Source organism: Dendropsophus ebraccatus, chromosome 10, assembly GCF_027789765.1.
Source record: "Dendropsophus ebraccatus isolate aDenEbr1 chromosome 10, aDenEbr1.pat, whole genome shotgun sequence".
NCBI lineage: Eukaryota > Metazoa > Chordata > Amphibia > Anura > Hylidae > Dendropsophus > Dendropsophus ebraccatus.
Window position 1 is genome coordinate 32,501,912 of NC_091463.1, and position 134,886 is coordinate 32,636,797.

Sequence of the window (134,886 nt, forward strand, 5' to 3'; positions counted from 1 at the left end):
TGGACAATTGACTCTTGGGCTGTTTCATGGTCAGGTGTGGGCAATTCCTTTGTTATGTCATTCTCAATTAAGGGTCCATTTTCACAGAAAGATTATCTGACAGATTATCTGCCAAAGATTTGAAGCCAAAGCCAGGAATGGATTTGAAAAGAGGAGAAATCTCAGGTTTTCCTTTATGACCTGATCTCTGTTTATAGTCTGTTTCTGGATTTGGCTTCAAATCTTTGGCAGATAATCTTTTTGTGTAAATGAACCCTTAGGGGGACATTTATTAAGTCCGACGTTTTTTACGCCGGACTTAAAAATGTCCCTGCATCTCCGGCACTACCGGGATTTATGTAGAGGCGGACTGCCTCTACATAAATCCTGTGCACTCCGATGCGCATGGCCAAAAACCTAAGCCAGCTGAGGACTGGAGTAGGTTTTCGGCGTATCTTTTGGCGGAACGAATGGTGAATTGCGCGGACTCTGAGTCCACGCCCTCCGCTCCGCCCCCTTCAGACCCCCTCCCCGCCCCCCGGCGTAGCCGACGAAAAAAAATGTACGCCTATTGATACATGTCCCCCTTAGTGTATAAAAGACCTGGAGTTACTTTAAGTCTCAGTGTTTGCATTTGGAAGTTTTTGCTGTAGAGAAAATGTGTGGTCAAAGGAGCTCTCCATGTAGGTGAAACAAGCCATCCTTAAGCTGCGAAAACAGAAAAATATTAGTGGCAAAATCTACAGTTTAGTAAATCCTGAGAAAGAAATATAGCACTGGTGAACTGGTAAAGAGACCTGGGCGCCCACAGAAGACAACAGTGGTGGATGATGGAAGAATTAATTTCCATGAAGAAGAGAAACTCCTTCCCAACAGCCAACCAAGTGACCACCACTCTCCAGGATGTAGGTGTATGATCAATATCCAAATCTACCAGAAATAGAAGACTGTATGACAGAAAATATGAGGGTTCACTGCATGCTGCAAGCCACTCATAAGCCTCAAGAATAAGGGCCCTATTACACAGGCTGATTATCGATCGGAAAATTGTTATAGCGTTTGAATTTAAACGATCTGAAAGAACATTCTCTGGACAGATGAAACCAAGATCAAACGCTATCAGAATGATGGAAAGAAAAAAGTACAGTGGTGCCTTGGATTACGAGCATAATTCGTTCCGGGACCGTGCTTGTAATCCAAATCCACTCTTAAACCAAAGCAAATTTTCCCATAAGAAATAATTAACATGCCGACAATTGGCTGCACACCCCAAATATAATAATTTTTTATTCTGAATAACCTGTAAACCTGTATAACAGATAAAACAAACATTTGGAGAGGATGGGAAACACTAGAGAGAGACTGCAGGGGGCATGAAGGAATGATGTGAGCACAGTATAGCAGCACTCTCTGTCCAGGGACAGAGGAGTTACAGCTATGGAGAGATTACCCCCACAGTCCTGTCCCCTGATGTAAGTCCCAGCCTAAAGTGGATCTGCTATGATTTGGAAGGTGAGGGAGACTTCCTGGGTCACAGTACAGTGCTGTAGACCCCGCTATGCAGGCCATGCCCCTCCTTCACTCGTGCTCCCACCTAGTACAGGGAGCTCTTAAACCAAAGCAATGCTCTTAAACCAAGTCACAATTTTGAAAAACTGTGAGCTCTTAAACCAAAACGGTCTCAAACCAAGTTACTCTTAAACCAAGGTACCACTGTATAGTGAATGTGTGATACAGCTCATGATCCAAAGCATAGCACATCATGTGTAACACATGGTGGAGGCAGTTTGATGACTGGGGCACGCATGGCTGCCAGTGGCACCGGGTCACTAGTGTTTATTGATGGTGTGACACAGGACAGAAGAAGCTGGATGAATTCTGAGCTATTCAGAGATATACTGTGCCCTCAAATGCAGCCAAATGCAATTCATTGGTCGGCATTTCATAATACAGATGGACAATGACCCAAAACATAAAGCCAAAGCAACTCAGGAGTTTATTAAAGCAAAGAAGCGGAATATTCTTGAATGGCCAAATCAGTCACCAGATCTCAACCCAATTGAGCAGCATTTTACTTGTTTAAGGAGATGTCTGGCAAAAAAATATTACTGTACTTTTTTTTTCAATGTTATGGCCGCCAAAAGTGCTGTACTCCGTAAGATTCTTGTTTTGTCACAACCCAGTCTGGTCCAAGGTGGTATCTTGGATTGAGACCTGGCTAATGCTAGTCACTGCTGGGGGCATTCATTCTTCTGGAACGTCACCTCCCTCCAGCCATTCACAGCACTATTAACAGAGAAGGGCCCGCCTACCATGGTGTCATAGGCATTACTAGGGCAGGTAAAGAGCAGCGTGCAGCCTTGTGCTAGCAACGGAAGTTCACCAGTCTAGCTGAATTACAACAAGTGCATCCAGGGGGCTTAGATCGATGGTTTCCAACTACAAACATCTGCAGGGATGAGGTAAAGGCCCTATTCCACGGAACGATGATTGTTCATAAGCTCCAACGACCGCTCGTTAACGATCACTAAACTATTTTTTTTAGCGAACAATAACACATAACACACGTGGGAACATGAACGATATATGTAGCGTAACGATTATTTTGTGGTCATTACATGGTCGTTTAAAACGTTCGCCGAGGTGATCATGACCATACAACACACTTACTTTTTTTAAACCTTTTCACGAACGACAGAAAGATTTCTAATTTTACGAACCGATTAGCGAATTATCTTTCAAATACCAACAATTTTTTTTCGACATGCTGAAAAACTATTTTGAACGACAATATAACGATTTCGCCTTTGTCGTTCGCTCGTTTAGACCAATTCCATGAAGTGATTATGTTTAACGAGTGGTCGTTGGAGCGAGTTTATGAACGTTAATCGTTCCGTGGAATAGGGCCTTAAGTATGATCCCTTGCATAAACGTCAATTTCGTTTTTTTATATGTTTGCCCGGATTTTTCCTTCAAGACTAAACTTCAGACAGAAAGACCCATTAACAAACCGAACCTGAACCTGAAAGCTGAAAACCGCTTCAGTAAAAGCCTGGCATGAGTCCATGAGCTCAAGACTTCAAGCAGTCATTGCCAACAAAGGGTTTTCAGCCAAGTATTAGAAATTTACATTATCTTATCCAATTACTTTGAGCCCCTGAAACCAAGGGATTGGGTATTGGAAGTGCTTTAGTTCCTTACATTTTTCTGCAGTCATTTGATCATCTTACCGTATTAAAGCTGAAAGTCTGAACCTCAGCTTCATCTGAATAGTTTTGTTCAAAATTCATTGTGGTAATGTACAGAAGAAAAAAGTTCTCTCTGTCCAAATATTTATGGACCGAATTGTATGTAAATGAGGCTTAAATAAGGCTTTAAAAATGTCCTGTATATCTAGTGGCTGTCAGTGACACGGGGTAGGCGGATGGTGAGTACAGACGGGAAAAATCAAAGGACATTTATTTTTATTTTTTTAGTTTTTGAGCCTCATTTACATATTAACACATTGCTGGTAAGGACTATGAAGATAAAAAGGTATCCTGAAGAATTCTGCCCTATCTAGCCATGGACTTTTTACTCTTCAGAAGGTTCCATTTAAGGGAACATGTCTGGGGTGTCATGCTGCTCGAACCCCTGGCAGCATGAATTAGAGACAGGTTCCCTTGGTACAATGAACTATGATTAAAGGGGTATTCTCATCTCAACTAGTATGGTTATACTAGGGTGCATCAAGTTAAGTAAACTTGCCTACTTCTCCTGATGTCACATTTTCCTTTTAATTGACAGCTCATTGTCCAGGTTACCAACCACCACTGGTAAAAGCAGTGGTCTGGCTGGTATATATTTATAGATATAAAGTAGTATAGATGTATAGAGATATATTGTATATAAACTGTATATATAAGTATATTTAATTTATCTATATACACCATCCAGACCACTGTTTTTAGAGTGGTAGTCAGTAACCCAGACAACAATCTGTCAACAATGGGAGGGGAAGAGCAGCATATCAGGAGCAGGAGACAAGTTTGCTAAATGAACGTGTTTGCAAAGATATTTAACGTGAGGAGCCCTAAAAGTTTATCTGTGTTATTTCTGATAGGAAAACCCCTTTAGTGAAGGTCATAGTTTTAAAATGACCCCGGGGCCTCTTCTCGCCCACTTCATGTCATTCATAGAGCTATTCCTGCATAGACAAATTGAGAGACCTGTCAATCAAGTCAGTTCCTGGCTGGTGCTAAAACTGTATTGAGATCCTATAGTAAAGTCATATTAAAGGGAGCTCCTCATCAGGATGGTAAGGATGTCACAGGAGGGTACACAAGCTCCATAGAGGGGTTGGGATCTTATACTAATAACTAAAGTGAAAGTTAGCATCAAAGAGTACTGCTTGCTGTTGATAGACCATGTATTATATTCTTACTCATTAATTTCAATAGGTGTTGTGTAGTTTTACATTGTGTACAGCATACACAAGCAATGGCAGGTGGTACGAACAGTGGAAAAACAGTGGAAAAAAACACTAATAGACATCCCCTCAAATTAGGATTGTATAGCAATAGAGGGGTTGCAAAGGGATTGTATCCCAATAGAGGGATTGCAAAGGGATTGTATAGCAATAGAAAAACACATGTGCTTTTTTTTAAGGAGCAGTGCCAGACTCGTCCATGGTTATGTAGCGTAGCTTCACTGACATGAATCAGTATTATACGCAATACAACACACAACCTGTTGTCAGGTCTGGCGCTGTTTGTAAGCAGCCATGTTTTTCAAATTCTGGACAACCACTTTAAATCAGAAAAATGTATTATTCTCAAAATGAAAGTCAACATATTTGCACTTGAAATAAAAATTATATTGTGAACGTTATCTTTATTGCTGAATGTTTTCTCATGTACAGGTGTGCCATGCCATGTATCCAGCTGTGTAACACGTGTATGCCCCCTATCCGGACTCTGTGGGCCAGTGTACTGGACATATGTTTAGCTCCACTTTGTGCCAGCCTGGGCCGTTGTTTCAGTTCCATATACGTAAATGTGGCAAAGCAGCAGGTGTAACCAGCCATGACGCGTTGGATCGGAACAAAAGTAACATACATAAAAAGCAGTTCTTGTGCAAGACATTCTGGGACTGGAATCAGAAGGTTGAATTCCCAGAATGCATTGCACAGTTGGTACTGATTGAAAAACATAATAAAATATAAAATTGTTTTTGTAAATAGTTTGTTATGTTTCATTTCAGAAAATACTGTATGATGAAGGTAATATCAACCCTAGTGACCAGTCTTTATGATGCCTTAGTTTGGCACCTTTCCTACTAGTCAACCCCATATGGTACTGGTGAATTGAAAACAGAAAGCAAAGCAGTTGCCATTTAGTTTGTGATGTCAGCCATTGGTGGACAACATAGCCCATTTAAAACAACGTCACGAATGCTCCTCTCCTGCCACATTGTGCCATTTCCATGATGATGCATACAGTACATAGTGATGCCATGTGTTACATCACTATTGAGAAGAAGTCATGGCAGGCAGAAAAAAATATTTATATAGAATGGTGCCTATATACCTTAAATAACTGTTGGACAAACAAAGGGTCAGCTGATAGATATCTCTCCCATCCTCCCCATATACATGAATGTTGAACATGGCTGAACGTTCATGTGTTCCCTAAAGCCCCTATTACACGGGGCGATGCATAGGACCAAACAAACGCTGTCGGCACCAGCTTGCTGCTGGTGCTATTTACATGCTTCAGCAGCGAGCGGGTAAGAGCTAGGGGGGCCGCGGGGGGTTGATTGCTAGATCGTTTGGGCAGCCCATAGAAGATAGCAGAGGTCTGCTGCCGCCGCTCCTGTTCCACTGCCCGACGACAGCAGATCGTTGCTATCTTAGTTGTTTGTCTTTCAACATGGCCGATATCAGCCAAACATGGCTGATAATCGTTTTGTGTAATAGGAGGGGTAAGCTGCAGGCAGACTGATCTGATTGCTCCGAGAACAAAAAGGTGATCAGTGAAAACCCATCACAGCCAATCCTTTTATCCACCAACATCATCTGTCCTTAGATACTCGGAAGGCCCCCATGCACCTTATACTATATGGCTGGCGGTGGGTTCGACCAACTATTGTATTAAGTGTATAGGCACCTGATCTCCTGCTGATATAAAATAGAAGGATCCATAGGTTAAAGGTTGGGTACTAGTGGGCCAAATTGTATGGGGAAGAAGAAATAACAAGCTGCAGATTAACAGTAACATGCTAAGTAACTATTGAGAGGTTAGGTTGTAATATAAAGAACCCTCTTTGACCCTCCCTGGAGATAACATAGCTATAACAAATATCTCACCATATGCTGCACAGTTCATTTCCAGGACTGAAGAAGCCCTAACATCTCCATCTTGTGGGTAAGGGTCATTTACACACACACACACACACACACACACACACACACACACACACACAGATTATCTGACAGATTTTTGAAGCCAAAGCCAGGAAAGATATGAAAAAGAAATCTCAGTCTTTCCTTTATGACCTGTTTTCTGTTTATAGCCTGTTCCTGGCTGCAAAAATCTGTCAGATATCTGTGTGTGTAAAAGGACCCTAAGAGATTTGTAGTTGGCCACTGTTTTTCTTCAAAGAAGATAGGATAAGGAATATTGGGGGAGATTTAACAAACTGGTGTAAAGTAGAATTGTCTTAGTTGCCCCTAGCAACCAAATTTCATCTTCCATTTTTTCAAAGAATCTTTGAGTAATGGAAAGTGGAATCTGATTGGTTGCTAGGGGCAACTAAGACAATTCTACTTTACATCAGTTGGATAAATCTCCCCCATTGACTTTTACCTCATAAGGGTTTTACTTGCTTCTGAATCAACATTTCAGAAAAATAGGACAAATGCTATGAATGTATGTCACCATACAAAGTACTGATGCCCATTGAGTATTAGTTGTGTAGGTAAAGAAAGCATTTGCAACATAGCGCTCTCACACCATCTTGAAAAGGTGTCTTTCCCTTCAAGTCAGTATTTCACTCCAGCTAGGAGTCTTAGCACATGACTAAGGACAGCTGTTTGGAGTGAAGCACTGACTTGAAGGGAAAGCTACCTTTTCAAGGCAGTGTGAGAGGGCTACTCTCTATATCCTTTTATTACAGAATTCTCAGTACAGCATGAATGGCCTGTAAGGGCCAGTTCACACTGAGCAAGATTGTCGGAATTCCACACTGAGATTTCCACCGCGGAATCCCGCCATGCTCAGTGTGCTGCTGTAAGTGAATGGAGAGGGTGCGCGCTTGTCTGCTCCCTCCCCTCTCCGCTCAAAGAACTAACATGTTAGTTCCTCGAGCGGAGGGCGGCGGCAGCGGACGAGCGCGCCCTCTCCAGTCACTTACAGCAGCACACTGAGCACAACGAGATTTCCGCCACGGAATTCCGACGATCTTGCTCAGTGTGAACTGGCCCTTAGTGTCCACATGTCTTCATGAAGCTCTCCTCAAGGAGAATTATTATCCCTTCGGTTCCATGACAATAGGCCTCTCAATAGCCATCCAGCACCCTGCTCTGTAGCTGTCTGCAGATGGGTAGTCTTTCCTTTTTGAGAGATTTTTGGCTTGGCATATATCCGTAATCATGTGCTAAGACCCCTAGTTGTAACACTGACTTGAAGGGAAAGCTTCTTTTTCAAGGTGGTATGAATTCCCAGTGGAGTCCAGCGCTCCGTCATTCTCTATGAGCGTTGGACTCATCTCTCAGCGCGCTGCAGCGGCTGAGATATCCGTGAACTGACCAGATCCAGAAGCGGGACCCGGTGGGATCAGGTGAGTATAGGGGGCTGTAGCGGGGGGTCGGGAGCCTGTCACCCCAGCACGGGGGGTGACAGGTTCCCTTTAAGTTTCCATATGTCTTTACAACACTCTCCTCAAGGAGAATTAGTATTTCTTTGGTCCTCTGTGTATGTAATACACAGACAGACTAGGGGAGAGATGTATCCACTGTGGGTTCTGGCTAAAAATGAAGACCTGGAGATGTGGGAATCTGTATTAAAGGGTTATCCAACATTGGAAAAACATGGCCACTTACTTCCAGACACAGCACCACACTTGTCTCTAGTTTGGGGGAGGGGGTTGCAACTGAAGTAAATGGAGCCTAATTGCAAACCACAACTAAACTGGAGATATGTCTGTCTCTGGGAGAAAGATGCCATGTTTTTTTTTATTAAATACACACTGTTAAATCCGCTGCGGATCCGCAGCAGATTTGTAAGTGCGAATTTGATGCTGTGCTCATTCATCTAGTTAAATCTGCTGCGGATCCGCAGCAGATTTTCTGCTGTGATACGGTAGGTGTGAAGGCACCCTAAAAGAGTTTTCTAGGGAAAATTACTTTTTTGTGTTACCTGTCTCCCTGCATACATACCACCCCCACTGCTAAATCTTACAGTCCTCCTGGCGCTCCTTCTCTTTTTGCTTCCATTGAAGTAACATGCAGCAGCAAAGGCGTTAATGGCAGCCAAACGTCATCAGAAGAAGAATAGGAGGGCGGAAGGGACTGGAAGGAGGTACATATGTAGATCTGTGTGTTGAATTCAGGGATTCATATACCAAAATATTTTATTTGCTCAGAAAACCACTTTTACGTTTTTTGTAACCAATATATTAACTAAATTGTTGCAAACATCAAAAAGTAAACTGCAAGTTTTGTTCACTTCTCCATGTAACAAAGCTTAGCAGGCAGGTCATACATTTGCTCGTGTGCGTCTGCACAAATATTAGCATTGCCCCAGAGAAGATGCAATACCGCTTGCAGCTAGATGGAAAACTAATTTTGTGGGTTTAGCACTGATGCCATTTCCACAACTACAGACCGATCCCAAGTCAGCAATGTCGCATGCAAGCAAAGAATTCAAATCACTTCACAGGACTCAGAGAAGAGGGACGGGGGGTCACATTTCATGTGGGAAGAACAGGGCTAAATAAAGCCGACACTGCTAAATCAAAAGCTGACATGCAATGGAGAGGGCACTGCACTATAAGAGGGACCTGGCGACATTAATAAGAGATACCGCTTTTCATTACTACAACCTTAAAACATACAAATATCAAATGTAAAGTCTATATTGGAAACCATGTAAATACTATACCCTAATGTAATGCAATGATTGGAATCACTACTGCACATTCCCATCCGTCCTGTGTGTCATCACTGTCGTAACACGCAGATATTATACCCTACGGAACAGCAGATGACTACACAGATATGACTTCTACTCTATAGGCTTTCTATTGAAAAGTTGGTATACATGACTAATGTGTGCCTGAAGGCAATGCTCAGGCTAATACACATATAACTAGCATGGTGCTTGCTTTGCTGTCCTGCAGTGCAAGGGTCATGGCTTCAACTTTAACCTTAGCATCAGTTGCATGGAGTCTGTCCAGCTTGTGCTTGAGTGATTTTTCTTCCCAGTCTAAAAATATACTGGTAAAGTATACATAATACTGGAACTGACAGATGTATATGTGACCTCAGTGGTGTATACACATAGATTTCTGATAATTATGGGACCTTCATCCTATATTATGGTATCCATTGCCTTTAATAATACATACGCCTCCCCACATCTCCATACAGCCACATGATTTCAGCTCTGGAATTTGTTGAAAGTTACTAAAAGTAAATCTAGGAAAATGTTGTAGGGTCCCACCCAGTAGAGATGCTGGTTTTGGGATGTTCCTCTGGGGGTATATGGGTAAGGATGAGTTAAGGCAGGGGGGGCGGTTCCTCTGTATATGACAGCACTCTGCTCAGAGCCCCTGCCTTACTAACAGAAACTACAGGACACTGACTGAGGAACAAGTTGGTAACATAGACCAAGTAACAGAATATGGCCCAAATCCAGCAACCGGAGCCAGCGAAAGAGAACAAAACCTACCCAGACACTCTCACCAAGGAGATCGACCTGATACAGAGGGACCCCAAAAATATCAACCAAGATGTGGTGCAGGTGAGAGAGCAAAATTGAAGAAATAAGAATGAGCACAGGAACGTTGCTGTTCACTGCATAAAGGCTATCAGCTGTCTCTCTATCTTACCTATTTATGTATTTATGAGCCTTATTTAAGACGCTGTATCTGTGTAAACAATGAGGGTGGGTTCACGTCACATTTGTGCCCACCTGGGCACCTATACTTCAGCAAAATGGGCTTTTGATGTATTTGTCTTCAGATGGGCATGGGCCATATTCATTTTATCCACCCAAACGAAGTTGGGTAATTTTCTGGGAATATACTGTACAGTACATGTTTTACTGTGATCTGCTATGTTTTTGGGTTGAAGTTAAGGGAAGTGACCGGAAAGTAATCACTAGTTGACTACACTGTAACCTAAGGATTTATGAATGATGTTGATAGATCAGAAATTGTTTGCCATCCAAAATAAATAGTGAATATATTGCATACAGGAAAACTATAGTATACACTTTACAACAATGGTCCACATTTACTAAAGTTTAATTCTTATTCAGTGCAAACTTACCCTGTGATAAATCTGTCGCATTTGACAACTGGTTGATTGATAAATCTTGCGCACCTGAAGACTGTCTAGTTTAGACTATTAGTTGACTTACTTAAAACCAAAATTTTGTGCAAATTTGGAGCATTTTACATGGGTCAGTTATCATCAAGCATTTCTACAATCGCTCATTTAGGATTTTAAAATCCATTGTTATCAGCTGCACATCTCTGCAGCCATGAACATTCATTGTTATTGACTACACATCTCCTGCAGCTAATTGTTTGTGCAGCATGGCAGCGCAAATAATTGTGCAGCCACTGCAAAGGAGCATCGGTCTTGCTAATCAGTGCTCATTCGCGATTACTGATGTCTGAAAATCAATACATGTAGTGATGAGTAGAGCTGATCGAACATCAGAAAATCTTAGATTCTATCGAACTCGAACCTTGTCGAACCTTCCGCATTTGATTCCCGATCCATGGGGAAGGAGAAGACAGCCCGGGTACCGCCTGGAATTCCAAGATTCAGCCTAGTGGAGCCTATTGCTCCATTCCCTGCCACTCCTCCCAGGATGAAAAGCTGGATCCAATCCTGAGAAACTTCTCCCAGTTGTGGCCAGGATGTGCCAGGGTGAAGCAGAAGTGAGCAGAACAGCGCCGAAAGGCAGGCAGCTTGATGAGTGAAGTGCAGATCAAACAAAGCGCTGCTCTCGTTTAGCTGAGCGATTCACTAATCTGTAGATTGCATGCACATTTTACCAAGGTGACACCCTTAAGTGTTTAAGAAAATAATCTAAAACTCATAACGAGAAATGAGTGAAGCGCCTGTCTAAACAAAGCAAAGTGCTTCTTATCAGCCGCCTGCTTTTCAACTCTGTTCCGCTCCCTGGGTGCCACTCCTCCCTGGGTGCCATGAAAAGCTGGATCCAGCCCTGGGAAACTTCTCACAGTTTCTCAGGACTGAATCCAGCTTTTCCCATCACCCATGGAGGAGCGGCAGGAGCGGAACAGAGTTGAAAGGCAGGCGGCTGATAAGCCGCTTGCCAATCAAACGAATCGCTTCCCTTCGTTTAGATGGGCGATTCACTCATGTCTACTCATAACACATGTGGTACAAGTCACTGACTTTTTTTTTGCTGCAAATTACGCCAGAATTTTGCCGGATTTGCAAAAGGGAATCTGAGCTGACATTTTTTTTGGCTTATAGGTTTCCAAGTGTGTACAATCTACCCAATACACATTTCTTTGAAGACAATGGGAAAGTATTGCCTTTACATAGGGAGGGTTATGAATTTTAAGGTATTTCAAATACTCTCAATGTTCAATGTACTCTTCAATGAGACTCCATGGGTTATTCTTTTGCATATTCTTGTTTTCCAGGGGACAATGCACCTAGGAGTTCATTGCATTGAGCGCTTTCACTAGAAGCTGGCAGTGTTATTGTTTGGCTGGTCTACCTGAGATCAGTTATCTGTTTCTCCTATGGCTCTACTAGGCATTGCTCCCACCTAGCTCCCACACTGATGAGGGGCAACACCCCGAAACAGCTGTATGTGGATGGTTACCTAGCCTTGGTTTATCCCTTGTCATTACATTGACTTATAGGGCCACTTAATATGGTGGTTTTGGTGGTTTCCCTGCAGGAGCCACCCCTTGGCTGGGTCCTTCCTGGAGGGATATCTGGCTAGTCCTGTGTTTTTAGACTCTTCAATGAGGCTCCACGGGCTCCTCTTTTGCATATTCATGTTACCCAAGGGGCAATGCACCTAGGATTTCACTGCATTGAGCGCTTTCACTAGCAGCAGGCAGTGTTATCATTTTGCTGGTCTCCCTGAGATCAGCGATCTGTTTCTCTTATAAATACTTTATAGTGACATATGAAACTGTATATGGTATATGATGCTGTTCACTCAGCATCTCACAGTATCCTACCCTGCACTGATGAGGAGCAACAATTCAGTGGCTGCCCAGACACTGATTAACAGGATAGCCACCCATAGGTGACACTGGATGTAATGTAGGAAAGACTGAGATTTCTCCTCTTTTTAAATCTATTCCTGACTTTGGCTGTAATAGGGCTGTTGGTGTAATAGGGCTGTCACTCTCATTTGCATCCAGTTATCTAACTTCTTAATGACAGAGGAGAGCAGGAGGTATGTACATGATAGTGTGCGAGAGATGGAGATGACAGTAGGCACTCTGCCTGCTGTATTTATTAGAAGGTTGGCAGTGGTAAAAAAAAAAAGTCTTGTGGCTGGTAACGTAGCTTGAAGAGTACACTGTATATACATAATTAGCTTTCCTTATTACATAAAGTTTGAATTTGTGTGTATAAATGCCCATTGTTGTATCAGACCAGAAAAACACCCTTGTCCATAGACTATGTTATAGTGCTGCTCCAGTGAATGGGTCTGCACTGCAAAATCAAACACAACCTGTGGAAAAGTGTTTTTCTATTTTTATATAACACTGTAATAAATTGGACTAAAACATTGATGAGCCATACCACTCAAACTGCCAGTTTAAAGGGAAACTCCAGCAAAATATATATATATATATATATTTATTTTTTTTTAAATAAAGTGGTGTAACAGTTTATAAAGATTTATAGTTACTTTTATTTAAAATTGTATCTTCTAGTAATTATCAGCTGCTGAATGTCCTGCAGGAAGTTGTATATTCTTTCCAGTCTGACACAGTTCTCCCTGCTGCCACCTCTGTCTGTGTAAGGAACTGCCCAGACCAGGAGATATGGGGATATTCTACTGCTCTGAACATTTACGGTCAGGGACGGAGGTGGCAGCAGAGAGCATTTTGTCAGATTGGAAAGAATACACCACTTCCTGCAGGACATACAACAGCTGATAAGTACTGGAAGATTGGAGATTTTTAAATAGACATAAATTACAATTCTGTATAAGTTTCTGGCACCAGTGGATATGTTATGACTCATCAAAGTACTTATAGTCCAATGTATTAAAGGGTTATATAAAATAAGAAAACACTTTTACCCAGCCAAATAGAACTAATTCAACAAACTTTTCATACATTTGTCAATAGAATATTCTCAAAAAATTGTGCAAACTAATTCACTTGGTACTAACTAGACATAGGCCTGCACCAGTTTGTGTAACTTCTTAAAAATTTGCAATTGATAAATTGGGTGCAAATCCCGGATTATGCAGATTTTTAGTTATTATAAAAAAATATTATATTATTAAAAATTATTATAAAAATTATTTAAAAACAGGCAAATTAAAAAAGGGGGGGGGTCTAAAAAATATTGGACTGTCTAATACTGGTTCAATATGTCAGCAGCAGGTACTGTAGGTTGTGAGGTGCGGCCTTATCTGGTGTGGACTTGTTTCATTGTGGCCCGGGCATTATTCTGCTGAAACTTCTTCCATTAGGGGATCCTGCTGCTATGAAGGGCGGCTTGTACTTTACAATGTATAAATAGGTGGTATGAGGCCAGGACCCAAGGTTTCTAGCAGAACGGCTAGCCTTCTTCCCATAGCACATTGTGATACCATCTTTTCCTCAGGTAACACACAGTCACCTGACCATTCACATGATGTAAAAGAAAACTTCATTCATCAGATGAGTCTTCCTTTCTCTATTGTTGTGTGGTCCGGTTCCGATACTCATGTGTCCATGGTAGGCACTTTTAGCACTGGGTCAGCATGAGCACTCTATCCATAATCAACACTTAAGGTCCTATTACACGGCCCGTTGAATACTGTAAACGAGCGCTGATCTGTTAGATCGGTGGGTGTTTACTGAGTCTATTACATGGCCTGATAATCATTTAGCAAGGGCCGCACACACATAGTTACCGATGTCCTTGCAGCCCTTGCTTAAACATACATTACCTATACATTACAGTATACATTACCTATCCACGCTCCAGGGCTCCTGGCCAATGATTGGCTGAGCAGCCTGTCAACTCAAACAGGCCACTCTTAAACTGCAGCATGCAGGACCCAAAAAGAAGCCCTGGAGCGTGGATAGGTAATGTCTACTGTTTTCAGGATCATCAGCCACGCATCGCTACCCATAATAGTGATACGCAGCTGACGATTTTAGGTTGATTGTTTTATCGGCTAATTGTTGTCTCTAGGCCGAGTGGGCCGATTATTGCTCCGTGCAATAGGGCCCTTACATGTTCAGCAATTTACTCTTCCCTAGATCAGTGGAACTGAACTGTAAGGGCTAGCCTTCACTCCCCTTGAGCTTTCTGTATGGTACCTACGACCATGTTGCCAGTTGCTTCCTTAGATCACTTTTGGTAGATACCAACATATCAAGAACACCCTACAAGACCTGTTGTTCTAAAGATGCTCTGACCCAGTCATATCATCATTTGCTCAAGTCCTCAAACTTGTCCATTTTTCCTGTTTCCAACATATCAACCTTAATTAGTAGGGATGGTCCGAACCGAGTTCGGTTCGGGTTTGTACAAACCCGAACCCTCGGTAATGATTCCCGCTGTCTGCCCGCTCCGTGCAGCGGGCGGATCCAGCAGGAGGACCGCCTGGAAAACTGGGATACAGCCATAGCCATAGGCTGTATCCCAGTTTTTCAGGCGTTTCTCCCGCTGTATCCGCCCGCTCCACGGAGCAGGCAGACAGCGGGAATCTGCTGCCGAGCGTTCGGGTTCTTACGAACCCGAACCTCAGCAGGTTCGGACCATCCCTATTAATGGGGTTGTTCAGGCTTAGAAAAACATGGCTGCTTTCTTCTAGAAACAGCGCCTTCTCATGTCTTCAGTTAAGGTGTCGTTTTTCAGCTCAGTTCCATTTAAGGTAACACAGTTAATTTCTAATGCCATAACACAACCTGAGGACAGGAGGACAAATTGCTATTTTTTTTTTTCTAATCCTGGATAACCCCATTAAGAACAGACTTGCCACTTGAAACCTAAACCGTTCCCACACAACCTGGTTTTAATCTTTTGAATGGTCCGTGTATAGGTGCATAACAGTATTTGAAACAGAGAACACTGGCATTTATCAAATCTTGTAAAACGGAGCTGGTTGGGTGGGATCGTCGTGGGACATGTTGACATTCTACAGTCAGGCTATGAATTTCCACTTGGGATCCGTGTAAATTTAACACTGCATGCGAGAAGCGCTCCAGTCCCTGTGCGGCTGCCGGTGGGGGCGGCTGTCACACATAGCAGAAGAGGCCTGACAGCTGGAGACTCAGCCCACATACACCTCCGCTCTGAGACACATATATAGAGGGAATTAATGGAATCCTCGTAAATCCCAGCACTAATGTGCCCTTTAAGTGCATCTCACTGCTACACGGTGACCATGCCTGAGCATTAACTCATGTCACCAAGAGGTGGAGCACAAATGTTTCCTCACTGCGCTTGAGCCTTCTGTAGGTGGTGAAGTCAGGAGAATTTGCTAATGTATACTTCTAAATAAAACCTAAAACAGTAAAACAGTGACTTTTTAGGCATACATCAAAATGTATGCCATTAGGTAGACATAATTGACTTATATGCAAAGAAACCAAGTATATAGATTAGAGAAAAAAGTCCTCAGAGTCCGCCAGCCTCGACGGGCCCAGCCAATTGCCTAATGTGTATAGAAGGGACCACCCAACTATCCCTGACACTTAATGTTGCGGCAGAGAAGAATCAGGCATGGTGACTTTCAACTGCTCAATCCATACGTCCTCAGACAGATAAGCCACCACCATCACTCTCCCCATTCAGAACATTTGGGTAAACCAAAGTGATAGCTATCAGCCCAACAACAGCTATTGAAGGTGTTTGGCTACCTTTAAAGTAAAAACAAAACAAAAAAAGTTTTTATTCTATGTAAGCAATTCTGGAGAATATGCAAGATAATGTAGTGATCAATGGTGGCTAAACAGGAAATAATGGAGACAGTTTTGCACTACCTGGCTGTACATGCAATGCCTTTCTGCTGGGCTTGTTTGAGACCTCAAAGCGACTCTATACGCACAATCTGACCCCCCAAACCACTTGTACCTTCGGATAGCTGCTTTTAATCCAAGATCTGTCCTGGGGTCCGTTCGGCAGGTGATGCAGTTATTGTCCTAAAAAACAACTTTTAAACTTGCAGCCCTGTGTCAAATTGGCGTGGCCTACAGTGTGTGTCCGCCCTAGGATTGCAACACCTTCCCGCCCTCCTCATCACTAGGAATGCCCCCGGGCAGGTTTTTTCCTATTCATCACTTGAACACTGCACAGGTGCCTTAAGGATCCAGCTCATGTGCAGTGTTCACACAGGTGATGAATAGGAGAAATTGTTCTTGGGGCATTTCTAATAACGGAGAGGGTGGGGAGGAGGGACGTTGCAAGGCTAAGGCATAGACACTCTAGGCCACGCCAATTTGACATAGGGCTGCAAGTTTAAAAGTTGTTTTTCATGACAATAACTGCATCACCTGCCGAACGGACCCCAGAACAGATCTTGAATTAAAAGCAGTTATCCGAAGGTACAAGCAGTTTGGGGGGGGGGGGGGGGGGAAGGCAGACTTTGGGCACAGAGTCGCTTTAAAGGGTTAACTAATTGTGGGAGCTTTGTCTAGTGGGACCCCCCCAAGGTCTTGAAAATGGGGACCCAAGTTTCCTATTGGAATAAAGTGGTATGTCATGGATGTGTGTTGCTGCTCTGTTCATTCTGTATGGCTGCCACAGAGACAGCCAGCCTCTATACTTGGTTACCTCTGCTTGCTCCCACAAAGAAAGAAGAGAGGAGTGGTGGGGTACTTACTGTTCCAATCTTCTTTGAAGTGAATGTACCATCAGGTACATCACCATATTTTTTTAAATTGATCGGCACTTTTTTTGAAACGCAGTTCAGGTCCTGCACTCTGCACCCGTCTATTCCAGAACACTGGAGGCAGGCACGCGGCCCCCCAGTGTGACGATATGCCCTTCCCTTTGTGATGTGGCACCATTGATTCTAATGGAAAAGACTGTTGTGGGAACCATGCAGCCTTTCAAAGAAAGGACTGCGCCACTGGCATCCCGGCGTCAGCCCCGATAAAGGTAAAAAAGGGCAGTGATGTACCTGATGGTACATACGTTTTAAACACAAATGTAGAGCATATTTTAACTTTGCAAGTGCAATGGGTTTTTAGCACCAAAAAATTGGAACACAAGATTTTGACCTTAATTATTATGTGCAAAACTTTGGCATAGAACAGCTGTCCAAACTTAGACTAGAGTCTACAGATGGTCTGGCACATTTTTAGACTGTCAGTCTATGTTTACACTGTATATGCAATGTGTATAAGTAGAACTGCAGTGTACATCATGGAGGAGGACAGATTAGCAGCATCTTCAGTACACTCTCCATAGTTTAACCCTCTAGACACCACGGTCAATAGCGAAAGTGGCATCTAAACAGTTAGTTGACTTGTGCTGTTCAAAGTGCTTTTCAAAGCCAAGGAGAAAAAACTAAAATATTAAAAACAAAAATTGTTATGGTCGTTAAGTGGTTAAACCATGCACCTAAGCTGCAGTTACCATAGCGGTGAAATAGATTTAAGTATCTAAGCAGTCACACTAAAGAATATAAATAACAAGTGAGCACAACTCAAGGTATGAATCACTGTCCACTACAAGGGAAAGTAGTCTGCCCTTTTTTCATCCCTGGGATGTGTCTGGTATTGCGGCCCAGCCCTGCTCACTTCATTTGCATGAGCTGCGATACCAGATATTGCCTGTGAATAAAAGTGCAGCTGTTTCTGGGGAAAAAAACAGATCTATCCTTCTTATCCTGCACAACCCCTTTAAGGCCATGGATAACCCAGCTAAGAAGTGAGACTTTCCATACCTTTATAATACTTTTTGGGGCTGCAATCACCTTTTATTGGGGTCCTTAAGTGTTATAGAGGAGTGGACAGGGCACAGAAATGCAGTTAAGTCCATGCCTCTGTTACACTTTAGAAAGGCAGTAAAAAGTATATTCTTGGGTAATTGCAACCTCGCACAGCTATAGTAAAGGAATGGATGGTCTCACTAGTTACATAGATATTTATCCATCTAAGAAGTTTGGGACATTAGTTTCCCTTTAAAGCGACCATCCATTTAATGAGTGTAAATCCTTTCTGGTTGTATGTTTTAAAATGCGCCTTGTGCCTTGGTTAGAGCACAAAAATTATCTTTTAATCTGCAGCACTGTGTCATACTGGTGTGTCCAAGAATGTCTGTGCCTCAGGTCTGCGGCGCCTCTCCTTTTTTCCTCCCCACCCTCCTCATCATTAGGAACACCCCCAGACAGCATTTATATTTAGGGCTCGTCTAAACAGTGCACCTGTGTCGCTATAGCACATGTGCACTGTTTAGACAGGTGATGAATAGAAATCCTGCCTGGGGGGGTCCTTATGATGAGGAGGGTGGGGAGGAAGAAAGGAGAGGCGTCGCAGACCTGAGGCACAGACATTCTTGGCCACACGAGTATGACACAGTGCTGCAGATTAAAAGATCATTTATTTACTCTAACCAAGGCACAAGGCGCATTTTAAAGCTACTCTGTACCCACAATCTGCACTTCTCACACTGCTAGGACCTTTGGATAGCTGCTTTTAATCCAACATCTGCCCTGGGGTCCGTTTGGCAGGGAATGCAGTTATTGTCCCAAAATAAAACTACTTTTAAACTTGCAGCCCTGTGTCAAATTTGGCGTGGCCTAGAGCGTGTTTGCCCTAGGATTGCGATGCCCCTCCATCCCTCCCCCCGCCCTCCTCATCCTCAGGAATGCCCCTGGGCAGGATTTTCCCATTCATCACTTTTCTGAACACTGCACAGGTGCCTTAAAGGAACCAATCACTTAAAATTTACTATCCCTATTATCAAAGATTCTCTCTCCCTAAGTCTATCTATGAAGATACAGACTGCCTTTGCAGTCTGTATCTTATTCTTTACCTAATTCCTCTTCCTCTGTGCAGTAATGCTGGGCGCCGCCATCTTAATGACGTCACACTGGAACGCACGTGACGTCATCAAGATGGCGGCGGCCGGCATTAATGCACCGGAACAAAGGAGCAGGTAAAGTATAAGATACAGATTGCAAATGCAGTCTGTATCTTTATGAAGTCTATTTATGAAGATACAGACTACATTTGCAGTCTGTATCTTATACTTTACCTGCTCCTTTGTTCCGGCGCAGTAATGCCGGCCGCCGCCATCTTGATGACGTCACGTGCGTTCCAGCGGTGCGTTCCAGAGTGACGTCATCAAGATGGCGGCGCCCGGCATTGCTGCACCGGAACAAAGGAGCAGGTAAAGTATAAGATACAGACTGCAAATGCGTATTCAAGATGGCGGCGCGCGGCCTTCCTGCACCGAACAAGAGGATCAGGTAAGGTATAAGATACATTAGAAAAAAATCCGAAGCACTCGTTTTTTATATGCAAAAGTGTTCATAAATTTATTAACAGCGTGCAGGAGAGAAGCCAGGAAAATAACAATGCTTTCACTAGCAAGACAATTATTGGATGCAAAGCGACTGTGGACGTTTCGATCCTATCCAGGACCTTTTTCAACGTCGCTGTGGATATGTCTGGTGGGGAGCGCTCCTGGCGCTATCCTTGGGCGTATCAAGCGCTGTGTGTAAAGGCAGTCTGTATCTTAATAAATAGACAAAATGAAGATACAGACTGCCTTTGCAGTCTGTATCTTATACTTTACCTGATCCTCTGGACCGCTACAGCAAGGCCGGCGCCGCCATCTTGATTTAGTCTTTTGCGTTCCAGCGGTGGAACGCAAGTGATGTCATCAAGATGGCGGTGCCCGGCCTTGCCGCTTTGCATGACGGGAGCTTCCTGTCTCGCGCCGGCTCTTTTGAAAAGAGGCGGCGCGCGATAGGAAAGTAAAAAGTAAATATTTTAAAAACACAGCCAAAAAAGTAATCAATTATATTTACAAACATTAAAAAAATAAGTAAATACATCTAATTAGGGAAAACATTTTTTTTTGATTTTCATTGATGATTGGTTCTCTTTCCAGCACATGTGCAGTGTTCATATAGGTGATAAATAGGAGAAATTGTTCTAGGGGCGTTCCTAATGGTGAAGGAGGCGGGGAAGAGGGATGAAGGGGTGTTGCAATCCTAAGGCAATCCTAGGGCACTCTAGGACACGCCAATTTGACACAGGGCTGCAAGTTTAAAAGCTGCTTTTTAGGACAATAACTGCATCACTTGCAAAACGGACCCCAGGACAGATCTTGGATTAAAAGCAGCTGACGGTACGAGAGGTTTGGGGGGGGGGGGGGGGGGGTGTCAGATTGTGGGTACAGTGTCGCTTTAAAAGACACAACCAGTGAGCATTTATTCTCATCAAATGGATGGTACTAGCCATTTGGTAGGTTGGGTTGGTGGATACAGAGTGACTAAGTTGAACAGCCAATATATATGTCCTGCAGTCAAGTGGTATTAATATGTTTATGTTATCTCCTTTCAGGTGGATTTTGAGGACGTCATTGCTGAACCTGACAGCATTCACAGCTTTGATGGGGTGTGGAAAGTGAGCAATACCACCTTCACAGTCACTAAATACTGGTGTTACCGAGTGCTCTCTGCTATTTTTGGCCTACCACTGGCTCTGCTCTGGGGCTTCCTCTTTGCTTGTCTTTCATTCTGTCACATCTGGGCTGTAGTCCCCTGCGTAAAGAGTTACCTCATGGAAATCCAATGCCTGAGCCAATTCTATGCCGCCTGTGTCCGCACCTTCTGTGACCCAATCTTCGAGGCCGTGGGCAAAGCACTGGGTGGCATTCGTGTAGCACTCAGAAAAGAAGTATAAAGGCCAGAAAACTAAATTGACATAGACAGACAATTGGTTACAGCATTTAATAAATACACATTATACAATAAAAGATGACACTGGGTGGAGCTACCACCATAGTGTGCTGCAAAACATTGTTGGTGCCTCTTGAAAGAACTCAATTAACAATATCCTGACGCGAATGGACCAGATTAGGTCAACGTTACTCAATACTAACCCAAAAGAGCACACAAAACAAAATTGGGTATAAGTACCATATTTTATTGGCATTTCTCTGTATGCACAAACAGCTGTATTTTGGTGAGAACTGGAGGAGTATAGAATACAAGGCCTCTGTTATATAGTCTTATGCATCAACAGCCACAGAAGTTCAATGATCAATGTGAAGCCATTCTTCCAAGACTCCACATGGGCCCTGAACACTTCAAGAAGTTCAACTATTCTCCCAAACTTGAGCGTCACAGTAAGGTATGAATAGTGTACAGCTTTTATCATTGGTTACAAACAGATAGGCTTACACACAGAGGGTCTGCAATAAGGCACACCGAGCAGAGAATCATGGGTACCCTAGAGCGCCGGTAACCCAACTGCCAAGAGTGCTTTCTGTTAAGAGTTATGCTGGGAAAAAAAGCGATGACAAAGGGTGATAACACTGTTGAGAAAGGCTGGAAATGATGCACATACAGCAAAATGACTTAACCACAAGCAGGGATCCAAGCAAAACTACAAGAACAGACAATCTAAGAAAAGTGTGAGGTCCGAAGAACCATCAGCTGACTTTTGTGCCATTAATATGGGAAATTTATTGAAACCATTGAAAGTTGCCTTGTTGACCTGAATATCTCATTCCTGTAACAATGGATGATAATAAAAATGTTTTGTGTATATATTGTATGGTTTATTTGGCTGGGGGGGATAGTCAGTCTCCCTATAAAGATACAGATGGTTGCTGCATGTGTTGGCTTCTGACTAGGGAGGGTCCGAACCAAGTTCGGTTCGGGTTCGTACGAACCCGAACCCTCGGTAATGACTCCCGCTGTCTGCCCACTCCGTGGAGCAGGCGGATCCAGTGGGAGGACAGCCTGGAAAACTGGGATACAGCCATAGCCATAGGCTGTATCCCAGTTTTCCAGGCGTTCCTCCCGCTGTATCCGCCCGCTCCACGGAGCAGGCAGACAGGGGGAATCTGCTGCCGAGCGTTCGGGTTCATACGAACCCGAACCTCGGCAGGTTCGGACCATCCCTACTTCTGACATATCATAATAGTCACCCAACATCTCCAATGTTGTAAGTGCAACCATTACCATGATTATTCTATGGTTGGGGAGAAATACGCGGACACCAAACCAGAGGTGTGCCTTCCCCAATGAATCTATTGGCTTGTATATATGCTTGTGCAACTTTTACTAAATATGTTGTTATTTTTGCTTTCTAGCATGCGTATGTGCTTATCATAGTCAGGTTGGTGTACTTGGTGTCTATGGATACAGCTCAGCTCTGTTATGCCCTTATTAAATATAATTGTATGCAGAAAGCTGGATGCTTTAATAGTTTATATTGTGCATGTAGGCATGTGCAAGCCAATAAGTCCATACAAGGTAGGATATCCCTGTGTAATGTACTATGTATATCTGGGTAGGATACAGTATTCCAGAGCTACCACAACCAACCTCTGTCTGTATATAAGCTGCCAGTTTGGGTTCACATTAAAGGGGTTTGATAAATTCCTTTACGTAAGAAGGGTTCCCGATAATAAGTAGATCATAAAGGTGTCCCACTGCTTGTACCCAATTTAAAAATCATAATCTGAGGGGGAACCCAGCAGCAAGTGTTCAAGTTTCAAAGGAAAATGAAGTTCCCACTGAAATCAATGGGTCAGGCAAGCCAAGACTTCCAGAGCTGCAATCTTTGTGCTGCTCTTGGTTCTAGGTCATGGATAAGGATCCTTCCTTCAACTCAGAATCCTCCAAAGTGTTTTGGAGATGCAAATACATCTGTTAAGTAGCCTAAGTTAGGGGTATCAATTGAAATCCTATCAGAAAGGTACACTGACCTATACCGTGACCATGCATGGTCCATTCAAGTGACTATGTTTGGTCCATTTCCAAGCATATACAGTTCTTTTAAAGCCACACTCTTGAGGTCAATAAAAAAAATTTTTAAAAAACATATATGCTCAGAAAAGGATCAAATTAGACCTGGCATGCGTCTTAGTATGCATCAACACTGTAATATAGTATAATTTGCTAGATGTTGACACTGTGCATATAAGGACCAGTCCACACCTATATTCAAGGCTCCAGTTTGAGCCTTGAGTCCGGTTTGCTGAAAAAAGTAACCATGTTGTATTTCCCAATAAAGTGACGAACACCGTGACAGCCGCACAAAGTCAATGGGTTCCATGAAGATAAATATGGCTTAAAGCTGCAACTATCAGTCCACTGTACCCATTTTAAAGGGTTATTTATCAGAAAAACATGGCTGCTTTGTTCCAGAAAGGGCAGAACTCTTATATCTATGAGTTGCTTCTATACTGCAGTTCAACCTCATCAAAGTGGATAGGGTCGTGCTGATGACGTAATGAAACCAATGTCCATAGCCACCAAGAGGACATTTTTATGGGATTTGGAGTCAGATCTAAAATGAAACAATATAACAATACTACAAGATGCCCTAATAAACATAGACTAGGGCTGCATCTCTGTTCTGTGACCCTCATAGGCCACTAAGAAGTGCCTGTGAGCTTTTACCAGAGGTGCACATAGAAGAGAAGGGGAGCCCAATGGGAAAGGATAAAATGGGCTCCCAATTATGGCATGGGATTCTTTCTAAATGACAGAAAGGCTTGGTGTTTTCCCCTTTGGTCAGTTCTCCACTTTCTTAGGAAGGGAGGGAAGTGCTACATAGGTCCATGTCACCTAACAGCAAGAGGAAAAGGACCATTTAGGACAGAGATCCCACCGACAAAGGGCCACATAGCCACCACATGGTCTGCTTCTATAGTACTTTTATGGCTCTTTTAAATAGTCAAAAGTTACTAATGAAGGGCATAATTTGCGTATAAGATGTGTCTTCATCTTCAATGAGCCCTTATTGGGTGCAATAAGATGCCTTTTTATGGCCTCTTATAGATAGGGACCCTTTAAGAATAACATAGCAATGTGCTTCTAAACAGAGGGACCTGCCACCCACGACTCCACTCACCAAGGTCTTTAAAGCAGTTGGATATTTGCGATCATTTAAGTTGTACATGCATCTCTAAGGTACTACGGAATATATTGCACCCAACTGTGAAAGAACACCGCTCAAGTACAAGAGGAGAATGTAAAATAATGGAGCTAGCGCCACCTAGTGACGTGTATTCGAATCCCCTAGACGTTGTATACCAGCCATCTGTGCCTGTGCTACACATAGTGCAGTTTTATTCAAGCGACTAAACTCCTATTGTGCACCAATATCTCCTCCATACTTGAGTAATATTAAAGCTACTTCGTAAGTACTGAAGTAAGTTCTGCAAGTAACTGAAAGACGTCCAGTTCGTCTCCATAGGTCACATATGGAATCTAATGCTGGCTGATCACTATAAATAAACTTTAGTGGTGTTATTGACTGTGCTTGTGCCACCTTGCTGGTATTGTTCTGCTGAGTAGGAGCCTGGTCTAGATGCCAGGAGACCTAAATGCCAGTAGGATAAAAATGAATATTGTGGACTTGGACGAGTGCCACTGCTGCTTGCAGCAGCCAACACAGTCTATATATGTAGGTATCTTGTATCCCCGGTGCTTCCCAATTGGTTGGCCAGTGGCCCATGCTGGTTCTTTTGGGGAGGAGTGAGGCGAGACTCTCCATTTAGCTTCACACAACTGTGCTTTTGTTTATGGCAGTAACACAGACTGATACATAGAAACAAATGCAGGGGAGCTTGTAGGGTAAACACAAACACAAGTCCTTTATTCCTCTATTGTCTGGAACTCCAATACTGATCTGCGCCCAGGCTGAATGAGGCTTGTGGAAATGAATGAATTCTAATTTCCTTCTTGTCCCCAAATCTTAAAATTCATCTTCGAAACACGTTCCTTCCTTGAGGTCCCTTTTTGCTGGCTGGGCTCCCGCGTACTGGCTCACATGCACTTGGTGCACTAGATTTAGTCTCCCGTGGCTTCCCTGCTTTGGTGGGTTCACTCACTTCCTCCGGGATGCCTTGTCTCATTGCGGTTTTACCTAGCAGTTCTCTGAAAACACTGTCCATGTTTTTTGTCACATCCTGTCACGTAGAGGAGAGATGAAAATACATTACTTCAAATTAATGCTCATTGATATCATTAGGGTCTTTATTTGTGTACCATTATGCAAAATTTCGAACAGGGCCCCTCAACCATGTACCATTCATAGCATTGGTGTGTGGTGGTAGGGGTTCATTGGGCTCCACTGGGCACCATGACTGGACCACTGCACCTCCACTAGCTAGTGTATATAACACAAGTTCACAAAAACTACTGTTACTGTTATTTCCATTAGAGGGGTATTCTCAGATGACAAAATAACTCCTCTTCATGCTCCTGGCCTGCTTTCACTTCATACTTTGGGTGGAGGGCAGGAACCTCCACAGCCACTGGCTGCTCTGGCCAGTAGCACTGTGCTCATCTGCTCTGCACAGTGCTATTCTGTGTTCAGCTCTGTTATGCCAAGTCTAGTTCTGACAGCTCCAGGGGGCTGTCAGTGTGAAGATGGGGAGCCAAGCAGTGAGGGATTGAGTAACCAGCTGGCCACCACTGACAACACAAAGAGGTGGTCGAAAACCTAGACAACTACTGTAGCTGTAAACACAACAGACAGCTCAAAGTGCCTAACAGGGAGACACCACTAATAAGGTAAATAGAACCAATTGCTAAGTTTCTTAACTTTAATGACCTACTGTTTTAGATATAGTTGTTGTGATAAGAATACCCCTTTAACTTTTGTCATGTCATCAGACATAATCAAAAGTTCCTGACTGCATCAGGTTTCACTCCTGAAACCCACTGCAATCCTGAGACATGTCTAGAGGAGTGCCAGCAGAGTGCTTCACTCCCTGGCTGTCAATTAAATCCACCTCGTTTGCTCCATTTGAGTCCATGGAGTGAGCAAGTTGGATTTCCCTGCCCAGCGGGGAGTGAAGTGCTCAGACTAACACAAACACCAGCTGCATTTCAGGATCACATCGAGTCTCAGATATGAGACCAAATGATGACATGTCAAAAGGTTACTGAAAATTACACTAACGCTTCAAATATCTTAAAATCTGTTAGTACTATTGTACTATGCTATTGCAGCCTAAATTTTGTAGGAATACAAATAACCATCCACATTAATGCTTACCTACTAACCTTTAACAGCTGTAATTAGTACGCGAACATTGATGTGGATGGTGATCAGGTTAAAGAGGATGACACTGAACCTCTTCAGTATATCTTATAATAATTTTGAAAGTTACCTTATCTACTTCTATGCTCTGACGTTCACTTTGCCAGGTTTTCAGTGCAGATGACCCCTTAGGTGTGCCATCCATGTGGTTTCTTCTCTCTCCTGGTATTCTGTTTACATAGAACACAGTAAGAATTTGAATAACTTCTCAACTAAATAAATCTATTTTCCCTAAAATATTATAAATATATTAATTGACATATAATGTATGTAAAACCTTTTGGTATTTAGGGAATTAGATAGGTATTCCAGAAAAATTATAGCTGATAAATGTTTGATCGCTGGGAGTTCAACCACTGGAACTCCCACTGTTTACTAGAACAAGTCCCACGTCCACTGTTTAAATGGAATAGTGGTTGAGCATGTGTGCTGACTCTTCATTTAAAGTGTATGAGACTTTTTGAGCCATTTTTGTCAGCCCTGTAGAATTAGAATGGAGCGTCAGCGAATATGCTCAAAATGGGGACACAGGACCCCCATTCTAGGAGGCAGTAAGGGTAGTTAAACCCTCACTGAACTAGCAGTGGATACACATTGATAATAGCTTGTTGCTATTGAAATGATCCCTAAATATAAGAGCCCACTTTTAAAGGGGGTTGTCTTATGACGACAAGCCTTATTCAGATTGGAGCCAGTCCAAAGCCAAAAAACTCCCAGCTAAAAGCTGCTGCCGCGAAGGTAGATGCGGCCAACCATATCGCTCATGCATTGGCTGCTCCAGGTTATATGTAGTATTGCAAGTCTGGCACCCCACCATCAGGTTCTCTTCTTGTTTCCCCAATCCTTCAGAGTTCATGTATTAGCTCTGCTTACTTCTCACTACAGTGATGCCATTGGCAGGCTTCATATGCTCTGGTCATATAGGTCCCCCCACTTGTCTCCTCTCTATGTGTCATTTCCCCCTGGTGACACCAGCTGATCAATGGCTAAGAAAGCCAGATGTGCAGCAATCAAAGAACCAATCTTACCTTTCAATGTGACCTAGCAGCCTTGGACCTGGATGAGCCATAGGGAAAGGTATTCTGGGCGCCTCCATAAACGGGTTGATTTTTCTGATAGGACTCCCCTCACTGCGCTTTCTGGGGGAGCACGCGCTGTCCGAATTTACCCGTAACCTAAAGAGAATAAGACAATGCTTAGTACAGTATGTCATCACTACTATAGCTGTCCAACTTTGGCTACTTATACTGTAAAGAATCCTTTCCTATACTAACAATGAAATCACCTACCCTCCACATACCAGTTGTTTTTTTATCCCAAGCTAAAGAGGGTCTTTTTAAAAAATTTTTTACCCTTTTTCATTCTGTTCATAATTGTTATTGCCTGCCTCGAATCTCATCCCTGTAATATTTTGACAGTGCAGAGACCAAAACTGTAGTATCAGATCACAGGGGGTGGGGTGGATCTGACCTCTGAGCCCCTGGGGATCTTTAGAATAGTGCCCTAACTCCTTTGGTTTGAATGGAGCAGCAGATCAGCACATGACCACAATCTCTTTTCATTCTCTATGGAGCCACTGTAGAGAGTCCAGTATGGCACTCTGATATCTAAAGTGGCTCCACAAAGAATGACTGTAGTGGCGGGTCACATGCCAACCCGCAGCTCTATTCAAACTAAAGGAGCTGGCTCTATTCAAACTAAAGGAGCCGTTTAAATGTAGTTTCGTCCCCTGACAATCACTTTAAAATTGTATTTGCTTTCACAGCTCCCCATGGCTCTGAGGTTACTGCTTCTTCTCTTACTGTATGAATACTAGAATCATAGCATGTACATCTTACACTATAGAATGGTTTGTTAACTTGATGTAATCTTTTACCTGCTAGGTTCAAGTAGAATATCCTCAGGTGTTACAGCTGTGCTGCTGGCCTCTCCTTCTTTCCTGAGGGCACGTTGTTCTAGTTTCTTTTCCGATCTACAATAAGTCAGCAAGTTATATGTCAGCAAAGTTATGCATACATATAGAAAACAAGTTGCTGGAGTGGCTGAATCTTGAAAATTCTTCTGTCATGTCCTCGCCGAGGATGGAAGGTAGTGCTTGAACAAGGTGTTGTACTGTGGACTTGGATTGTGTATGCACCTATTATAAGCTGCAGGTTTTCTGCACACACCCCTTACATGATTCTCAATAGGTTTGGGGGGAGAGAGGGGGTCAATGGGGTGGTGTGGGCACCATTTCAGGTTTCCCTCAGGCAGCAGAAAACCCTGAACACAGAATCAGCCCTGCACTCAGGTAAGCAATGTTATACATTTCTGCAGCAGTTGCATTTTTTTATTTTTTATTTTTTAACTGATGTCGGAAAAAAAAACCTTTAACTACTCTGCATTTTGACACCCAGTCTCACTTTCTCTTACCCTTCAGGAATGTTGATATACTTGTGTGGGACGAGACCTCGCACCCCTGCCGACTCGCCTCTCCACCAGTCGCCGGATGCCTTGCTATGTAATATGATTGAATCACCCTTTTTGAATGACAGCTCCTGTGGTGTTCGAGCTGAGTAGTCAAACTTTGCCAAAGCTTCTACTGTGTCCAGTTCTGGAAACATAAGAAAAGTTAAAATAACAGGATGAAAGAAAATAAAGAATACACAGACAGTCAGAATTTGCATCATTTTCTTACCATCCTCACTGCCAGGCATTTCCTGCTGTCCTTCCTGATCACTTTCTTCAATGGTAGCCTCCAGGGCCAGTGGATCACTATACAAAATGACAGAGACCAACCTCCATAATTAACATTGAAGATCATCACACCATTGAACCATCACACCAGACTTAAAATACATAATCAAAATAAGACCAAACAGGGTCAAGTACTATAGAAAAAATACATTATTAGAGTGTATATATTGTCTACTACTATACACATTGCTATCTGTAGGTTGGTTCCACCTTTAGAGGCCCCCTTTCCTGGGCCCTAACAAAGACTTACATTTATCAGATGACCCCAGGACCTATAGTAGGGCGGAAATAGTGGGGGGCCAATCAGCTGTCATCTAAGATGTCATATTGACTTGCAGTGGCGTAGCTACAATGAAGGCAGGGAAGGGCGACTGCTATGGGGCCCCTGCAGGAAGGGGGCCCGAGGAAGCCTGCCCTGCCTTCATGGTAGGTACTGACACTGACATCCAACCACTGTACCCCCAGGGGTGCAGAGAGGAAGAGGGACCCACCACTGCACTGTTCAGTCCCCTCACTGTAGTGCCGAGTGAGTGGGCTGAACAGAGGAGCAGGACCTGCCAGGTCCTGCACGGCACAGGAGAGGGATGAAGGACCTTATGGTCACATGACCCAAAGGTCCTCAATACTTCTATGTGAAGATCAGCCCAGACTACAGGAGCCACCGCTGGGAGCTCTAAGTGCTGTGTATTTGTGTCAGTAAGTGTATATATGTATCTGTGGGTATATTTATATGTCAGTATGTGTATGTATCTGTGGCTATATGTGTGTGTGTGTCAGCAATGTCTGTAACACTGGTGTATATGTGTGTGTTTGTGTATGTCAGTTGTGTCTCAAGTGATTGACAGGTTTGCTCCCAAAGATGTTCTGCAGCAGCTTCTATTAATGCTGGGCTCTAATAAAAGAACCCACCATTAATATCTGCATTTTCTTTTATTTCTGGTTGAGTATTTCTTATTACACTGAGATGATTTCCCTGTGTACAGTCTACTCATGGTGTATACATCTGTACTAGTGTAATCACAGCGTATATATGTGTGTATGTCAGTGGTGTATCTGTATATAAGTTAATGGTGCCTCTGTGTGTATATATGTGCGTCACTGTCTGTGTTTGGCAGTGGGGGGGGGGGGGGGGGGGGAAGAGTACAGGATTCATGGGGCCCCGTACAGTTTTTTGCTATGGGGCCCCATGAATCCTAGCTACGCCCCTGTTGACTTGTATCAAATCTCAGAAGCGAAAACGAATGGCGAGTCCTGCAGGATGACTCAGATAATGTGCAAACAACAAAACACATAACAGGACAAAACTAACTAAAAGGAAATATCTGACAACAATGGGACCAGAAAACAGGTAGAATTCTGCAGTAAACCAGAGAAAGGTCTAATACCAGGTGCTAAAATTCACATAAGACAGACTGGACAGGACACAGACAGCACATGGCAGCAGAAAACTCACTGTAACCCGCAAACCTTATTACCAATACATATAAATACAAACTGGACAAGACACAGAGAATGCTCAAAACAGCAAACAATCAATTGAACAGTCAATAAGACCACACCTGAAAACCAGCAAATGGATCCACAATCAAACAAAACAACAAAAACTCAGCACAGATCCATTAAAAAAACAGCAAACGAACAAACATAAAAGAAGGCGAAGATGACAAGACAGAGCTACCCCTGATCCGAGTAAAAACAATGTAGTCTTTACTAAAACTTTACTGGCCGCTACTAACTCAGTTTTCTCTGCAAATGTGGCTTCAGGTTAACACTCACCTGTACTCTTCATCCTCCTCTACTGTCATGCACTTCTCATACACAGGTCCCTCCAGTTCTGTTGGCCCAGGGAATATCCGTTCTTGGTAAATGATAATGGTCTTCACAACCTCATTGACATGGGCCTGAACAGACACAGGGTCCTGCCCTTCAGGGATGGAAACCAATGTTGGACCAAAACAGACTGCCAAGTTATATGGGTCCATCATGTTCTCATCGCTGTACTGGGATAAACTAAAAAGTAAAAAACATAACAACTTTACATGGTCAAAACTGAAACTACTTTTTGTTAGAACAGTATCCAGAGAATAAAATGATCACATTGCCAGTATGCACAGTTATCGGGTGTAAATTGTGAGGAGATCTGGGAATTCAATTGTGTTCAATTCTCCTGCAGTGCCCCCAGAGGTTATAGGGAGCATTACACTAAAATTAATAGGCCTGTTCATGTAATGGAAGAACATGCCAGGTCATGCAGATCAAGCGCTGCTCTTTGTTGCCCCTTTCTACTCTGGCTAATAGTCTTAGCTAAAAGTCTTGGAATAGGAGACCCTTCCTATTAAGTCACTAAGTACAGTATTTGGCAGACATCCCCTTTAAGGAGCAAAGACAGAGGCATACATAGAAAAACAGAATATTATCTAAACACCACAAGGTACTTACTGGTTCAAAAAGGCAAAGAGGTATCTTAGGACAAGAGAGACAGTGGGGGGAAGCTGTGACACCAACTTCTTCAAGTGTGGAACTCTATCCTGGATCTCCAGTTCTATTGGGTAAGAAATGTAATTTTGATTCAATTAAAATTTTATATAATGATAAAACAGAATATAAGACATACAACACATTCTGGAGACCCTGTAGAACAGAAGGCTGGAAATTTAAACTGGCACTACCAATAAAAAATGTTAAATCAGCAGGGGAGGTGATATACTACATCTTTGCAATTTACTTCATTTATTTTTTGCCTCTTTTTATATGAAAAACAATGCTATAAAATCAGTCAGTAGGTGTCTCACTTACTGGAAAACTGCAGTTGAGGCTCTATCACTAAGGCTATTTGGTCTTTAGTAACAGCAAAAAAGAGACCAAACACAGGAAGTAATGTCAGTTGTCCCTCTGCTCTGCACAGACTCGCCCAGTGAGGATAAATATGGATTGACCAGCAACCGTACACTCTCCTATCCAGTCCTCCGTACGCTGCTGCAGCCGACCAAAACAACTCATCTATGGCCCCGCCCACCAACGAAGAGTGAAATGCAGAAGCATGAGCAGCTGACAGCATACATAATACAAGCATTAACTATATATTTGCTGGGGGGGGGGGGGGTTATATGTCATCACATGTACACTTTAAGTAACAGACTTATTTTAGACTTATTTGTCTAGTCCATGCACTGACTTTCTACAGAGCTTGGGGTGGGCTTGTGCAAATACACAACAGTCAGTCTACATAAGAAGAGCTACAGTCTCAAATAGGGGGGGAAGAAGAATAGAGCAGTAGCCCAAGCCTTGTATAAAGCAGGAGATGGATTTTAGATTACTTTAGACATTCCTGATCTGGAGTCACTGATCAGAGCTGTGTACTAAGGGAGCTAAGTGAAGAAGCCAAAAAGTACTAAAGAAATTACATAGTAAGCCAGCTCTACCCAATCGCCCAAACTTCATATCCCCTTTACCCCGCTGTTTATAAATATAATAACCAGACCTAGTATATAAATGTACACCAGTATTGCAGAAGAGACTGGATCTGCAGTGGAACTACATGATGCAGGTGATTTGCACCTTACTTTTTTTGGAATGGCTTTAAGTATAAATATTCCCGCCAAGACCAACCCATCCACTATAGATAAAGTTAACTTACGGAGAGAATACAGCAATTCATTAAACATCTCATTTGGAAATAGTGGCTTCTCCAGTCCTCGGAAATACAGCTTTAGGACCCCAGCCACAGAATCCACATCATTCACTGTGTAGCTGGAGTCCAGTGGGTCCTCACCTGGGAAAGAGTACAGGTTAGTCCTCCTACTGGAGAAGTAGGACAACATCTTATTTCATTATGGGTCTCCTGGTGCAGAAGCTGGCCGGCTGAGATCCATGATGCAGCTGAATAACATTGCTGTTAAGGGAGATTTTCTATTGATTGGTCATGGCAGCAGAGTTCTGCAAGCTCTTTACCTTCAGGATTGTGTCGCCCCAGGGTGTATTTATTAACAGCTTCGCGAGTTTGCAGGAAAACAGCTTGCAAAATAGGATGGCCATTAACAAGAAATAGAAAACTATGCACAATATTATACCAGCTAGGTTTTCAACCACATCTGAGCAAGCTTGCTTCTGCAGCGTACAACCCTACCCGCATAGAAAATGACAATTCAAGTCCCGGATCTTAGTAGACTTAAAAGTTTTTAATAAAGCAAATCTTAAACATCATGTAATTCAACAAGTCACCAGCAGATGGCCTTATTGTATTAACCCATAGCAAGCATAAGGCAGAAAAGAAATCATAATGATGATTTTGTTGGCCTATATAGGTGACTATAATAAATTTAATAACATGACATAAAAAATGGAACTACCAATTTCTAGTGACATTACAATATTGGTGCCATGACCAATGTACTAGAATAAATTGTAGCATTGGAAATCAATGAAAAGCTGTGAAATGCAGTATATCTCCAGAGACTAACTATCGGGGGCTGTCAGTGGACCAGAAGCAAATAGTCAGATCCTCCACTCCAAAAACTCTGGGTATATTCAGGCGCAGATCCAAGATAGGCAAGATAAAAGTAGATAGAACTATAAAAATTTATTAAAACAATGACACAACGCGTTTCGAAGTCGTGCTGACTTCTTTCTTAAGTGTCTTATACAAACTGTATTCTAAGGTCCATAAAAAGGGTTGCACATGCTCAGAAGGAGCTGTGGCACAGATGGTCTCTAATTGCAGACACAAGAAACGCCCATCAGTAGGTGGAACATTGTATCTCTTGGTTAACATATACACAATACACACCCAACAAAAATATATATATATGAATATATATACACATATATATATGCAGAGACATAGAGTATACGTAAAAAAATCACATAAAAAATTCATGTACACATAATTAAATAAATAAATATAAATGTGTATTTGTTTCTAATATTATAAAATTAAAAAGTGGCCTATCTAGTATTTTCAATAGTCTCATTCAATCCTTGTGGGGATAGAGTGGATAGTTTAAAGATCCAGTATGATTCGCGATTGATCAATTGTCGATATCTCCTCGGATGGTTTTCAGGGATCTGTTCTAGTATAATAAGTGTTATATCTGTCGGGTCACTTTTATGATAAATGGAAAAATGTTTAGATACACTATGCAGGAGAAATGCATTTTTTATATTAAATCTATGCTTATTCATGCGTGACCGCACTGTCTGAACAGTGCGGCCCACATATTGCAAACCACAACTGCATTCTAGCAAATATACAACAAATTGGGTAGCACAAGTAAGTAGGTTGCGTATTGTGAATGATTCACTAGTAATATTGGATTTGAAAGTATTTACTGGGTTCGGTGACATCCATTCACAGCAAAGACAACGATTATGTCTACATCGCATGGATCCCGTGTCATCTGTGTTAAGTTGTGTGAGATCATCAACTGATATTCTGCGTAGTCTACCAGGGGCTACATGGCCCCTTAAAGTTTTTGTTCTTCGAAAAATAATATTAGGTTTTTTTGGTATTATAGATTTAAGTATTGGGTCATTACACAAAATAGACCAATTTTTTTGCAGATGTTCTTTAATTATTGATGCTCCACAGTTGTATTCTGTTACAAAAGCACAACTGAGGGGGTTATTGTCCGTAAATTTATTCTTATGTTTATCTCTATTTTTTTCTTGCATATTGTCTAAAATGTCCTTTTGTGTAATATTCTTATTTTTATTGTACGCTTTTTTCAAGATTTTTTCTGGATAGCCTTTATTTACAAATCTGTTTTTTAATATATTCGCCTGCTGTATATAGTCTTCTTTGTTACTGCAATTTTTCCTTATGCGTTGGTACTGCCCCAATGGCACGTTTTTTAGCCATTGAGGTAGGTGGCAGCTGGTGAAGTCAAGAAAACTATTCACATCGACACTTTTAAAGTGAGTTTTTGTAATAATTTTATCTTCACTCTTCATTAGTGTCAGATCCAAAAAATCTATATTCTCCGTACTGAAGTTCAATGTAAATTTGATTCCCCAATCATTGCAATTCAGTTCGTTCACAAAGGCCTGTGCATCTTTTTCTGTTCCCGTCCATATGAAGAACAGAAAAAACAGAAGGGAACAGAAAAAAATATGGACGGGAACAGAAAAAAATTGGTCTATTTTGTGTAATGACCCAATACTTAAATCTATAATACCAAAAAAAACTAATATTATTTTTCGAAGAACAAAAACTTTAAGGGGCCATGTAGCCCCTGGTAGACTACGCAGAATATCAGTTGATGATCTCACACAACTTAACACAGATAACACGGGATCCATGCGATGTAGACATAATCGTTGTCTTTGCTGTGAATGGATGTCACCGAACCCAGTAAATACTTTCAAATCCAATATTACTAGTGAATCATTCACAATACGCAACCTACTTACTTGTGCTACCCAATTTGTTGTATATTTGCTAGAATGCAGTTGTGGTTTGCAATATGTGGGCCGCACTGTTCAGACAGTGCGGTCACGCATGAATAAGCATAGATTTAATATAAAAAATGCATTTCTCCTGCATAGTGTATCTAAACATTTTTCCATTTATCATAAAAGTGACCCGACAGATATAACACTTATTATACTAGAACAGATCCCTGAAAACCATCCGAGGAGATATCGACAATTGATCAATCGCGAATCATACTGGATCTTTAAACTATCCACTCTATCCCCACAAGGATTGAATGAGACTATTGAAAATACTAGATAGGCCACTTTTTAATTTTATAATATTAGAAACAAATACACATTTATATTTATTTATTTAATTATGTGTACATGAATTTTTTATGTGATTTTTTTACGTATACTCTATGTCTCTGCATATATATATGTGTATATATATTCATATATATATATTTTTGTTGGGTGTGTATTGTGTATATGTTAACCAAGAGATACAATGTTCCACCTACTGATGGGCGTTTCTTGTGTCTGCAATTAGAGACCATCTGTGCCACAGCTCCTTCTGAGCATGTGCAACCCTTTTTATGGACCTTAGAATACAGTTTGTATAAGACACTTGAGAAAGAAGTCAGCACGACTTCGAAACGCGTTGTGTCATTGTTTTAATAAATTTTTATAGTTCTATCTACTTTTATCTTGCCTATCTTGGATCTGCGCCTGAATATACCCAGAGTTTTTGGAGTGGAGGATCTGACTATTTGCTTACCGGTTTGGTCTCTGGGAGTGGCTGCGGTCCACACACATGCGTTACTGAGTGTTGTGCCTTCCATATGCACAACCATTACAGGTGAGAGTCTCCAATTACTCGCCTGTTTTTTTGCACATTTGCCATCAGACTTCACACTATGGAGCGCTGTCCACACTTCTCTTTTCTATAGTGGACCAGAAGGTAATCCACTCCACTGTCAGTGGTCCATAGGGGCTAGTTCTCTGGTTACTGTCTCATCACTCAGTCCGCCCTTATGTCCCGAACCAGCTTAGTAATATTTTTTCAGCCCATGTATTGATTCCATGTATTTCATTTGTATACTATTTGTCTGTGTAACACAATCATGTCAAACTCTGGCCCGTGGGCCAAATCTTCCCCGTTCTGCCACTAATTTTGGCCCGCCAGGCAATTCATAGTTTTAACTACATGTGGCCCACCATGGCTACTATATAAGAGACTATGGGGAGGGCTGACTACTATACAAGACTATTGGGGAGGGATGGCTACTATATATGAGATTGTTGGGGAGGGCTGGCTATTATATAAGAGACTATGGGGAGGGCTGGCTACTATATAAGAGACTATGGGGGAGGGCTGGCTACTATATAAGAGTCTATTGGGGAGGGCTGGCTACTATATAAGGGTCTATTGGGGAGGGTTGGCTATTATATAAGAGACTATGGGGGAGGGCTGGCTACTATATGAGATTCTTGGGGAGGGCTGGCTACTATATGAGATTACTGGGGAGGGCTGGCTACTATATGAGATTACTGGGGAGGGCTGGCTACTATATGAGAGACTATGGGGAGGGCTGGCTACTATATAATAAACTATGGGGAGGGCTGGCTACTATATGAGATTCTTGGGGAGGGCTGGCTACTATATAAGAGACTATGGGGGAGGGCTGGCTACTATATGAGACTACTGGGGAGGGCTGGCTACTATATGAGATTACTGGGGAGGGCTGGCTACTATATAAGAGACTATGGTGGAGGGCTGGCTACTATATAAGAGTCTATTGGGGAGGGCTGGCTATTATATAAGAGACTATGGGGGAGGGCTGGCTACTATATGAGATTCTTGGGGAGGGCTGGCTACTATATGAGATTCTTGGGGAGGGCTGGCTACTATATGAGATTACTGGGGAGGGCTGGCTACTATATAAGAGACTATGGGGAGGGCTGACTACTATACAAGACTATTGGGGAGGGATGGCTACTATATATGAGATTGTTGGGGAGGGCTGGCTATTATATAAGAGACTATGGGGAGGGCTGGCTACTATATAAGAGACTATGGGGGAGGGCTGGCTACTATATAAGAGTCTATTGGGGAGGGCTGGCTACTATATAAGGGTCTATTGGGGAGGGTTGGCTATTATATAAGAGACTATGGGGGAGAGCTGGCTACTATATGAGATTCTTGGGGAGGGCTGGCTACTATATGAGATTACTGGGGAGGGCTGGCTACTATATGAGATTACTGGGGAGGGCTGGCTACTATATAAGAGACTATGGGGAGGGCTGGCTACTATATAATAAACTATGGGGAGGGCTGGCTACTATATGAGATTCTTGGGGAGGGCTGGCTACTATATAAGAGACTATGGGGGAGGGCTGGCTACTATATGAGACTACTGGGGAGGGCTGGCTACTATATGAGATTACTGGGGAGGGCTGGCTACTATATAAGAGACTATGGTGGAGGGCTGGCTACTATATAAGAGTCTATTGGGGAGGGCTGGCTATTATATAAGAAACTATGGGGGAGGGCTGGCTACTATATGAGATTCTTGGGGAGGGCTGGCTACTATATGAGATTCTTGGGGAGGGCTGGCTACTATATAAGAGACTATGGGGGTAGGCTGGCTACTATATGAGACTATGGGAGAGGGCTGGCAACTATATAATAGACTATGGGGGAGGGCTGGGTACTATATGACGACACTATTGGGGAGGGCTGGCCACCGCATGTGCTCTGACAGTGCTAGAACCGTGGCATTCGCGGTTCAATAATTATCAAGGTTGACCTGCAACTTTGTCCAATTTTTTCATTTTGGCCCACTGTGTATTTGAGTTTGACACCCCTGGTGTAACACATACCTCTTTCAAAGGCACTCCGAATCTCATTCACCTGGACCTGTGAACCTGGGACACGGAATATGCCCTCATGCTGTAGACCTAGAAAAGACCATATTAAAAGTCTGAGAACGCCAGCAATGATTGACATAGAGTTACTCACTACATACATTCAACTAAGCTAAGCTAAGCATGAGACAGAGACATCGTAATGGGCATCCTAAAGATGCACTTAAAGCGGTTATCCAGTGCTACAAAAACATGGCCACTTTCTTTTAGAGACAACACGACTCTTGTCTCCAGTTCAGGTGCGGTTTGCAATTAAGCTCCATTCACTTCAATGAAACTGAGCAGCAAAACCCCACCCAAGCTGCAGACAAGAGCGGGGCTGTCTTTGGAAGAAAGTGGCCATGTTTTTGGAGCGCTGGATAACTCCTTTAAAGGGAATTTGTCAGCTGTAATTCATGTTCCAAACTGCTGACACTGTTAGGTAGCCGTTAGGTCAAGCAGACACGTGTACAATAAATACTATATCATAAAAGCAGTTTTCTGCATTCTGAAATCAGACAGATATGTAAAAAATAAAAAGTGTCTCCATATGCAACAGCCATCTAACAGTGTCAGCAGTTTGGAATGTGAATTGCAGCTGACAGATTCCCTTTAAAGGGTTTCCCCAAAAATGGGTAGGTACTATTGAATCTTACTGCTCTTCTTAGTGCCAACTACTTTATATGGTCCCCTTACAGATGGCTATATAGATTTTTGAGAAAACATCCTACTCATAAGCTAAGAAGCAACACTGCAGTCATAAATGTTAAGAGTATATATAGTCACACATGGCAGATGTGTTGCAAACATTTCTACAACTGTTCTTTTCATTCACACATGTGGAAGTGTCTGCAGAATTTTCTACAATGAGTCTGCTAGATATGAATACACCCAAAGAGGTGTTACGTCTGTAATACATATCACTCTAGGTTCACACTAGGTAAGATCAGTACTGCAGTACCGGCCAGATAAACTTAATTTATGTTGAATTTGGATTTACAGCATCCCAATTCACCATTGCACATTATGGAGAGTGCGGCCAGAGCCGCACGCTCCATTGTGTGAACTGACAGGTCTTTGCGGCCGCTATTCAATGAATAGCAGCAACACAAAACTGACATGCCGGAATGTATACTATGGGGGAGATTTATCAAACGTAGTGTAGAGTGAAACTGGCTCAGTTCACCCTAGCAACTAGATTCCACCATTCATTTTTCAAAGAGTGTGAGGAATGTAAGGTGGAATCTAGTTGGTTGCTAGGGGCAACTGAGCCAGTTTCACTTTACACCACGTTTGCTAAATCTCCCCCTATGTGTATACACTCTGGCTGGGATTCCATAGATTTCTATGCAATGTATCTTTTGTATTAATCACAGCCGTTGTTGCAAATCGGCAACAACAGCAGTGATTAATACAAAAGATACGTTGTGTGAACATAGCCTAAACCAGCATAAAATAAAACATTTCCTTTTTCACTCAAAACCAAAGCTAAATCCAGTGCTGGTAACATAGTGCATAGTGGGAATGGTCACCAGCAGCTATGGTTGTAAAGAAAACTTTATAAAATGACATATTACAGCCATCTCCAGCAGACTGTCACCATTTACAGAAATAAAGTCTTTGCTGATTGTTCCCATCTGGATACCAGGGACTTTCTTGCTGCCAACTCCACTAGGACCAAAAAGGGCTGGTGCAAAATAACCTTCCCATAAGGACACAGCAGTACTGTGATGACCTGGGCAACTTTGCTAACCAGACTCTAAACACTATAGCCAGTCAATGAACTTACCGTGCAAGTTTATGAAACGGATACAGCTGGACACTACCCGTGGTATGGCTTCTCCTGAACTCTGCATGGTCAATACAACAGGGTAAATAATAAGTAAAGTGTATGGTAATGTCTACCTAGGTGCGCCTTGTTTGCTAAAATTTTACTCTGCTGACTTTTGCTGCTATTTACCAATCAGAAGAATAGAGTAGAATGACTTGGGATAAAGCAATGATGAAGCTATTATAGACTGCTATAGACTGAATCCTAATAGAGTCCATCCTATATACACCAAGAGTTAAATAAAGCAGTCCTTAGGAAGTCTGGAAGCAGCCTTGAGGATCACTGACACTGGGACAACTAGGAATCATACATTATTTTTGCCAAGGCCGATCACAGTATGTAGTACATACAAAGGATATTTCATATATACCCTCAGGGACAATAAACTGTTTAATAAATCATAGTATTCTGATTGATATTTAAGCCTGTAATCTATTTTTCCAGTGACCCAAAACTGCACTTAACTGGGATCCTAAGAGGCAAAGATCTGGAGAGGAGTCTCCTTCATCAGTTTCCTCCAGAATATAACATCCTAAGAGCCTGCCCGCAGTGTTGCCACTGTCTACCATATATTCTTTACTACAAGCAAATGCTTCCTGTGTTGTAATATCAGGTGGACAAGAAGTATATAGAGTACATCTTTGACAAGAAACAAACATCTTCTGTGACTAGAAGTGATAGACTCCCAGCTACTATTGTCAGCCATGAGAGTTTTAATGGAGCTGGATTTTCTGTCCAATAGTGACCCAGTGGGTGACCAACACCATCTCTTCCTTTCCTTAGATCACTTGTTTGTGACACTTCAGCTCATACCGATTTATTTAAATAGAGCTGAACTGCAATGATGGACACAGTCCATAGACAGCTGAAGCCCAATTGACAGGAGAAAAGAAACCATGTTTTTATACCAGACTACCCCTTTAACTGTTTATCATATACATATTAGACAGACCAATGACATTACACTAGGTTAAAGCCCATAATGGGATGATTTTTTACTCAGTGCCAACGTAGAAAAAAGTCTGGTTCAGTGTCTGCATAAGTAAAGGAGGAAGTAGCTAACTTCTCCTCCTACTTGGGTTTAATAGAAATCAATATACTGTAACCAGAAAGCCTGGGACAAGAATAAATGTTGCAGCCAGTGGCGTAGCTACCATAGAGGCAAGGAAGGCGGTTGCTATGGGGCCCATAGAAGGAGGGGGCCAGGGAAGATAAGAGCCTCCTGTGTCCTTTTGCTTAACTCCTTATGTACTGCAGTGTCTAAGTGACCCAGTGTTTTCTAACATGCTGCAACACAAAAAAGAGTTAATATAAGCTCAAGACAATTAGCTCTCTGATAACCTCTGACCTCTGAGCTCCTGCAGAGGTCAGGGGTTATCATTGCAGGAGTAGTGAAGGAGAAAACTAATTGTCTTCTGAATTAACCCTTTGTTTGTGTTACAGCATGTAAGAGAACACTAGGTCACTTACACACTGCAGTAAATAAAGGGTTAAGCAAAAGGTAGTCTGCTCTTACACCTATGTATATAACCATGAGGCTCCTAATAGACTGTAGTAGTTAAATACAGTGGATGGACAGAACAAGCAGACATTGGCTTCCTCCTCTGCCAGTCACTGTTGTGGCTACATGAAGGATTCTGCCTCTGGCCACAAGAGATTTTTTTTTTGACACATCACTAATAAATTTTATATATATATATATATATATATATACACATATATATATATATATATATATATATATATATATATATATATATATATATATATATATATATTGTAGGGGAGGGGGCCCCATACAGTTTTTTTGCTATGGGGCCCTATGAATCCTAGCTACGCCTCTGGTTGCAGCTGTTCTATTTTATGCCCTGAGGCGCAGGCCTTGACACAACCTTTACTACTAGTCCATGGGCTATCCTACATGGGGATTCCTACAGTCTCTACCTCGTAGGATCCAAGCTAAGTTTCAAGGGTTGGAAAGAGAGTATAAACCAGACAAAGTGTCATCTTTTATTCTGGCCTGGAGTGACAGTAATGTAACTATAAAATATTAAAGAACATCTTACAAGATAGGCAACTTCCAGATCTACACTTATTCAGGATGACCACACATGACTTGATCTTGCATCTTCACTAGCTAGAGGAGTCTGAGAGTCCTATCTGGCCAGACTTTTTTGGAACAATCATACAGATCAAGGGATACAGCTTGGGGCTACAAGTAGGCCAGGTCCCTGGGTCCTATTTCTGGCAATATGATAAGACTATCTCTAATCCTAGCACATTTGAGCAATTCCTAATTTTTTGCTCACCCTTTAAGAGAACATTTATTTTACAGCATCTATGGCATTTGTCTATGACATTATCTTATATTTCTATTGCACGCAGATAATAAAACATTGAAGAATGCTCATTGACACAAAAGTGCTGAAAGCCATGCAAGAAGAGAAGAATGACTGAAATGTACCTTGGCACGGGACAGGTACCTCCGTCTCCTGCAAGCAAAGCAGAGGAAGAAAACAAAAAGACAGAGAAAGGATTGAGCTGTAAAGGGTTAACTGGAAGCACAGGCAGAATTATATCAGACCCATGTGACGTGCAGGCGGTGCTGGGGTAGGAAATAGTGCAGAAATCCACACAATAATATGAAACGGACAGAAAATAGAGGCAGATTTCAGGTTAAGGCATTTACTGGCCCAAAAGCAAAGCAAATCCAGAATTCATAAAAAATAGAAAAGGGAAGTGTTGTAGAAGGAAAGTGCATATCTATCTATACTATAAATCGGTTGTCAGTTCCCAATCTCAGCTGTCCTTCCTGGCTGCTACAGATCATGACACTATCAGTACCAGTATGTGTCAAGATCTGCCCTATGAGCTGTATAAATAGCCCATCAAACAAACTGCAATGCAACCACAACACCGCCATGTGGGCAATGAAGGGGTCATGCTACAGACAGAGGAGGCCAGGGGGTTCTGAGTTTTCGGAACTACCAGTAAGTTGAAATATAAGCTATGTTTCTTATGGAATTTGGTTCTTCAAAAATAAACTGCAAACACAGGGTCAGTCAAAATCTAAACGTCTTCCTAGATAACTTTATATTCAAAATCCCAAAACAAGAGAACACTTTGTAGTCTAGTTCTCCCATCTTCTCCCTTAACAGGCCATACAAATGAAGTTCTTTTCCTTATTGAGACCAACAGCAGGTGTAAGAAGTTTTATAGGCCATGCTATGATCCCTGGGAAAGCATTATGCAAATTCATTATCTAACAGTGTCAGCAGTGACTTTAAAGTGTTACTGTCATTTGAATAACTTCAGATTTATCATCAGATATGTCAAAAGTTAATGATTGCAGAGGGTCTCTTTTGATGATTTGGGAAAGGAACACATATGATAAAGGAGGAAGAGCATATTTAGCAAAACTTGGCTACTGCTTATAACATACCATGAAAAAAGAGAAGTAGAGAAAGGTCAACATAGGGGAATCAGATTTTATACAGAGGAAGATACACAGTGGCAGGAGATAAGTGGGCTGGAAGTTTTATATCAAGATAGGGTTGTGTAAGGTGTTGTCCCATAGAGGGACATTGACCTTGTGAGTAGAGAAAGGAGCCAGAAGACATAAACATCGACATGTTGGCCTATTAATGCTAAGCCATTGGGCACAAAAGCATCCATTTTTGAGGTGCCATGGAGGTAAAAACAGCCAGAGTCCTCCAAGCTTGACTTAGATAGGAAGACAGCAAGCCAATCTATATTTGACCCTGAATAAACAATAGATTATAGATGCTATTGGAACCATGTCTAAGGTATATGCCTGATGATACATCATATGAAAAGCCTAAACATGGTGTAAACAGGCCTATGAACAGTTATATTGAGCAGCTATCTTCAGCATCCATTGGCCCTATGCAAAGAGATACCCAAATTCTAGTGGCTGTAAAGGATGTAGAAGAAACGGAAACAGGTAAATTGGGAATAAGCCTGAAAGTCATAAAATAAAGGGCCTGTGAAGAGTCAGGTGACACATTCATGTTGTTACACACAGAAGTTCAGGGTGTAAGATCATTCAGCAGAAGTGATAGCAATTTGCACTGGCAAAGAAATTCCTGTATAGCAAAGGCTTCTGAGATGAGCGGCACCACAGTGATTTGCCCATAGGAAACACAAGCCAGATCAAGAAGCAAAGGAAGAGGAAGCAGATATGGTGGGTACCTGCACAAATTCCTCCAAATCCCCGTTAAACAGTTTGTGGATATACTGGGAGGATGGTCTCTGCCTTCTCGACCTTTGAGACTTACTGGTGTTCGACTGCAGCCTGAAACCAACCGTGTGACATACAATTCACCCACTCGCAAAATCTCACTCCATGTTAACTATAACACAGATGCTATAGAGGCTATAAACACAGACAATAGCGCGGCTTTGATTACATAATGGCACAGATTAGGCTAAATTATTGTGACAATTGTATCAGATCAACAGGGTCAAATAATATGATTGGTAAGGGCTAAAACCATACAAAGTTTCCCAAAACACCATGATGTCCAGGTATTGTCCAAGAATAGGAAAAAAGGTAGTCTTTTTATTAAAGGGGTTGGCCACTTTATAGTAAAAGTGTACAGTATTAGTAAGTGTACTAATGCCTTTACTGACAGCAGCTCCCCATGTACCTCATAGAGCTAAAATCAGACTTCCCTCCTCAAGGCTGTGCTGTCCTGCTCTGTGGTGAGCCTGTCCATAAGATGGCATACATGGGGGAGCATGTGACCATGCCCCGCCCACTGTATCCTCCAAAGGAATAAACAGGCTCAGTAGTGGACACTGGGGGCGGGGGCGGGTCACATGCTCCTCCATGTCAGCCATCTTATGGAGAGACTTACCTCAGAGCAGGGCGGCACAGTCTGGAGGAGGACAATCTGATTTTAGCTCTATGAGGTACACAGGGAGCTGCTGTCAGTAAGTGCAGTTACTAATACTGTACACTGAACAATTTTACTATAAAGTTGCCAACCCCTTTAAGTAACAATACTTGTCTTTGGATTGAGTCACACTTTTCTGCTTCACCTTTGCCTGAGCAATAGGTTCCTGGTATGCCAGTATTCCAAGTGAAGGGGGTTTCTGCTAAGTTCTCAGTGTTCTGTGTCACTGCCTGCCTTTTTGACTCACTCTCTGCCTGATCCCCTGAGATGTATTCCCTCTCCCGGACCATTCACTACGAACCGATGCTGCCCGCCTTGACCTCTCTACCTGTCCCTTTGTACACAAGTAAACCAGTGATTCTTGGCCTGCTGGGCAGGTCACCCCCTGCACCTGGACCACTCTTACTGGTAGCCATATGTCACAAAGTCCAGATCCCATAATTGGGATTAGGGTACAAACACACACACCGTATATGCAGCAGATTTGATGGTGCAGATTTGATGCTGTGTTCAGTTATTTAGATCTAATCTGCTGCGTATTTGTTGCATATTTGCTGCGTATCGCAGCAGTAAATACGCTGCGTATACAGTGTGTGTGTTTATACCCTAAAAGGTAAGAACCAGGTGGCAACTGCCAAATTAGTTGGAAGTAGGTCCAATCCTGATGTCTGATACATAGTGCAATGCCAAATACAATCAAGATAGGTGCGGTTTCCTAAAAAAATATATACTAAAAAAGCAGACCCTTTTTTCTAATAATGGACAACCCATTATTAAGTTATATAAAATGATGACAGAGAACCTGTGACGTTAGTGCTTTTGTCTTAAGGTAGCTTCACACACACCGTAACGCAGCGGATCCACAGCAGATTAGATCTAAATAACTGAACACAGCATCAAATCTGCACCATCAAATCTGCTGCGGATCCGGTGTGTGAAGGCACCCTTAATCTGTATGCTTGTGATTGGTTTGTTCCTGTTTATGTTTACCTGGTTTGTTCCTGTTTATGTTTACCGAGCCCCCGCTCGGTTCCCTTTTAAATTTGTGGGCGCTGTGAAGTGACGGCTACTTTCCTGCCACCCTGTATCTTTGTTTTACTTAGATCCAGCTCTCATGGTTACATTCCTCTGCCTTGTTTTACTGATCTATGGAATCTTTGTAATACTTATATGTAACCAAGCATTTCCTTGTACTTATACTTTTATTGCACTGATATTTTATTTTACATGGTGTTGGCGTTGTATCCACTTTATGGTGTTACCACCTGAATATACAAATAAAGAATTTAAAAAGAGAACCTGTGCCAAGAAAAAATTGTGCTAATTACTTTCCTAATATAGCTTGTATTTTGTCATAAATCTTAAAGGGGTTATCCTAAGATTACAAATGATAAGCTTTTCACAGGTTAAGAGATAAGTATGTTGGGTCCACTGTCAATGGTCTACTGAGTACGGAGGTCCCTTGTTCCCTTGTTTCCTTGACTGCTGCTCCATTCCCTCTGGACACTCTTGTTCTTGTGATCAGTGGAGGGTCCCAGCGGTTAAACCACTACTCATCAGGTATATACCACATATCATTTTAGTTTTGGGATAACCTCTTTAATATATCTTTAAAACAGTGAAAGCTTCTTTTTTTTTTTTTTTGGACTCGCTTTAAATCCCTTAAATACATAAGGAAAAACTATAGAATTCTGTCTGCCTATAGTCACCACTAATAAAGTTTATTTCATACTTTATATATTGAATGCAATATAAAAAAACAATATACAGTGTTAGTAGTGCCTGCAGACAGTTTTTTCATTTAGGGTACGTTCACACTTACCGGATCCGCAGCGTATTTTCTGCTGCGGATCCGCAGCGGATCCGCAGCAGATTTCATTTAAATTACTGAACACAGCATCAAATCTGCACCATCAAATCTGCTGCAGATCTGCTGCGGATCCTGTAGGGGGAACTATCAGCAGGTACGTCTCTTACCTTTCTCCTCGGTGCCGGTCGCGTGATTAGTCGGGTTAAGGTCCGCTCTGGAGCACTGGTAGAAGCACTGCCATGTCATCCCTTCTAATGATAATCAATGTAGGAGGCGAGCCGGATGACGCAGCAGTGCTCCTAACAGTGCTCTGGAATGGATTCTACCTCCACTTACAGCGCAGGAACGGCACCAATGAGGAAGGCAAGACACATAACTTCCTCCTCAGCCTCCCTGGCCCTATAGCAGGTTAGATTCGTTCCCCTTTAAGACTAGGATCACACTGTGATTTTGCTGTTGTATGCCACATTGCAGAATCTGTTTTCCATGGACTTACATTATAAAAATAAACTGATTGAACGGATCAGTTTTTATTTCTTTTTTTATCATACACAAAGTCAAGGTTGACCACTTACTGAAATGGATACAGTAAAATGGATGCAAAAATGCAATGTGAACCGAGCCTAAACAAAAACATTTATAGGCACAAAATGTTAAAACTCTAAGGTTCACTTCAAGGCTTTATTCAGACTGGAGCTTATGTTGCATTCATCAGGTTCCAGCTGTTAAAGACAGTCAGAATTTGTTGCTTTCTGTGCTTTTCTATCCAGTAAAAAAGATGAGTGGATCTCACAAAACTCATTTTGTTTCGGATTTGGTTTGGATTCAGATTCAACAGTGCCAGTACAAGCACAGGGACTCCTGTTAACAAAGCAGTGACTTTCGCTTATAAGTACACAATGGGTGGCTTTACTCATTTGCTGGCACATGTCGTGTTGCTTTCAGCTTCAACGTTTACATCTGGCCCATTTAGTATATAGGAACAGATCACAGGGCACCACAGAAAGTACATACAGGAGCAGGGACTCCTGTCAAACAGCCTGGAGGCTGCTTGACACTGAGCTGCTAAGATAAGAATGGTTGAGCGGAGCACCGAGTGACCAGTCCAGCAAATTTATTGGTTAAGCAGCGATGCATAAAGCATTGTCATTTACTGCCACACCGCTGCACCATTTACCTCCAGACAGCAACACTTATTTGCTGGGCTGGGTGCACACTATGCTTGGATGCTTAGCATACAGGAGCAGGGACTTCTGCCTTTCACAGGCATCCCTTTATATATGAAAAACATAAGCCATAAACACGAGTGTGAACAGAGCCTTTCGTGTTTGTGTGCCATACTAGAAAGAGTCAAAGGATTTATAGAATACTTTATATGGTTAAATGTTTCCAATGAGATATCAGCTACAGCTAATCATTGCATGGCAGTGTGTGGTTTTTGGTTTTACTGATACTTAGAGGGATTTATCTGATAAAGATCCAGCTTCCCCTTCCTCCTCAGCTACCCCAATGCAAAGAATTAATGTCATACATACCCAAAGATGTTACTGTGTGACTCAGCAGCTGTAGAGGAAAATGGAAAAAGTGAGAAATGCAGAGTGTACAGAAATACAACAACTTCCTCACATGTTTTCGGATTCCTTTTGAATGCATTTTCTAACTAGAACAGATAAGGAAAAATCCTTTACTTGGCAGATTTGAATTTGCTCTGCTGTACTGACTGCACTTAAAGAAAATATAATTTTTATGGAAAACAAAAACAACTAAAAGGTATTTTATTTCTGAGGTCTTTTATAAGGTTAGGAAAAAATGGTTGTGTGTTTCTCTGGAAACAGTGCCTCTTCTGACTATGGCTGTGTTTGGTATTACAGCTCAGCCCCAATTAGGTCAAAGGAGAAGTCCGGCAAAAAAATTTATTACAGTATTGTATTGCCCCCCCAAAAGTTACACAAATTACCAATATACACTTATTACGGGAAATGCTTATAAAGTGCTTTTTTCCCTGCACTTACTACTGCATCAGGCTTCACTTCCTGGATAAAATGGTGATGTCACGACCCGTCTCCTAGAACTGTGCGGGCTGTGGCTGCTGGAGAGGATGATGGCAGGGGGATGCTCAGTGTTACTCCAGTGCCCTGTGTCCCTCAGTGTCCCCCTGTATCATCCTCTCCAGCAGCCACAGCCCGCACAGCTCCGGGAGTCGGGTCGTGATATCACCATTTTATCCAGGAAGTGAAGCCTTGATGCAGTAGTAAGTGCAGGGGAAAAAAGCACTTTATAAGCAGTTCCCCTAATAAGTGTACATTGGTGATTTGTATAACTTTGGTGGGCAATACAATACTTTAATAAAAATGTTTGACGGACTTATCCCTTAAACTGCAGGCCCAGATACAACACAAAGTGCTGCTGTTTTGTGAACAAATGCAACCCCCTATTCCTTTAATGAAATGGTGAGAATTTTTTTTTTTTTTTGTACTGAGGCCAAGACCTTACTTGGTCGCCATTGATGTGTTACCTGTGCAGAAGGGGAAACCTTGTATAGATTACCTTATCTCAAAGGGAGGGAGAATGGGCCAATGTGACCTCAGTACCCCAACCATACTGTGGACCCCCTGCATTTTCCATTTACATAGCTGCTGTACTAGCACATGACTACCGCAGCCAATCCTTGCCCATAGCAGCCATGTACCATATATACTGGCATCAACACTTGCTCAAAGGATTTGCTACATGCCAGGCAACATCGGTGCTCCATGGACCACACAGACTCCATTCAGGTCTTATCATGATGTCCAGAAAGTGCAGAATGCTGCTTTATTTTGTCCACAATATCTATAACTTAGACAGAACCTCCATTGCAGAGGTAAATTAGGTCTTCATTTTATCATTTCCTGGTAAAGCTAAGTGAAGAAAAACATGGCAACCATTACAGCCCCAACAGGCCTTGTCATCCTGCTCCTCTAGTGTGCGAGGGTATATAGTGAGTGATGAATCGCTGTACTTCTACTTAGTGGTCTGATATTCTTGTCTGACAGTCAACATGAAATATGAATGTGCATTCATAAATTATATATAAATTACATATACATCAAAACCCTATGCAGAGTATCTTGGTCACCACGGTAACTACTCTCTGTAGCACAGACAATGCAAATGCATGAATCTTTCCATATGTGTGTTTGGATACACTATCAGAGGCACTCAGCATGGGTCTATGCCCATTTCATACACCAGGGAATGTGTGCAGGAGGCTTTACTAACAATAGCAGCGGTGCAAGGTACTGCAGCAAAGCCCTATTTGTTTCACTGGTCCATTACCTTGCACCACCACTATGAATAGCCCAACAGTGCAGAAATGAGCAGCCGTAAACAACGAAGAGGCCAGAACAATTCAATGTGTGCTGTAGCCCCTTTAAATATCATGAATACCAAGGAATGGACCACCACCGATCCAATATCGAAGGCCTTTCTATCTGTCTCTTGCCACTGGATAATAAACATCTAGTAGAACAGCAAGAACTGCAAGACTATTAAAAGGGAATACTGTATGACTGCAGAATCCAACCACATAGGGGTTGTTTGTCATCTGTAACCATGGAAACAGATAGGCCTGTATCGAAGTTGTAGCCCACAAACATATATGTGTGTGTATGTATATGTATAATATATATATATATATATATATATATATATATATATATATATATATTTATTTAGATTTCTAATAAAGCCCAACACATGCTTCTTTCATTTGTTTTCAGGTACACTGGAGCAATGGCTGCGAAGATGGACATTACTTGCCTTTATCTATGGCTTCCTTTAGCCGGTCTCGCTTTGCTTGTAATTTACATATAGTGCTTCTCCCTGCTAGATACTTTTGCAATTTCTAGAACAGAAGAGGAAAGGCAACTATTAGCCACACTGCACATGGCACATGGAAAATGCAGGGTCTTATCAACAAGCTTCTGTTCACCTCTGAACCTGAAGGATGTAGAATTGATCTCTTTATCTGGCTAATAAGAGAGAGGGTATTTGAATTTTTTTCCTAAATCAGACAAATGCTTTAAATTAAAGAAGCTATTAGCACAACCAATCTCTATATTCCTGCTTCCTTTTTTTGTATCCTTTGGTGGCACGCTTTAAAGGGCATTTTTACACAAGATATACTCATTCCATACCAGGCTAATAGCACATTCACTTGCCTCTATTGGAAGACGACCTGTAATTACCAGTGATGCCAATAACAAATGACAGCCCTTTGTGCTGAAGTACAAAATGGGCCATTAGTATGGTGAATGGAGACCTTAGAAAGACAGCAAGAGAATGAGTATATCTTGAATGGTGGTATTGTCTGATATATCTGAATGGTCTAATTCTTCCTGCACGTCCATTAAGGGGTTTTATGGTTTAGAATCTGCATTTTCTGGTTGTGGTTCTCACGTTTTTGTACCCCCCCCCCCCCCCTTAACTGAATAAGCCCCATATAATCCAACCTATTCCCTCCTCACTGTAACATAGAAGGTCTCAGTGTCCTGCTGGTTGGCCCGTCTCTTGGCTGTGCTCGTCTTACTGCTGGTGTCTGATCCTGTGGATTTTAAGGACTCAGTGGACTGGCTGGACTGAAATGCATCAGACAAGTCAAAGTCATCGGCTCCAATGAGGTCTAGTAGGGACTGGAGAGTAGCTTTAAGAGTCTTGTTCACCTGCAGGGAAAGAGGTCGAAAATACCTTGTATAAGAACATTATCATGAGACAAGAAAAGGTTGCATTATGGGCGCTTTCCCAATGTCAGCACAAAGATATTAATAGGTTACAGGGTCCTCCAACATTGGACATGCATTTGCTTAAGAAACCCTAAACTAAAATGACAGCAGCTGCCATATAAACTGCCAATGGAAACTGAATCATGTCTAATAGGGATAGCTACACATCTTCACCATTGCAGTGGATTGTTGTAGGCTACTAGTAAGGATAAATTAGAGGCTGGCGGTCAATCTACGCATCTCCATTAACATTTCAGTATTTCCTTTGCCGAGTGCTTCAGGTTTATTGTCAAAGGGGTCCTCAATTGTATTTTTTTTGCAGTAATTTACGAGTGTCCAGGCCTACAGCTCATGCCTTCTGTATAATAGATATATACAAGAATTTTACTATGCATGTAGGTACGGTTATGGGACACAGCCTGGGCAACCCATCACCATGACACTGGATGCTCAGTCTTTCAATAGCTGTCAGATGAATTTGTTCGACTCTTAGCTATTCCTCCTGACACCCAACCCCCAACGCACACGCACACACACATTCACACTTCCCTCACTTGAGAAAAAAAGGTCCAAGTGTTGAAATTTTGAAATTCAACATACTAAATCCCGCTATAACTTGATGTCAGCTGTTGTTAGGTAGTCAATGGAACCTTATGTGTAGGAATCTATGTAGGGTGACCTCCTGATTTTTTCAAGTGACATGTCTGAAGTGACAAATCTAGCTTTCTCTTATGATTCAGAGTATGTGTCGAGCAAGCACATGCATGTGGGTTCGAGATAGCTTTCAGCTGACGGTTATGTGAGATGTATGGCCAGCTTTACATTAGAGGTGTCCATTGTTTGACAGGAAGAATACCACCTTAGGCAGCTGCCCATTAAATCAGAATTTACAATGAAAGCTCTGAACAAAGCCTCTGGGCAAATGTGATCAGAGCCATACTGCGTACCCTTGATCTCCCCAATCGTAGACCAAATGTGACCAAAGCCTTACTACATGGGTTTGATTTCCACAGTCTTATGAATGAGGGACCCCAGCTAAGAAGGACTAAAATAAAGAGTCAGAATGTAATTAAGGTTGATATAGACAGGATCGCATAACTCTTATGGGTTTTAAAAGTCTTCATTTTGAAAGTGTCTGTTTCTTTTAATGAAGTTTTACATTGGACATTCCCACATAATAAATTGTGTGATCAATTATGCCAATCAGTCCATAGACTTAAGGATTAGTATACCTCTTCAGTTTCTATGTGCTCCCTTTCCAGCCTGGACTGAATATGCTGAAATCTGGTGATAAGCTCCTGGTGAAAGAGTGGCTCAGATCGGACCTCCAACACCTGAAAAAAAGAGTGCACGATATACGTACTTAAAAGTTTTCTAATACAACTAAAGTTCTGCCCGGCAGTAGACAAGTAAGATTCAGACCTCATCACCCTCATGGGGCTGGAATTCAAACCGCGACGGAGGACAGAAGGCATCACTTCGCATTTCCATCATCTTGTTTTTGTCAGCATGTGCATCTAAGTTATCGACTGATCCTTCAATGGCCTGAAGACCTTGCTGTCGAGAGGTTTGGACTCTTTCCTCAGCCTGCAGGAATACTCGCAACGTTTTCCCAAGAGACAGGTGAAAGCCAAGATCACAACACTGCACAGACAAAACATAAAAGACACATTGTAGGATACATTAATAATAATACATATTTAAGGAGAGCAGAGGAGGAGAAACTTACATCAATGAGGTCACTGATGTCATTGATATAGTAGTTATTGAGGTTGGAGTTCACTGTGTTTAGGTTGATGAGATATTCATTACGGGCCTTTGTGCATTTTTGACTGTTCTCAAGATACTTTTTCAACCTCTGAAAAAAAAAATTAAAAATTTACAGGTTTATGTGGTTTAGAAAACCCAATACTACATAGCTTATAAGAGCATTCTGAGCAAATATTGGGAACATCCTATATATTATGCAAAGGGTGCATTGTGTCAAGATTGGTCAACATCTATGTGTACTGGGGCACACCAGCAGACACCTAGGTGCAGATGTTAGGAACAGAAGGATCAACATCATGTCCTATAGTATGTTGCTGTGAGAGATAAGTCTGATCCCGAAGTATCTGGATCAGCTATTATCCACTATTAAAATGAACATAGTGTGCAAGTCCAAGAGAGAGTAAGGAGAGGTGTTGGTCAAAAAGCATTTAACAGACAGCTATAAAATGTGAATGGGCAGTGGCCATGGGCCTCTCTGCAAAATACAGGGACACCAACTCTGTGACGTAATGTAAGTTATAGTTGAGGTTGTGCATATTTAAAAAAATGACTGGTTACCTTCTCAACCAGCCTCTCGCTCTTCTTCAGTGAGCTACGTCTCGGCCCCCTTTCCGCCACTGGGGAGCTTGCAGTCTGCTCGCTTACTTTGCCTGTGCGCTTTTCGTCCTGCTTCTCTGCCTCCCGCAGCTTGTGCTCAGAGTTTAGACAGTCATTGTGATACAGCTGGTACGTCTTCATGGCCTGTTACGGAGAAGAGAAGTTGTCTTAAGTTAGTCTAATAGAAGGTTCCTTTTAACCAGTTATGTTTTAGACTTCTAGTTATTAAAAGGGGATTATCCAGTGCTACAAAAACATGGCCACTTTCTTTCAGAGACAACACGACTCTTGTCTCCAGTTCAGGTGCAGTTTGCAATTAAGCTCCATTCACTTCAATGGAACTGAGCAGCAAAACCCCGCCCATGCTGGAGACAAGAGTGGGGCTGTCTCTGGAAGAAAGTGGCCATGTTTTTGTAGCGCTGGATAACCCCTTTAAGGAAAAGCTCCACAAATACTTACTATGGGATAACACCTAGTTTTAGTATCAACCAGCACAACTCATCAGGATGTAAACCTTAATTGTTCCTACAATTGTACACATCTGCACAGTTATTTTATGGTCTCCTTACAGAGCTTTTGGAATTGGCCGAACATATTACAATTAACTACGGTATATATAGAAGAGAACGGAAGGAGCACCACAGATGGCCTGGGGCCACTGTTAATCTTAAAATTAAAGGGGCATTCTTGTGAATATGCCATAAATGTCTAATACAACTCAAGAAGGAGGGACACCATACTCCCTCCGGCATGCTTGCGGCCACTGGACATGGTTGCAAAGACAGCAGAAGAATCTGTTTAACATAGTTTGTGTAGCTCCCATAGAGGGTAATGGAAACAGTGTTAACAGTGTAGAACTGCCATAAAGGTCCCAAATTATATAGTAAGAATATTTAGAAATTGTATAGCGCTGTTATTACATTACTTTTTGGTCCCTTTATACTAATGTTATTTGAGCACTGTACGGTGCTAGTTATTTAGGTGTTGTAGTAGATTCCTCTAAATAGATTATCAGCATTAGAGCCATAGGGTTCTGAACATCCACATCCCCATCAATTATCTATTTGAAGGGTCCATGCAAAGCACTGCAGCCCCCTTTGTATTTACATGGGCTGCATGCAGGTTCATACTAGTGTTGTTCCCAGGTATTGCATGTTGTCCTCTTTAGGTAAACAGGAGGCAGTAGCTAACTGTAAGTAAAGCTAATATCTCAATGAAGAGAAGGTAAGAATCTGGTGTCATCCTTAAACAGCAGAAGATGAGAGTAACCATAGTGCCATATAGGACAACACTAGCATTCTGACAATATTCAGTGGTCCATAACTAAAATTTAAGAATAACTCCACGCAAACAAAACATTTCTTTGTCTCAGTTTTCAAGTTTCCTTAATTATTTCGGTAGAGGAAATGAGTAATATGGTTATATTTCACACTCGTTCAGCTCCTCTGTGAGGGTGTGTCCACTTTTGTCATTTTTTAAGTCTACGGGAAATTCCCTGAATACAGAATATATATCTTCAGTTCACTAGTGAAACAGACGCTAGGTATACAGATGTAGCACAGATAAATATGTCAGGTGCAGCAGAGACAAGTTTATTAGTTGACACAGAACTGTGTCACTGTCATAACATAACAGTCTTTGGTATGGGGAACTCTTCCTTCTATGTATACAACTGCCTGCAGCCCTAGAAATTTAAACCCTATGTCCATATTTGCAACTATTGTTTTTTTTCATTGGTCTAATGCAGGAGTGTCAAACTCAAATACACAGTGAGCCAAAAAAAAATAATTGGACAAAGTCGCAGGCCAACCTTGATAATTATTGAAGCGCTAATGCAGCGTGCGGTGTTCCTGGCACTGTCAGTGGTGTGCGTCTCCCAGCGCTGTGCACTATGATAAATTACATGATAAATTGCTATAGTATGATTAATCCCCAACCCATGTAATAGCCAACTCCCCAATATTGCCCCATGTAGTAGCCAACCCAACCAAAATTGCCCCACATATTAGCCAGCCCTTAAAAATAGTCCCCAAATATTAGCCAGCCCCCCAAGTGTCCCATATAGTAGCCAGCCCTCCCAAATAGTCTCCTATAATAGCCAGCCCTCCCCAGTAGTCTCATATAGTAGCCAGCCCTCCCCCATAGTCTCTTATATAGTAGCCAGCCCTCCCCAGTAGTCTCATATAGTAGCCAGCCCTCCCCCATAGTCTCTTATATAGTAGACAGCCCTCCCCCATAGTCTCTTATATAGTAGCCAGCCCTCCCCAATAGTCTCATATAGTAGCCAGCCCTCCCCAATAGTCTCATATAGTAGCCAGCACTCTTAGAAATTCCACTTCTGTTCTTTATGATAGGCTATATGTGTAAGGAGCTGCTGATGGGCCACTTACATGTAATAGTTTGCTCCTTTATAAGAGCACTATAGCGGTCAATATGAAATTAAATTGTTGCTGGCACTATTACACTTTAAATGTTGCTTATATAAGTCTACTGTGCTAAGGACATTATGGGCCATTGTGGCTGACTAGTAGTAGGATCTCGACAGCTGGCATTGTTTTAGCTTATGGAAACGGCATGGTTAGTACCATTATAGAAGCACTTTGCCTGACACTAATTTGCCATTGTTTCGAACACTAATACGGCCACCATTGTTATGAGGCACAGTGATTGGAAATATTATGAGCATGTCACTAATAGGAGCACTGTGGCTGTCACTTTTGTAGCCCATTGTGGCTGTCTCGATTATGGGGGCACTCTTTCAAATATTATACCAAAAGCTGGTACAATACTGGAAATGTCATTTTGCTTTGTTTCAGATCATTTAACTTCCTCCTTTAGCAGCAAGTCTTTGTTTTACAAAAATATTCAAAAAATATATATAATCTAGATTACTAAAACATTGGGGAAGTACTGGAGTAGACTGGAGTCTACAGTATATGGCAGCTAGGGAAATAAAGAGGAACGTGGAGACCAAACAACAACTGAGATGCTATTATCTCCTGCTTACAGAGTACTTTGCATAACTATATATAGACTCACCTAGTATGTAAGGCCCGTAAATGCAAATCACCAGAACAAGCTCTGTGCATACAGTCAGCAGGGAATAGTGGGAGATTTCAGCTCACAGCTTTGTTAATGCAGCTCTGATGTGTAATACAGGTTGTAACCCACTAATAAGATAATATATTACTTAATAACCTGTTTCTTCTGCTCTCTAAAGTACAATCTTCCTATTAGAGGTTTGCCCTTTGAACAAGTGGTAATTTAGGTGGTTATATAGTTTCTGAAGATTATGTCCCCCTGCTTTCTCACTGATTATGTCCACCTGCTAGCCAAGACAACCATTGTCTATCCCATATTCAAAATGTATGAAGAGCCTTTAGTTGCCACTGAGCTCTGTAATGTTTGGAAGCCTTATTCACTCAGGGGGACAACTGACCACTATTGCGACCAGTGTCCGTTCCCCCCACTTATCAGCTTGTTCCTATTCTCCCCTAGGAGAATAGGAGGCAAGAACAATGTAAACCCGAGGTGTGTAATCTGTGTGCAAAATGAGCCTGCGCCAAAAGAGAACCATTATGTTTTACGGATTGTCCCAAAAGTCACTGAATGTAACAGACCATAAAAGATGATGGTGTGAGAGTATTGTGTGTCCGGTGATGCTCTGTTGTCAATAGAGATGAGCGAGCACGTTCGTCCGAGTTTGGTACTCGTTCGAGTATTCGGGTACTCAATGGTGCTCGTTACTCGGACGAGCATCTCGCGATACTTGAGACAATGGCATCTTCCTCTTCCTGCATGTTTGGCAGCTTTTTTTCAGCCAATCATCATGCAGGAGAGGCTTTAGCAGCGATTGGCTGGCCAGATCAGATGACCTGGGCATATGAAAATCAGGTCCTGCGATGCTTGCGTCAGACGCAGGCTGGAAGAGATTAGGGAGAGAGCTGCTGTCTGTCAGGGAGAGTGTTAGGCAGGGAATTCGTGTGCGGTTAGGCAGGAATCCGACATTAAGAACCCAACAGTCCTTCTAAAATTTGTAAACCATTTTTTCTCGCTACTCTTGGCTGCTGGCTTGGACTTGTAGTGCAGCTGTCAATTTGTCCTGTTGCTGACATTCTCTTGGCTGGCTATGATGTGTAGTTCAGCGATACCTATCCTTACTGTGCAGTGTCCTGTGCACGTGTTGCCTTAAACAAAAAAAGCACCAGTTACACACATGTTCCTTGCCCATCTTGGTCTGGGTCAGCAAGAAATTGTATTGAGGGCCACCACCTGACTGTTGCCCATTAGGTGTAATGTTGTGATTAGCCAGCCCGAGAGGCATCCATGCATGCTGCCCCTGCTGTTTCCTGTCCATTTCAGGACTCCTTCCCTGTGCAGAGATTTGGTCCCCTGCAAAAATGCTCGAGTTTCCCATCGACTTCAATAGGGTTCGTATTGAGCACTCAAGCATTTTAGTACTCGCTCATCTCTTGTTGTCAAGAAATAGACACACACTCAAGGGTATTTGTAAAGCCCAGTGGTCATGGACCTACTGTGCCCCTGAACTGGTTTGACTGGGCCACTGCTCTGTATAGGGATCTGGATTTCCCTGCAGGGAATTATCAGGTTGCAATTTCCAGGAGTTGTTGAGCATGAAGGGAGCATGAAGGGGCTAGATACAAGTTGGGCTCTTGGGCATGGTAAGAAGACATATACCTAGTGACAGCAGGAGATAAGGGAAAGGATTTTGGGTGTGTGCGTTCCCTACAGTCTCTTAAAAGGACCAGCACACACCCGAAATCCCTCCTCTATATATCACTTGCTGTATGACCCTAGGCTTTCCCTTTTTGTTCCTGCCCGAAGCTTTGCACACACCCTACAGGCAGAACTAGGAATGACATGCCAGGATCTTAACAACAGGACTTGGGTGGGAAACACGGACCAGACCCTGCACAGAGAAGGTAACCAGCATTTGTGAATGCTTTACCACAGTGTGAGTTGCACAGTACAGAGTTATTTTCAGGGCAGCCCCTTTGAATACACTTTATGATACTATAAATTTTATTTTAGCACCGCAGTGCTGTAATTCTGTAACATCACCTTTTTTACTGGCATCAGCTGGAAAGCTACAGGAAACTAGAATTTTCTATGGATTCCACAAGATTCAATAAAGAGCAGCCTGCATAACAAGTGTACAGTACATCTAGTATTAGAGGAAAGTGGCACCATCTTCATCTGGATGTATTTAGTCAGCATACTTTGTGCCCTGACTCATGCAGCTGCCATCTCTATGAAAATACCCAGAAGGCCTTTCTCTTTCGCACAATGACAGGTACAGATTCCAGTGAGTTGAATCACAAATTTAAAATACATGACAGACGACTCTCAAGACTCTGCCAGATGTGACTTTATGTCATGATGAGTCAAAAAAAAAATTCTAGTCTCTCTTTTCCACCCATACTCACCCCCTGCAACTCAGACACCAGCTTCATCAGATCCTCCTGCTGCTGAGCGCCAATGTCTTTACTCTGTGGGGGGGAAGAAAACACCATAAGGCAACGACTTAAGCAGAACTATCTGCAAATAGATATGGAAATAGTTATGGAAATGTAGCATTATGCGGGGACATTGCCTCAAGCCTACATAGTCAAATACGTGCGACAAAAACAGTCTGGTATATTTAGGATGGAGGAGACAAGTGGGGGAGGTGTGAATTAAAATGCAAAAAAAAAAAAAAGATATATGAATTGGGGATCAACCGGGAACCTTAAAGTCTAACAGTCTTTTTTTAAAATGAAAATGTAATTGATTTCAAACATTTTTTTTTTACTTCTATTAGAATATTGCAGCTATAAAGGTCCCTCCCCCATCCTAAATAGCTGATGCTATGCTGAATCCATACCCATTAGCTGTGTATGGATGCAGCATAGTCAGCTCTATCTCCCTGCTCCTGGTGCTTTCCAATGCCAAATAGCTTTACTAGATACAGTACCCAATGCTAGAGACAGAAAGCATCAGGTGCGGCATCTGGTAAAGCTATATAGAGTTACATGGCACTGGGAACCACCATGTACACAGTGCAGCATTCTACAGTAGGGAAACCGCAGCAGAGAATAGTAGAGCTGTACCTGCATTGTCCACATGGCCGTTCCCGATGCTGTGTAACCACCCGGAACAGTGAAGAGAGTAGTGCAGGCGGGGCTCTTCTATTCTCTGCTGCTGCCCATTACTCAAGACAACCTATATAAGAGTTTTTATTCACCGAGCAGCTGCTGTAAGCAATATCTTGACTTTTTGTCAAGGTTTTTTTTTATAAGTTCTTCCTTTAATCCAGCGCTAACCTTTTTTGTGAGACGAACGAGGTCCTCCCCTGTATGTGCGAGGCGCGGAATAAGATGTGAGGTGTACACATCACTGAGGGCGGCATAATCCCGGCTTTCTTGACGTGTGTGGTTTAGGATCATGTACAGGCAGTTGACAGGGGACAGAAGAGTTTGCTCCTTCCTAAAGAAAGAAAAGATAAGAGAGATTACAGAAAAACACTCCACAGTCCGTCAAGTCTAATATTATTTTATTTTTGGGAATACTCTGCTGGAAGTTTGTTTCTAGCATCTACTACTCATGCTGGTCCTGATCTTTCCCCCAACTAACCTCAGATTATTCCGCTTGTTCTTATGTTCAGTTTCTTAAAACATTTTCCTCCTGAAACCTATTTTAAGGGGTTTTCATGGAAAACAGACATATGAGTTGTGTCATCAGTCACTGATTAGCACTGTGCTGATAAGCTGTTTAGTCCCCATATAAGACAGTAGGCTCCATTCACTGTGTAACAGTAGCGAAGTGTAACTACTGCTCAGCTCCCGACCACTACACAGTGAATGGAGCCAACTGGTTTGAGCCCTGTTCACTTTCCTCAAGACTATACAGATATAGATTCCCCAAGTCTTTCCTGTGTCTCTATCTATACAGCCCACCATTCCATTAGCTTCCCTACGATCTAGTTACACTGGTTACTTTCAGAAATCACTCCCCCTAAATCCTTTTTAACTGAAGTCTTTGCTAAAAAAAAGGATTCCTCCTCCTCCTCAAGTGCATTCATTTATGTTTGGAAACAGTGAACTGCAGTTTCCATTGTTTTGAATAAGGACCCTACTGAACCCTTTAGTGTCAAACACACAGACCTTTCCTACCAAACCTTTTCCTATGTCACTTACAAACATATTAAAAAGGGGAACTGTATCAAAGGCTGGAGTCAGTGGCCATGTCACTGCCCCTACACAGAAGTAGCAGCGGGATCGTTCAGTGGGGGACCCAATAGGCAGTAAAGGATGACAAGGGGGTTTGGGGAGTGTGGTGGGGTAAGAATATCATCTTTATTATTGTGACACTTATGCAGGAATGGTTGTGGAAGGGAGGTATATTTCTCCTAGGTTCCTCTCCTATGTCAGCTAACAGCCCAGGCCTCTCACCTGCAGGGTAATTAATGAAGCTGCTCAGAGGGCGGGTATATAAGAGAAGCCAGGAGGGCAGATAGCTCTCTCTGGCTGGGGACACAGAAAGCCTGTCTGTGTGAGAGATTGGTGTGAGTAGTAAAGGTTGCTTAAGTGTTTGGTAAGCTGGCAGGGAGCAGCTCTCCAGCTGATAGTCAGGATACCTGAATGTATAGTAAGTGCCGGACAGGCAAGGATTTTCTTTCGTTGCTGTTTTGTTCTATTTTCTGCTTGCAACCTTTTAAATAAACCTGACTACGTGTCAGACTGCACCTATGTATGCTGTTGGCCTGATTTGGATGAACCAGATACGTGTCCTTTGACCCCAGCAAAGGCGATCCCAGTGACTTATATCACAATTGGTGCTTCGGATGCGGGCAGCACGTTAAAGTATCTGAGAAAATGGAGGACGTGGTGAACGCCTTGTTACGTTCTACTGCAGCCCAGCAGGAGGCAACCAGAGAACAACAGCGTACAAACGCTAACCAGCAAGAAGCAAACCGCTTGCTGTCTGAACAGCTGAGAACATTAATAGAGACCACAAGTAAAGACCGCCAGACACTGCAGGAGGTGGTACAGCAGGTGGCAAGCCTGCCTGTGGTATCGCCAGAGGCACAGCAAAGACCAATTCATGTGAGCCAATATTTGCAAAAGATGACACCGGAGGATGACGTGGAGGCTTTTATTACTACCTTTGAAAGGACTGCATTGCGAGAAGCCTGGCCCCGAGCACGCTGGGCTGGTCTACTTGCCCCGTTTCTGGCAGGAGAGGCGCAAAAGGCCTACTTTGATCTGGAACCAGAGGCAGCCCAGGACTTTGATAAGCTTAAAGCAGAGATCCTGGCTAGATTGGGTGTAACCCTAGCTGTCAGAGCCCAGAGAGTACACCAGTGGACTTACAGAGTGGACAAACCTCCACGTTCGCAGATGTTTGACCTCATCCACCTGAGCAGAAAGTGGCTACAACCAGAGGTGTTATCAGCACCTGAGGTGGTTCAACGGATCGTCATGGACCGGTATCTACGGGCACTACCCCCAGCACTGAGGAAGTGGGTAAGCCATGGTGACCCTAAAACAGCCGATGAGCTGGTGGACCTTGTCGAACGTTATTCGGCGTCAGCAGAACTGCTGAGCGATACCCAGCATCAACCTTCATCTACTCGGATGACGAAATTTCCAGGTGTTCCTGGTAAGACTGTTCCGGGGTTTAAGGGCGCTGGGAAGAATGTAAAGACTTTGAGTGTGGATGATGATGAGACTGTGGGCTCCGCAAAGCCTAGAATGCCTAATTATGGACTAAACAAAGGTCCTATAAGGTGTTTCCGTTGCCACGAGTTGGGTCATATTGCGATGAACTGTCCTGTAACTACTGAACCTATGCAATGTGATGTTGCCTTTTTGAAAAAACGTATGTCAATGTTTGCTCAGTTGGTGTGTACTGCTGCATGCTCAGATGACTCTAAAAAACATCTGTGTGAATTGACAGTGGATGGTAAAAATGTGATTGCATTGCTTGACTCGGGGAGTGTGGTAACTCTGGTAAAGGCCAAGCTTATCAGTCCTCCAGTCAGTCAGTCAGACACTTTCACAGTAATTGTGTGCATGGGGATACATGTGAATACCAAACTACAATTGCTTGTGTTACAACTCCCTATGGGTCAGTGTACCATAAGGTTGGGCTAGTCCCAACCTTAATGCATGATGTTATTCTGGGAAGGGATTTTCCATATTTTTGGAAATTATGGGAAAGCAAGTTGGTGACTACAGAGAGTACACCTTCCATAAGCCCAGAACCATTTGAGGTTCCCCCACAAGAGGCTGTAGTTGGGGTTTCGTCAGAAAGGCCCACTCCCTTCCCATTTTCTGTTATGGCAGGGGACTTAGAGGAGCCATCCTCAGAGACTGAAAATGAAGGGGCCACACAACAGACTATGCCTGACTTAGAGTTCAGAAAAGACGACTTCCAGACTGAACAGTTGAGGGACCCTACACTTGCTCGAGCTAGGGAAAATGTAAAAGTAGTGAACGGGGTAGCTGTGGAGCCTGGGGCTAGGCTAGCTTTCCCATACATGGTCCTGGAAAATGAATTGCTGTATCAAATTGACAAAAAGGGTGAGGAAACCATACAGCAATTAGTTGTTCCTAAGGCCTACAGGAGGACAGTTCTGGAACTGGCACATGGACACATTGTTGGTGGCCACTTGGGGATCCAGAAAACGACAGAGAATATTGCTGAGGTTTTTCTGGCCTGGCATGCATGGTGACATAAAAGCTTATTGTGAGTCATGTCCTGAGTGTCAGGTATCTGCGCCTATGCCTCATTTTCGTAGCCCCTTAGTACCCTTACCAATCATTGAAATACCTTTTGAAAGGATTGGGATGGATTTGGTAGGTCCCTTAATAAGGTCTGCAAGGGGTCACCAGCACATTCTAGTCATAATGGATTATGCTACACGTTATCCTGAGGCCATTCCTTTACGCAATACAGCATCTAAAACCATTGCAAAGGAGTTAGTCCAGGTATTCAGTAGAGTGGGCATTCCAAAGGAAATACTGACAGACCAAGGGACACCATTTATGTCTAAAGTAATGAAGGAACTTTGCAGGCTGTTTAAGGTGTCACAGTTACGTACCTCAGTCTATCATCCCCAGACAGATGGTTTAGTTGAGAGATTTAATAAGACTCTGAAACAGATGTTGAAGAAGATAGTGGACAAGGATGGCAAAAACTGGGATTTTTTGCTTCCATATCTGTTGTTTGCTGTAAGAGAAGTACCACAGTCATCCACAGGGTTCTCACCTTTTGAGCTGGTGTATGGTAGACATCCTAGAGGCTTATTGGATGTGGCTAGAGAAACCTGGGAAGGGCAGGTCACCCCCTACAGAAGCGTGATAGAACATATTTCACAGATGCAGGATAGGATTTCAGCAGTCATGCCAATTGTAAAAGAACACATGAAACGGGCTCAAGGAGCCCAGAAGATGGTTTATGACAGGGGTGCCAAGGTCCGTACGTTTTCCCCAGGAGATAGAGTACTCATTCTTGTCCCTACAGTGGAGAGCAGATTCCTGGCCAAATGGCAGGGTCCATTTGAGATCATTGAAAAGGTAGGGGACGTTAATTATAAAGTGTACCAGCCAGGGAAAAGAAAAACAGAACAGATTTACCATGTGAATCTGATAAAACCTTGGAAAGAGCGTCAGGCCCTGGCTGCAGAGCTTAACTCACCGGTCCGTAATGAGTCAGTAATACCTGAGGTGAAGGTAGCAGAGTCCCTATCTGATGGGCAAAAGAAAGAGGCTAGACAGTTGGTCCTTCATAACACAGATTTTTATTCTGACAAACCAGGGCAGACTCCACTTATAAAACATGACATCATAACTGAACCTGGAGTAAGGGTACAGGTAAAGCCCTATAGAATTCCTGAGGCCAGGCGGGAGGCAGTCTCAAAGGAAGTGAAAGAGATGCTGGAGTTGGGAGTGATTGAGGAATCTCATAGCGAATGGTCCAGCCCTATCATGCTAATACCAAAACCAGATGGTACCATAAGATTTTGTAATGACTTTAGAAAGCTAAACTCCGTATCCAAGTTTGATGCTTATCCAATGCCACGAGTGGATGAGCTCATAGACCAACTTGGCAAAGCTAGGTACATAACAACTTTAGATCTGACAAAAGGGTATTGGCAGATTCCTTTGACGAAGTCTGCCAAGGAAAAGACAGCATTTTCCACACCTGATGGTCTATTTCAATATGCAACTATGCCTTTTGGTCTACATGGTGCTCCAGCGACCTTTCAGAGGTTAATGGATAGAGTGCTGAAGCCACATAGGCAATATGCTTCAGCCTATCTTGACGACATAGTGGTACATAGCCCCGACTGGCAAACACACCTTTCAAAAGTTCAGGCCGTCATTGATAGTTTGAAGGAGGCAGGGCTGACTGCGAACCCTAAGAAATGTCACATTGGGCTAGAGGAAGCCAGATATTTGGGGTACATAATTGGAAGAGGTATAGTCAGGCCTCAAGTTGACAAGATTGAAGCAATTCAGAAATGGCCCCAACCAATTAATAAAAAACAGGTGAGGGCATTTCTGGGAATTAATGGGTATTATAGACGCTTCATACCCAATTTTGCAGCCATAGCAGGTCCCCTGACTGATCTCACCAGGGGAAAAGAGTCAGTGATGATAAAGTGGAACCCTGAAGCAGAAAGAGCCTTCCGAACACTGAAAGCGTCTCTTTGTTCACAGCCAGTGTTGGTCACTCCGGACTTCAAAAAGGAATTTGTGGTACAAACAGACGCTTCAGAGGCGGGAATAGGGGCTGTCTTGTCTCAGGTCAAGGATGGAGAGGAACATCCAGTGCTTTATTTAAGCAGAAAGTTAAATAAACATGAGAGAAACTATGCAATTGTTGAAAAAGAATGCTTGGCCATCAAATGGGCTCTAGAATCCCTCAAATATTATCTGCTGGGAAGAAAATTCAGGTTAGTCACAGACCATGCCCCCTTAAAGTGGATGAACCTGAATAAAGAAAGGAATAGCAGAGTAACTAGATGGTTCCTAGCTCTTCAGGCATACAAATTTACAGTAGAGCATAGGCCGGGAAGCCTACAGGGCAATGCCGATGCATTGTCTCGTGTGCACTGTCTAGTGGTTACTGTTGCCCAGTCCCACTGGCCTGAGCAGAGGGGGGGGGATATGTGACACTTATGCAGGAATGGTTGTGGAAGGGAGGTATATTTCTCCTAGGTTCCTCTCCTATGTCAGCTAACAGCCCAGGCCTCTCACCTGCAGGGTAATTAATGAAGCTGCTCAGAGGGCGGGTATATAAGAGAAGCCAGGAGGGCAGATAGCTCTCTCTGGCTGGGGACACAGAAAGCCTGTCTGTGAGAGATTGGTGTGAGTAGTAAAGGTTGCTTAAGTGTTTGGTAAGCTGGCAGGGAGCAGCTCTCCAGCTGATAGTCAGGATACCTGAATGTATAGTAAGTGCCGGACAGGCAAGGATTTTCTTTCGTTGCTGTTTTGTTCTATTTTCTGCTTGCAACCTTTTAAATAAACCTGACTACGTGTCAGACTGCACCTATGTATGCTGTTGGCCTGATTTGGATGAACCAGATACGTGTCCTTTGACCCCAGCAAAGGCGATCCCAGTGACTTATATCACATTATGTTCTACAGAAGGGCAACAATATATTAAAAGGTTTTCAATGGCAGAAGTAACCCTTAAAAACCACATTGAAATTGACTTTTGATCCAGTCATAAAGCAGCTTAGAAGAAAGCTCAGGAGAGGTAAACTGTTACAAGCTACCTAATAGATTTCACTGGGAATAGGACACTGCTGGAGGCTGTAGAAGAGAAACTAACATACAGTTTTAATAAAGATCTATGACAAAATGTCATAGTAAGTGCAAAGTATGGATAAAAAAAGACAATAAAAGCTGTCAATAACCTTAAAAGGGGTACTCCAGCGAAATGTTTTTGCCCAGTAATTGAAACACATTACAAAGTTATATAACTTTGCAATATGCTTCATTCACCTGCCCCCCCCTACTTCCCTATCTTTTACCCCCTCAACCTCCCACCAGGAAGTGAAGTAAACTCATTTTTACCTAATGACTGTTGACCCCAGGCTTTTCTGTGGCAGCCATTATGTTTTTGAAGGGAGCACACACAGTGCATTTTGCTGGATGCAGTGGTGCTCCTGCATCGGGGTAGAGGTTTGGACACTAGTAAAATCCCCCAGCCAGGGGTTACTTGTATTTAAAAGGGTACTCCAGCGAAAAGCTTTTCCCCAGTAATTGAAAACACATTACAAAGTTATATAACTTTGTAATATGCTTCAAACACCTATCTGCCCCGCTTCCCGATCCTTTACCCCCTTAACCTCCCACCAGAAAGTGAAGTAAACTCATTCTTACCTAATAACTGTTTACCTGAGGCTTTTCAGTGGCAGCCATTTTGTGACAATGGCATCATCAAGGGGGAGGCTGGTCTAAGCCCTGTTAAGCCAGCCTCCATTTGTCAGATGACTCAGGTTGCTCAGCTCTGATTAGCTGAGCAAGCTGTAAGCCATCTAACAGTTCTACAGAGTCAGTTAGACATCACAGGAGACAAAGTGCATCATGGGAAACCCCCAACCAGGAAGCTGTGCAAATGCAGATGATGTCATTGTCACAAAATGGCTGCCACAGAACAGCCTGGGTAATAATTAGGTAAGAATGAGTTTACTTCACTTCCTGGTGGGAGGTTGCGGGGGGAAAGATAGGGAAGGGGGGCAATTAGGTGACTGAAGCATATTACAAAGTTATATAACTTTGTAATGTGTTTCAATTACTGGGGAAAAAGCTTTTCGCTGGAGTACCCCTTTAACTTCAAACACTCAAATTTACTTAAACCATTAGCTTCTAAAAACACTAGACCTGAACTCTTATAGGTAATGCTATATCCAACCACTTCAGATATTCAGATTGTCAGAAACCTCTATAGTCCCCTCATTATAGTTAGTTTCCCCATTACTAATTTTGTAATTTCAAAATTTCCTTGTGTTCTTTCTATTCTTGAAGAAAATTTTATCCCCATGCTTAACAGTTATTGCCATTTCTTCCTCTTTTGAGGCTTTAGCAGCATAAATAATCTACAGGCCTCCTTCTGCTAATTTGTTTATAACTTTCTGTCAGCTACACTTCCTTTTTATATCTTATTTACTGTAGGTACTGGTTTTCAAGTAAACTAGAACTATCGTTTCTTCCTTTTATTTTTGCTAATAGGTTGACCTATAGTTTAGTAGTCTGCCATCTATGGCGGTTTTGTGACATGCAAATCGGCCGTTGTATGCAGTGGAGGCAGGCCCAGCGCCCCCAGTACACCAATATCCCCTCCCCACGGTGACGTGGCCAGACTTGATTTGTTGTATCCAAACCAGTATGGCTTTACTGTGGGCAGATCTGTGTGCAACTTCACTTGGTCACAAAAGAGCTGAATAAAGGTGGTGCCGTCGATATGGCCTACCTGGACTTCAGCAAAGCCTCTTATACAATTCCCCATAAAGAGCTCATAGACAAGTTAGTTAAAATTGGACTTAAAGGGGCATTCCCCCAAAAATAATTTTTGCATTCATAAATTTCCCACCCATAGCTTTTCATCTTTCCAATATAAAGTTATTATGGATTCTGCATAGTTTTACTGCTTTTTAGCTACACTCACCCCCTTTGGACCTATAAAATCATCAAAACTCAGTCCACTCCAACACTGCTCTCTGCTCCTGGCCCGCACCGTCTGTGTCGGGGATTACTTCTAACCCTGCACACTGAAGTGACTGAGGACAGGTGGCCCCTGTACCACTGATGATCACTGTATGTCTCCCTCTCTGACAGCAGCCCCCCCTGGAGGCCCCTGCCCAGAGCTCACCCGCGTCGCTTCTCTGCTCCTCTCATTGCACCCCCACGGTGCTCACAGCAGCTGCCCCCTTCCCCCCAGAGCTCACCAGCAGCTGCCAGCGGCGCTTCTCTGCTTCTATCATTGCACCCCCATGGAGCTCATCTGTCGGCCACTCGCAGCTCTCGTTAGATTGCAGCACCAAACCCCAAACTCATCTGTGGCCCCCCACCCTTAACTCTGCTTTCTCACCTCTGCAACTGTGCTACTTCACTATCTCAGCTCTGCTACTTCACTGTCTCAGCTCTGCCATATCAAGTGGATATCCGCTTTGCTACATCATGGACCAATCAGGCATTAGCATTGCATGATGGGAAATGTAGTTTCCTGGCTGGCACCATCTTGACCATCTTTTAAACAAAAAACCTTGTAACTCAGGAACAGCGGCAGCTAGAAAGACGAGAGACAGCTCAAAATACTCAGGGGGACTAGGTGAGTAAGACCAGTTAGGTTAGGGAACATTTCATTTTTTCTATCTCTTGGGGGAAATACACCTTTAACCCCTGGATAGTTCAGTGGATTTGTGGTTGGCTAAAGGATAGATACCAGAGAGTCGTTGTTATTGGTGTATATTCCAAGCAGAGACTGGTTATAAGTGGTATGCCACAGGGGTCTGTTCTGGGTCCTGTTCTTTTTAATATGCTTGGAAGAGATATAGGAGAAGGTTTGGTAGGTAAAGTTTGTCTGTTTGTTGATTACACAAAAGTGTGAACTAGGGTTGATATTTCTGGAGGTGTCAGTAATATGAACAATGATTTACCTAAATAGGTGGTCAAGACAAAAGAAACTGGAGTTCAATGTAATCCAAATGTAAAATAATGCACTTAAGGAGAAGGAAACTTCTATCGGCAGTTCTGTGTTAGCAAAGACTTCAAGGATTTAGGGGAGTGATGTCTGACAGACTTGATATCTTTGGGTAACAGTGTGGTGGTGTTTGTCAGTCACTATGTGGTAATATTATTGGATAAGTATATTATCCAGTCATTATGGTGATAATATGCTGGCATGATGGGGCAGTACTACTTGACTCTTTTATAGTGCTATAGTTGGTCTCAGTATTCTGGCATTTGGTCAGTTTAACAGTCAAAAGTGAAAGGAAAAAAGTGACAACCAGCCCCATATGGCAGCCCTTTTGAGGTTTGTCACTTTCTGTAACCCAAACAGCAGTGGTATTGTGGTGTTAGGATGTGCTAGCACAGGCCTCCCAAGGCTTAAGAGAAACCAGAACATTAAGGGTACAAACCCACACACCGTATACACAGCAGATACGCAACAAATACGCAGCAAATACGCAGCAGATTTGTTGGTACAGATTTGATGCTGTGTTCAGTTATTTAGATATAATCTGCTGCGTTTTTGCTGCGTATTTGCTGCGTGTTTGCTGCGTATTTGCTGCGTATCGCAGCAGTAAATACGCTGCTTATACGGTGTGTGGGTTTATACCCTAAGGGTACTATTACACGGGCCGATGGGGGCCCGATAATAAATGTAAACGAATGCCGATCTGCTAGATCAGCGCTCGTTTTATGGGCCTATTATACGGCCTGATAATCGTTTAACAAGGGCTCAGGGACATAGTTACTGATGTCCTTGCAGCCCATGTTTAAACTTTATACATTACCTGTCCAGGCTGCAGGGCTCCTCTTGTGGTCCGCTTCTACTCGGGTCCATGTGCTCCAGCTTCAGAGCGGCCTATCTTAGCTGACAGGCCGCTCAGCCAATCACTGGCCGCGGCGGTCCCGGACAGTGATTGGCTAAGTGGCCTGTCAGCTGAGACAGGCTGCTCTGAAGCTGGAGCACGCGGGACCCGGGGAGAAGCACAGAGCAAGAGGAGCCCTGCAGCCTGGATAGGTAATGTATTCTTTTTTGCATTTCGTCAGCGCTGGCCCGATGACGCTCGACAATTATAGGTCAGAACCTATATCAACGATCAGCCGATGACAACGATCATCGACTAATTGTTGTCTTTATTACGCGGAACGACAATTGGCCGGATAGGGCCGATTTGGACGATTATCGTTTCGTGTTATAGTACCCTAAGAAACCCTATATACTGATTGGAATGCCTTTAGTATGGTAACTGCACCCTATCAGAAGATTTGTTAAGAAGAAATTTTAGGGTTCAGGTCTGACATTTACTATCAGGGAACTGTAGATAAAAAGAAGTGACTCCCCTTTAAACTTCCGGATTCCTAAATTGTTTGTAGCATTTGTTTAGACCATTACCTTTGGTGTTCCTTCGAGTTGCGGATTTTTGAGGAGAAGCGATCACACAGCTTCTCAAGGCTGCGGGAATATTCAAGGTTGATCTCGGCTTTTCTGCGCAGGAATTCGCTCAGTTCTTGCAGTAACTGCTGACGGTGTTCCACCTGAGCATCAATGCATTTCCCTTGCTCAATCAGCTGGCTGCGGATCTCTAAGGAGAGGAAGAAAACGTGTCCATGTAACATGGTAACAATAAAAAAGTATTTTTATTTATATGTACAGGATGATGGTTCTAATAAGCCTATAGGGTTACATTTAGACACAGGTTACCTTGTTATTTACATAGCACCAATGTTATATTGCAGTACTGTAAATGTTCGCATTGTTCTCCTAGTGCAGACAGTGCTCCCCTTGTTTCCACTGCTGAGCAGCCCAGTCAGTGAGAATGCAGCATGATTGCTTTTAAAGGAGTTTTTGCACAATTGACATTTATTACATATCCAAAGAATAGGTTATAAATGTGTAATTGCTGCGGCCCCTACCAGCAGAACCCTCATGAATCACTAGAATGGGAGACCTGAGCACCCTGTCCCTGCATGACTGCAGTAAGAAGCTTGCAATGAGATGCAGCTGAGCCAGTGCCGCTCCATCCAAATTGTAAGGGACTGACAGAGCCACTGAATATAGCGCTAAGATCTTTATTTCACCCCTCACAAGATTGACCTTAACTAAAACTCCTCCTGCAGTAAAGAGAAACGAGGATGAAGGGGAGTTAGGAAGCTGGGTCCCCCAAGTGAGGTCCTTAGCAATCAGACATTTATCTCTATCTATCCTGTGTATTGCTAATAAATGATAATTGTGGGATAACCTCTTTAAAGGAGAACTCCGGCCAAACGTATTTTTAATATGTTATTACAAAAGAAAAGTTAGACACTACTTATGGGAAATGCACATATAGTGCTATTTCCCTCAATTTAGTACATCAGGCAGGCTTGTGACATCACGACCCGGTCTATAGCTGAAGGATCCAGCAGGGGCGCAGTATATATGGAAATTCCATTTAAAAAATGACAAGTTTTACATGTAATTTCTACATATACTGCGCCCCCTGCTGGACCCTTCAGAGTCGAGACATCACATTTTTATTTTTAGAGAAATTGAAGCCTGCCTGATCTACTAAATTGAGGGAAATAGCACTATATGTGCATTTCCCATAATTGGTGTACATTAGGAATTTGTCTAACATTGCCTATGTAATAATAATAATAATAATAATAATAATAATAATAATAATAATAAAAAATGCATTTTGGACGGAGTTGTCCTTTAAGATCTGTTACGCCGCAGTTCCAGGTTGAAACGGATAATAAATGCTCTGTATATATTACCTCTATAGAAGTACCATTGGTGTTTCCAGGCCTTTGACAGTAGTAAAAGGGCAGCTATCAGCTTTATTCTTGCAACCACAAATATCAGACCCCATTATAAAGGCATTGGGATAAGGTTCCCTTTACTTCCAATTAAATTACAAATTAAAAGAAATACAAAACAATAAACTGTGCCCACTTGCTGAATCATGCTTCCCAACTGTGCCCTTCAGAGACATCAAATACGTCACCAACACATCTCATGGATGTATATGGACGTTAATAAGTCAGTTTTCTCCACAACTTCTCATCCGATTGCCATATCCTCCTGATTCGTCCATGATGTCCAGTAAACCTTATATCTCTGACGAATGCCCTCTCCATGAGCTGTCACAGTGTTGGCATCTAAAGTACACTAATGCCACAATTGTATCAATTTACAGACAAGAGATTTGCCCGTGCTGGTTATTCTTAAAAGTCTGACTGAGGTTCACGCGCCGAGTGGTCTTGCTCTTGCCTCCTTGTATCATCCTATTCACCGGGAGATGTTTATCCGTACAGTCGTGTTACCCTGCGGGCTAAGATTCAGCCTCTTTCGCTCGCTTGCACAGGAATTCTACTGCTAGGACATGACAGCTCTCACTATGTGTAACAAAAGACACTGACTGCATGACCCCCCCAGAACTTCAAGCAGTTGTGGTGGTCACCCATGCTTGAAAAGAAGGAGGGGGCACAATTAGAGAACAGTTTGCACTTTCTTTGGTGAAATATTCCTGGAGCCTTGCTAGAAAAAAAAAAAAAAAAATTATATATATAATGTTGTTGTTCTTCGGTAACTCGGATAGGTCTTTTCATAGTCCTCATGCAACCACGTATGGCCTGGGTGGGGTAAAAGTGACAAGAGAACTGTAATAAAACTATATGCCTAAAACTACATACACAAAGCCACCTAGTATACAAGAATGTACTCTCTTTTCCCCTTTGTCAGACAATTCTGTCTTTTTCTCACAGTCACTTGTGTGCCAGAGAGAAGTCATACCAAAGAGGCAGCCAATGTGAAGGGGATTTGGTCTCCATAGCTGCTGAAATGTTAGAAAAAGAATGCACTACATACAAATGGGATGGGGGCAACAGAACCCCCTATTGTGTATGGTTACTTAGAATAGTATCAAGCCACATCGAAAAGATGCAACATTTTATCACGGCTAGGGTCCCTCCCATCCTCTATGTAAATGACTACCTGTGTCTAGGCAAAGGGATGAAACACCTGTACCTAGGTAGAAACACCTACATGAATTATAACATGCACCTTAGGAAGTGGGACATGCAAAGCAGCTCTTTGAGGTCACCTTAAGGGTACAAACACACACACACAGCGTATACGCAGCAGATACACAGCAGATTTGATGCTGTGTTCAGTTATTTAGATCTAATCTGCTGCGTATCGCAGTAGTAAATACGCAGCATATACGCCGTGTGTTTGTACCCTAAGGGTAGCTTCACGCGTACCGTACTGCAGCAGATTTTCTGCTGCGGATCTGCAGCAGATTTTACTAAATGAATGAACACAGAATTAAATCCGCACTGTCAAATCTGCTGCGGATCCGCAGCAGATTTGATGGTGCAGATTTGATGCGGCGTTCATACATTTAGTCAAATCTGCTGCGGATCCGCAGCAGAAAGTCCGCTGCGATACAGTATGTGTGGAGCTAACCTGACAGAGTAATTTTTTGACTATTAAGAAGCCTTAGGACATGACTGGGGATTTAATAACTTAAAAAAGCTGTCTAGATATAGGTTAAGTCTCTTTCTGGGGGTGTCTGGAGTCGCTGACTTGCTAAAGGTGAAGAGAGAGAGAGAGTTATTTTGCACATCCTGCATCTCAGAATATAAGCCTCCACATGTCTTGGTGCCACTTTTCTTGTGATTTGTTTCTATTAAAAAAAATATATATCTTCTGGTACCTATCAGCTGCTGTATGTCCTGCAGGAAGTGGTGTATTCTTTCCAGTCTGGAGATCTTTATAGAATCCTGCTATAAGGATTTGCTACTGCTCTCAAAGTGTGCAGAAGTAATTTACAAATCTGTATAACTTTCTGATACCAGTTGATTTAAAAAGTTTTTTTTTCCTTTAACAGAGTACCCCTTTAAGGTGGCCATACACCTCCAACATTTGTTGACATCAATCTTTCTAGATACCCTAAACACGAGTGCTCTGTATGGTCACATAATCCTCTCGCCCAAAAATATAAGGATCAGGGACTTGAAAGCCAACATACCCAACTCTCCACCACTTCATTTGTCCAGGAAGATTCAGGAGGCTCCATACACACTAGACAAATTGGTGGGTTTAGACAATGTCTCTCTAATACAGGGAAGGGGAATCTTCTGCCCTCTAGCTGCTGCAAAATTCCCATCCAGTCTGGACACCCAAAGCTTTAGCTCTAATGTGTATGGGAACTTTTAGATAATTCACTGCCTACAACTAAACAAACAACTAAGAGTATAGTTAAAAAGCAGCAAAAGCAAATGATGTGGTGTAATAAATGTTTCTGTGGTGTCTGCTATGTTTAGATAGTAAATGGTATCATTAACCTCAATATATGGTCATATGGGGGATCTGTAGGAAAGTTGTGGTTAGGAGAGCTGCAGGGTTTACTAATGCAGTAATAATTTAGGATAATAAAGTACTGGTATCCTACATCCCATTTCCTATAAGAAGGTATACCCGCCATAGTATCTGATGGGATATAGCTAGGATATGTTGTCACATAAGGACCTTTTACACAGGCCGATTATGGGCCAGGAGCGTTGCTAGAAACACTCCTACGGCTGATATTCGGCCTATGTAAAATTGACACTGATCAGCCGAGGACGGGGAAAATGCCCGATTCTTGGCTGATCGGGTCTTTAGAGCAATCTTTTAAATTTACTGTTCTCGGGCACATCTGTGCTATCAGTTTCCCAGGCTGCACAAACAATACAAGGATCATTCGTGCAGCCCAGGCCCATTGATTTGTTGTGCCATGTAAAGGCACTGCTAACAAGCGCCAATCTCGCTGATCGAGGCTCCTTTGCACACCTGCGGCCAACATCTAAACAGACCCTAAGGCTACATTTGAATGGACAGTATTTGCAGCAGGTTTATTGCTGCATGTTTTTAGTTTACTTATGTTTGCTTTAGGCTTCAAACTCATAAGAAAAGACACAACATGCAAGATGAAAACATGAGTCTGAAAAGACTGCACGTGTGAATGGACCCTAAAACATTATTTAAACAAAGATCTGGCCTTTAGTTGTTTTGCAACTAAAGGTCACAGCTTTCCTTGGAGGCTTCTAGTTCCATCCAGTGTAATAATTCTCCCTGACCCCTTACAGACCCCAGTAAGCATAGCAAGATTATCAGGAAAGCCAGCAGCACTGATATAATTCATTGGAACTGGAGATGGTAAGTTGCAACCAAGGTGCTATGACAAACCATCACCCAGTCACTCAGCAGACACTTCTCTACTCTCCCCTACAGTCTTTCTTGTATTTGTTATTTCCCATATGATGCCCCAAGGCCTTCCGTGTCTGCTTGGATTAGCAAACAAGCAGTCCTACAATAAAGTAGATACATCCACATGACTGCCCACATCCTAAGGATGTAAACCCCCTATTATCATTTGCATTAAAGTGACTGTCCAGTCATAGTCTTAAAAATTATATATTAATCAGTACCAGTAGGCGATGTGCATTTTGCTATTTATTTATTGGCTTGTTTATTTATAACATATTTTTGACAGCTTTTAGCTCAGCTACATTTGGCCGAGCTGTGATCTGTGACTACAGTATAGCTACAGAGTGTGTGAGGTGGTCTTAGACAACCTCCTGATTTCTCATTGGTTCAGACAGCTCCACCCTCCCTCCGCCCAGCTCTGCCTCTTCTGATTGGCTGCGGTTTATAAGAACAAGTATCACAAGCTCAGCAGGAAGCAGTGCAGAGAATGGTGATTTCCAGAACAAACTACACGCTAAACAAAGGCTGCACATTATTTGAAGTAAATTATTCTTAGCAAGCAGGAAGCTGAGGGTCACTTTAATTTTACTGTAAGGCACCACGTACTAATATATCATGTAAAATCTAAACTACTAATAAGGATGATGATGATGATGGTGATAATGTTGCTATTAACAGCCGCAGTCTGACTGCACGGTGCTCTTTTATTGCAAATCAGCATGGGACAACTGGTGACATATCCTATGACCTTTACAATGCAAAGAAAACAGAGAGCTTTAGCACAGCGGTATTATATACTATCTATAAATAGCCTAAAGAGGCAACCTACCTGAAGAGAATACCCAGACAGCTTCACACCACATACTGCTATAATGTATTCTTATAACCTTGAGGCACAGCGGTACTGACCCTTAGTAATGCAAATGTTCACAATTTTCAGCTACATGTGGTTTTTACAGACTAGCTGGATAATCTTCTCCTAAAACTATGTGCCGTTTTCTCTATTATTCCTCCTGGAAATATATAAATCAATTAACTGGGCCTGAGTGATGTATAGGGATTAACCTAAACAGCAAGGGAGTTCATTATTAATTTATCCTTTCACTTCCAGGAGCAGCATTCATTATTCTGCTCTTTGCTACTGGAAATGTATCATCAGAAAATAAAAATCTTAATTAAACAATAGGTTATGTTAAACATATTCATGAATTATTTGGGATTTTTTTTCAAAATTTTCTATTTTACGGTCTACATTTTTAAAGGATTCTGAAATCTTGCAGTTTCCGTTCTCACCACTAGGTCTAAGCTGGGACTTTCTGTTCTGTGTGAGGTGATAAGAAGAGACTGCTGTAAAGTGATCTGCACAGAATTACTGTAGCACCTGTAGATAGATAGCACCAGTGTAAGGGCCATATTACATGGCCCGATCACTAATGTAAGCAAGCGCCAATCTACTAGATCACCCCTACTGCACTGAGCCTATTACACGGCTCAATAATTGTGCAGCAAAGGCTGTATATAGATCATTAGCGATGTCCGTGCCACCTTTAAAAGTGTAAAATAATAAAGTTTATACATACATGTCCACGCTCCCTATGTTCTCCTCGCCTTCTGCCCGCTGCTGATGCTAGAACTTCAGAGCCAGTCACTGAAGTGAACGGTAAATTAGCCAATCACTGGTCACAATGGTCCCCCCCTCGGCCAGTAATTGGCTGAGCAACCTTTCACTTTAGAGACAAGGTCAGAAGTTCCAGTGGCAGCTACAGGGACCATGCAGGACCAAGTGTGGACAGGTATGTATAAGTCATTATTTTTCTCTACACAGTCATCAGTCATTGGCTACGTCTAACAGCAATGTGCATGTAGCAGCCGATGTTTTTCAGGCTGGAATAAGCAACAACGATCAGCTGATGATCATTTCATTGTTCTATCGCTATCTTTATAACACGGATTGATAATCTGTCAAATGGTCCCGATTTTGCAGATCATCGCTCCATGTAATAGGGCCCTAAGATAATAGCAGCTCCCTGTGAAATTTCCTCTTCAAAGGTCACAGAGTAAGCTCAGTTATGATTCCCATTCATATATATAGGACAGATCCTACCTCTATAGCGGACATGCTGTAAAGCACATCGCTAAATGCTTTTAAAAACAGCTCAGGAAAGATGGCTGCCACCACAATAATGACTGAAAAATAAAAAAAAACTAAAAAAAATATAGAAACAGATTAGAAAAATAAAAAGGTCTTAGTACCTGTCTCTAATCAGTAAAAAAAATCTAAGCGAAACATTCCCTTTAACAAGCTTTTCAGCAGACACACGCCTAACTATTTCTCAAATCACTTTACTGTGCAATGTAATAATGACACTTCCTCTACGTAAATCAAAATAGTCAGCTCTGTAGAAACACAGCCATAGATTAACTAAAGGAGGCCCTATTACACAGGCCAATATTAAAGGAACAAGCAAGCGCGTTGTTCCCCACTGCCAACGGGGGGGGGGCTAACCAGACAATCTTTACATTGGCCATAGGAGATAGGGGCGGTCTGCTGCCGCTGCTCTTATTCGATGCAGACCGTCGCTATCTGCATCATTTTCTTTCAACATGTTGAAAGACAACGAACATCTGACATTGTGCATTTCGGCATTACACCAAGCGATTCGGCCAAATGCAGCCGATAATCGCTTGGAGTAATAGGGCCTTAAGGCTGTGGTTACCTCAAGATTACAAGTTACCACCTACTCACAGGATAATTCATAAATGTCTCATTGAAAAGGTGTCTGATGACGAGAATGAAGGTCCTCCATGTAAATGGAGCACTGGTTGAACATGCTCGACTGATGCTCCATTCACATGGGAACCCCAGGTCATGAATTGCAATCTTGGGATAACCCCTTAAGGTGAGTATACACTATAGAACAAACAGACTGTCAAAGGAAACATAAGGGGGGAGATTTATCAAACATGGTGTAAAGTGAAACTGTCTTAATTGCCCCTAGCAACCAATCAGATTCCACCTTTCAGTTTCCAAAGAGTCTGTGAGGAATGAAAGGTGGAATCTGACTGGTTGCTAGGGGCAACTGAGCCAGCTTTGCTTTACACCATGTTCAATAAATCTCCACCTATGTGTACAGCAATATGGAATAAATTAGCCTTCTTGGGTGTGCCTATAGATTCATAAACCATGCGGATAAGTTAAGGGTTGTATCCACCAACGATAGCTCACCCCATTAAGTCATTAACCTAATGACATCAGCCAAATAAACACTGACGTCAGATCGCTGAGGACCAAATTCCATCTCATCAGGTTGAATCCCTTCCTAAACTACAGCTAAAAGGCTCAGTCCCTGGGGATATGGACAATTTAAGGATTGGCCCATTTAGGTCTCCACTAAGAGCTCAACATCTTCTCTCTTGTGTGCTGGAACGGAGAATGACATCTGGTCCTAAGTGCAAGACCCCATACACCATTGCATTGCCTTTTTGAACCACAAGCGTCCTCCCCCTTACTCCAGGAAGCACTAAATGACCTCTACTTTATGAAGTCTGATGTGTGCTGGGTCAGTGGGCTACTAGATTAGAAAGCAGTGCTGTATTTTAGGGTCTCTCGGGCTATATGAGGGAGGGAGTGAATTAATTTTTTCACTTTATGGATACGACTGTAGCATTTCATTTGGAAAGCGTTATACAATACATATAAATGTTGTGTGATCTCAGTCTCGGTATCTGTTTGTTTAGGAAATCTGAGTTTTGCTTCTGAGAAAGTCCATATCGCTCTAAAACGGAGAGCCGAGCTGATAATACTAAGTGCAACGTAAGCAACTTCAGTACACGCCATAAACAACATAACACATAGCACAGCATATTTTAGGTCTTTCACAGCCAAAAATATTCAGATTTTGTAATGTGAGTCAACACCAATCCTTCGCAATTTTACTTAACCATGCCTGAAAGTGGCAGAAGAGGGAGGTGAGTAGGGATGCTAGGAGCAGACAGACAGTAAAGATTTTACTATCTACAGCAGTAGTCCTTAACAGGCAGGGCATGGTGGGAGTTGCTGTTTTTTGTTGGTGTGCCACAGGTTGATGTTCATCAATCTAGACAGTAGGGCTACAAAATCAACCAGACAAAGGGGTTGAGGGGTTATCCAGATTTAGAAAAAGCGCAGCTACTTTCTTACAAAACAGATTCACACCTGTCCCTAGGTTGTGTGTGGTATTGCAATTTAGCTTCATTTACTTCAATGGAATTAAGCTGAAAAGCACAATCATGTCATGTAATGGGCAGCCCAAACAATCTAAGGATCGATCAGGCCGTCCCTCCCGCTGCTCCCCACTTGCATGTAATAGCACAGGCAGCCAGTGGGGAACAAGGGGGAAGCAAGCGCTAACCTGACAGGAGGGAGCTTGCCTGCTCCTCATTATTGTGCCTTGTACGGGTATGTTCACACTGAGGAAAAGCAGCGAAATTCCCGCCTGCCTCAGTGTGTCAACGGGATGCCGCACATGCCTCCTCTCTCTGCGGCTCTTTGCTCAAAGGATTGACATGTCCACCGCTTTAACTCAGTGTGAACATACCCTAACACAGCCTTAATTCCCTAGATCCCTTGGCATAGAGCCTGCTTTGCAATAGATATGCTCTTGAAACTCTGCTAGTATACCATGTCCACCATGAAAAATGGCTGCATTGGCACCATCAGTCAGATTTGATGTCATATCATAGCATATCTACAATTATACTCTAAATGTTTTTGGAAATAAAACCCTTTTTATTCTCAAGCAACACCATGGTGCTGGTAGATCCACTACGCCGGAGACACCCAACAACCCCACTGACTTTTGGGTTCTGCCAAGTTTGCAGCATTTTAGCAGAGAAAATATTATGGCATGACAAGTATTTTTAAGGTAACCTGCAAGAGAAGCACCTGGTGAAGCCTCCACCATAAGTGTAAAACCACCATTAAATGGGCACAATCACTTAAAAAAAATACTTTTGATATGTCCTAGAGACATATGAAAAGTTCCAAATGGTCAGGGTGTTCAGATCACTACCAATTGTTAGATACATACCGGAGAAGTACTTGGCTGTGCGCTTTATTCCACGCTGCACTCTTTTTTCCAAAACACTGCCACCCTTGTCAAGTCAAGAGCACGACCTGTATTACCACACAATGTATAAAAGGGGTACTCTGGGGGAAAAAAAATCTCTTTCAAATTAACTGGTTTCAGAAAGTTATATAGATTTGTGATTTAGTTCTATTTACAAATCTCCAATCTTCCAATACCTATCGACTGCTGCATGTCCTGCAGCAAGTGGTGTAATCTTTCTAGTCTGGAGAGCAGGAGAGGTATACTATGGGGATTTGCTACTACTCTGGACAGTTCCTGTCTCGGACAGAGGTGGCAGTAGAGAGCACTGTGTTAGAATGAAAAGAAACACCACTTCCTGTAGGGCATACAGCAGCTGATAAGTAATTTTTAAAATAGAAGTAAATTACAAATCTATATTAGTTCTGATTTGAAAGAAAAATATTTTCGCCGGAGTACCCCTTTAACAATAGCTGAGCAGTATATAGGGGGGAAAAAAACAGCTATTGTTTTTGTCCAGTCCATTTAAATGACGCCCTATGTGGATTTACAATATATTCCAAAAGTTATTGATGGCAAAAAAAATGCGCAATACTGAAGTCATTGTGTATACAGCTAGAAAAGAAAATGTGATACATTAAAGACATTTGTGGAAAGGTCACAGGAGAGAAATCAAGATGATAGGATATAAAGAGAGCGGCAAGCGATCAATAAGTATAAATATAAACACAAAGACGCAACAAAAGGTGCTGAGGCCATGAGTGACTTCAAGAATACCCAGAATGAGAGTTATCTAGAGCATGAACCATTCCTTATAAGTAATTAGCCTGAAGGCTTAAAAAGAGCCCATCTATTTCCGTGTAGACGACCAAGAATAGAATTCTATATATTCCTGCGTTCTCCTGCCACAGTACGACATCCAGGACCGGAATTACTTTTCACTTCATTATAGGGTGTGATCACCACTCCGGTCCATCCCTATGGTGAAGCTGCTTCTAATCCCGGACAGCAGTCTGATGATTCACTTGGTAATTAGAGGGCAGGGGTCAGTCGTGGAAGAATACTGAGGTCAACTTATTTCTAAGATGACTTTTACTTTTTACTGAATTGCATCTTGAGCCACACAAAAATTACCCTGTTAGGGAAGGATATCAACCCAAGGAGTTCACATAAGGTAGAAGACATTAAAATTAAACCACCCCTTGCTTAGGCGTATCCTGAAGTCCAGGTGCAGAGGCTATAATTGAGACCACAACCTTCCTGCGGTTGCCGGTGCTCGGCATAGCATGACTTTTATCTCTTATTTTATGGGGTCTGTAGGCCCCTCAGGTGCAGAGTTCAGGTGGGTGCAAGTTCTACTCAACTACCTAGAAGTCCTGGTTCACCGTATAGCAAATTTTAGACGACTGATGGCCCTCTACCTGCAGAAAGGACTTTTTTTTACAATGGGGTATAGTGGATAATGTAAATGCAAGATCAGTGGTGAGATCATGGCAAGATTTGGCATCCACCAGAATGAAGAGAATGGCTCCTATGAAAATAAGCTTAAGGGTCATCATTGTCTATAGTATTGTTCATAATAAGAAAATGTATTTCATTTTTTTTAATTATTAAAGGGTTTTTTCCCCGACTCCTGTCCATATGACCAATTAAAGGGATTATCCAGTGTTAGAAAAACATGGCCACTTTCCTTCAGAGACAGCACCACTCTTGTCTCCAGTTCAGGTCTGGTTTATACTTCACTTCAATGGAACTGAGTTGCAAAACCCCGCCCAAACTGGAGAAAAGAGTGGTTCTGTCTCTGAAGAAAAAGTGTTTTTCTAATGCTGGAACCCCTTTAAGTCATTTAGATGGGCCCCCCTCGGTTAGATTGGATGCCCTCCAAGAGACAGAAATACATTTGAATGGCATTCACATATTACAACTTTTGCTCTGTAGTGGCTGCTGCTTGGCTAAATAAAACAAAGGGACACCTGAAATGTATATGATGAGAAAACCTCTGTAGGGCAGAACAATCTATGCATGAATTGGGGGTTAATAAGTATCTCCTTCCTAATAAGCTGCCTTCTTGCCAAGAGTAGACCCTGAGCTACACCCGATTCTTGTGTAAGGTATTATCTGTTTATTTATTCTGTACGTATATGGTCCCTTCTATTTGGCAAGACCATCCCTAAGGATAAATAAATTCTGCATGGTATAGATCACCATTCACATTAGATGTGGGTGGATAGGGCGACGTGGCTGCAGGCCATACAATCTATCTGCTCTCTGTGAACTCACACAAGAAGTGAAAGTATGTCAGAAAGAGGAAGTACAATCACATTTTTAAACTGTTTATTTCCTCCGAAAAGTACAAGGAAACCCTTTATGCAAAGAAAATACGTTCTTGTGAGAATCCTCAATGACAGTTCTGCCTGTATTGTATTCACATAATTGCTTGTTTTACGGGAATACCAATTCCAGTAGTTCTACAATACATCTTAAGGGGCTTAGCACATACTGGTACTGTGCCCAGTGATAGTAAATACACTGTTTAGCAATCTACTGCCTAGGAACAAAGCAATAGGCTGAGCTTCCCAGGCAGTATGTTCGTCTCCATGTAACTGGTGGTCAGTCTCATTATGGTGATGAGCTTCTAGAGTCTCTGCTGTATACAGAATATGTATCAGACTATAAGGTAATGCTGAGGACATTGGCAGCCATATGTAACCACAATGAGGCGACTGGTCTAAGGCTGGTTTCACACCAGCGTAGTGCGGACAATTTTGTGCATCCGTTTTATGGTCACTAAATAGGCATCCATATTTCATAAAGGGTCATATGAGTGAAACCAGCTTTGGGAATATATTTTTATTAGCATATGGCTTTATACACTTGAACAGACACTTGCACTTAGAAATGTTTAAAGAAGCCCTGGGTTTCTAAAGGGCCTTTTACATGGGACAATAATAGTGCAAAAAATTAAATTTAAATTGCTTGAATTTAAGCGAACAATTTGATCGTAATTACAATTGCATTAACCACTTTTCATAGCAATTTATCCTTTCATGTAAAGACCTATCGTTTAAAAGAAAAAAAAAAATCATCATTTGTTGTTTACTAAATGAGCGATTAAACGATTTATCGGTGCGTGTAAAAGGACCCTAACCTAGTGCCCTGAATCTCCAGGCAACTGCCACCCTTTACTGCACCTTCATTCTCCTGCAGATGCAGCCACATGGCATGGTGGACCAGGGAACTGTGGCACTTCAGGCCTACACCCTATGAGGCACCAAGATGGGACCCTAACACTGGTTGTGACGAAATCATGCCTGCCCTGGAACCTGTATCTGCTGCTTCTAGGGTACAGGTCTGAAGAAAGAGCTACTCCATGCATTGTGGGAACAGGGACTAGGTAAGTATTAAAGTATTATGTTGTTTGCGTTAACATATTCAACTCGGTTACAGTCTAGTGAGTTTGGGGGCCAACACAGTGAGAAGAATTAATTGTGTTTTCCGCAACTACTCCCTAGTGGTTTGAGTTGACATGGAGCACTTTTCGGTTGAAAGATGGCACTGTACTTGGGGGAAGGCCTCCTTATACTGTTCACCATTTAAGGATTGTGGTATGATGACCCACAATCCAAGCCCTGCAAGGAAAATGCTCCCCAGACCATGACACTGGCACCACTTGCCAGTAGAACCCCAATGGTGCATCTGTGTGGTACATCTTCATGCATCTTACCCTAGATGCAGACTTGGCAATCCATGTGTCTCAGCAGGACATGGGGCAGGTCACTCTAGACCCTTCTGTCATGTTTTCAAGGTCCACTAAAATCTTTCCTTGGCCCATGCAAGGCATTGTCTGCAATGATACAGGGTCATCAGGGGCACCCCTGTCTTTGGCTACTAAATGGTTAGTTTGGAAATCTTTCCTACTTGCCTGCTGCTGTGCTAGAAAATATTTCCTAGGATACCAAATGTGCCACCTAACATTAGCCACCTGGGTCAAACACACAGTGTTATCTTCTGTCCGGTGTCCCTCCATGGTTCAATTTAGTGTTCCTATACGGATACTGAGGTTCTGGAACAGCCAACAAGTGCAGTCCTTTTAGTTATACTGACACTGCACCTCCAGACCTCAACAATCTGCCCAAGGTCAAAGACATTCACGTCACCACATCTACCCATGACTGGCACATGTTGCACACTTAGAGCTCATTCTGACGCAACCACCATGTGGTATCAGTTTATTGGTCACAAGATATAATACACCAACTGTTCAGTGTATAAGTCTCGCTTTAGGTATGAGCAACCTATATGAATAAAGCCAAACCAGATTATGTTTTATACATAGCACAGGGCACGGAGAATGTTACATACAGCTACTGCCTGCCACTGGCAACCTTTGCCTAGTCCACCCTGGTAGAGTATGTACCATAAAAGTTTTTATTTTTTTCTGAATTGAATAGTCTACTCTAATATTTTTTCTTATAAAAACTATGGAAACCTGCTGGAGACATTATAAATCAATATGAATCATTGATGTCGTTTCAGATTGCGGAAACAGGTGACCAATGTAATGGGTATAAGGGGCACAAACTAATATATATATCATATATATATATATATATATATATATATATATATATGATATATATATATATATATATATATATATATATATATACACACACACACACACATTTATATATATATATATATATATATATATCATTCTCAGTCTATGAGCAGTAACTTTTAGCATTCCCTACATTGCTGCTGCTTTCTGTCATCGGGGATGTCTTGTAAATCTGGGTGAGGTAGTGGGGGGTTGAGGGAATTCTTACTCCCCTAGGAAAATCTAATGGATTTCCTAAACTTACTATGCAGTTAACCGCATGAGACAGACCCTTCTCTGTAATGCAGGCTCAGGGTAATGACATAGTACTGCAAAGAAGGATAACCTACACCCTACCAGGAAATGACAGACAGCGTGGGCTGCGTGCTAACATATAGCCAGAGAGGTATGATACTGATGTCTACACTGCGTCTGGTTATACAAGGGTTAATTCCAGAATCATCAAGTCTTCCTCTGACACTTTTCCTGGCTGCTCCTGCATTGCTTGCTGTAGGAAAGTCTTCAGGTACCTCCCTTCTTTGCACAGACCTGGCCTTGTGTGCACATGCAGGAAGTGGCTTCTACTGACATGAATGAGGCATTGAGGGTCCAGACAAGCTGGCGGATTGGCATCGCCAGCCCATAACATTGCCCTAGCAGGGGGAACATATAGCAACACAACTCTGCTAGTCTAGGGCATAGAAACTAATACAAATGTAGGTCTAGCTGCCAACCTCTACTGACTTCCTGCGTCACGTTTCTTTGACCCTAAATACATGGAAGCCTCCTCTGTTCTTAATATAGAAAAGGGAATCAGAATCCACAATAAAAATCTAAATCATTATTCTTCCATGCATTTTTATTCTGTGGATTTTGGTGAAGTTTTGGATGTGGATTTACCCCCAATTCATTGGGGCTAATCTGTGTCGTGGCTACTTGGCACACTTTTTTTTTTTTTTATTATTTTGCAATGCAGATTTTAAAATAACAGTACATGCTGTGTGTGCTACACTTGGATGTGGGCTGCAGACAGAATTTACACAGATTTCTGCACAGATTCTTTGCAAAATTATGTGTGAATATCTGCTATGTAACCAGGGCTTAAAGGAGCACTTAACAAAAATTGCTCTAAAAACATTGTGGCTAGAGTGGTGGTCAATAACCTAGACAATGAGCTGTTAAAGCAAATCTGTCATCTCCATACCAGGTACAGAGTTGCAGACACAGGAAGATAGGTGATAGAGAGAGAAAACAAATGATGCCTTTGTCTTTGCTGATGGTCGTCTGCAGAGTTATAAAATTAGCAATTTCCTTGAAAGCTGAAGTGCAACAATAGTGATGCTGAGCCACAGCATGCATGCCTCTTTCTTCCCACATCCTCCCTGTGCCAACCGTGCATCATTACACAGAATAGTGATGCGTGGCCAACGGCTGAGAACTGTGTAAAAAAAATAATATTAATAATCATACATGTTATACATACTTGACCACGCTCCCCAGTGTTCTTCTAGCTTCTGCCCGCAGCCACCGGTCTTTGAAGTAACAGGGCACTCAGCCATCACTGTTTGAGATGGGACAGCACAACGGCCAGTGATTGTCGGAGCGGCCTGTCACTTCAGACATCGGCTCTGAAATTCAAGCAGCAGCTACGGGATGTGCAGAAGCCTCGAGAAAAACAGAGTGTGGTCAGATATGTATAACGTTATTTTACACTTAAGTCAAGGGCTGCACAGACTAAGGATATATATACAGCCCTTGCTGCACAATAGTCATAGGCTCTGTAAGGGTATGTTCACAATGAGTAAATCAGGCAGAATCCCACCTGTCTCAGTGTGCTATAGCTTGTCTATGGGAGAGCACGCGTTCCTCCACTGCCACCGCTCTCCACTCAAAGAAGTGACATAAATTCTGCCTGATTTACTCAGTGTGAACATACCCCAAGTGATTACTAGATCGGTGTTTGCTTATCCGGCTTATCAGGCTAGGCATCTAGCCGAGTAATAGGGGCTTAAAGGAGTTGTCCAGTGAAAATCTTTTTGTGTTTCTGATATCAGAAAGTTATCTAGATTTGTAATTTACTTCTATTAAAAAATCTCAGGTCTTCCCATACCTTTAGCTGCTGTATGTCATGCAGGAAATGTTGTTTTGTTTTTAGTCAGACACAGTGCTCTCTGCTGACATCTCTGGCTGAGACAGGAACTCTATCTCGGTTTTCTATAAATCCACATAGAAAACCTCTCCTGCTCTGCACAGTTCCTGTCTTGGCCAGAGATGTCAGCAGAGAGCACTGTGTCAGACTGAAAATAAAACATTTCCTGCAGCACATATAGTAGCTAATAAGTATGGGAAGTCTTCAGATTTTCTTTATAGAAGTAAATTACAAATCTATATAACTTTCTGACACCAGTTGATATGAAAGAAAAAGATTTTCGCTGGACAACCCCTTTAAGCCTTCCGAAGAGGAGAGGTAAGGGAGGACGTTTGCATGCTGTGGCTCAGCATCCCTTCTCCGACAGCTTCCAAGGAAGTATGCACATTTTATAACTCTGCAAATGGCTATCAGCAAAGAAAGGCATTGTTTGTTTCATGCCCTCTGCAGCTCTGTACCCGATATGGAGGGAACACATATCCTTTAAAGGGGTTATCCAGTGCTACAAAAACATGGCCTCTTTCTTTCAGAGACCACACTACTCTTGTCTCCAGTTCAGGTGCAGTTTGCAATTAAGCTCCATTCACTTCAATGGAACTGAGCAAAGAAACCCGCCCAAGCTGGAGACAAGAGTGGGGCTGTCTCTGGAAGAAAGTGGCCATGTTTTTTGTAGCGCTGGATAACCCCTTCAACTAAGTGAGACCAAAAGAAGCACTGTTTATGGGAGACAGCAGCCATGTTTTTCAAACCACGGATAACCTCTTTTAAATGAAGGCTCCGGAAATATCAAAGCAAGCCGCCGCTCTCCAAATCTGTAACCAACTGAAGATGGTGCTTAAGCCTCACACATGATCTGCTGAACAAATACCATCTTCAATTGCTACATATCTGGGGTTTTGCTGCTTGCTTTGATATTTCTGAGGCTGGAGGGATCCTCTGAATGGGATTTTTTCAGTTTGGCCCCCTGCTGCTAATCCAATTTGGAGGGTTGTGCTGCTTTTCTTTTTTTTGTTGAAGTAAAAGTTGTCCTTTATACATCTTTGGATATCTTACTGGGGCACTGTTCACAGATCCATACAGATTAACAACAAAAGGACAACATGCTCCTTCATTTAGATAGATAGATAGTAGGGCTGGGCGATTAATCAAATTAATTTGATTAATTCGCCCAGAATTTGAGAATCAATTAGATTTTTTCGGAAAATCGATTTTCTAAAAAAATCATTAGATGCGGGCGCGCGGGCTGCTCGCATCCTCCAGCTACTGAAACAGCCTGAGGAGCGAGAGCACCCAGCAGCCTATGCAGAGCGCCCAGCAGCGTCCTATGTCCCCGCCCCCATAGCCGGACGTATACGCGTGCTCCCTCCCGACCGCACATGGAGGTCCCCGGAGGAGGCTGCAGATACAGAAGCATCAGGTGATCGTGTCGCTGCAGTTACCTGGAGCTGTACAGCAGCGACACTATCACCCGATGCTTCAGTATCTGCAGCCTCCTCCGCGGACCTCCATGTGCGGCCGGAAGATGACATTCATCCCACTATGGAAGCGGGTCCGCTGCGGGGAGTATGTGCGGGAGGAGAGCGCAAGTGCCGGTGTTGTGTGCCCGCGCAGAGCGGGTACACCAAGTATGTTCCCTCCTGCCCCGGTCAGCCCCATGCTCCCGCCGATCTGCCCCGTGCTCCCCCAGGTCTGCCCTATTCTCCCCCCGATCTGCCCCATTCATGCTCCCCCAGTGTGCCCCATGCATGCTCCCCCCTAGTGTGCCCCATGCATGCTCCCCCCTCCCCCCAGTGTGCCCCATGCTTGCTCCCCCCTCCCCCCAGTGTGCCCCATGCTTGCTCCCCCCTACCCCCAGTGTGCCCCATTTCCCCCCCTCCCCCCAGTGTGCCCCATACTTGCCCCCCAGTCACCAAGGTTTCATGGGGCCCCATGTTCTTAGCTATGTCCCTGACCCTCATCTGTTCCTGTACTACTACACCCCTCATCTTTACCTGTACTACTACTACTACTACACCCCTTATCTTTACCTGTACTACTACTGCACCCCTCATCTGTTCCTGTACTACAACTACACCCCTCATCTGTTCCTGTACTACTAATACACTCCTCATCTTTACCTGTACTACTACTACTGCACCCCTCATCTGTTCCTGTACTACTAATACACTCCTCATCTTTACCTGTACTACTACACCCCTTATCCACTATACCTCCACTACTACTCCCTACCTAGATGGAGGAACAAAGAACATCTCCTATACTATATGGGGGCATAGAGTACATAGGGCACATATTTGGGAAAACTAATTATATGGGGCACAGAGGGGGGTTGTCTACTACATAGGGGCACAGGAGGAGTACTGTTACAGTGGAAAGCAATATAGTTGTCTCAAACATCATTAAAATAGTATCTGACGCTGCAGGGAGAAAAATGTTCTGTTTATTTAGCAAAAATAAAAAAAAATAAAAAAATCAGGATTTAAATCTAGAATCGTCCAAAAAAATTTAAAAAAAAAAGAAAAAAAATAGAGATTTTATTTTTTTGCCATATCGCCCAGCCCTAATAGATAGATACTGTAGATGTAATAAAGTTGTTCCAAATTGCAAAGGATGGGCTCAGTTATAAGTCTATGAAGCCTGTCTTCTGCAATAAGACAAATAGAGCAGTGAACCAGAAAGAGAAGTGCACAGTATATACACACACACACAACTATAGTCATGTGCCAATGTATATATGCACACAAATCTGTACATACATATTCAAATACATTCATATACATAAGTACACATATATACTTATACGAACATTCATACACACAGATATAAATACAATAAAACCTACATAGACACACAAACACATTCATGTATACATACACAAATATAGTCATATGTACAAATACAGTAAAAACCTCTCCAAAACACCCTGTTATCCAGACCAGATTTCATCCATCATAGTCAACCATATATAATGCATAGTGAGCGTTTTCTTTGAGGAGACCGCTCTCACAGAAGACTCCTTTTCAATGTAAGTTTGGGTGGCCGAAGAGGTTTCACTGGACTAATAAACACAAACATGTACATCAATTCTTACGTACACATGGGGGAGATCTATCAAACTGGTCTAAAGTAGAATTGTCTCAGTTGCCCCTAGCAACCAATCAGATTCCACCTTTATTTTTCAAAGAATCTGTGAGGACTGACAAGTGGAATCTGATTGGTTGCTAGGGGCGACTGAGACAATTCTACTTTACACCAGTTTGATAAATCTCCTCCATACTGTATATACAAATAAATCCATTCTTATATATGTATACAGAAGGAGTTGTTGGAATCGGATAAAAACTTGTATTTGTAAAGTAAAGATGATCTATATAACAGCAGTATTCCAGCAAAATAAGACCTTTATTGGGGAAAACTATTCAATGGAAAGAAGGCTCTAACCTGGATACAAGGGGGGGGGGGGGGGGGGCTTCTAAGCCATTACCAACAGATGATGTCTGTGGTGATAGTAGTCAGCTGTGATGGAAAGTCACAGCTCACTCCTCTGTTCAGAAAGAGATAAGCCGCAGCCAGGCTTACCCCTCCGTTCCCCATAGACAACACAGGAGCGCTCGGCCATGCAGAGAGATTTAACTGATATTCAGCCATCGGTTATTGAAGGTGTATGGGGACCTTTGGGAAGGTCACTACTACAGGTAACTGATGTTGTTCTGCCTCAGTCAGTGATTGGCTGATCAGGCAGTTCTCTCTGAGAAGACTAATATTAGAAGCAGGATGAAGCAGTGATCAATGGGCACTAAACAACGTCAGACTGGAAGCTGTGGGAGACCAGGGGAGGAGAGTACGACCACCCACAGGCATATATATAAAAAATCACCGCCATTTAACCTCAAAGCCACCATTCATGTTAGGTCCCTCTTATATACACACATACATTCAGTCATACATCATACACTAAATACATATATATGTCCTTATACACATAAACACAAACACCCCATATTGGAATACTGATGCTTGCTATGTTTATTTTATGTCCTGTTTCATGGAACACAAAGTTCAGCAGCAGCTCACTGAAAGCAGATCTGTGGTTCAGGCTCCCTGTGAAAACCACACGTACCACGTATGACACACCGTCCTGTGGTGGGGGATCATAGCCACCAGCACTATGAAGCAACACTTACAAATACATGCACTGTATGACATAAAAATCACAAGGGCTGACACTTTTCTAGATAACCATCTTCTTCAAGAGATTCTTGACTTATAAGGTGATTTCCAAGAAAAAGTTCTTATAGGGTACTATAGCAGCAGCAGCAACTAACTCGCAGTAATCCAGATATACATTTGCATATATGCCAGAATGTGCCAAAATAACTGTATTAGAGTCCATTTGCACACGGGCACAAGGGGGGGGTAGCTTTAACCAAATGACTTCAATGGAAGCTTCGACATAGAACTGGGATGAAAAGTGGTGACTTCTTAAGATGTCACTTATTGTCAGTGCACTTCCATGCACCCATTAAAGTTACAATGAGAGTGAGATTCCAGGCTGAATCAGTGCTGCAGTCACTTTTTTCAGATCTGATCCGCTTGGCAGTTCACATTAAAAGCAATGGTAACTTGTAATAAGGGCTAATGCACAAGTCCGTACATGGATGGTGTTCTGCGGACTGGACCTTGGGAGTTCCCTGCGGGATGATTAATTATGGTGTTGGGAGCTCCGATACTGTTTAAAAGTTCATGCAGTGCAGAGCTCCAAAAATCCAGTCTGCAGAACACCGTCCGTGTACTTCACTTTTTTTTTAGATGCTTTTAAACAGGGTCTGAAAAAAGGGACACACCATTGTTAAAAGAGGCATTGCCTAAATGGGGCAAGATTTTGGTGCATGATTCTTGTTTGAGTAACTTGGGGTCGCACTTGCCATAACTTATTTTATATCATATGTCATGGTGCTTGTTCCAGTTAAAAGTGATCATTTATCATCTGCGGATTGTGCCCCCTGGGTGGGGCTTCTCGACTGCACCACTTAGCCCTGCCCACAAGGGTGCCATAGACCCTGCCCCTCAGTGACGTCATAACCGTCTAGGCCCTACTTCATTAATGGCTATTGAAACGGGCTAGCCTAAAGGTCTAGGCCTATGCGGCAATAACGTAATGGAGGGCCAGGGTTTACGGTGGAGATTTGGGCATCATCAGCTAGTATAAAATACATATTGGGGTGATGTGATGCAAAATCAGTGAAACAAACTGTCCTGTGTTTACTGTGCAATAGTAATGACAGCAGTGGGCAGGAAAGAAAGCTAATCCACTCAGTCAATCACTGACCCAGACAGGACAGTGCCATGGCAAGTAAATGGGCCAAGGCGGGTTCATCTGTGGAAGTGTTGTTGGAAGTTGTGCTCAACTGGGGGGGGGGGGGGGGGGGGGTGACACGTTACCTTTTAGTCTGTCAGGAAATCTGGTAAGGTGTGTGATAGTGTATGTATATAGCTAGGATGGAAGCAAAAGGGTGTGATTAGCATTCTCTAGGCGATGAGGCAATTATTACATGATACTTTGCTCTGAGACCGTAAACGTCTGCAAGCAGTACCATGCAACTAGAGAGGAAGCTGTAGGCCGATACACAGCTTCTGAGAAGTGGGACAAGATCCTGTACAGAACAGATAAGGATCAGCGCTGATCATAGACGGCCCCTCACAGGTCTGTACAGCAGACAGAGCAATAACCGTACTGCATCACCCCATCAAGACCATAAACTATAAGAGACAATTCACGAGACACTAATAACTAATACAAATACAAAGGACTGGAAGCACAAAAGTATCTAAAACCAATATACATGTACCACCTCACACTGCATTTATACTTATTCTGAAAAGATTACATGACTCTACATACTTTGTGGAACTTATCTTCTACTGATCACAAATTGCAGGTCAGAGCTGTAATTACAATTCTGCTGGTTGTAGTATAAAACAGGCAAGGGTATGTGGTCAGCATAATTGTTGTAGCTAAGCTGAACTCTTGAAGCTTTTAGTTATTTTTTTTTGTACAAGGTAAAACAGCTCCAAAAGATCAACTCCTTGAGGCCACCCCTTTATCCCAATTACTAGATTTCCAGTGACAGATTTTCTGTTCCACAATATATTATTATTATTATTTTCGGTGGTCGTCTCAAAGAAGTTTCACTATATGTAATGGTTGTGAAGGATAAACTTTTCAAAGGAAGGAATGTTGTAGGAGTTTAGCTCTGAAGTCTGCAGAATTGTGAAACTAAGCTCTTGGCTATAATACAGGGTGTAAATCAAGATCAGTATAAAGATAAGTAATGTAAATGTATGCTGTTTCTTTTATTTTTCAATGTCTAACAATTAAAAAGGACCTGTTAGCAATAAGTATTGCCTATACACAGGATAGGCAAAAACACGTATTATTTTTTTTGGGGGGGGGGACTCCCGCAGATCAAGAGTATGGTGGTCCCCTTGCGAATGAATGGCAGCTGCTCTATTCACGGTTAATAGGACTGATGGTCATCTCACCACCAGGAGCGGACACAGACTGTATAGGGCCCCTGTGCAAAAAATTTGCCTGCCCCCCCCCCCCCCCCCATAATCAAACCATGCCACCACATTCCTGGCTGCCCCCCATCCCCACACACTACCCATCGTGGCTGCGCCCCCCCCCCCCATCCCGGCTGCCCCCCCCCTCCATCCCTACACACACTACCCATCCTGGCTGTCCCCCACACACACACACTACCCATCCTAGCTGCCCCCCACACACACTACCCATCCTGGCTGCCCCCCCCACACACTACCCATCCTGGCTTGCCCCCGCATCCCCACACACACTACCCATCCTGGCTGCCCCCGCATCCCCACACACACTACCCATCCTAGCTGCCCCCCATCCCCACACACACTACCTATCCTGGCTGCCCCCCCATGCCCACACACACACTACCCATCCTAGCTGTCCCCCATCCCCACACACACTACCCATCCTGGCTGCCCCCCCCCCCCCCCATTCTCACACACACTACCCATCCTGCTGCCCCCCATTCTCACACACTACACATTCTGGCTGCCACCCATCCTCCCAGTGGTCCTCCAGGTCATCAGGATGCCCGATGCTGCGATCGCCAACCGATAGGTGACGTCACTGGTGCGCTCGTCCCGGAGCAGGACAGGAGCATTGCACCACTGCAAAATCCGAGACTGGCGGGTCCCTCTGTTGGCCTGGGCCCTTGTGCAGCTGAACCGGCTGCATAAGTGATATGTTCTCCACTGCTCACCACCACATTCACATGACCACTATTCTCTACACTAGTGGTAGTCTTGATAGGTTCTTCAAGACGCAATGCAGTGAAACCAGTTTTGACTGGTGGTGAGCACCCTAACCTATAAGCTAAGTATATGACTGCAGGCACAAATATAGGTTCTACTTTTGCACCAACACAGTTACTTAACAGTCCGCAACATAACCACACATTAAGAAAAAGTCAGCTAGTGGCAGCGTGCCAACAACATGTTCCCTAACCATAAACCATGTCACTTCCTTTAAACCGCTCATCTGTGTACTACCTTCCTGCAGCAGATACTCTTGTCACGCAGCACAGTGCTGATCAAGGATTGCACCATCAAAAATAACTTTTTTCTGATATAGGCCCCACCCAGGTTGTAATGTACTGTGGCCTGACCCAATGACAGACCGCCTACGCTGACATTGTGATTCGATAACATAGTAAAGTGACGTTATTGATGGAAAAACCTCTGATGCCTTGTGTATACACAGACTTAACAAGGACCTGTGGGAGAGTTTTTTGGAACCAGAAAAAAAAATAGTAGTTATATAAGAGGAGTAAACATATCTCTTAATCAACCCTTACTTGGAGGCCACAAATACCTAGAGCAGCCATGCTCCACAACCTGTGGAGGTGATGCTGTATATGCCAACTCTAAACCTGCAGGTTGGCACCACATATCCAGATGCCTGGTGCACCATCTTGTCTTCACCAACATGGATGTACTGGCCATCAAAAAAAGCTGATGCAGGTTCGGAGGAGGAGGAAGCCACCCAGATTGGTCCTGAAGAAGAGAAGTCTGTTACATTGAAGATGGAGGGGGTATAGCTTGCCCTGACTAATCGTGTTATTATATTTAGATATTATTTTGCGCTGGATTCTATTAGTTCAAAAGTTTTATAATTTTTCTTTGTCCTGCTGTTGGTTCGTTTCCGCCTTGGTGCGGAACCAACTGTATGACCTGTTTTGTAATGGTGGGGGGGAGCAAGTTTGCAGTACTCAACTGTTTTTGTTTAAGCTATCCAATTGAATGAAGCAGTAGGGCACTCAAGACCGCTGTTTTCTTACAAGCACAGCAGTGGAGCCTCCTAGTGGTCAGATACTTAAATGTGGGGGGAAAAAAAACCTTTAAGACAACTTCTTTCTGGAAGCCGATCATTGATTGTTACGGGTTCATCCTGAGTGAATGGCCCAACAGGCAAAGCATTGACATATCAAGCGTCTCTTAATAATAATAATAATAATTTTTATTTATATAGCGCCAACAGATTCCGCAGCACTTTAACATTCTGGGGGTACATATATAGACAAAAAATAGACATTACAGAGATATACATATAATTATCCATACATGAGGAGTGAGATCAAACGTGAGGGGTGCGAGACAAAATGGCAGAGGGGCAAAGTCCATCATTGTTCTTATGGTCCAGCCATCTTTATAAATAAGGCAGTGCAGGTGAGGGTGGGCGAACCTGTCACCAGCCAGTGCCTGCATGCACAGGTCTAAGTGCTTAAATGCTTGGTGTGTGTATGTATGTGTGTGTGTGCGCGCGCGCGCGTTTGTGTGTGTGGGGGGGGGGGGGGTGGGTGAGGGTAGCAGTCAAGATTAGGGAACCTGGTAAGCCTGATTGAACAGATGTGTTTTGAGGGCACGTTTGAAGCTTTGGGTATTGGAGGGGAGTCTGACAGTCTTGGGTAATGCATTCCATAGAACTGGTGCAGCTCGGGTGAAGTCCTGGAGACGGGAGTGAGAGGTGCGGATCAAGGTGGATATTAGTCGTAAGTCATTAGAGGAGCGTAGGGCACGGGTAGGGCGGTAGACAGAGATGAGGGAGGAGATATAGGGAGGTGCAGCACTAAGGAGAGCTTTATGGGTGAGCAGGAGGACTTTATATTGTATCCTGTGTTTAATAGGGTGCCAGTGTAGTGACTGGCAAAGGGGGGAGGCATCGGTATAGCGGCTGGACATGGGGATGAGCCTGGCCGCTGCATTGAGAATGGACTGGAGAGAGGAAAGTTTAGAGGAAGGATGGCCGATTAGTAGGGAATTGCAGTAGTCAAGACGGAAATGGATCAGAGTGACAATAAGAGTTTTAGCAGATTCAACAGTAAGGAAGGGACGGATTTTAGAGAGGTTTTTTAGATGCAGATTACAGGAACGTGAAAGAGATTTAATATTAGGAGTGAAGGACAGATCTGAGTCAAACATAACCCCAAGGCAGCGGGCTTGTTGTATAGGGGCTATGGTTGCACCACAGACAGAGATGGAGATGTCAGGTGGGGGGGGCGGTTAGCAGAGGGAGGGAATACAAGAAGCTCAGTCTTAGCAAGGTTTAGTTTTAGGAATAGGGAGTACATAGCGTTAGAGACGGCAGACAGACAGTTACTGGTGTTCTGTAGAAGAGCAGGGGTGATATCAGGGGAGGAGGTATATAGCTGGGTATCATCAGCATAGAGATGGTACTGAAAACCAAACTTGCTGATGATTTGTCCAATGGGTAAAGTGTAAAGTGAGAAAAGGAGAGGACCCAGGACTGATCCCTGAGGAACCCCAACTGTAAGGGGGAGAGAAGATGAGGTGGAGCCAGAAAGTGATACACTAAAGGAGCGGTCAGAGAGATAGGAGGAAAACCAGGAAAGAGCAGAGTCCTTGAGGCGGATAGAGCGGAGCATGGAGAGGAGGAGCTGGTGGTTTACAGTGTCAAAAGCTGCAGATAGATCCAAGAGAATGAGCAGGGCAGTTTCGGTAGAGTGGTGAGGACGGAAACCGGACTGAAGGGGGTCAAGGAGAGAGTTGTCAGAGAGGTAGCGGGTTAGGCGGGAATAGACCAGGCGTTCCAACAGTTTGGAGATAAAAGGAAGATTGAGTGAATGGCCCAACAGGCAAAGAATTAACAGATCAAGCGTCTCTTGAAAGGTAGTCCTCTGTTTTGCTTCACTTAAGGTTCATGAAATTACTACATTATATTATTTTTTCAGAAAAAGTTCAGTTTTATAAAAAAAACAAAATGTTGCTATAATCTACATTAGAAGTTATCAGGGAGTTGTGTAAGTACAAGTGAAGCAAATCAAAGGAACTATATGTGTCACTTCCTGTTAATTTCCCTAAATTCAACAGCTGTGTCACACACATAAAGTGGATGTTCAGAGATAGGCAGAATAAAAAAAAAAAAAAAACCATCAGGGACACCATAAAAAATATATAAAACAGCTATACATAGACAAGGGTGCATATTTTGACCCCTTAAGGGTCTCATATTTGAGGGAAAAAAAATGTTAAAATCTGCTGCTGTTATAGAGCAAAAAGAGCTGAGCAGATTTATATACATATTTGTGGAAATAAAGTTCAGCAGAACTAATAATTTATTCATTTATGCTTCTGCTGACTCGGATTGAGTCCAGTGGATCGACAAAAAAAAGAGGCACTCCATAATCCAGGGACCTTGTACCAGATGTAGGTGAACTAATTACCTCTACGAAAACTCACTCACCTTGGCAGGTTGTGCAAACATAAGGCACAAAACTCATGAAGATAAAAAATGGGTAAATCTCAGGCTGCTGTATAGTTTACATTGTGGTGCACTTATAGGCCAAACCAAGCATGAAGGAGAGGTCGGAATGACCTAGAAACGCGTTGTTTGAATAAAGCCTTTACCCTTCCTATACTCATTCCATGACCCTTAAGGCCCTATTACATGAGCGATTATCATCTGTATTTGGCCGATAATCGTCCTGTGTAATAGGACACAACAATCAGCCGACATGAACGATGTTGGCTGATCGTTGTAGTCGTTTGTCTTTTACCATATTGAAAGACGAACGGCTCATATAGCAGCGATCTGCTGCTGTCGCTCCGTGGAATAGGAGCGGCGGTGGCAAACCGCTGCTATATGCCATGGGCTGCCCTGACAATCAAGTGATCACCCAGGCAGCCCCCTCGCACCTCTCCGCGGCCCCATCCTTGCTCTCGCTCGCTGCTGCCGCATGTGATAGCGGTGACAGCACTTGTTTGCTCTTTACAGTCGCCCCATGTAAGGGGCTTTAGTGCAGATTTGTAATGGAAGTGGAGGTTTGGCAATGCAGTGGATGACAGCCTCAGAGACTGGTGATCGGTGAATAGGACCACCCCTTGGACTTCTAAGCTTCAAAAGAGCAGAGTTATAATAGTAATCTGTAAATTCTATATCAATCTGCTCAATCTTGCCAAACGCATGTTCAGCAAGAGTTGACTGGGATAAATGAATTAATAGATCAATAGTTGATTGGCCAACAAGCTGATCGATACCTACACTACAGGGAGAATGGATCCAGCAACAACTGGTTCTGCTCCCTATGTAGAGGGAAGCCCCAGCTCCTATTAAAGTGAACTGAAAAGCTTTACTGCACACTTCTCTCCCCGTTCATTCCAGGGATTGATTGGGGTCTGAACACCCGGACCCTGGCTGATCAAAACTTTTCACATCTCTATATGTCATATGTCTTTTTAAAGTGACTGGTACACTGCAAGCAACTGTTAAGTTTCACTTTTTGCTTTACAAAATTCTCTTTGCATTCTTACAAGTCCAAAGCATTTATCATATTTCTGACAAATCCCATGTTACATTAAAGGGGTATTCCACCCAAGAGCTAATAAAAATTAAATACTCCCAAACCTAACTGGTCTTACTCACCAAGCATTTTAAGCAGGGTTACAATCACTAACCCAGCCCAGTGAAGACAGGGAGGACACATGTTCTACATCCTTAAACGTGGGAGCCAGAAACAGGGAGCAGGACGGAGTATACTCAGTTTAGCTCCTTTTTTGTGTCCAGAGGGGGTGAGTTAGTGGAAAGAACTAGAAAACAGCTCAAAACACATAATTACTTGCTTTGAGCAATATGTTGACCGATGGATGGGCTTTTTAACTATAGAAAAAAGTTTTTGGTTTGAATAACCCTTTAAATTATATTTCCCTGGCTGGTCAGCTTAAGAAAGGTTGATAAGATTGAAGGTGTAAAATATGACATTGCCAGAGTTCAAAGTTCTGCTCCAGGCTTTTAAACTATAATCAAAAGGGGTGTGGGAAATACATGCAGAATGTTTACCCAGCTTCTAACCCCAGCACACATCCCCCACCCCCGACGCTGCGAACACATGCAATTAAGCAACACAGATCAGATCCCTTTAACCAAAAATTGTTCATGACACACGCTTCCTGCAGGCCATCAATGACATTATTCATAAGTATTGGGTAGAGCTTGTCACCTAGAAGGAAAAATATGTTCTACTGGTAGGCAATGCCTGTTTACACTTGCAGAACAGCAAAATATGTGGACAGTCACATTCCTTCTTTCCATTTTTTCACCTTTAAAATTAATATATATCGTCAGTGTGGAAGCTTCTGAATTATCCAACACAAATATGCAATCAATGGCATTATTGGGGGGAAAAAAAGGAGTGTACCTAATAAAATTTCAATGGTATATTCTTAGCATACTTAGGATGGTCTATCGCTGTGTAAGGTTATGTGCACACTTCGGAAAAGCGACGTAAAATCCAACGTGTTCATTCTTTAGACGGACGACAGAATCTGCCCGTGCACAGAATGGAGGCTATAACACGGGCGGAGACGCACATGCCCGCCACAGTCCTCAAGTGACGGATTTTGCAACAGGTTTTACGTTGCTTTTCTGAAGTATGCACATACCCTAAGTTTCTGACCCAGCTTCTTTAACGCAGAAGCCTTCTATGCCCGTGAAGTTTACTACACAGATTATCCAAAGTCAAGGGTACAGAGTTAAGGCCCTATTACATGAAGTGATTATCAGCCGTATTTGTGTAATAGAAGGCAATGATCGGCCATCATGCAGGATGTCGGCTGATTGTTGTCTTTTAACGTCTTTCAACATGTTGAAAGAGAAACGAGGAGCATAGCAGCGATCTGCTGCCATTTCTCCATGTAATAGGGTCGGTGGTAGCAGACTGCTGCTATCTCCTATTGGCTCCCCGGAGCCCTCCAGCAGCTCTCCAAGCCCCCAACCTGCACTTACCTGCTTGCTGTTGGTGCATGTGATAGCGCCGGCAGCGAGCGGGGAATGAGGAGCTCCTGGAGATTGCCCTGTGTAACATGACCCCCAAGATCCCTACTAATCGGCAGAATGAATAGTCAATCCTCTTGATGCTGTGTGTGGTACTGCAACACCATGTGGAGTAGAGAAAATGTTAGTCAATAGAACAATGCATATAGCTGTACCCAGTAGTATGCAGTACATACATTGCCTTTAAAAGTGGTGGCATGAGGTCAATGGAACACCTGTAGCTGGACATCCTGCTTAGAACTTAAAGGGGTTATCCAGCGCTACAAAAACATGGCCACTTTCCCCCTACTGTTGTCTCCAGTTTGGGTGGGGTTTTGAAACTCAGCTCTATTGAAGTAAATGGAGCTTAAAGGGGTGCTCCAGCGTGGGGGCACTTTTTGGGGGGAACCAGGGAGGAGGTGGCTGAAATAAAAGACGTCCACTTACCTTCCCGTTTCCAACGGCGGGTCCCGCATCACGACGCTCCGGTGCCCGGTTCCCGGCCGCTTCCTGGTGTCTGACGCCGCTCGAGACGCTACGTCTCAGGGCCACTCAGCCACTCAGTGAAGGAGGCGGGATCCGTTTGAAGTCCGCTCGGATCCCGCCTCCTTCACAGAGTTGCTGAGCAGCCCCGAGACGTAGCGTCTCGGGCGGCGTCAGACACCAGAAAGCGGCCGGGAACCGGGGACCGGAGCGCCGTGATGCGGGACCAGTCGCTGGAACCGGGGACGTAAGTGGACGTCTTTAATTTCAGCCACCTCCTCCCCGGTCCCCCCAAAAAAGTGCCCCCACGCTGGATAACCCCTTTAAGTGCAAACTGCACCTGAACTGGAGACAACAGTAGGGGGAAAAGTGGCCATGTTTTTGTAGCACTGGATAACCCCTTTAAAGTCAGGCAGATGCCCTATGATGGTTTGTGTAGACACTATTAAACGCCCTAGGCATGTGACGCCATTCTTCTGTTAGTGCATACGTCTCCACCTCTTGCAGTCATTCCAGTTCGTCATTGGTCTCTCAACCACTGGGATGTGCAGCACTGAATAGGGCAGACATCTCGGCCTGTGTATAGTGATCTGTCGGAGCGATAAACCAAGGTCTCTAAGTTTGCAACATGTAGTAATAAGAGGCACAAAGACAATCATTGCACAATCATACTATACTGACTCGATCAGACTTCGGAGGTTTCAATTGTCTGAAAAAAATTGCTTTTAGTCTAGTATTGAAGCCCAATTAGACGAAAAGATAAATCACTATGAAAAATCATTAATGCGATTGTAATATAATACTGAACTCTGCGAACGACTGAACCAGTATTTACACTCAAAGGCTTGCAGACGATTAACAATGATTTTGAGGTCACCTCAAAAGATGCGATCAACGACATATGAACAACTATTCGTTTGTTGTATAATAGTTGCTGCATTTGTACCAGACTATGGCTCAAATTTGAACGATTTTATAATTTATTGTACGATAATCGGCCCGTGTAAAAGGCCCTATTTGACTATTTTATTTTATTTTTAAATTCTTTATTTAGAAATCCACAAAAGAGTGGAGGCGACAACAAAGCCTCCCCCCCACACTGACGACCACAGTACATGGTCCAAAAAGAAAAGGCAAATCACTGAGCAAACTCTCCAATAGGCGACAAACAATGTCAACAACAATGGAACACTTGGCAGAGAAAGTAAACATGAACTTATCATGGTAGCACATGCGAGCAGAAAGGCCATCATCGCCCCCCTTCCGGGACTTCATCCATTTTATTGTACCAGAGAGATTCGGCCTCCCAACGGGGAGACCGACCCCATCAACAGAAATACGCATGGTAGAAAGTAGCAGCGTAGAAAGGTCACTAGGACCCAGGAAAAAGAAAAGTGAAAAAAAGAAGGAGAAAGGGAAAGTGTGGCCAGGAAGAGAAAAGAGAGGGGAGATTAAAAAAGAAAAGGGGGGGGGGGGGGGGGGGGGGAGTACAGGGGACCAGGCATTGGGAGGGACGTTGGACCGGGAGCCCACACCCGTCTCCCCGGCAGTGAGCTTCTCTCCAGAAGCGGTCAAATGTCATCAACCTGGATTGGCCCTGCTCAATAGTGCAAGGTATTCTTGTGAGTTTTTTAATTCCATCCAGGGGAGCCATGTAGCCGTAAATTTGGTGTTAGTGTAATGAATGGAAGATGTCAAATCCGCCATATGTAACAGGTCGTTCACCTTGGACAGCCAAAATGGTAGCTGCTGTGTCCCTTTTCCACAGCAAAGGGATGCAGGCCCTAGCCGCCATCACCAAGCACCTCAACAGTGATGCTTTATACTGATGTGTCGGGATCGAGCCATGATGCAGGAGAAAAAGAGCAGGGGTAAGTTCTATGGAGACATTCGTCACTTTCTTAATGATCCTGCAGACTCCTTCCCAAACGAATGCTTGTTATAACAGGCTGGTCGCAGGGGTTTCAAAAACAAGGTCACCCATAGATACCAAGAACAGGGACCAAACTGACCCCCATGAATGGAGTGCATGCCGCATCTGCCGACGCTCTATTCACTTTCTATGTGGCTGCAGAGTGATTCTGTGTTCCATTCTTGGAAGCCTCCAATGGCCCCAAAGAGAATGAATGGAGTGGTTGCTGTCCATTCCTTGTGGGGCAATTGCGTTCTCATTCTCAGGATCATGGGGATCCCAGTGGTCTGACCCCAGCTATCAACTTATCTGCTATGCTATGGATATTGGAATCAGGGACATTTCGTTTTGCAAAACTGCCATGACCCAAAAATTGAACCAGAAGCGATGAAAAATGCCACAAAACACAGTCCTGTAGTACTCATGAGTCTGGCTAGGGGCCCCATTCCAAAAAATTCCTTTAAGGACCAGGTTAGTAAGTGGCTATGATGGCCTCTAAAGTGCAGCCCATGGTCAGAGTGGGCAAGTATGACAATCAATGGCATATGAGGATGGAGAGACCCCTCCAGCCAATGATTATTTACGGAATGGGACTGTAATTGAAACCTTGTAAACTGAAGGCTCCCCTGTGAAAATGTAGCCATAAAAGACAGCAAATATTCTCTTACCACCTACTGTATATTCTATTTTAGGTTTTTATACTACTGGCTTGACTTCTTCGGAATCTCCGTAGGCACAAGTGTCAACAATAAAATTTCCAGTAAACCTAAGAAAAAAATAATACCTAGCCCGAACCAAATATTTTCATGTAACATGTCCAAGTGACTCAACCGTAGCTATAACTAGGAACTCACTGCGCCAAGTATGATTCATAGGAGAAGTCCTAGTTTTCCAATGTAACACATCGCTTTCTTCTGAACAAACCTCTGGACTTACACATACCAATCTGACCACTCTCAAAAATGTAGGATATCATATGAACACTTCCAGAGAACTTCAGAGTTAGTTTAGGAGTCCTGGACATTTACAATTTGCCCGATTCAGACCAATTTCTCCAATACCACCACCTGGTTATTTAATACAATGCCATTCCTTTGGATAGGCTTTAGCTGGAGTGATCCAAGTTTTTGAATTTTGCCTTGAGATGTTTTTGAAGTGACTGGGAACAGCGTCTTACAGATTATAGACAGAAAGGGACATTTTCACAAGGCTGAAGTAAACTGGGCAGAATTCGAGAATCGCATTGTGTCCCGCACTCTCACAAAAGTCCCTAATGTACTGGCAGGATATTTTTGCTTGGTTTCAAAGACCAGTTCCTCAATAAGATCTTGATGAAACTGGTCAGTAGCAGTCACGGCCTTTATCTGTCACTGTAGTATTATTGCATTTCATATTTTACACATAAATATCAATCAAGCCCCTAAGGGGTGGACACAGACAGACTGAAAAACATGGTATGGATGTATTGCTCCCCAGGAGTTGATCTAAAACTCTCTAGTGGGGAATAAAGCAGCTGTCATGTGACAGTCGACTCATTCTCTATGATCAGGGATATGGTGCTAACTACAAAGCAGCGGGGCACTTGACTGCCAACCCTCACAGCCCCTGCACGGCTGCACATGCAGTATGTATGCCTCTCATACCCCAATCTTCAGCAACCACGACTTCCCCATAAAAATTCTACACATTGCTGGACTATAACAGGGGCAAAAGGGGCATTTTCCCATGGTCTTTCACCATCTATGGGCACCTCTACCAGATACGACTGTGCAGCAAGCAACTTTGTTCTCAGCTACCAAACCAACATCATTGGAGCCCATAAACAGCATGCAGTATACTATTATTTGGGCACTGCGTGGTAGAATGACGTGGGCTTACAATAATTGCCCAGGGGTCCCTTTTATTCTTGAATTGGGCCTGCATTTACCCCCAATAAGGCTGCATTCACATGTTCAGTGTTTTTCCTGGTCCGTGAATGTAGTCAGCTAGCTAATTCCGTGCTCCACGCAAAACCGCTCGCGTTGTCATCCGTTTTGCATCTGTGTCTATGTTTTTCACAGATCTGTTTAAGGGTGCCTTCACACCTAGCAACTCGCAGCGTAAATTACACTGCGAGTCGTCTAGATCCTGGCAGATCACTTTCACTACATACACGCAGAGGTCTGAACAACCGCTGCGTGTGTGTAATTCTGCCGGCCCCTTAACCCCTTCAGCTGCCACCCGCCTCCCACTCCACTGTATACATTACCTCTCCTCGCTGCACCAGGTCCTGGCGTACTGCTTTCCCGCCCGGCCAATCAGTGTGTTGCCCTGCTGCAGCCAATGATTGGCCGGGCGGGAGAGCAGTACGCCGGGACCAGTGCAGCGAGGAGAGGTATGTATACAGAGCGGGAGGCGGGCGGAAGCTGAAGGGGTTAAGGGGCCGGCAGAATTACATACACGCAGCGGTCGTTCAGGTGTATGTAGTATATGTAGACGACTCGCAACGTAATTTACGCTGCGAGTCGCTAGGTGTGAAGGCACCCTTAAGCATTTTAAATTCCATTGATTACATCTCATCAGTGTTTTACACGGATGAACACATATGTCACATCCGTGTACATAAGTGAAAAGCACGAATCTCATTGATTTCTATGGGGAATCCGTTCAGAGTTATGACATGTCCTATTTTTAAACAGAACGGATTGTAGATCTGTGAAAACACTAAACATGTGAATAGCCCCAAACAAAGCAATGGGCTTTAAATTTGTCCGTGTGCATGGACAATTTCACGGAACGTGTGAATGCAGTCTAAGTGCCCCCCATTCATTCATCCATAGACAGCATCTTTACCTAGTAGTGTCAATTGTTGCCCCCAAACCCGTTTGGCCAAGTGGCTCACAATATGTTGGCTTTTTCCAAATGAATCGACTCCTTCCTAAGTCTACACAGCCTGAAGAAGCCAACAAGTGATCTCATTGCCCCCAGATAGAAGCATCATATAATGTTCAAGATGTCGCATCCCTTTCCCTTTTGACAGAAGTATTGGGCGGCTATTGAACTCCTATTTGATAGGCCCTTGTAATACCAGCTGTGTCCAATGAAAGAACCGTCTTGAGCATGGAATTAGAAGTACGTCTTTTATTCTTTATATCAGCAGCAGAAAACCAAACCGGATTTATTTTGCATGCATGAACGTCTGCCTAGTTCTTTGAAGGCTCCATCTGAACAAATAGCGCTCAGTTATTTACTAGCTGAGGCCTTTTATAACCCATCACATGTATAAACCAGCCTTCCCTGACTCATTCACTCACATGTCATTCCTCCTAATTCATTCATGTCAACACAGCCGTGACTGGGGCATACACTACATTTACTGCATGTGACACACGAGATGGAGCATAGCAGCAGACTAGGACATTTGCATTGCATCCATGTAGTGACAGGACTGCAATGAAGATATCGAGAAAGGTCAGGTAGGTTACATCATGTGGATTCTGCTCCCCTATCTGAAGGCTGAAGTTTTTAGTCAGAAGGCCTTACATCCAGAATGTAAATGAGTTTCTGGCATCCCTCTATTGCTTGGCATGATGGGGAGCACAGAGAGGGTGTAACGGCACAAATCTAAATGTAACCATGCTCCTGGTTCAGGGAATCACACAAAAAGTGCTGTGTTTTTGTTTTGTTTTTACTAGTCCACATTCCTATTTCTTGTAGAAAAGGAATGCATGACTGTTTTACCAATGCTCCCTCCCTTGTTTACAAAGGTTTTAGAGTCTATGGAGACGGGGAAGACCTTAACGTTTACATCACCCATGGAGACGAAGGATAGGGCCAAACTGACCTAAAACCCAAGTCTTTACAAAGATATCACATACACTATAGGGAGGACTCCTTTGGTTTTACGTGCCTGATGAGGGGGCATTGTAAACTATAAGGTAGACAAACCAAACACTGATCACTCATGGAGGTCCTACTAAGGACTCATGGAGTAGAAACAGTTCTTCTAAACCCTATCACATGCTTCCTGGCAACTTCATAGATTAGAATGGATAATAATATCATCCCAACCATAATGTACATATTCAGAACACACATGGACCCTTTTCCACACTTCAGCAGGTGGTGAGCAAAAAAGTCTAGATGTGTTTGAGGATCCATTGGGCATTGGCCATGGGACTGGAGCTAGGACTGGCCTACAACCACGAGCAGACAATCCATCACCTATTTCTATCACATTAGAAGACCTTCTGCTCTACGATGAAGGGGTGTTGTCTATTAATATAGAATGTCATTCTTTTGAGAATTTATTATATAAACTTAGGGAATGTTAATAGAATCTCTGATATTTGGTATACTTGACAAGAATTTATTCATAAGAAGAGTGAAAGGATTATTTCCACCTTAGGCATATTTGCCACATACAATAGACATCTGATAGACACTTATCCTACCTCTGGGTCCCTTACCTACCTCCAGAATCGGGGTAGTTGTGCATGTGTGAAGCTCGCTCCAGTCATGCTTACTCAGCTGTTTTCGTAACTCCCATAGAACACCCATGAAGAAAGTGGCGCACAACTGCAGCCTCCTCTCTGTATGGATGAAGCTGACAGTGGGACAGGGAACCCCCTTATTGGAGATAAGTGAGTACACCCTTTTAACAAAAAATCCTGCAAGGGATGACTCCAACTAAATAAAGATCTTCACAGATGTAAGAATGTCACCAATCAGAATGGTCTACATCTTCATGGGCTTGTCTCAAAGACAACCACTGTCCATACATTACGTTACAGCAAATAGATATCTTGGTGGATATCACTGTCTAGGAGCCTTTCCTTCTCTGACTTGGACAAGCCATGTCCGGTTATGGTTACCCATTCCTCTATGGTTGAATGATGGTTTCCCCCAACAAGAACAACTAATAAATGGGTGTCTGCTTAGTCTTGATATACGGGCAGAGGCACTGGCAATGAACTTGGCATTATAGGAGATTGAAGAAGTTGATGGAGGTCCTTGAACAAACCAAGGCGGCCAAGCTTCCCAACCATAAGTTACTGGACTGATGCTTTGTCTCATCTTGGTCAGTCTAGGAGAAGACCTAACTCACTGACAAAGACAATTCAGCAGGAAGAAGACAAGGAGTAACAAGATGGATGGATGCCCCTAATGAACAAGCTAATAAACACCATTAAAGCCTCAAAGAAAGACAAGACAGGGGCTTATCCAATGGTTTCCAGGAGTCCTAACCAACATGATGGCCCCTTTTATTATTCCACCATGATTTACATAACTATATCCGCAAGAGTCTAGGCAGCTACCCATCGTAATGATAGGAATATGTATACTATATAAAGTGTTTGCAGAATGTGATCATATATAACCACGTAATAGATTATAAATACTATCTATTGTCAATGCAGTTGTCATTTGGAGCTTTATGTGTCACAATACAAGTTTTTTTTTTTAAGTAAAATTGAATCACCAAATAGATTATAATAAACCATTGTACGATATAAAAACTTTATAGTAAAATACGCTACGTTTGTCTACGTTCACATCTGACCTTGTGGTCTGTGACGGGGGAATACTTGAGCTTGAAGCCCCAGCGACCACAGCAGCTCCTGGTGCAGGAATCCCAGAGCTGCAGAGCCAGGACAGATGCACCATGCACTGGAGGCGCAGAGCAGTAAAGGTGCCCATGCACATTAAAGTCTACGACAAGGGGAAACATTTTGGGTACCAACTACAATGACGCATAATGGAATCCTAAAGGAAAAAAAAAATATCGTACCCGTTGATTGTTTTATTAACTTGGGCAAGTGACAAATGACCATTTGCGCGGGCACAGAACCTCACCATCTCTATGGCATCCTTGGCTATCATTTACAGACAATGCAGTCTAATGTGTGGATTGGCTGTAGTAACCAGGCATAGGTTATTGCTGGACTTTGCCATCATATGTATAGCACGGTTCAGTATTCAGGAAACGCATTACACTTCTCTGCTTAACCACAGCCTGTCATAATACAAGTTCCTCATAAACCTTCTAGGCTAATCCGCTTTAACCCTTTCACAACCCCCCTCAGTGACACCTCTTCTTACCTTTAAACTGACTTTCATAGTCTCCAGTTCTGTCCTTCCTTGGCCTCCCATGAGATGCCATCCTTTCCTCAGTGCCTGGTACTCAGTGCCACCACCTCACATCCATGAGCTCAGAATGGGCAGAGAAGACAAGGTTTCCTAGCAGTCCCTGAGTGCTGGGGTCCAGATGAGTCCTGGGGGAGGCTGGGTGACCTTAGACACTACACAACAGCTTCAGGTCACAGAGCACAGGACTCTGCACCTTCATGCTGTGCCAATAGGTGCCAGGGCGAGGTGCTGTGCCCAGTGCTGCCAGTGTGCAATGCAATGTGTGCAGGAAGTGCCCTGGCACAGCTGTGCAGCGCCGTGAGGGTGCAGTGTGATGCAGCCAGTGTCCAGTGCTGCCAGTGTCCTCTGCATTGAGAGCAGTGCACAGAGCTGAGTACACAGGCGCCGCCCCCCTCCTCCTCCTCCTCCTCTTCAGCTGTCTCTGTGTGATCACAGATTGATGTCTGTCTCTATATCTGTGTGTCTCCAGCTGTCTCTAGCAAGACATCCTCCACCCTATATATATATATTATATATATATGTCAGTGTGCTATACCTGCTGATCTGTATGCATTGCTTTCTCACTGCTCCTCCCTTCTATTCATGTCTATAATGATTTATTAATGAAGCAAGCCCAGCAATGTACAGATAAGAGGAGGCTGTATACATGTCTATAGGCATCATGTATGTGCTGTGTGCCAGTGGTGCCCCTGCCCCCTCCTCCTGGGGCAGCAGCATCTTATTCCCAGTCAGTGTGATTTTCTCCCTCACAGTCACACTTCCCCATGTGAGGACCAATCAGACCTGGAGGATGGTGGGCTGATCATCTGTAGCTTGGGTGGCACTGTGCATGCTGCAGCTCGCTGGGAGACAGGGCATTGTGGCATCAGGACTCCAGGAGCTCATCCTCGCCCTCCCAGACAATACAGATCTTCCTTCCATAGGCATTTACTAGAACAATGACCATAGGTCTGCATTGTCTGTCACCTAACCCCTGTGCATTTCAGTCACTGTCTTGTCTTCCATCCAGTATATACATTGTATACATCCTTTGTCTGGCATGAATTCGATACACATGTAAACCTCACATTAACTATTTGCACAACTAGCCTCTTTTAATGGGTCTGAACTGCAATACCAAGCACAACCCGCAGAGGGCGCTGTTATAGCCACAATACACTATTTTATAGTGTGTTCAAGGCAAAATCAGACATTGTGAAGTTTATAAGTAGTGGAGATACTAGTAGAAGGCTGAGAATGGCAGGACCCCTGAGCATTAGAGGGCATGGGCCCCTTACAAAACAATAAAGCCATCCTACATTAAAATTGGGTTGATGATCTTGCATGTTTTATGATTTAAAGGGGTTGTCTAGGATTAGAAAAACATAGTGGCTTTCATGCAGAAACAGCACCCCTCTTGTCCACAGTTTGTGTGTGGTATTGCACCTCAGTTCCACTGAAGTTAATAGATCCGCAGATCTGCAATACCACGCCACCAACCCAAGGACGGTTTTTATGCTGTTTTAGGAAGAAAACAGTTCTGTTTTTTTTTTTGTTTAGTTTTTTTTTTTTCACCCTGGATAATCCCTTTAAGGGTACATAGGGCTGGTGTTCTTTTCTGAGTTTTCTTCTACACAGACTCCCCACAACCCAACTGTGCAGTAAAATGCAATCCTAGCAATAAACCATCATTTTAGCAGATGGAAATAACACTTTAAGGGTCAGGTACCAGAGGGGTCATGGGGCCCAAAAGGACTGACCCTAATGCCAAATTGTTAGTCCGTTAATAGAAGGCACCTTGTTACACCACCTTTTCTGTATGCGTGTTGGGTAAATGACAAGCAGGGGTGTCGTTTTTATTCTCTAAGGTTTCACCACTGCATAGGAATGTCATCACAATCACCTTATAACACATCCACCAGCTTGCCTGCAGTACTAGACGCAGCCTATGGTCTAGAATGGCACTGTTTCCAAAAGGAAGCAACCTCTAATATATTTCACATTTCAATTTGCTGATTGCTGTCAATGAATAGGAACATAGGTAGACTAGACAGTCTAAAAATGCCCTAGATTTAACACAGAGGCTCACATGCTTATCCTGTCTAGTCTAAAATTAGCTGGGGTTATCCAGCGATTTTTTTTCTTTCAAATCAACTGGTTTCAGAAAGTTATACAGATTTGTAATTTACTTGCATTTAAAAATCTCAAGTTTTCCCATACGTATCAGCTGCTGTATGTTCTGCAGGAAATGTTTTCTTTTCAGTCTGACACAGTGCTCTCTGCTGCCACCTCTGTCTCAGATAGGTACTGTCCAGAGCAGGAGAGGTTTTCTATAGGGATTTGCTGCTGCTCTGGACAGTTCCTCTCTCAGACAAAGATGTCAGCAGAGAGCAGTGTGTCAGACTAAAAAGAAAACATTTCCTGCAGGACATACAGCAGCTGATAAGTACAGTTAGACTTGAGATTTTAAAAGTAAAATTGAAAAGTAAAATTACAAATCTATATAACTTTCTGACACCAGTTAATTTGAAAGAAAAAGATTTTCGCTGGATAACCCTTTTAAACTGCATCAAACTGCATTTTAAATTAGAATTTTGGTTCATTTTGGCGCAGTGGCACACCTTAAACCATGCCCTTTTGCTGATGCCACTCCCCTTAACCAAAACCACACCCCTTTTTCAGACACAAAGGGTGACATGTATCATCCGGTGTATGGATGATTTTCGGCGGAAAGTGACGATTTGCGTATTTTTTTATTCGCAAATGGCCGATTTGCGAATAAAATATTCGCATATCGGCACTTCACGCCGGGGGGGGCGGGGAGGGGGTGTGGAAGGGCCCTATGACGCATTTATCACTGGGGCATCTTGTTATGTAAAGAACATATAGGGGGAGATTTATCAAACTAAAGTAAAGTAGAACTATCTCAGTTGCCCCTAGAAACCAATCAGATTCCACCTTTCATTTTTCAGACTCTGTAAGGAATGAAAAGTGGAATCTGATTGGTTGCTAGGGGCAACTAAGACAATTCTACTCCAGTTTGATAAATCTCCCTTATGGTCCCCAACCAATGGTCCTGCACAGTGCGGATTTAGAATCAGTGACTTGCTCAGTGTTAGAGCTTTGCTTCTGCTTTGAGGCTTTAAATTGAAGTGGTAATATCCTTATCTGTGTTCAGAGCAAGTTCGCCCTCTGCTGCTATCCGCGCTGCTGCTTTATCGCTGCTGTTACCTTGAATTCAGACCGAGACAGCAGCTCATAAATTACAGGGAGCGAGCCCATAACCGTTCAGGTTCATGGAGAAAAGGAACCACAATGCAAATGTTCTGCAGAACTCTTTCCAAGGCCTACATGCTCCTTCAGCATTGATCATTCATATGGACCTATGATCAATATGAAATGTTATTTGCATTGTGTACCTCAATTTATATTCAATATAGACTAAATGTTCAATAGAATTTAAAGGGCTCTGGACAATATTTTCTTTTATCAGGGTCCCCAACAATAAGGTGATGATCCCCAGCAATCAGCTGTCACCCATGATTAACACTGCCTGTTATTTACCTGTGGCACCATCACAGGAGAAATTAAAGGGGTATTCCACTCAAATATAACTGCTGCCCATGGTGAGACTAACAATTTATTCCATACTTGTTATTATCTATTTAGTGTCCTTCCTCCAGTTCCTAGTGGAGTCTCCCCCTCCTCCCTCCTCCCCCTCCCTTCTGAAACGGCTGATGTAAACAAGTCCCTGGCAGCCTGTATCTGCAACTTTGTAGCTTCTTTGTAATGCTGGGAGGGTTAATCTTAGGTCAAGCTGCTGATGAACTCACTGTGATTATCCATTTATCCCATCACATTACTACTGAGTTGCCACAACGTTGCAGATAGGGACTTGTTTACATCAGCCATCTTGGGAAGGGGGAGGAGGTTTTTTTGTGTCTTCAGCAGAAAGCAGCAGCTCAGAACTGGGAGAAGGAGACTGTATTGATAATAACAGGTATACAATGAATTGTTAGTCTCACCATAGTCAGCAACATATAAACAGTTGTGTTTGAGCGGAATACTTCTTTAAAGCATTACACAGATTACATTAAACCCTTTATGCCATTTGCTTTGATATATGGTGGAAGGTGCAGGAAGTGTATGGAGCTGTCTCAGAAGTTTACAGTGGCCGTGATGAGCAACAACTCTGATCCCAACCATTTAATATGCACTGAAAAAAAAATTACATATTGTGGGGAAAAATAGAAAGTGGGAGTCCAACAACATCCAGATTTCAATCAATGTTCCTTAATTTTATTGCAAATCCATGAGCAAAGCAGCGACCTGTTGACATCAATGGATTTTTATCAAGCATATTGGTCAAAATGTTGCTGCTTTACATTAAAGTTGAAGAACGTTGATTGACTCCTGAATGCTGTTGGATTCCCTCTTTCTATGCTATATTGGTTGGCATTGGGACAGCTTACACTCCAGCATACATTCCCACATCTACATTGCCAATTTCTGGACCTGGTTCCAAGGCACTGTTGGGCTCCAAATCTTTATGGCGTGGAAAAATGTCAAAAGTTTTGATTGGTCAGAGTCTTAATGCTGAGAACCCCAACAATTTCTAGATACATGTAGAAAATTTTAATTTTTTTCCCCAGCTCTGTCAACACTACTAACACAGTAGTTATACTTCAACTACTTAGACGTACATGTCAGTAGGGACAGCGGCATCTAAGTGGCTAGACAACTGATCAACAGGATATGCGACTGTCTATCGTTAATCGTTAAAAATCAGTTTGTCTAATAGGACCCTAATGAAGGTGCTCAAGGCCATATTTGTAGGGCAGGGCTTTTTTTTTTTGAGTCGGTTTCTTTAAAGGGACTCTGTCACCTCCAAAACACTGACTAATATTAAGTTATCAGTAGAATATACATAAGTATGCAGTGTCCCAGAACACACAAGGACTACTACTCCTATTATGGCCATTTCTATTGCTGTGTCCATGCCTGTTCTGGTAAGTGTTTGCACTGCAACTGCTGCTGGTTTTCCCGTAGTATTCTCTGGTAATGTGCATTCTCATGTATGTTCTTGTGTATTCCTGTGTATTATTACATTGTACAGTGGTATGCAAGGCTGTTGATCACGTGACCGTGCCAGTGCCCTGTAACCATGGTTCCTCCAATGGCCGACTAGCTCTGGCCAGGAGCAACCATGTGACCTCCTACTTCCTCCTAACAAGTTAGTCTTCCCCCTGCTTCCAAGCAAGGAGGGTGTGTGTCATCCCTCTCCTACCTCAGAGGAGTTGGACTTCTTCTTTGCAGCTCCCACTTCACCACGAGAAGTGTGGATCGAGTGCTCTGCTGTGTTCAAGTCTTTGGCTGTATCTGCCTGCTCAAGTGTCCGGAGTCTTCTCTCTCATCTGGGTGTCATTCCGTTATCTCTCCTCATCGCTGCAAGGATTCACAGCAAGTATTCTTCTCCAGTAAACTACCCAGCAACACTATTTCTCTCATACTCCTACTCCCATCATCCGGCACGTATTCTCACAGCCTATGCAGCACCACTCCTGCTTTATTTGTCAAAGCCTGCTATATACCCGGTTGCATCCGGACAGAACTGTTGCTACTAGTTACCTCATCTATAATAAAACCGCTGTTACTGAACCCTGGCATTGGTGTCCACTAACTGGTGCCCTGACTAAGTGCAGCGAGGAATCGCATGCCCATCATCACCCGCAGATTCCACAGACCGGCCCTACAGCTGTGCCGCCCTCAGGCCTATACCTTGACAAGTATACACCCTGCAGCTGTCCCGGTCATTTCCCGCTCATAACACCAGCACTGCGGAAGTGTTCCCCAGGGGCCATGGCATCGCATTTTTGGCGTCACGAACAGGATCCAGACTGTGTTGTGCCAACTGTCAGTGCCCCCAGAACTGTACTGTTATCCCCTCAAGAGACTCTGCCATTGCCGCGCTGCGGCCTACTAAGGGGTTAAGCCAGATGGTGACGTACGGCCTCCGCGCGCGCGCCTCGTTCAAGCCCCGCCCCCGGCCCTGCGTCTTCCGAGCCTCTGTTGCAGGGGGGAAGAAAATTGTGGCCGGACAGCCGGAAGCCCCGGATCCGACTTCCGGCCTGTCCACCTCCGGTCCGGGACACCCTGTCTGTCGGTGTCTGCTGATTTTGCGGCCTCTCGCCATCTCTGCTCTCTCCCCGACACAGCACCCCAGAACTCCTCAGCATGTCCACCCGCCACCACAGCAACTCCGACGGGTCCGGCAGTCCGCCCATGGCCCGGGCTGCGCCGGCGGCTCCCGTTGCTATGGCTACCGCAGCGGTTCCATTCTTCATTGGGCCCGCCAATCTCCCCAGCTAAAAAGGGGAACCCCACACGCTGGCTGCATTTAAGGAAAAAATCTCCCGCACCCTTGAACTAGTCTCACTCTCACCCCCTCAGCAGGTGCAGTTGCTGCTAGGACAACTTGAAAGACCCGCTGCAGAGGAGGTGCGGTCATAGCCCGCTACGGAGAAGGCTGATGTACAACAGATCCTGGCCCGGCTGAGTAAGGAGTTTGATGTACAGTCCCCTATGGAGGCCCGTCTTAAATTCTACGACCGACGACAGAGGCCAGGTGAGACTCTCAGAGACTATGCACTAGCCCTACAATCTGCCTACAGGGCTTTGAGACAAGTGGACACCATAGACTCTGTGGCTGTGGAGAGCATAATCACTGACCGCTTCATAGAGGGGGTGGACTCCAGACTCATCCAGAGCCAACTGCGTATGCTAGCTGCCCAAAACCCTACCATGCCTTTCCTGGACTTCAAGACTCTGGCTCTACGGGTGGTTGGCATTGACTCCCCCTGTGCTGGTTGCACCACGGGTCCAAGTCCTCCTGAGCCCGTGGGACCTACCCCCTCACCTCCTGTGTCAGTTGTGGCCCCACCTGTTTCCACTATACAGGCCACACAACAGTCTATCCCGGCTAACTCCTCAGTGTCTCCCGACCTCCTTACTCAAGTGGTTGACTCTCTCTGTCAATCCCTAAGGGGGCTACACGGGGCCTATCCTACACCTCCACCGCAGGACTCATGCTCAGAGTACTCGGGCCCTGATCGGCCTCCTCCACCAAGACCTAGATCCCCTGAGCGCCCTTATTGCAAACATTGTAGGCGACATGGACACTACCGCTCCCAGTGCTACCAGTTAAACGGGCTACCCCTGGGTCCGGGGGCCAACACCCAGGAGGTCGAGTTCCAGGCCCGCAGGAAGCACAGTGGTTCTCAAGGTTCCTCTCGCAATGCCCGCATGTGACTCTCTAGGTCTGGCTAGTTCACTGACGTCGAGACATGTGATGGTGTCTCTGCAGTGTTCTTTTGCATATTTGATTTCCCAGGGGGCAATGTTCTAGAATACACTGACGTTGAGACACGTGATGGTGTCTCTGCGGTGTTTTGGTTGATCTCCCTGAGGTCAACCAGCGTCCTTTTGCATGCACCTACTAGTCATTGCTCCCACTAGCCAGAAACCTACTCCAAACTGATGAGGGGCAAAAACCCCGAAACAGCTGTCTGTGGATGGATACCTTGCTGAGGTGGTCTCCTTAACTGGAGAACGCCTTTGGCTTGGTTGTTCCTTCCCGGAGGGAAGGTCTGGCTAGTTCACTGACGTCGAGACATGTGATGGTGTCTCTGCAGTGTTCTTTTGCATATTTGATTTCCCAGGGGGCAATGTTCTAGAATACACTGACGTTGAGACACGTGATGGTGTCTCTGCGGTGTTTTGGTTGATCTCCCTGAGGTCAACCAGCGTCCTTTTGCATGCACCTACTAGTCATTGCTCCCACTAGCCAGAAACCTACTCCACACTGATGAGGGGCAAAAACCCCGAAACAGCTGTCTGTGGATGGATACCTTGCTGAGGTGGTCTCCTTAACTGGAGAACGCCTTTGGCTTGGTTGTTCCTTCCTGGAGGGAAGGTCTGGCTAGTTCACTGACGTCGAGACATGTGATGGTGTCTCTGCAGTGTTCTTTTGCATATTTGATTTCCCAGGGGGCAATGTTCTAGAATACACTGACGTTGAGACACGTGATGGTGTCTCTGCGGTGTTTTGGTTGATCTCCCTGAGGTCAACCAGCGTCCTTTTGCATGCACCTACTAGTCATTGCTCCCACTAGCCAGAAACCTACTCCACACTGATGAGGGGCAAAAACCCCGAAACAGCTGTCTGTGGATGGATACCTTGCTGAGGTGGTCTCCTTAACTGGAGAACGCCTTTGGCTTGGTTGTTCCTTCTGGCTAGTTCACTGACGTCGAGACATGTGATGGTGTCTCTGCAGTGTTCTTTTGCATATTAAATTCTACGACCGACGACAGAGGCTAGGTGAGACTCTCAGAGACTATGCACTAGCCCTACAATCTGCCTACAGGGCTTTGAGACAAGTGGACACCATAGACTCTGTGGCTGTGGAGAGCATAATCACTGACCGCTTCATAGAGGGGGTGGACTCCAGACTCATCCAGAGCCAACTGCGTATGCTAGCTGCCCAAAACCCTACCATGCCTTTCCTGGACTTCAAGACTCTGGCTCTACGGGTGGTTGGCATTGACTCCCCCTGTGCTGGTTGCACCACGGGTCCAAGTCCTCCTGAGCCCGTGGGACCTACCCCCTCACCTCCTGTGTCAGTTGTGGCCCCACCTGTTTCCACTATACAGGCCACACAACAGTCTATCCCGGCTAACTCCTCAGTGTCTCCCGACCTCCTTACTCAAGTGGTTGACTCTCTCTGTCAATCCCTAAGGGGGCTACACGGGGCCTATCCTACACCTCCACCGCAGGACTCGTGCTCAGAGTACTCGGGCCCTGATCGGCCTCCTCCACCAAGACCTAGATCCCCTGAGCGCCCTTATTGCAAACATTGTAGGCGACATGGACACTACCGCTCCCAGTGCTACCAGTTAAACGGGCTACCCCTGGGTCCGAGGGCCAACACCCAGGAGGTCGAGTTCCAGGCCCGCAGGAAGCACAGTGGTTCTCAAGGTTCCTCTCGCAATGCCCGCATGTGACTCTCTGGGTGGACGGAGTCCCCCTGGAAGCTTTGATAGATACAGGTTCCCAGATTACCACTATTCCCAGACATGTGTTTGAAGAACATTGGGACCTGAGGGCCTTAGGGCCAGTTGAGAGATACCGTCTGCAACTTATTGCTAGTAATGGTCGTCCTATTGTGCAACTAGGTTACAGGGAACCCACTGTCTTTATAGGTAATCGAGAGCTAGCACGTCAGGGTATTATTGTTACTGAGGCTCAGGGAGATAGTGGGACCGTGGTATTAGGCATGAATATTATCCGTCATGTATTCACTGAAGTGTTGGATGCCTTGAATGCTTCTATGTCTCGTGCTTCCCCTCAGTACAGGCAAGCCGTCCAGAAGACCATTAAAGTGCTCACCGCTCAGCGGAAGTTTGCCAACCCTCGAGGGGAAATCTGCCGTGTCCGTACTAGAGATGCTCGTCCGATCACCATCCCAGCTAACAGTGAGTTCCTCATCTGGTGCAGGGTCCGTCCGGGCCTCAACAATGCTGACTATGTGGCCCTTCTGGATGCTATTGAAATTGAGGGGCAACCTCTTGTCAGGGCCGCTAGAACCTGGTGACCGTCTCCAATGGTCAGGTCCCTGTCCGTCTGGTGAACCTTGGAGACTCCCCAGCTGACCTACCCAAGTTCACCACCGTGGCCATGCTATACCAACTCGATCCTGAGGACATCGTCTGTGAGGAAACCATCGCCTATCAGAGATCCGTCCGTGGCACTCAAAGGGACTCAAACAGGGCTCTCGCCCCTTGGTGGGACGAACTCCATATTGGCAATGCCAATACCCCACTGGAATGCCTCCACGGCATCCTCAAGGTGGCCAAAAGGTATCACGAGGCCTTCAGCAAACACTCCCTCGATTTCGGGAAGACCAATCTGGTCCAGCATCGGATCAACACTGGGGACCATTTGCCTATCAAAGAGAAGCATCGGCCAATCCCTCCTGCCAGCTATCAGCAGGTCAAGAAACTGCTCAAGGAGATGAAAGACTCTAACGTTATCCAAGAAAGTCAGAGTCCGTGGGCTGCCCCTATTGTCCTTGTGAGAAAGAAAGACGGTAACATCCGGTTCTGCGTGGATTATAGGAAGATAAACACAATCACCCACAAGGATGCCTATCCTTTGCCCCGGATCGAAGAGTCTATTGCTGCTTTTGGGTCAGTCGCCTACTTCTCCACCTTGGACCTCACCAGTGGGTACTGGCAGGTGCCCATGGCACCCGAAGACCGTGAGAAGACGGCCTTCACCACCCCATGGGGCTCTTTGAATTCACCAGCATGCCCTTCGGTCTGTGCAACGCCCCCGCTACCTTCCAGCAGTTGATGGAAAGGTGTCTCGGCCATCTCAACTTTCAGAGTGTCCTGCTATACCTAGATGATGTGATTGTCTATTCACGTACCTACGAAGATCACGTCCATCATCTGGTTGAAGTGTTCCAGGTCCTAATCGATCACGGCCTGAAAATCAAGCCTTCCAAGTGCCACCTTCTCAAACCCCAAGTGAACTATCTGGGGCATGTTGTGAGTGCTGAGGGGATACGACCCGATCCAGAGAAGATCTCGGCTTTGGAACACTGGGATACCCCTAAGACTGTCAAGGAGGTGAGAAGCTTTCTGGGATTTGCCGGCTATTACCGCCGCTTCATTCCCCACTTTGCCCAAGTGGCCGAGCCCCTCAATGAGTTACTCCGGAGTTGCCCTCGAGAAAGCTACAACCGACGACTCCCCGTCGAGTGGTCCGAACGGCAGGAGGTTGCCTTTCAAACCCTGAAACGCCTGTTGACCACGCCTCCTATCCTGGCCTACCCAGACTATAACCTTCCTTTCCGGCTCTACACGGACGCCAGCTTCCAAGGCCTGGGAGCTGTGCTGTCCCAGGTTCAAGATGGCCAAGAGAGAGTTGTGGCTTATGCCAGCCGGAGTCTTCAGGGCGCTGAAAAGAACGACGACAATTATAGCTCCTTCAAGTTGGAGTTACTAGCCCTAGTGTGGGCCGTCACCGAAAAGTTCAAGGACTACCTGGCTGCCACCCCTGTTACCATCTATACGGATAACAACCCGTTGGCGCATCTCAACACTGCTCGGCTGGGCGCCCTGGAACAGCGGTGGGCTTCTCGACTGGGCAATTTCCAGTTTGAAATTAAGTACCGCAGTTGCAAGGCTAACGTCAATGCAGACCTCCTGTCCCGACTACCCAAGGGCGAAGAGGCCCCAGGGGACAGCGACTGGGAAGATGTAGAAATGCCACCCTTCTATCAAAGGTTCGCTACCCAGAGTGCTATTGATGCAGCTAGGCCTGAAACGCCTTCGCCTCCACCTAGGGCCCCGCAAGACTTGGCCAGGTGGCAGACTATCCAGGAAGAGTCCCGTGTCCTGGGGGAGATCTATGACTACCTCTCTACTGGTCGGGTCCCCATGCGGATAAAGAGGCCCTATCCTGATGTCGAACTAAGGCAACTCTGGAGGCAAAGAAAGAGACTCTTCCTACAGAAGGGACTGATCCTGCGGAACTCTCTTGACCCGGTCTCTGGGGAGAGTTGCCACCAGATCCTCATTCCCCGACGAGACGCTAAGATGGTGCTAGATGCCTACCATGACCGGTCCGGTCATTTCGGGGTACACAAGACGGAGGCCACTATGCGACAGCGGTTCTACTGGATCGGGATGAGGGCTGACATCGAGAACTGGTGTGCTGAGTGCCCTGCCTGTAATATCTCCAAAGCTGAGGGAAGAGAAGTCAGGGCCCCTTTGCATCCAATCACCTCCCACCGGCCAAATCAGCTAGTCACCCTGGACCATGTGAAGCTGGCCCCTACAAGATGCGGGTATACCTACGCCCTCACCATGGTCGACCATTACTCCAAGTGGGTAGTCGTGGTACCTGTCAGAGACTTGACCGCCAAGACCACCGCCCTTACTTTTTACAAGGAGTATGTAAAGCACTATGGGTGCCCAGAGTCTCTGCTGACGGACCGGGGTCTGGCCTTCGAGTCGCAACTTTTCCAGGAGCTGTGTGCCTACCACGAATGTAAGAAGCTCCATACCACGGCCTATCACCCTCAAGGAAATGGTCTGTGTGAAAAAGTTAACCAGGTCTTTATCAACATGCTCCGAACGGCTTCAGTGACGAAGAGAGTAGAGTGGCCCCACTTGTTGGATGAACTGGTGGAGATCTATAACAATACCACTCATTGTTCCACTGGCTACTCTCTGTTCTACCTGATGTTCGGCCGCCAAAGCCAACTTCCTCAGGACCGTGCTCTTGGAGTCCAAGCTCCTGACACCTTCAACCCCCTACCTGAAACTGACTGGGTTTGGGAGCATCAGAGGAGAATCCAGGATGCCCGGGAATTTGTTGACCGGAGGATGGGGGAAGCTCAGCAGCGCCAAGAGGATGCCTACAACCAAAGGGCGAATGCTACACCACTACAAGTGGGAGATAAAGTTTGGCTAAAGAAATATCATTGCTCTCACAAACTTGAAAGCCTTTGGGAGCCTGAGCCCTATGTCATCTCTTCTATCCCTTACCCAGAGACTGATGTGTATGAGGTCAAAAAGCCAGGGCTAGCCCCACAGACGGTGCACCGGAATAGAATAAAACGTTGCACTAAGGAGGACCTCCGGGGCCTTACAGCACCATGTCCGGTACCTGCATCCACGCCTCTGGCTTCCCCAGCAGCTCCAGCTAAACCGTTTAAGGTTTGTGCCTGGTCCTCCTGACCAAGTTCCCTGTACTAACCAGCCATGAGCTGATGGACACTTACAATAACAAAAGGTTCTCTAGTGCCTGTCCCAGAGCCTTTTACATGGACGATGGTGTCTGATTGCCTAAAAGAGACTCTACCTAACAGAGACACTTAATCCATCCCTTCCTAATGCACTTTCCTGTGATTGTGTGTTCCACACAGGGTATTATTGCACTTTTTTTTTCTACTATTGCATTCCAGTGTTATCAAAGTCTTTGTATTTCCTCCTCTGAGTAAGCACAAGGTTACATAGATTGCCTCAGAGTAGAGTGCCTCTTTTGTAAGGGTGCGTTCACACCTACAGGATCTGCAGCAGATCTGCAGCAGATTTGATGCTGTGTTCAGTTATTTAAATGAAATCTGCTGCAGAAAATCAGCTGCAGATCCTGTAGGTGTGAACACACCATAAAACAGTATATTTTCCAGTGTCTAAGTCAGATAGCTCCTCCTCTGAGTAAGAGAAGTTAGTTTACATATACCTCAGAGAAAGTCCAGTTTATGTAGGAGTGTATTTTCTCATCCAGTCTCAGTGTTGTGTATTATTATCGTATCTATAGCTGGAAAGATTTAGTTGAGCCAGTTCGTATGCAGATTTTTCTCAGATTTTCATTCAGATTTCTCTCAGGTTTCATTCAGATTCATGTGAGCCAGTTCTCCTCAAGACCTCGCAGTATTTGTTGTCTTTTGTGTTTCCCTTCCTTTTGTTTCCAGTATTTGTTCACCTCTGTCTTGTCCCTACACACCATAGTTGCTACACATAGTCATACCTAACATTCACACTTGTCCATACATATTGCACCTTGGATACCTTTTCGTGTGTTTGGCCTATTGGATAATTGTGTTGTATGATTCACCGGTATGTAAGGGGCCCCCCATGTATGTTTGCTTTTATTATTTTGTTCTTTTCTCTTCCAGGTATCCAAGACACTATTCAGACACGCCAAGGTAGTACACAGGTCTTCACGTTCTCCTCCAGTAGGGTAACACATTTAACAGAAAACCTACTGTCTAACTGGCTGGAATATGGAGGGTCACCCGCCAGCAGTTAAGTTGTCCTGGCTTACACGTCAGATGGTTCACGCACTAGCTACCTGGTCGCCAGAGTACGTTAGGCACCCCTAGGTGAAGTCCTGCCACTAGGGTTTCTCATTCTCTCTCTCTTTTCACCTGTGCCTTGGGCGTGGGAAACACACACCTCATCACACTCACTCTCATCATTCATTCCTGTTGTTTGATTGTCCAGTCTATTCATGTTTGCTGCCTTCTAGATTCGCCGAGGTTGGCTCAAATTTGCTAGGGAGGTATGCAGTGTCCCAGAACACGCAATGACTACTACTCCTATTATGGCCATTTCTATTGCTGTGTCCATGCCTGTTCTGGTAAGTGTTTGCACTGCAACTGCTGCTGGTTTTCCCCTAGTATTCTCTGGTAATGTGCATTCTCATGTATGTTCTTGTGTATTCCTGTGTATTATTACATTGTACAGTGGTATGCAAGGCTGTTGATCACGTGACCGTGCCAGTGCCCTGTAACCATGGTTCCTCCAATGGCTGACTAGCTCTGGCCAGGAGCAACCATGTGACCTCCCACTTCCTCCTAACAAGTTAGTCTTCCCCCTGCTTCCAAGCAAGGAGGATGTGCGTCGTCCCTCTCCTACCTCAGAGGAGTTGGACTTCTTCTTTGCAGCTCCCACTTCACCACGAGAAGTGTGGATCGAGTGCTCTGCTGTGTTCAAGTCTTCGGCTGTATCGGCCTGCTCAAGTGTCCAGAGTCTTCTCTCTCATCTGGGTGTCATTCCGTTATCTCTCCTCATCGCTGCAAGGATTCACAGCAAGTATTCTTCTCCAGTAAACTACCCAGCAACACTATTTCTCTCATACTCCTACTCCCATCATCCGGCACGTATTCTCACAGCCTATGCAGCACCACTCCTGCTTTATTTGTCAAAGCCTGCTATATACCCGGTTGCATCCGGACAGAACTGTTGCTACTAGTTACCTCATCTATAATAAAACCGCTGTTACTGAACCCTGGCATTGGTGTCCACTAACTGGTGCCCTGACTAGGTGCAGCGAAGAATCGCATGCCCATCATCACCCGCAGATTCCACAGACCGGCCCTACAGCTGTGCCGCCCTCAGGCCTATACCGTGACAAGTATACATCCTGCAGCTGTCCCGGTCATTGCCCGCTCATAACACCAGCACTGCGGAAGTGGCCCCCAGGGGCCAGGGCATCGCAAGTAGAGTATACAACGCTGATTCTATATCTGCAATTTTTATCTTGTTCTTGCATTGCTTTGCTATAAGCCACAAATGAAGGAGTCTAAGCAGGCTCGGACTGGCCCACAGGGGAACAGGGGAATTCCCCGGTGGACCCTACCCCTTGGTGGGCCCCTGAGCAGGAGGTGGGCCTCCCTGTCTAGCAGCTCCAGGATGACATATCCAGCACATACCTTTCACCCAGTCACTCATTGCCTCTATGGAGTAACCTGGGGTTTCATAATAATATATAATGGCAGGGAGTGACTAGGGTGACAGGCAGCAGCATGTAGCATGCAGATTTAGCGCAGACCCTCTCCTCTCCCTTGGGACCCTCCACCACCTCCTCCTCTCAGGCTGCCCCCATCTGCTCTATATGCTGCTGCTGCTGGCAGTTGGGACACCGGAGGAGAGGAGGGAGAGGAGCTGCAGCCTGCACAGTGGAGCTTCAAATCTGACAGCATGTCAGCTGTATCTGGTGCTTTCCTGTAAGACAGGTAAATCTGTGTGTGTGGACATGAAGTATGTATATTATGTGGGTCTGTGTGTATGGTGCATATGTGTATTATATATGCATATATGTAATGTGCATTTGTTTAGATGTGCGTATAGTGCGCATACTATGTATGCATATAGGTAATGTGCATTTCTTTATCTATGTATGAGGTGTGTATGTATTGTGCATATTTATATGTAACATGTATGTACACGTTTTGTGCACACCCCTAAAACTCCCCCTCCCAAACCTAAACCAGCAGGTGTCAGTTAAGCAGGGAGGGAGGAGAGGGGAGACTTTCTAGCTTTTAGCTATTAGGTTGGAGAAGCCTCTTTGCCTCTTTGTACCAGAGAATAAAAACATTTTCTATGCTATAGAAGCACAGACAAATATTTTTAAGGTACAATGTGTCTTCTTGACCTAACAGCATCTAACAGTGTCAGCAGATTCCTTTAAAGGAAAAGTCTCCTGAAACTAACAAATGACAGTCAGGCAGGGGTGTGCGGGAAGATGATAAAGAAACTATACTCACCAGTCCCCGTGCCCCTGCACCACTCTCTCGCACAGCCGCTGGAAGTCATTTTCAATCATTTCTGACTGGGTTCCGTGTATGTCATGGCCCTAGCTCCTTTAGCTGCAATGTCACATACTCGGCTGATGGATTGCCTGCTTAGCTAGTCAATCACTGCAGCGGTGTCCATCCCCAGTCAGTGATTGGCTGATTGGGAGATCCATAAGCCGAGTATGTGATGTAGCTGCTGGAGGAGCTGCAGGAGGTCGGTGGCTACCTGAGATTTGTTAGTGTCATTGGACTTCTCCTCTCAAGAAACTTAAAGAGGTACTCCAGGCTATGTGTATTTTCCCTGTATGGCCGGGGAGGGGGTGGATATAGAGGCCGCCGGTCACTTACCTCCCCGGTTCCAGCGCCAGGTCCTGGATCGTGGTGCCCCGTTCTCCTGTCCGGCTGCTGTTTTCTGGTCCGAGCTGCGGCTTGAGACGTGACGTCTCAAGGCAGCTCAGCCTTTCAGCGGTCGTAGCGGAGTCGCTCCTTGGCAGCTGAATCGATAAGCGGCCTTGATATGTCATGTCTCAAGCCGCAGCTCAGACCAGGAAGCGGCCGCAGGGCGGAAGAACAGGGCAGCGCAATCTGGGACCCAGTGCTGAAACCGGGAAGGTAAGTGAACGGCAGCCTCTATATGCCCCCCACGCCATACAGGGAAAATACACGTAAATGTAAAAGGTTTGGTGCTTGTTATATCTGCAAGTAGAGTGGTCGCCAAGAATTAAATTCCCAGGTGGGTCAAAAGTACCCCAGTCTGACACTGACAATTTATTTCAAATCAACTGGTGCCAGAAAATTATATAGATTTGTAATTTATTTCTATTTAAAACCCGTCCTGTACTTATCAGCTGCTGTGTGTCCTGCAGGCAGTGGTATATTCTTTCCAGTCTAAAACAGTGCTTTATGCTGCCACTTCTGTCCATGTCAGGAACTTACTCTGGACAGTTTCTGACATGGACAGAGGTGTCAGCAGAGATTACTGTGTCAGACTGGAAAGAATACACCACTGCCTGCAAGACATACAGCAGCTGATAAGTACTGAAAGACTGCAGATTTTTTTTATATATAGAAATAAATTACAAATAATTGAAACATTTTTTTGCTGGAGTACCACTTTAATACTGTGAGCTATTTTACTTTTTAACAACCCCTTTTGTACAGTCAGTGTCTCCAGTGATCAACTAATCGGGTGATCATCGATTTCCTATGAAAGCCTGGGAAATGTCGTTTTACATGCCAGCCATACTGCTTGTCTTTACTCTCCAGGTAGGGATCCCCTCCTTCCCTATTCATCTCAACAGCTTTATTAATTATACTCTTCGGCAGCCCTTTAAACATAAAATTACATCCAATTGTCAGCAGCCTCCTTCATGTTAACAAATCTGCTGTATATAACCATATACTGGTGGATTCTAAACTGAGTGACCGGAAATGCTGGGAATTGTAGTGTATAGATTTGTCTGTGAACCACAAGTGTCCCTCCAAAAAGTTGGAAGGTATGGAAAAAGGGCTGACTGCAAAGCATTATGGGGAAGCTTGATGTCATGTGTTTTCAGTCCTCATCATCATCATAAATTTTTCAGCAATGGAGCAGCTTTATCAACTTGCCAGAGATTAGCCTATAGCAACCAATCACAGCTCAGCTTTCATATCTTAACAAGCTCTTATTAAATTAAAGCAGAGCTCTGATTGGTTGCTATGGGCAGGTTAGACTAAGTTGCGCATGGCAACCAATCACAGTTCAGTTTTTATTTTACCAAAGTAATTTGAGAAACAAAAGCTGAGCTGTGATTGGTTGCTATGGGCCATATGAAACCATATTATTTAGTGTTTTTAGTGTGGCCTAACCATAAGCTGTTGGCTTGGTTACAAGTGTGTTAGTGACCTCTGCAGTAAAGCTCATCGCCAGTAATTAATTGGTTAATGCTTCAGATGTGTTTACCTGCAGTTACCATGGTAACCGTGCACCGTGATGACAAGCGCTTATGTCATAAAGAAGGTTCCATAAAGCAATGCACCGCGCCTTGATCTGTGCCATCTTGGATGCGCCAGAGGACCTTGAGCTTGTACACTTTACTGCCCCCTACCCTTGATGGAATTTGGAGGTTCTTGCAGGGGAAAAGGGGTGATCTGCTTTAGACTACCCCTTCATCGAGTCGCCACCTTCTTGACAAGTGGACCTGGATCTGTGAGGGAGAAGAGCTACAGCCACCTAGCCATCAAAAAGGTGACATTGCAGCCAGATTTATCTCACATCCAGATTACATTTATAGTATGGTATTACCCTCTAAGCCCTGGGGAGGGGCAGTTCTCCAGCCATGGCTCCCTCGAGGTTCCCCCACAGGGGTTTTTTCCTCGCCTGAGTGCTGGAGGGTGACTCTTTGTGAGTCGGGGGTCTACCATTTTCGGTGTCATGTAATTTTAAATAAAATTGGGACCCATTGACACCTGATTTCATTGTGTTGTGTCTTTATTTTGCGTTTTTTGTTGTAATTTATTATGCTCGGGAATTGGGGATCCATCACATATTGCAGAGTCATAAAGCTGGACATCTGCCTGCTACACAGATCAATCACCTGCACAATGAGGGCAAGTAGGATGGAGCAGTGGATAGTAGAACTCTTGAAGAAAAAACATGCATCGCAAGGTTTATACCTACATCTGCAAGGTTTGTCAAAAGTTTTTTTTCAAGTGACACGATCACACCAATCATAACATATCATAGCAACATGGACACCACCATAAATATACATCATATATACACAACCCGGTGGCTCTTGTGTGTGTAGGCATTATCAGGGACAAGGCAAAGTATTGCACCACCACACACATACATCCAGGTGTGGCCTAGGTACCTGCCCCCCCTCCCTAAAATCCACAGGATAGGCGATATCAAGCTGATTGGTAGGGGTACCAGAGGTCACGAAATTGTGGGGAACATGTTTCCCTCAAATAAACAGTGGGGACAGTGCTTCAATAATTCTCTATGGGTCTTGTTATCCCTTATCCTGTGAATACCTTTAGGAGAGGGGTATGTTCTCATGTACTATATGGCTGGACTCAGACAAGGCATTTTTCATAAATATGCCATTTTTGCGGGTCAAAAACGCTGTGACCAGATGTTAGCTTATAGTCAGTGGAGAATGGCGAAACGCAATACCCATGGGACAATTTTCTGTTATGTTTTTTGGGGTTTTTTTGTAGCAGGATATGTGTTTGGTGTTTTACAAATCAAGCAGGGACATCGGCCCGGACCAGGCAGATAAAAGAGGACTTCTTCAGAAGATGAAAGCGGAACCAGCCAAAAATGTAAAATAAAAACGCACGTATGCCGCTGAATGTGATTAGGACACAAACATGCGCGGCATGAAAATGTATTTAATAAAAAACAATTGCAAGCGCTATGGCCTTTTAAACATGAGGAGTAAAAAAACGAAAGCAGAAAAATTGTCTCAGTCCTTAAGGGGGTTAAGGAAGCGCTACGAGGGCACAAAGTCAAGTAAGTATACTTTCGTTATTATGTTCCCAAACACCCCTGCCAGCCTGAGATTTGTTACTTTCATGGGACTTCTCCTGTTCCCAGAGTGACTGACAAGTTAATTGCAGTTACTAGCTGTGAACTAGCATTGATGGTCATATACACAATGCCGTGCAAACTCGCTATAGTAAAGTGAAGGTTTGGCGCTGGTTATATCTGGTATATGAAGGGTGGGCCCCTGGAATTAAATTCCCTGGTGGGCCCAAGGTACCCCAGTCCGACACTGAGTCTAAGTAGTCCTCTCCATTATATTCTTGAGCTAAGTAGTCCTCTCTATGCATCAACATGCCCAAAGGAGTAGAAAGCTACAAATTACAGATTTGGCATCGGCATCCTTTATCCTACTTACAGATTACTAGGGTTTTGAGGAGGATGAGTTGTAGGTGACAGAGTCCCTTTAAAAACAAAAAAAGAAAGCATATTCCCCAGCCCTTATTCCTTTGCAAGTGCTGTACTGACAGAGCCTGTTCCAGGGACGAATTAACTTTACCGTAGGCCCCGGGCTATTGAGCAAGCTTGGACCCCCCAGCCCACTGTAACTATGGCAGCATTAGTGTGGTGTCCATAGTACAGGATAGATAACGTCATGATGTCCTGATTAGAGATGAGCGAACCTCAAGCATGCTCGAGTCGATCCGAACCCGAACTTTCGGCATTTGATTAGCGGTGGCTGCTGAAGTTGGATAAAGCCCTAAGGCTATGTGGAAAACATGGATATAGTCATTGGCTGTATCCATGTTTTCCAGACAACCTTAGGGCTTTATCCAAGTTCAGCAGCCCCAGCTAATCAAATACCGAACGTTCGGGTTCGGATGGACTCGAACCTGAACCCAGTTCGCTCATCTCTAGTTCTGATTTGTGCAAAATTGCGGTAAAAAAAGCTGTGATTTTTTGCAAATCATGGCAGAACTGTAGCCAGAGACAATACACCACTGAAAGTATAAGTCTTTTTGGGTGGCAATGGGCCCCTAAGGAGCTTAGGGCCCCGGGCTACCGCCCGAAAAGGACCTATTATAATCCGCTGCTGGCCTGTTCCCTGCTGCTTCCTCTGATATGACCACCGGCTCAGGTAGTCACTGGCCCCAGTGATGTCCCAACTCAGCTAGTGATTGGCTGAACTGGAATTACTTACAGTTTTGACACATCACGGGAAGCAGGAACCAGGCACCATCAAAACAGCAAAAATTGCCTTGTAGAGGAGTAAGAGTTGCGAAAACATTGAGCACGCTAGGGTTCGCCCAAACCCGAGTGTGCAGCATTTTATTAGCAGTGGCTGCTGAAGTTGGATGCAGTACCCTAGTGGGACTAAAATAATAACTTTAAAAAAAAAAAGTTAAATACAATGTTTAACATCAATAAATATATAAAAATAATAATAATAGAACTTTAAATATTAAAAGAAAAATCTTGTCTGTAAACATCCGAACTATAAAAATATTGCATTATTTATTCTGCAAGATGACCGCTGTAAAAGCAAAATAGGAATGTGAGAGTTGCTGTGTTATGATCACTTCACCTCCCCCCAAATAATACAAAGTAATCAAATTGTCTGCACCCCAAAATGGTGTCAAAAAACCACAGCAAAAAAAACAAAAAAAACAAGCCCTCACACTGCTCAACGTGAACAAAAATAATGTTATCAGCCACACAAAGTAAGTTTTGCTACGTTTTTTTGTCTTACAGTGTGACAAAAAGTTGCATAAATGTGCTATCTTCGTAATCGCACAGACCCACAGAATGAAGATAACATGTCACAGGTTTCTTTTATCATGATTAATCCATTAAATGGTATATTAAATAGGGCCACCAAAAGACAAGCCCTCAAACAGCCACATCAGCATAAAAGTTATGGATCTTGGAAAACAGGAATAAAAAAAAAAGCAAAAACGTCACCACCAAATCTAGCTATAGCACCAAAATGTTACACCCAATAAAAGTCCAATCTTACCGGGTCCTCCAAAACGAGAGATCCTCTTTGTACCAAGCTTGTGGAAAATTGTGTTCCTTCTGGAGGAGAGCCACTCTGCATATTTTTCCCCAGGAAGTATTGCATGGCAATACAGTAACTTGGCAGTCACCTCAAGGAGACATATTTCCCCCTCGAGACCCATATATAAGGGCTTCACATCATAACAGTTCCTACGGGTCAACCATATTTGCTTTCTTTTAGCCACCACCTATTAGCGCCGGACGCAAACTTTCTTTTAAAGCTGTGATTTACTACCAAATAATGGTATGATTTAAAGGGTAACTCCCTTTAAAGTGAAGTTGCAGCTAGTAAAGCTTTCCTGTCTCGGTATACAGTATGTATGTAAATTACCTGATAGTTTTCTTTATCTGTCAGACAGCTTGGTTTCCTGTAGAAGCTAATGATTGTACCCTTACTGCGAGGGAAATCCTCTCCATATGAAATGACTTGCTGGTCAGCTGGTGTCCAGCAACCAATGTGGGTGCAGACAGCTGCAGTGAAAAGCATGGGGCAGGGACAGAGAAGCCTCCAGAGCCAATGGTGAGACACAATGGCAATGGCCATTACATTTTTCTATCCTGGGCTTTTCCCTTACATCAGGCATGTCCAAAGTCCGGCCCGCGGGCCATTTGCGGCCCACGTTCCGAACTCTTACGGCCCCCCAGGTATCCGGCAGCAACATGCCACTCTAGTGCACAGAAAAGGAAAGCCGAAATCTCGCGATGTCCGAGATTTCGGCTTTCCTTTCCCGTGCACTAGAGCAGTGTTTTCCAACCAGTGTGCCGCGGGCGCCGTCCCCCTCACCTACTGGCCCGGACGTGCTCCTCCAATCAGGGGAGACCAGGAGCGTGGTGCGCCACGCACCACGCTCCCGGTCTCCCCTGATTGGAGGAGCACGTCCGGGCCAGTAGGTGAGGGGGACGGCGCCCGCGGCGAGCATCTCAAGGAAGGTGAGCAGGGATGGGGGAGAAACAGGAGAGAAGCAGGGGGGAGAGAAACATGGGGATGGGGGAGAAGCAGGGGGGAGAGAAACATGGGGATTGGGGAGAAGCAGGGGGGAGAGAAACATGGGGATGGGGAGAAGCAGGGGGAGAGAAACATGGGGATGGGGAGAAGCAGGGGGGAGAGAAACATGGAGATGGGGAGAAGCAGGGGGGAGAGAAACATGGAGATGGGGAGAAGCAGGGGGAGAGAAACATGGGGATGGGGGAGAAGCAGGGGGGAGAGAAACATGGGGATGGGGAGAAGCAGGGGGAGAGAAACATGGGGATGCGGGAGAAGCAGGGGGAGAGAAACATGGGGATGGGGGAGAAGCAGGGGGAGAGAAACATGGGGATGGGGAGAAGCAGGGGGGAGAGAAACATGGAGATGGGGAGAAGCAGGGGGGAGAGAAACATGGAGATGAGGAGAAGCAGGGGGAGAGAAACATGGGGATGGGGGAGAAGCAGGGGGGAGAGAAACATGGGGATGGGGAGAAGCAGGGGGAGAGAAACATGGGGATGCGGGAGAAGCAGGGGGAGAGAAACATGGGGATGGGGGAGAAGCAGGGGGTAGAGAAACATGGGGATGGGGGGAGAAGCAGGGGGAGAGAAACATGGGGATGGGGGAGAATCAGGGGGGAGAGAAACATGGGGATGGGGAGAAGCAGGGGGGAGAGAAACATGGGGATGGGGGAGAAGCAGGGGGGAGAGAAACATGGGGATGGGGGAGAAGCAGGGGGGAGAGAAACATGGGGATGGGGAGAAGCAGGGGGGAGAGAAACATGGGGATGGGGAGAAGCAGGGGGGAGAGAAACATGGGGATGGGGAGAAGCAGGGGGGAGAGAAACATGGGGATGGGGGAGAAACAGGGGAGAGAAGCAGGGGGAGAGAAACATGGGGATGGGGAGAAACGGGAGAGAAGCAGGGGGGAGAAAAACATGGGGAGGGGGGAGAGAAACAGGGATATCACTTTTGTGTTTATCGAAACAGGCCCAGGTTTCACACTGAGTGAGTATAAATACATTTAGAATCTATATTATTAACTATATGTATAATATGTACTGTTTTAGTGTCATTTTGTGCCATTTTGGTTGGTGGTGTGCCCCGGTATTTTTTAAGTATGAAAAGTATGCCGTTTTCAATAACCTTTGTAAAAAAAAGTTTATTTGCATTCATTTTAATGGTCCAAAGAATGTCAAGCAAAATGGTCGGCCCTCGCACATGTTCACTTCATCAAATTTGGCACTCTTTGAAAAAAGTTTGGACATGCCTGCCTTACATCAATGCCAAATGCACTAAAACATTTTATTATTATTGTTGTTGTTTTTATTATTATTATTATTATTATTATTATTATTATTATTATTATTATTATTATTATGTGATGATTATGAAAATTATGATTATTATTAGAATAAAAATTATTATATATTTGTTATTATACATTATTTAATTATTTGGCTGGGTTCACACTACGTTTTTGCAATCCATTTTTTTCATCCTTTTTTTTGTGCAAAAAACAGATGCATGTACGTGCATCCGCTTTGATCCATTTTTCCATTGAATTCCATTATTTAAAAAAAAAACGGATCCGTTTTTTTTTTTTACCGGACACAAAAATGAGGTCGACTACGTTTTTGTGTACATTAAAAAGAACGGATCCGTTTTGTTTGTTTTTTTTTTTATAATGGAAGTCAATGGATGCACACACATGCATCTGGTTTTTCCATCCGTTTTTTATTCGCTTATTGCAAAAACAGATGACAAAAATGGATTGCAAAAAACGTAGTGTGAACCCAGCCTAATAATTAAATAATGTATAATAACAAATGTAATTGCAAAAAATGGATGGAAAGAAAAAAGATTGCAAAAATGTGAACCCAGCCTTACAGATTTATTTATTTTCCAATTATTATTTGTATTTAATTTTATTTAAATTTACAAATATTATATAAGACCTGGAAACATAACACATTTTTACACATTTAAATAAACTATTTAAAGGGTTATCCAGGATTAGAGAAAAAAAAACATTCACTTTCTTTCCCAAACAGCACCACATCTGCCCTCAGGTTGTGTTTGGTATTATAATTCAGCTGCATTTATTTCAATGGAACTGAGCTGCAATTCCACACTCACAGGAGT

At 43.8% G+C, this 134,886-nt stretch overlaps 3 protein-coding genes across 5 annotated transcripts in view; 2 read left to right on the forward strand and 1 right to left on the reverse strand.

Annotated features, from left to right (window-relative positions):
• Positions 1-5,149, forward strand: part of LOC138802780 (caveolin-2-like) — an 8,122-nt gene extending 2,973 nt beyond the window's left edge. Inside the window, exon 3 of the mRNA XM_069986419.1 lies at positions 4,880-5,149. Within this exon, the coding sequence (XP_069842520.1) occupies positions 4,880-5,036 (157 nt within the window). The 3' untranslated portion in view covers positions 5,037-5,149. The remainder of the gene's footprint in view (positions 1-4,879) is intronic.
• Positions 5,150-9,813: 4,664 nt separating this feature from the next.
• On the forward strand, positions 9,814-22,004 carry LOC138802677 (caveolin-3-like). The gene is made up of 2 exons (XM_069986233.1): positions 9,814-9,980; positions 20,941-22,004. Exons 1-2 carry the CDS (start codon positions 9,861-9,863, stop codon positions 21,280-21,282), a joined length of 462 nt encoding a protein of 153 aa, XP_069842334.1. The 5' UTR covers positions 9,814-9,860; the 3' UTR covers positions 21,283-22,004.
• A 2,150-nt stretch (positions 22,005-24,154) lies between these two features.
• On the reverse strand, positions 24,155-110,478 carry ARHGAP4 (Rho GTPase activating protein 4). Of its 3 annotated transcripts, none has more exons than XM_069943485.1 (23): positions 110,077-110,478; positions 71,557-71,746; positions 60,741-60,903; positions 59,865-59,927; positions 54,379-54,561; positions 53,780-53,908; positions 53,473-53,694; positions 53,283-53,384; positions 51,796-51,990; positions 51,089-51,173; positions 48,823-48,850; positions 43,023-43,050; positions 40,517-40,577; positions 38,704-38,781; positions 33,041-33,175; positions 31,843-31,945; positions 31,180-31,413; positions 29,345-29,421; positions 29,080-29,260; positions 28,544-28,639; positions 27,696-27,842; positions 26,738-26,837; positions 24,155-25,528 (listed from the first exon to the last, which is right to left on the reverse strand). In XM_069943485.1, the coding sequence occupies exons 1-23, from the start codon at positions 110,135-110,137 to the stop codon at positions 25,322-25,324; spliced, it is 2,868 nt and encodes a 955-aa protein (XP_069799586.1). In that variant the 5' UTR covers positions 110,138-110,478; the 3' UTR covers positions 24,155-25,321. The 3 variants fall into 3 exon arrangements, with proteins under 3 accessions (XP_069799586.1, XP_069799585.1, XP_069799587.1); XM_069943484.1 differs by lacking the exon at positions 43,023-43,050 and adding an exon at positions 44,771-44,873; XM_069943486.1 differs by lacking the exons at positions 43,023-43,050; positions 71,557-71,746; positions 110,077-110,478 and adding exons at positions 44,771-44,873; positions 67,815-67,941.
• Between the last annotated feature and the right edge of the window lie 24,408 nt (positions 110,479-134,886).

Coding starts and splice junctions, on each gene's coding strand:
- LOC138802677 (XM_069986233.1), top strand. CDS start 9,861: ATGGCCCAAATCCAGCAACCGGAGCCAGCGAAAGAGAACAAAACCTAC. Junction 9,981..20,940: donor TCAACCAAGATGTGGTGCAG/GTGAGAGAGCAA, acceptor ATCTCCTTTCAG/GTGGATTTTGAGGACGTCAT.
- ARHGAP4 (XM_069943484.1), bottom strand. CDS start 110,137: ATGGCATCTCATGGGAGGCCAAGGAAGGACAGAACTGGAGACTATGAA. Junction 48,851..51,088: donor AAAGGAAGCCATAGATAAAG/GCAAGTAATGTC, acceptor TTTCCTCTACAG/CTGCTGAGTCACACAGTAAC. Junction 31,946..33,040: donor TGAATTGCTGTATTCTCTCC/GTAAGTTAACTT, acceptor CTTACCCAATAG/AACTGGAGATCCAGGATAGA.